We start from the raw sequence: 144,179 nt of genomic DNA, 5'->3' as shown, positions 1-144,179 counted from the left end.
AAAACAGTGGCAGTACTGCAAAACTATTTCTATTGGCCGAATCTTCGACAGGATGTTGGGAAGTACATCCGATCATGTACTGCCTGTGCCATTGCCAAACCGACCATTAAGAAGCAAGGCCTCTATACCCCGTTGCCTACCCCTAGTCGACCTTGGGAATCCATCTCCATGGATTACATGTCAGGCCTTCCTTCCACTAAGCATGGAAATGACTGTGTTTTTGTGGTCGTCGACAGGTTCTCAAAGATGGCCATTATGATGGCCTGCAAGAAGAATATCACAGCGGAAGCCACTGCTAAACTCTTCTTTGAACGAGTGTGGGTGCACTTTGGGATCCCACAGTCTATCATCTCAGATCGGGACAGTCGGTTTCTCAGCACATTTTGGTCCAGTCTCTGGTCAATGCTGGACACCAAACTCACGAAGTCCACAGCCTTCCATCCTCAAACTGATGGCCAGACAGAGGTTGTCAACAGGATGATTGTGCACATTCTGCGCATGTATAACTCAAAGCATCCACGCACATGGGACGAGAGCCTCCCCTATGTTCAGCACAGCTACAACCGAGCTCTTCACAGCTCCACTGGCCATAGCCCTTTTCAGGTGGGTTTAGGATTCCAGCCACTATGCCCCATTGATGTGGCCATGCCACTTGCAGCTACTCACATGAATTCAGCTCATGTCCAGTCCGAAACAGATAAGGCCACCAGCTTCATTGAGCGCATCCAACATATTCGCCAGCAGGTCCATGACATTCTTGAGAAATCAAATGCCAAGTACAAGCAGCGACATGATCAACACCGGGTGCCACACAAGTTTCAGGTGGGCGACAAAGTCTGGTTGCATTTGCAAAAGGAACGCCTTACTGGAGCCTATCGGAAATTGAGACCACTTCGATATGGTCCTTACACCATTACTAAGGCTATGGGAGACAATGCATTTGAGCTCAGCATTCCCCCATTCCTTGGCCTGCACCCAGTGTTCAATGTGGACCGCCTTCGGCCATACTTTCCACCATTGCTAGACACATCCGACATTGCAGAACAGCTCAAACCCACAGAATTAAATCCAGATTGCATGGAACAAGCTGCAACTGATCGGATCATGGACACACAGATCAAGAACACTCGCCAACAGCATATCCAACTGTATCGAGTTGTCAAAGCAGGCCAACTCCTTCAGCAGGGCAAGTGGCTCACCAGGGAACAAGTTCAGCAGAGGTTTCCTCATCTCATGGAGGAGCTCAACGCAATGGGGACCATTGCTTCCTAAGGGGGGAGGAATGATCCAGGTGGATATTGGTGGCCACCTGCCAGGTCCACCTGGACCCCCAACATTGTCTTTCTCAGCATTTTCAGTTTCCTTAATTGTAGCACAGTTTACTATTTTTAGCAGTTTTTCGGGTCCTGAACTTCCGGAGCCATTTTGAGGCCCTAAACGACGTTTTTTTTGGAATTCTGGGGCGACCGAGCCCTATGTTGCCTCCCAAAGTGGTAGTACTCGGATAGATCTTTCTAACGAGCTATCGTACGCGTCAAACGGAGATCGTATGCCAAAGTTACGACCCCGGGAAATTGATGTACCAATTTACCCAAACGGGGCCCACAATTTGGCGTTTCATCTTCTAGGGTTAGGTTTCGGTATGTGAAGGGTTTTCCATTGTTTCTCAACAATAAATAGGCCTTCGAGCCTCATTGTAATACAGTTCAGAGGCATGTAGCCATCACATCTCTTCTCAGAGATAAGCTACCATCGCCCTAGCTAGTTTATTGCCATTTCTGTTTGTAAGCATATGTCAGTATTTTCCATTAATGAAATGAAGTATTATTTCCGCTGCATCTTTGTGTATATGGTTATCTCTGTAATTTGTTGCGTTCCTGTTTAAATCTGGATCAGTGGTATCAGAGCGGTCTGCTTTTTCTCTGTTTTTCTTTGCATGTCCCCAACAAGGTCGGGATATAAGGAGTTAGGGCTTGAACTGGTTGAACCTTTGCAAGACCAGCCTCGCAAATCCCGACGGCCTCCCATGGCGGACGAGAAGAAAGACGAGGGGGCAGGAGATCCCATCAAAATCTTGCTCGAAGAAGCGCTCGAGCGACAACGGAACGCGATGATGGACAGCTTTGCGCAGATCCTTCAGCGGCTACCCAGAAGCGGCGCATCGGCTTCCAGCAGCTCCTCTGGAAACGCCACACCCTTTAAGGTACAAGTTAATTTTGAAATCCCCATATTCGAGGGTCAGATAGACGCCGATGCCGTAGATAAATGGTTAAATCTGCTAGAGGGTTATTTTTCTGTTCATGAATTTTCGAGTCGGGAAAAGATTGTTTTTGCTCTTCTCAAAGCAGCCCCCCACGTCAAGGACTGGTGGGAAACCTACTGCGAGCAGAAGGATGAAAGTACTGGCTCACTATTTTCAGCCGCACCCACCTGGGATTCGTTCCGGGATGCCATCAAGGAGCAGTACTACCCTGTCGGAAGCTATGAGGATGAATACATAAAGTGGACCACGCTGCGGCAGGGAAGGGACCAAGATGTGCCGGAGTTCACCAATCTTTTCCATACCCTTCGCACAAAGTTGGGTATCAAGGATTCGGAGCAACATTTGATACTCAAATACCGTGGCTGCCTGCACAAGTACATCCAGGAAGAAATACAGTTCCTAAACATCCCCTCGCTCGGCGCAGCATACCGGTATGCCGTCAAAGTCGAGCAGAAGTTTAAACAAAAGAAGCGAGACTTTGGATCTGCGAATCCAAAGCAGGGGAAAGGTGCCCCTAAACCACAGAACAAAGGACAAAGCCAAGGCGGGACAGCCCAAGACAACCAGCTGAAGCTGCAAGCAAAGAGCAACGCCGCGAAGCCGAGAAAGGACACTGGAAAATGGTGCGAGTTCCATAAGAGCTCCACTCACAACACAAGTGAGTGTCGGGCCAAACAGTCACTGGTGGCTGAGCTAAAGGTTTCAGAATCAGATGCATGTTCCGACTCTGAGTCAGAACCCGATAAGGGGTATGAAAAAGGGAAGCAGATCATTGATGCGGATCCCAGCGCCACTGTTGCTACCGCAAAGATCCAGAAAAATGAACCCGAAGATCCAGAGGAGGAGGAGCGTCTCTTCCACTCCCAGATGTGGGTCAAGGGCTCCCCGATACAGTTCATTGTTGATAGCGGGAGTCAAAAGAACCTCATTTCGGCAGAGGTCGTGAAGCGGTTGGGCTTACCGACCACAGCACATCCACAACCATACACCATTGGGTGGCTTTACCAAGGGCGAGATCTTCGCGTGAGCCAGCAGTGTCGCCTTCCATACAACATCAAGCCCTTCACGGATGAGGTATTGTGTGACATTGCTCCCCTTGAAGTTTGTGATGTATTACTAGGACAACCATACTTGTGGAAGCGACATGCTGTGTATGAATCAAGGCCCCGTGCTGTTATTATTACATTGGGAAATAAGTTGTTCAGGATACCAGAGGTACCACCACCTGCCGCCATCTCTTTGATTACTGCAAAACAATGCAGTAAGATCATTTCCAAAACCAGGAAATTTGTTTTCCTGATGATACGCCCTCAAGGGAAGAAGAAGACAGTGGCCGCGGCCTCCAAACGAGGTCCCTCTGCACGGCAGCTACAAATGGACAAGATTGTGGAGGAGTACAAAGACATCTTCACCTCCCCGGCAGGGGTTCCTCTGCACTGTCAAGTCAAGCACTCCATTGATCTGACCCCAGGTGCGCCGCTACCCAATGGACCAATTTATCGGCGCTCCGTTCTGGAGAACAATGAAATCAAGAGGCAGATTCAGGAGCTCCTACAGAAAGGTCACATCCGTCCGAGTTCTTCGCCCTGTGGGAGCCCGATAGTGTTGGTACAGAAGAAGGATGGGACGTGGAGACTCTGTATTGACTATCGGGCGCTGAACAAGATCACTGTCCGTAATAGGTACCCGATCCCGCGGATTGATGACCTCCTAGACCAACTAAAGGGGGCGAAATATTTCAGCAAGATCGATCTGAAGTCAGGATATCACCAGGTACCAATTGAACCCTCAGATGTGTGGAAGACTGCCTTCAAATCCAAGGAGGGCCTCTTCGAATGGTTGGTCATGCCTTTCGGATTGACGAATGCTCCTGCAACCTTTATGAGGCTAATGGATGACATCTTGCGGCCATTCACCAACTCCTTTGTAGTAGTATACTTGGATGACATTCTGATCTTCAGCCAGAGTTGGGAAGAGCACCTCCACCACATCCGACAGGTTCTCCAAACACTGCGGCAACACAAGCTATGTGCCAATTTGGAGAAATGCACTTTTGGCATGACCGAGGTCCAGTATCTGGGATACATCATTGATGAACAGGGGGTGCATGTCGATCCAGCCAAGGTCCAAGTCATTCGGGATTGGCCCTCTCCAACCACTCTAACAGAGCTCCGCAGCTTTCTAGGTCTTGCCAACTTCTACCGCAGGTTTGTGTTGGGATTTTCTCATATTTCTTGGCCCTTGAGTCAAGTCACCAAGGGCGGGGCGAAAGCAAAATTCTTTTGGTCTGAATCTCAACAGAAGGCATTCAGGGAGTTGAAGGATCGCCTCTGCACGGCACCAGTGCTCGCGTTACCAGATTTACAACAACCATTTGAGGTCGAGACAGATGCCTCTGACTATGCTATTGGGGCAGTCCTTACTCAACATGGACATCCAGTGGCATATCACAGTGAAACACTTTCAGACACAGTCCGGAAGTACCCCACTTATGATAAAGAGATGTATTCCATTGTACAGGCCTGCCGACAATGGAAGCATTACATTTTGGGGAAGGAAACGGTCATCCACACAGACCACCGACCTCTGCAATTCATACAGACCCAAGGGAAATTGCAGAATGATCGCCATCAGAAGTGGTCTACATACCTGCAACAGTTTCACTTGAATATCAAGTATAAAAAGGGCAGCACCAATAATGTTGCAGATTGCCTCAGTCGACCACCGATCATGGCGCTAACCACCGTGCTCAACTCTTGCGGGCACGAGACTTCTGATTGGCCACTTCTCTACAAAAGCGACCCAGAATTCGGCCACACATACCAGACACTCTTGGAGGGTCGGCAGGTTGCAGATTTTCACCTCCAGGATGCCCTATTATGCCACCTCGGTCACCTTTGTGTTCCTTCAAGCGAGCGTGCCAAGATGATTTGGGAAGCACACTACAGTCGGGCTGCTGGGCATTTCGGGGTCGAGAAAACAGTGGCAGTACTGCAAAACTATTTCTATTGGCCGAATCTTCGACAGGATGTTGGGAAGTACATCCGATCATGTACTGCCTGTGCCATTGCCAAACCGACCATTAAGAAGCAAGGCCTCTATACCCCGTTGCCTACCCCTAGTCGACCTTGGGAATCCATCTCCATGGATTACATGTCAGGCCTTCCTTCCACTAAGCATGGAAATGACTGTGTTTTTGTGGTCGTCGACAGGTTCTCAAAGATGGCCATTATGATGGCCTGCAAGAAGAATATCACAGCAGAAGCCACTGCTAAACTCTTCTTTGAACGAGTGTGGGTGCACTTTGGGATCCCACAGTCTATCATCTCAGATCGGGACAGTCGGTTTCTCAGCACATTTTGGTCCAGTCTCTGGTCAATGCTGGACACCAAACTCACGAAGTCCACAGCCTTCCATCCTCAAACTGATGGCCAGACAGAGGTTGTCAACAGGATGATTGTGCACATTCTGCGCATGTATAACTCAAAGCATCCACGCACATGGGACGAGAGCCTCCCCTATGTTCAGCACAGCTACAACCGAGCTCTTCACAGCTCCACTGGCCATAGCCCTTTTCAGGTGGGTTTAGGATTCCAGCCACTATGCCCCATTGATGTGGCCATGCCACTTGCAGCTACTCACATGAATTCAGCTCATGTCCAGTCCGAAACAGATAAGGCCACCAGCTTCATTGAGCGCATCCAACATATTCGCCAGCAGGTCCATGACATTCTTGAGAAATCAAATGCCAAGTACAAGCAGCGACATGATCAACACCGGGTGCCACACAAGTTTCAGGTGGGCGACAAAGTCTGGTTGCATTTGCAAAAGGAACGCCTTACTGGAGCCTATCGGAAATTGAGACCACTTCGATATGGTCCTTACACCATTACTAAGGCTATGGGAGACAATGCATTTGAGCTCAGCATTCCCCCATTCCTTGGCCTGCACCCAGTGTTCAATGTGGACCGCCTTCGGCCATACTTTCCACCATTGCTAGACACATCCGACATTGCAGAACAGCTCAAACCCACAGAATTAAATCCAGATTGCATGGAACAAGCTGCAACTGATCGGATCATGGACACACAGATCAAGAACACTCGCCAACAGCATATCCAACTGTATCGAGTTGTCAAAGCAGGCCAACTCCTTCAGCAGGGCAAGTGGCTCACCAGGGAACAAGTTCAGCAGAGGTTTCCTCATCTCATGGAGGAGCTCAACGCAATGGGGACCATTGCTTCCTAAGGGGGGAGGAATGATCCAGGTGGATATTGGTGGCCACCTGCCAGGTCCACCTGGACCCCCAACATTGTCTTTCTCAGCATTTTCAGTTTCCTTAATTGTAGCACAGTTTACTATTTTTAGCAGTTTTTCGGGTCCTGAACTTCCGGAGCCATTTTGAGGCCCTAAACGACGTTTTTTTGGAATTCTGGGGCGACCGAGCCCTATGTTGCCTCCCAAAGTGGTAGTACTCGGATAGATCTTTCTAACGAGCTATCGTACGCGTCAAACGGAGATCGTATGCCAAAGTTACGACCCCGGGAAATTGATGTACCAATTTACCCAAACGGGGCCCACAATTTGGCGTTTCATCTTCTAGGGTTAGGTTTCGGTATGTGAAGGGTTTTCCATTGTTTCTCAACAATAAATAGGCCTTCGAGCCTCATTGTAATACAGTTCAGAGGCATGTAGCCATCACATCTCTTCTCAGAGATAAGCTACCATCGCCCTAGCTAGTTTACTGCCATTTCTGTTTGTAAGCATATGTCAGTATTTTCCATTAATGAAATGAAGTATTATTTCCGCTGCATCTTTGTGTATATGGTTATCTCTGTAATTTGTTGCGTTCCTGTTTAAATCTGGATCAGTCATTATCCTCTACTCGTGCATGCGTGTGTGAACCATGACTTCCCCCAATACCTACAACGTGCCACATCTAAATTATCTACATTTGTACTTTGGATCACATCAAAGGAGATTCATATGGCTAGCATTCCATGGTGGTGTCAAGAGATAGCTAATATTGTTTGTATGTTTGAGAAGAAGTTGCTGACGAGTTTCATGGACTTGCAGGTTCATCTTCTAATTCACCTAGTATACAAGGTTGAATTAGTTGGGGTTGTTTCTTGTGCTTGGATGTTCTTCTTAAAGAGGTACATGAATAAACTGAAAGGTTTTGTTCGACAAAGGGAAAAACTTGAGGGGTCTATGGTAGAGGGGTATATATGGTATGAGTCCTTCTATTATGCTAGTGAGTACGTCAAGCAGATCGACAACACACCATGTGCGATGATTTGGGACGACAAAAGGGATGAAGACAAAAGAGAAGGGGAGCTTCTTGAAACAAATTGAAAGAGGTGCATGATAAAGAGTGAGTGGGTTTGATTTGATCATCATCGAATTTAGAAATTGAAGCCATCAACAAATTCATTCTTTATAATATGGCAACGACACAACCATGGGTCGCATTATACGAAGAGAAGAGGAGGAAATGGGATAGTGACATGAAATAATTCAAATGGTTGAGTGGTAGAAGCATGCCTTATCCTGGTCATCTAAAAGAAAATATGCCAATTACATGCCCTAACAATTGGGTTGTTGATAAAGTCAAAGAGAAATATAGTGCATCCGATCATTACCCATGTGCTGAAGAGGATGCGCTAAACATAGGGAATGAGTGTAACAACTCGGTAATTATATTTTCTTTCTGTAGAGTTTTAACTTCATACTGCACCTTTGAATTGTAACATCTAAATATATTTTTGTATTTTTAATTATGTTCGGGTTATTAGACACATGACATTGTGATTTTTCCACTTTTTTATAAGTTCATTTGTTCCCATCTATGTGGGCTTATATACATCATTTTCGCACAGAGGATGTCGATGATGGATGCATGACACAAGACTGTGGAGTGAAAGTCGAGTTTGACCAATCTAGTCGTGCTAGTCATCATGATCAAAACCTAATGCAGGGGACATTAGGTTACGTTGGAAAGATAGAAGAGATCATTCAAGTGGACTTCTCTTCGTTCCAATGTGTTATTTTTTTGTGAAAGAGGTGGGACACCTTTCATCAAAATAATGTAAAGGAAGATCGCAATAGTGGGCTGATATCTATCAAGTCTAGAAAGATGTGGCATGAAGTTAGGGAGCCTTATGTTTTCCCAAAACACTGTAACTGGGTGTTTTTTTACCCATATGTGTTGGATAGGGATTGGTGGTTCATCCAAATGAGGAAGATAATGAGGGTGATGATAATGGAGAGTGAAATGTACTTGTTATTTCACCATTTATACTATTGTTGTATGTTTTTGTTGTCATTATTTCGCTAATTATATTATTTTTTTATTCGTCTTGTTGACATTTTATAATATAATTGGTAAGATTCACAAACATTTTTACACATTTTTTTTGGCAGTGGAAACATTTTTACAGTACTTAAAACTAAGTATTTCCACTGTGTACATTATCTATGATAATAAGGATTCAAGGTCACAACCCTTCTCAAATATGAACATATCAAACACACCAAATTTGTGATGGTGATTAAGAGGCATTTGTTTGACTTTCAAATAGACTCAGTGATGCATTTTTGTCTCCTATTTAGATTATGTGAAATAAATATCTAATGTTATATATATATTTATAACTAAATTATTTAAAGTATACATGTCTTTATCATTGTGAACATGATGTAATAATAACTAGGAGAAATGTGAAAAAAAACATGAATTTTAGTGACTTTAGTATGGGGGAGATGTTACATTTAAAAATAATAAAATAATAATTTAAAGTAGCAAATTAAAAATAGTAATAACAAAGAAAATTAATGTCGTCCATAATTACAATACTTCAATTTACACCTTAATCTTAAAAATCTAAAGTAATCGAAAGCAAAATAAATAATTTAGCTTTTATTATGAGGAAGAAATGTAATGAATAAAAAAAAAAAAAAACTTTTTACTACAAAGAAGAAATGTAATTTTTTCACATGTCAAGAAATAGTATTATTGATATTACATTACGTGTAATTCATTCTATGTACCATTTACATATGATATATATATATTTAACAAAAATTATTTAAGTGACAACCATAAGTAAAATATTTCAATGTCCATATTAAATAACATGATTTTATAGATATTTTATATAGAGAAAAGTAAAGTAATTTTTATTTTATTTTTTGTAGAAAAAATAACATTTTTATGAGTTGTTCACTAAGAAATAATCAAATATATTATTTGTCAAAAGTTTAAATCTAATTTATTATCATTTTGTATTATTTAACTCATATTTATTATTATGCAGCAAATAAAGAACCAAAATAGCATCAAATTGTTATATCTTTATTACGAAAAAAATCCACTTGCCTCTTTAAGAGAGAACGTCCAATAGTGGAAATCTCCAACTACAAGTAACTTCACATGAAGACTTATCATGTTACATCTTTTTATCCTCATCTTTAGAGAGATAAACCAGAGAGAACCCAAAGGCCTACAATAATAACACCAACTAAATGGCCTAGAGCATATGAGAGAGAAAAGGAGAAGGAGTTTGCAGAAATGTTCGATTCAAATGGGGAGCCTATGTTTGATGATCCAGAATTATTCGACACCTATATTGAGAAATTGCCCAGTGGGTTGAAAAGAAAATCTATCTTTTATGAGCTCCCATATTGGGAGCATCTTAAGATTGCCCACTTACTAGATCCCATGCATATATTTAAATATGTTTCATCTCCTTTATGGAGAGACATATCATCGAAATAAAGTGACACATTAGTTGTTCGGAGAGATCTTATTTATTCAAAAACTAAAAAGAAACATTGGCCAAGACAAGAAACTAGAGGAGACGCTAGTCCCTCTTCGTCTTTCAAAGAAGGCGATGTCCCATGGTTTTTAAAGAAAGATGATTTTTATTTGGCAAAGGAAGTTATAATGAGTGTGAGGGTGCCTTCTTTATATGGGTATTCACTATGGCGCTGCTTCACTGTGGAAGATTGTTTGTCGGGGTTGAAATTGCATGACCATTTGAACCTTCTAAGAGTACGTATGTCAAAAACATGATTTTTTTATTTTTATTTTTATGTAATGAGATATTTTATAATTAATTATTGCATAATCTACTATTTACTGTGTAGTGTCATTATCCTCTACTCATGCATGGGTGTGTGAACCATGACTTCCCCCAATACCTGCAACATGCCATATCTAAATTATTTACATTTGTACGTTGGATCACATCAAAGGAGATTCATATGGCTAGCATTCCATGGTGGTGTCAAGAGATAGCTAATATTGTTTGCATGTTTGAGAAGAAGTTGTTGACGAGTTTCATGGACTTGCAGGTTCATCTTCTAATTCACCTAGTATACAAGGTTGAATTAGTTGGGGTTGTTTCTTGTGCTTGGATGTTCTTCTTAGAGAGGTACATGAATAAATTGAAAGGTTTTGTTCGACAAAGGGAAAAACTTGAGGGTCTATGGCAGAGGGGTTGTTACACTAAAATTTGTCACCATGACTATTTTCAGTCAGTATGGCTCCATCAATAACCATACTGTCCTCCTTGGCAAGTCTTATACCTCTGCTCCTCATGTCAAACTCCAAAAAAGAGAGAAAGCCTTTAAAAAATCAATATAACTCTGGTTCCGCACTTTCTCTTACTCTTACCTGCGGGCCCGCACCTTAAGTACATAATACCTGCGTACTTGTACGCTCTGTCTGTAAAGGGGTGGGTGCGTACCCTTGTAAAAGTCAAAAGGCGCAAGTTTTACTTCAAAAAACTTACTTGCGGTCGATTCTAGAGCATTCTAGAAGATGGTTTGACATGGATTGAGCGCCTCCAGATGGTTCATGCATCCCAATGAAAGAGGAACTTATCCCATGAAGAGGGGAGCTATCCCTTTGAAAGAGGGACTTATCCCATTGATGGTGGACCTGTTTAACTTCCTCCAAAGCATTATAAATACAGGCATTGGGCCAGAGGCAAGGGAGGTTGAAAGCTGAACATTCCTAAGGGTAGATGCTGCTGAAATTATGACTCCCTTATAGAGCTTGAGAGGAGAGATCACATTCCTTTCTTAGCTTCATTTGGAAGTGGGTGAGCTGATCAAAGTAGAGGAGAACTCTTGTTGGACCCTGGGAGGGACCTGCACAACACCAAGGCGTTGGTTGTAAGGTTTCTTTTGTTTCCAATTAATACAATTAAGTTCATTTTTCTCAACAAGTTGTTATATATAATTTGTTTCATAAACTCCTTGGTCTTTATGATGAATATGTTTTATTATATGAGTTATTCAGGTGCTATGTAATCGTTTGCTTGTTTGTGTACGCAGGCTTCAAGGAGAGGAGCTCATTTGGATCGAAGAGGTTCGGCTGCTACAAACAGCATTGGACTAAAGGTAAGCCTTAAACACCTGGTTGCTTTTTATTTAAATGCATATTTAGGGAAAGATAGTGCTTGATTGTTTTGTTTGTCACTAGAAAAGCCTTAGTTTCTAGGGAGGTCGGTTTTGTCCGCAAAATTGAATCTTTCCGCATGACAAAATGGCGACTTCGCTGGGGAATCCATGGATTTGATTGATTTCTCTTTTGATTGATACTTTGATTTGAGAAACGTTGATTTCTTGCTAGTTTTTCACTGATTGACTGTGAATTTGGGTAGAATAGCTTAAGATTGAGTTAGTTTTTTATTTTTCTTGTTTTTTAGAGAAGTACGCACCCTCTGAGTTAATTACAGTGCGTACCTGTACGCACTTCTGCTTTGCACACAGAGCGTGGCCGCACCTGTGCAAACGGGCTGCCTGCGTACCCTGTCAAAAGTTTAGAAAATTTCAATTTTTTTCCTTTTTTACCTATTAGATCTTGTTTATAGCTTATTTATTGCTACCCAGATCCACTGGTTACCTGTCAGAAGTTTTCATCTAGGCTTGTTTCATTAGCATCAAGGTTTTTAGTGAAGTTCATAGAAATTCTAGCCCTAGGTTTGATTTTTGTATTGGTCTTGTAGTGACTCTAGATTTAGAAGTTGTAGAAACCTTGGATATCCCTGGTCTTTTCAGTCTTCTTAGGAGTTAGACCATTCGTAAAATCCACCTTTGTTTGAGAAACCTACCGTTGTGTTGTCTCTCTGCGGAATTTCGAGAAGGCTTGTTTGTTAAGCTGTGAATTTCATTCTTAAGAAAAAGAATAAGAGCTTTTTATTTTTGTTTTTGACTGATTTATGATTCTGCATGAATTGGTCCTTGGTTGAATTGTAACTGAGTAAAACAACCTGGAATTATATTTTGTAGGCTTTTACCTCATTGGATTTGCTTTTAGGTAAATTTCTCTTAGATTTTCATAGATCTTAAAATTGATTTTTGTTAAGTAGTTTTACATGCTTTGTTAAAATAGGAAAAATACAAAATCTCTTTTGAAGAAAGTTTGTTTTAGTAGCGTTTGAAGTCTTTGAAAAGAGAAAGGAAGTTTTCGTGAAATAATTAGTGGTCTTGTGTTGTGTGCTTTGGAAAAGATAAAGAGATTTTTTCTTTGATTTTCATTGCTAAGAAAGTTGTCTTTATAAATTTTGCATTCTCCAACTCTCTTAGCTAGGGAATTCATTGAAAAGGAAAGATTGTTTTGTTTCATCCTAGGTGCATCTTTTTAGTGGATTTGAGTCGAGTCTACACATCATAAGTTTCATCTCCGCTACCTTTTGTCCTAAAGAAAAGCCATAAAAATTAACGCTTAAAGTAAAATTCACTTAGTAACGTTTTATTTCTAGGGCTCTGATACACCAACTTAGCTTAGGCTAGTGTCTTGGAGTAGGAGAGTAATTAACTCTCCAAGACAGTAAAAACAAACAAGTATCTTATCTTGCGGTAGGATAAATCCAATTGTTACATTTATGCTCTGGGAAAGCTCCTCTTAAAGGAGAAGCACGAGATCGTGTCCGAACCAGTGAGGGAATCAATCCTCCTTCATTGCGAACGACGCCAGATATGCACGTACTACAAACGGTAAACCTCGGATTAACCATTGTCGAGGAGCCTGGGGTCACTTGTCGGTAAACCTTGGATTATTGTCAAGGAGCCGACAAGGGGATTGAGCTTGTTACTCTGCCCTTGCGTGCATATCGGATCGTAGACTGTTCCCCCAGGTATATTTGTTGTTGTTGGTGACCTTAGTGACTATTATCTTTAGGATTCTTCCTAAGGTGACGGTGGAGGGAAGATCCCACTGTACCTGGAGCAGACGTCGGCTAGACTCACTTGGATTTTCTGGGGGGTTCACTTCACTCGAGACGGTTAAAGTGGAGGAACTTGGTCCAGTCTATTCATTAAGCAGGTTGTTGGGGTAACTGTTCCACCCGCCATTTCTGTACTGAATTCTGCAATGTTGGATTTCATCACCAACTAGTGTTTTCGGTCCAGAAAGTTACTGTTTGTGTGTGGTTTGACGCCCTAGATTCTTTAAGCGTGTGATTCAAATTTGTTTGGTTCTTTAGAGACTTTAGGCGGTTTGCTTTGAGATTTTATTGTGTTTGCGTGTGCAGTAGTTAAAAGTTTTTAGCTGTGGCTGAATTACCAAGACAGTCCCGTAGACTTCGGGGCCAGTCTCCTGAGGTTGTAACCATCGTTGATTTGTTGAGGAAGTCCCATAGACTTCAGGGCCAACCTCCTGAAGATGTCCCGAGCCATTACGAAGGTTTGAAGGTCCTCGTAACTCCTAGTGGCAGTAAAGTTGGGTCACCTGAAGAAGGAGAGTCTTCGTTGGTTGTTCATCCTGATTACCAAACTCTAGAAACAAGTTATAATCCTGAAGCTATTTCGGTTTCCGAACTTGCTGGTAGCTTTTCATCTACTAGTGATATAGGTGAAGAACCTGAGATATCTGAACCTGTTACTCCAACATCGGGGTTTGTCTCTCCAACTTCTAGTGCTCCTAATTCACCTAGGGTAGAAAGAGTAATCACCGAAAATCTTCCTTCTGGTTTGATAGCTATTGAAGAACTTGCTCCGGAAGAAGAAATAGGCATCCCTATCCCTGAAAATCAACCTGTTATTGATCTAAGGGAGCGTGAATCAATTTTTTACAGTCCACCTAGAAGTACTACTTGGTATCTTTATTTAACTAATTATTTGGAAAACCCAGTGTTAAGTTTTTCACCACCTCATGCTCCTTATCAACCTAGGGGTTTTTATACTCCCGTAAATATGTCAGGACAGTCGTCCATGTTTACTCAATCGCCTGAATCTTTTTTGTACGGCGGTCCTTCTGTTCCCTCTGGGTATCAGTCACTTTCTGGTACTTTTTCGGGAGCATCTCCTCAACCCATTGAACAAGGGTTATTCACTGGAAACAATGGTGCAAAGCTGTTGAGCGTAGAAGACATTCTTATGATGTCAGGTTCTATTCCCAATTCCCAACCTCAAGGTGGCCAGTTACCGCCTGGGGGGCAGCCTCAATTAACGCCTGGGAGTCAACCTCAAGGTACACAATTTGCATCTGGGGGGCAACCTCAAGGACAGTACGTGCCTACGGTGCATTACGTTCCTCAAGGTCAACCCCGGACTCAATATGTACCCCAAGGTCAACCCCAGTATCAATTTATACCTCAAGGTCAACCCCAGTATCAGTACATGCCTCAAGGGTATCTACCCCAAGGTCAATACTCGAACCAAGGTTTCCAACCACCCCAAGGTCAATCTTATGTTCAGGGAATAGGAAATGTACCTTTCAATTATCAATCCTACCCTCAACCCGGTTTTGGATCTCAATATTATCAACATGTTATGGGTCAGTACCCCGGAATGAACATAGTGTGGGATCCATCGCAAATTCAACAGGTGTTGCAGCCAAATGTACAGTTGTCATCTCAAACTGGACAACCCTTAGTTTCTGGTTCACCCCAGCAACCAGTCCAGTCTAATATTCAAACTTCTGTACCTTCGGTAGTTTCTCAGTCTGGGCCTATTGCGCCTAGTACTCCATCTCAAACGACTGCTGCAACTGCCGCAACATCTGTTCAATCTACCCCACCTACTTCTGGAGTATCGACAGCTCCGGTTTCTACTGTTCCTGTATCTACTCCTCAGACATCTTTACCACCGTCTGGATCCACGATTCAAACTACGGTTCAGATGCCTGTAGGACAACCTGGTTTAAGTACGGTTGTCACAAGTCAACCACAATTCACTTATCAACCGTACCAGGGACAGTACCAATTCGGTCCTGCTGTCCAGCAGCCAGTTTATCAGTATCAACCGTATCCTGGGTACACTTATCAACAACCACAACAACCCCAGTACGGTTCGGTTAATCCTGGTTTTCCAGGAGGATACAATATCCCGAATGCGATTCCTATTCCTAGTTATCCTGGATATCCTCCTCCTGGGGCTGGTCTCATGACCCAGAGTTTTAGGGATCCTAATCGGCAGCTACCGTTTATCGCAACTTTGGACTTACCAGACTTGTCACGCCTAACGAACGATCCAATTAATTATCTTCCGTTTTGGCCACCAATGCCGAATAAGTTGCCTAGTGACATTCCCAAGTTCGAAGATAAATCTGGAGAGGACCCGTTGAACCATGTGATGACTTACCACCTCTGGTGTGCGTCTAACTCCATCACAGATGATTCGATCTGCTTACGTCTTTTCCAGCGCACTCTCATTGGTCTTGCGGCCAAGTGGTATATTGAGTTACCACGGGCCTCTTTTTATAATTTAAGTCAGTTAGCTACCTCGTTTTTAACTCATTTCCAGTTGCCAGTCCGATATGACAATGGCACGGAATTATTAACTTCGCTAAAACAATCGACATCCACGTACATTTCAGATCATATTCATGAGTGGAGACATCGACGACGTTTAGTGAAGGTATTTATTCCGGATCAAATCTTGGCTGAATGGTTTGTTAAATCATTGTTACCGAAGATTACTGAAGACGTAGCTAAGGCCGGAGTAGTTACTGAGGAGCAAGTGATTACTCAAGCACAGTACCTTGACTTAGTTTATACTCAGTCAGGTACGTTACACGAAAATATCCCCGATCTTCCCAAGTCAAATCAAATCGCTGCAGCTCCTTCGGGATCTCATGCCGCTGATGGCATGATTGGTACGGTGAACACTAAAAGCAAGAAGAAATCCTCCAAGAATTCTTCTCCTATCATCACCTTGCCTGATTCCCCGACAGGAGATTCTTCTATAGAGGTTTCCACCGATGTTCACGTTGTAGAATCATCTACGACTAAATCAAAATCCGGTGGAAAGAAGAAAGGAAAGAAGAAGAATAAAACGGACAAAAGTTCAAAAGAGAAATCTGAAAAATCGGAAACCAATGACGAAAAACGCAAACCTCGATATCCTTGTCTTATTTGTGAAGAGGAACACTTTACAAGAGACTGCCCTCATCGAGCAGAGGTTGCGAAGATCGTCAAAGGTTCCCAAACTCCTGCTGTTTTGAAGGATCCATTTCCAAATCAAGATAGCAAGATGATAGGTTCTTCCTCAAGTGCCAATGAAGAACCCATATTGATGATGTCCCATGTAAGGATTGCGACTCGATCGCAAGATTATGGTAGTAAAAGTCCTGTTGATGGCAAAGAAGCAGAATCTTCTCATTCTAATCCATCAACCTCAGCTCCCGGTTCCGATCCACTACAGATCGAGAAGCCTAATCCAGACTTAGTAATCAAACCACCCGCCAAGGGTATACTTCGAAAGTCTGCTTTCAATCCACATGCGAGAGCGGCCCAGAATTATAACATTGTTGAGGACTTAGCTGTTTCACCCTCAGCAATGTCGGCTTTGGAAGTGCTGCAATCATGCCCAGCACAGCGTAAATTACTTTTGTCGGCTATAGGAGCTGTTGATGTTCAGGACCCGAACCTAATAATCTTTGATCTAGAAAATATTACACCGCGTTTGCCTCATCAAATGGCTTTCCAGATCCCAGTGATAGTAAAAAACAAGCCTATTCATCAGACTGTAATTGATGAGGGAGCTTCAACGTGTATTATGTCGATACAGTGTTGGAGATCGCTTGGTTCTCCTTCACTAAATCAATCCCTGACAATTCTTAAGGCCTTTGATGGCCGTGGGTTTCATCCTTTTGGCATTCTACAGGATTTGCCTATAGGGGTTGAAGAAAAAACCGTTAGTCTAGATGTGGAGGTGGTTGATGCCCCTCTAGATTACAACCTTCTCTTGGGTCGAAGTTGGTCTTACGCTATGACCGCGGTCGTTTCATCGGTCTTCCGAGTAATAAAGTTCCCACATAATGGAAAGATCGTAACAATAGACTAGCTGTCTTACTTTTCATCCGACCCAGCCTCTTCAGAGAGTATTCAGCATGTCGGTAAAACGACTATCCCATATAAGGATGTTGGAGTAGGATTAGTTAAAGATGTCGGTTTACTGGGAACTTTTCCTTTTCCTCCAATCAACGCATCATCTTCATTTGCAACCATTCATATGATTACATCAGACACTATTTTTTATGACGATCCTTGGATCGTTCCTTCTGAATCTGAAATAGACTCATTTGGTAATTTTATGCCTTTGAGTCCATATGAAATTGCCTATGAAACCGTGCAGTCTTTTACCGACCCGTGTTCAACCGAAAAAGACTTAATGAATGTGGTCTGTGAGGAATCACTTTTCACATCAACCTCGGATTTAACTACGTTTTCTGAACTTGTTCACTCTGATGAGCAAATTCGTGAAATCCTATGTGTAGATGATTTACCATGGGAAGATCTCCATCACAGATCTTCGTTTTTACCTGAGGATGATCGTTTTGAAAATGATTTCTCATCAATCTTTACGACTGAATATGTCAAGGAACCTCAGAATCCAATGAAACATCCCGATTCAGAGTTAAATTTGGGAAACATCTCTCGAACTATTCCCATTGACATTTCGGTTAAGCCTGGAATTGTTGAGAACATTCATATAGGTGCCTCGTGTACAGATGACGAAATTCAGACATACAAGGCCCTATTTCAAGAATTTCGCGACGTGTTTGCCTGGTCCTATGAGGAAATGCCAGGAATTGATCCCGCGATTGTTGTTCATGAGATCAAAACTTACCCGGATGCTAAACCTGTCCGGCAACGTTTGCGTCAGATTCACCCACGAAAAGCTGTTGCAATTAAAGCAAAAGTTGAGAAATTGTTGAAAGCAGGTTTCATTTATCCGATCCCGTTAACCGATTGGGTATCGAATATTGTTCCGGTTAACAAAAAACAGGGAACAATAAGAATATGCATCGACTATAGGGACATTAATCGAGCTTGTCCAAAGGACAATTATCCAACACCCTATATCGATCAAATCATTGATGATTGTGCCGACAACGAAATATTTTCCTTTATGGACGGTTTTTCCGGTTACAATCAAATCAATATTCTACCTGCCGATCAACAAAAAACGACTTTCATTTGTCCATGGGGGACATTTGCTTATTGCAAATTACCTTTTGGGCTCAAGAATGCCGGAGCAACTTTTCAAAGGGCGATGTCTTCTGCGTTTCATGACATCAAACACATTGTGCAACCGTATCTCGATGATTTTCCCGCTCCTTCAATACATCGAGCTGATCACCTCGTCCACTTATGTGCAATCTTCATGAGGTGTAGGCATTATCGTATTCGGTTGAACCCACACAAATGTGTCTTCTGTATAGAAACGGGTCGATTACTGGGATTTGTAGTTTCGAAAGCCGGCATTCGCGTTGATCCCTCGAAGGTCGAAGCTATTATCAATTTGCCTCCTCCTTCGAGTCTTCGCCAACTCCAAAGTTTGCAGGGGAAAGCAAACTTTTTACGACGATTCATTCCTAACTACGCCGAGGTTACAAAGGGTTTTACACGGTTGTTGAAATAGAACGCTCAATTCTCTTGGGATGAGATAGCTCAGAAATCTTTTGATGCACTCAAGCACGCGTTGACCCATGCACCATTGCAGCATCCTCCCAACTACAACCAGGATTACTTTTTGTATCTCGCCGCCTCCCATTCCACCATTGGAATGGTCTTAGTTCAGGAAGATGAACTTGGAACGAAACATGTGATATATTACTTTAGTCGAACGTTAAATCCAACTGAGCTAAAATACTCACATGTAGAGAAATTGGCATTGGCAGTCGTTCAAGCTGTCCAACGTTTTCGTCACTACATTTTACTACGTAAAACTACAGTCATTTCGGATTGCAACCCTATGATCTACATTTTGACCAAACAATTGCTAGGGGGCAAGTACTCTAAATGGATTGTTATCCTGCAGGAGTACGACTTGGAGTTTGAGAAATCTACGTCTAAGAAATCTTTAGTTTTTGCAGAGTTAATGTGTGACTTCCCGCGTGCTGACACGAAAACTGTGGCAGAGGAGCCCATTGCGGACGAATCTTTGTTTCTAATCAGCACTTTAGATCCGTGGTATGGGGGTATCATCGTCTATCTCCAGACCCAATCCTTTCGGCCCGAAGTTTCAAAGTCGGAACATCGGAAAATTCGATTTCACTCCCAACAATTCAAAATCATTGGAGATACTCTTTATCGCCGTGGGGCAGACTCTATTTTTCGACGTTGCTTAACTCACGAAGAGGCTGAAAGGGTTCTAAATGACTGTCACTCTGGAGCATGTGGCGGTCATATGTCTGGGTATGCCACAGCCCAAAAGATATTGCGCGCTGGCTACTTCTGGCCGTCCTTATTTAAAGATTGTATTACTGCGGTCCGAAAATGCCACAACTGTCAAGTGTTTGATCGAAAGATGCGCGCTCCACCTGCTCCTCTCCACCCTATAATTGCCGTTGGTCCTTTTGCCAAATGGGGCATCGATTTTGTTACATGTAACCCTCACTCGGCCGGGGGGCATGCATATATCATCCTTGCGGTAGATTATTTTACTAAGTGGGCCGAAGCGATGCCTACATTCGAGGCAGACGGCAAGACAGCTGCAATTTTCGTCTTCAATCATATAATTGCTAGGTTTGGTGTCCCACAAGCGATAATCACTAACCATGGGCGCCATTTTCGAAATGTTATGATGACAGAACTTACAGGCCAGCTTGGTTTGCGTCACGATAGCTCAACTCCTTATTATCCACAAGCGAATGGTCTGGTTGAGTCCATCAACAAAGTTTTAGTTATCATGATCCGACGAATCATTGGTATTCATCGATCGAATTGGCATAACATGTTATTTTCAGCGCTTTGGGCGTACCGAACCTCAGTGAAAACATCAACAGGGTTCACTCCTTTCCAACTAGTTTATGGTTTGGAAGCTGTGCTACCCATTGAATGCGAAATCCCATCACTGCAAATGGCCATCGAGTTACTTCCAGCTACTTCCGAAGAGGAAAAGCGTTTATTATACTTAGCTCAATTAGATGAGAATCGACGTGATGCTGCATTGGCGATCGAGACTCACGCAAAACGTATGAAAGCTCAGTATGATCGAAATGTGACCCCTCGAAATTTTTCGAAAGGAGACCTAGTGTTATTGTATGATCAAGCTAATGATAAATTAGGTGCTGGAAAATTCATTCCTATGTGGCATGGGCCCTATATTGTCAAGCGAAATCTAGCAAAAGGGGCCTATGAGTTGGTAGACTTTGACGGGGACTCTTTAGGTAAACCCAGAAATGGTCTTTACTTGAAGAGGTATTATGCTTAAAAGATGGGTATAGAGAATTTTTAGTTAGGATAGTTTTTCTTTCTAGCTGGTGTGTTTATTAGTTTAGACAGTGTGCTTAGCTTAGAGAGTGTGTTTTCGTCGTTATTTATGCTTATCTTGGTTTTACTCTTGATGTTTGCAGATGTCGATGCCTCTCCAAACATACATTGGTTTCGCTGATGGTGCTTGTCGTAGTACACGGAATATCTCTTCCGCAGCTTGGGTTATCTATTCGCCCTCTGACGAGTTAGTATCTATGCATGGGGTGAGCCTCGGTCAAACAACGAACAACATTGTCGAATACAGTGCAGTGATTGAGTTATTGTCTGAATCTATTTCATTTGGGATTCGGAGTTTGATAGTGAGGTTAGATTCTGAACTCGTTGTATTACAGCTTAATAGAGTGTATGCCATTAAAAATCCAGTGTTATTAAGATTATTTTTGAGAGTGCGTCTCTTGGAACGTGAGTTTGATTATATTGAATATCAGCGTATTCCAAGGTCTTTAAATACATTAGCAGATGCAATTGCTTCTTGAATGTTAAATAGACATTTGCAATAATCATACATGTAAATTTAAAACCATTCCATAACATGATTTACAAGATAAGCCGGTAATAATGATATATATATATAGGAGTGTGTCAAAAAAATACATCGTCTTCAATCATAGGTTGAAAAATACCTTATTATCGGCAAAAATGATAAGTACAAAAAACCAAAATGTCACATGTGTCTACAAAACGACCATCCAATCACTGGTGATGATCTCTATATGACACCACTGTACGGGCCACCCTACACAAGAACCTCCTAAAAGGTCCTGGGACCCCGACTACATAGCGCTGAAGCCTGATTGGAATATCATCTATGGTAGTCTCCGGTATATCTGTTGTAAGACGCTCCAGGTCACTTTCCAACTCAGCCAAAGTCTTTGTGGCCTCGTCCTGTGGGGCCGGTGCCGCTGCAGCTGGTAGTCTCCTCTCGTAAGGCCGGAGATTGGCTGGACGTCGTGGGCCTACATCTGCATTTTGAGAATTATTACTATCAGTTTTGAGACGATATAAAACAAACAAAAATAATGGATAGTTTAGAAAACTTGTGAAAAATGAAGTTACCTGTATCATCCCATTGTTCTCCCGGTGGAAGAACCATGTCCGGATCTCCACGAAAATCAACTTCGGCATAAGGAAAATCCTGTATAGAAAAGACCTGGTTTTCTAACCAGTGAAAGTACTCCGGAGTAAATCGGACGACCTCCGTCCCCTCATTAGGATGACGGGCCATAACCGCAACTCATCGCATCAATTTGGGCTCTCGAGGAAGCCCAACCTCAACAGTGAGCTGCTGTGGGATCAGCATCGGAACCCTCTCTAAGCCAAAACTCACAATTAAAGCCCCATAACCAAAGGTCTTTAGCTGTCCGTTTTTGGCTCTAGTCAGTTGGCCTTTTACATTGGCCAAAACAGCATCACACTAGTTGAAAATGATACCTCGATAGCAATCAATTGCCATCCGCATTTGGGATCCAGTAGCAATGTGTAAAGCGGCAGCCCCGCAAAGTCTGGTAACTGTAAAGGCAATCACCATAAGTTCAAGACGAGATATAGTTTTGATCTCTATCCCTTTCTCCTGAGACTGAGTGTTACACCACTCTAGCCGGAGACTAGTGACAGACTGGCCACCTGGCCTAGTCCCGAACAGAGTCAAGTGTTCGCCTCTCTTGGGCAAACCAGTGATAAAGTAGATATCTGTCGGCTCCATCTCAAGCTGGTGCCCTCCAATATAAAAACACTGGTCCTGAACGTTCCATCTTTCTACCAGCCACTCTAGAAAGCTCACTTGGGCCCTCATGCCAGGTATGGCCCAAAATTTATAAAGGTCGCATGCCTTCAAAGCATCAATTGATGGTTGATGATTAATGGCGGCCAAATCAACATCTTCGTGCTCTCTCTCGCGCCAATCGAGCATGGTGAACAATCTACATACCATAAAACATCCATTAGATTCCATAAAATCAAAAAAAATTGGTCCATTTTGGAGAATTTAGGTTTTAAAAACTCGTTGCGCGTGGTACGCACCCCGCCTTTAGGAACAGAGCGTGGGTACGCAGGGTCCCTGAAGGCAGGGTGCGTGCCCCTGACATTTTTCCAACTGAGAAAATGTCGGGGTACGCGGGTCCCTAGTGTGGCGCCCGCGTACCCCGAGAGGCGGTTTTTGAAACCATAAAACCTCCCAAAAATGAAATCTGGGGCCTAAAAAGGAATTCTAAACGGATGAAATTGAAGAAGAGGATGTTGTAGATTACCTGGAAGAGATGGCGTTCGATTTCGACGGTTGGATTCTCCGCAATGTCCACGGGAAGTTTCTTGCCAAAAGCCCTTTTTCTCTCCTCAAATAGTAAAATGGTAAAAATGAATTGGTAAAAGCCCTTTTTATAGGTTTTTTGGGTAAATAAATGGTAAATTTGTTTATTTTTCACCATGAAAAGGTATTTTTCAAAGTATTTTTATCTATCTTCAACAGGTATGAGTAATGTGTTGGTTTTTGTGCAGGATAAAGGATTTTTAGGGAAAATTGTCATTTTTTTACAAACAAAAACATCAGAGTCATCTTTAAGCTCTTTTCTGACTCCTAAAATGTGAAAAGATTGCCGAGTTTTCTTTTTAGCTCATTAAAACGGAATTAAAAAGACGGTCCTCTTACAGCCCTTTTCTGACCGTAAAAACATGAAAAGATTGCCAGATTTTTGTCGTTTCAAATTCGATATTGGAAATAAAACGACGTGCCCTTGATCGCTTTCTACTTTTCAGATCAGAGACACTAAACATGAAAGTACTCCTTGGTCGTAAAGATCAAGCGGTTCTCTCAAGTATTATTTTATACTTTTTCGGGCTTGGGAGACACAAATTTACGAAAAAGGTCAACCCTGGAGTCTTCTTAAGTTTTTCAGACTCTATAAAATTGAAAAACACCGAGTTTCTCCTATACTGGACTCGTTAAAATTTCACAGTAAAGGACCTGTTCGATTACAAACAGGAACGGACCACTCCTTCTTAGGGTTCGAATCTAAACTAAGTTGGACTCATCCGAAGGATGAGCTTATAATCAAGCAAATGTTATCCTCCTCAAGCTTGTAAAAAATAAAGAGGTACTTGCCAGAAATGGTGGGGGAAAAGAGAGGAAAATGAGCCTATTTGTTATACTTTGTCTCGGAAAAACCTTATCACCATTCTTGAACACGACACTTTTCATTCACTTGGGTTGGGAAATCCTTTGCCTAATAGTTGATCAAACCACATTGAAAGTCTTCAGCCGGTTTCCGGGTATTAACTTTGGGACAATTGTTACCAAACCATCTGTAGTGTCGTTATGTGTTCAAGAGGAGTCTTGCAAATAAACCATTCATCTGCAAAATATCTGTCATCCATCTTGACCATCCCTGAGTCAGTCCTTGCAACTAAATTTCTTCAACTTGATCTATGATTTCGTGTTGTGGGCTTGCCTACGACGGATCGCTTTCTATCGACATCAGCACGTTATCTAGAAAGATGATCTAGGAATCGTCAGTACCTTGAAATCTGCATGCCTCAATGGCAGGTTTCTCGCCTTTGATGACAAGTTACATCAATGACCTTCGATCAAGTGATTCTGTGACATGTTCGACATCAACACATTCATTCACATCTCATGGATTGTACTGGGTACTTTGAGAGCCATTGACATCACTGGTGGTCTCTCTCACACTTGTTAACAGTTTACATCATTGACTGGTAATCAAGTGGTTTCTACCATGTTCGACATCAACTCATTTATTCGCATGGATAGAATCGTACTATTTCGGGAAGCGGAAATGAAGACCCTGGATCTAGTTTCTGCCATCCAGGCTGCGAGGAGTTTTGTATTCATTATACAGTAGACTAATTATAAACAGATGGTTGCGTCCATATTGTGTCTACATGTGTCTATGATTATGATGTATTGCGAAATCATTCCTATATCAGAGCAGTAGTTAGTTTGTTCGTTAAGTTTTTGATCTGAGTATGGGAATGCCTACCTCAACGATGATATGATCTCATATATGTATTTTGTGTTGAATATTTGCAGGTTCCGACTGGGATCTCCACAAGATAATCCTCGAAATGATAAAGTGCTTCACCCTTCCTAGATGATATAAAACCCTGATCTACTACAGACCTTGCACTTTAGGGGGCAATCTGTTACACTAAAATTTGTCACCATGACTATTTGCAGTCAGTATGGCTCCATCAATAACCATACTGTCCTCCTTGGCAAGTCTTATACCTCTGCTCCTCATGTCAAACTCCAAAAAAGAGAGAAAGCCTTTAAAAAATCAATATAACTCTGGTTCCGCACTTTCTTTTACTCTTACCTGCGGGCCCGCACCTTAAGTACATAATACCTGCGTACTTGTACGCTCTGTCTGTAAAGGGGTGGGTGCGTACCCCTGTAAAAGTCAAAAGGCGCAAGTTTTACTTCAAAAAACTTACTTGCGGTCGATTCTAGAGCATTCTAGAAGATGGTTTGACATGGATTGAGCGCCTCCAGATGGTTCATGCATCCCAATGAAAAAGGAACTTATCCCATGAAGAGGGGAGCTATCCCTTTGAAAGAGGGACTTATCCCATTGATGGTGGACCTGTTTAACTTTCTCCAAAGCATTATAAAAACAGGCATTGGGTTAGAGGCAAGGGAGGTTGAAAGCTGAACATTCCTAAGGGTAGATGCTGCTGAAATTAGGACTCCATTATAGAGCTTGAGAGGAGAGATCACATTCCTTTCTTAGCTTCATTTGGAAGTGGGTGAGCTGATCAAAGTAGAGGAGAACTCTTGTTGGACCTTGGGAGGGACCTGCACAACACCAAGGCGTTGGTTGTAAGGTTTCTTTTGTTTCCAATTAATACAATTAAGTTCATTTTTCTCAACAAGTTGTTATATATAATTTGTTTCATAAACTCCTTGGTCTTTATGATGAATATGTTTTATTATATGAGTTATTCAGGTGCTATGTAATCGTTTGCTTGTTTGTGTATGCAGGCTTCAAGGAGAGGAGCTCATCTGGATCGAAGAGGTTCGGCTGCTACAAACAGCGTTGGACTAAAGGTAAGCCTTAAACACCTGGTTGCTTTTATTTTAAATGCATATTTAGGGAAAGATAGTGCTTGATTGTTTTGTTTGTCACTAGAAAAGCCTTAGTTTCTAGGGAGGTCGGTTTTGTCCGCAAAATTGACTCTTTTCGCATGACAGGGGTATATATGGTATGAGTCTTTCTATTATGTCATTGAGTACGTCAAGTAGATCGACAACACACCATGTGCGATGATTTGGGACGACGAAAGGGATGAAGACAAAAGAGAAGAGGAGCTTCTTGAAACAAATGGAAAGAGGTGCATGATAAAGAGTAAGTGCAAACTTATATATATATATATATATATATATATATATATATATATATATATATATGTTGGTTTTATTTGATCATCATCGAATTTAGAAATTGAAGCCATCAACAAATTCATTCTTTATAAGATGGCAACAACACAACCATGGGTCGCATTATACGAAGAGAAGAGGAGGAAATGGGATAGTGACATGAAATAATTCAAATGGTTGAGTGGTAGAAGCATGCCTTATCCTGGTCATCTAAAAGAAAATATGCCAATGACATGCCCTAACAATTGGGTTGTTGATAAAGTCATAGAGAAATATAGTGCATCTGATCATTACCCGCGTGTTGAAGATCATGCGCTAAACATAGGGAATGAGTGTAACAATTTGGTAATTATATTTTCTTTCTGTAGAGTTTTAACTTCATACTGCACCTTTGAATTGTAACATCTAAATATATTTTTGTATTTTTAATTATGTTCAGGTTATTAGACACATGTCATTGTGTTTTTTTCACTTTTTTATAAGTTCATTTGTTCCCATCTATGTGGGCTTATAGACATCATTTTCGCACAGAGGATGTCGATGATGGATGCATGACACAAGACTGTGGAGTGAAAGTCGAGTTCGACCAATCTAGTCGTGCTAGTCATCATGATCAAAACCTAATGCAGGGGACATTAGGTTATGTTGGAAAAATAGAAGGGATCATTTAAGTGGACTTCTCTTCGTTCCAATGAGTTATTTTTTTGTGCAAGAGGGTGGGGCACCTTTCATCAAAATAATGTAAAGGAAGATCACAATAGTGGGCTGATATCTATCAACTCTAGAAATATGTGGCATGAAGTTAGGGAGCCTTATGTTTTCCAAAACACTGTAACTGGGTGTTTTTTTACCCATATGTGTTGGATAGGGATTGGTGGTTCATCCAAACGAGGAAGATAATGAGGGTGATGATAATGGAGAGTGAAATGTACTTGTTATTTCACCATTTATACTAGTGTTGTATGTTTTTGTTGTCATTATTTCGCTAATTATATTATTTTTTTATTCGTCTTGTTGACATTTTATAATATAATTGGTAAGATTCACAAACATTTTTACACATTTTTTTTGCAGTGGAAACATTTTTACAGTACTTAAAACTAAGTATTTCCAATTGTGTACATTATCTATGATAATAAGGATTCAAGGTCACAACCCTTCTCAAATAGGAACATATCAAACACACCAAATTTGTGATGGTGATTAAGAGGCATTTGTTTGATTTTCAAATAGACTTAGTGATGCATTTTTGTCTCCTATTTAGATTATGTGAAATAAATATCCTTTTTTTTTTAACTAAATTATTTAAAGTATACATGTCTTTATCATTGTGAACATGATGTAATAATAGCTAGGAGAAATGTGAAAAAAAACATGAATTTTAGTGACTTTAGTATGGGAGAGATGTTACATTTAAAAATAGTAAAATAATAATTTAAATTAGCAAATTAAAAATAGTAATAACAAAGAAAATTAATGTCGTCCATAATTAGAATACTTCAATTTACACCTTAATCTTAGAGATATAAAGTAATCGAAAGTAAAAAAATAATAATTTAGCTTTTATTATGAGGAAGAAATGTAATTTTTTCACATGGCAAGAAATAGTATTACTGATATTACATTATGTGTAATTCATTCTATGTACCATTTACATATGATATTAAAATATATATATATATATATATATTTTTAACAAAAATTATTTCAGTAACAACCATAAGTAAAATATTTCAATGTCCATATTAAATAACATGATTTTATAGATATTTTATATAGAGAAAAGTAAAGTAAGTTTTATTTTTTTGTAGAAAAAAAGAACATTTTTATGAGTTGTTCATTAAGAAATAATCAAATATATTATTTGTCAAAAGTTTAAATCTAATTTCTTATCATTTTTGTATTATTTAACTGATATTTATTATTATGTAGCAAATAAAGAACCAAAATAGCATCAAATTGTTATATCTTTATTATGAAAAAAAATTCACTTGCCTCTTTAAGAGAGAACTTCCAATAGTGGAAATCTCCAACTACAAGTAACTTCACATGAAGACTTATCATGTTACATCTTTTTATCCTCATCTTTAGAGAGATAACTTTCTAATGTAAATTGGTAAGAGTTAGCATCAAATTGTTATATCTTTATTAGGAAAAAAAATCACTTGCCTCTTTAAGGGAGAATTTCCAATAGAGGAAGTCTCCAACTACAAGTAACTTCACATGAAGACTTATCATGTTACATCTCTTTATCGTCATCGTTAGGGAGATAAATTTCTAATTTAAATTGGTAAGAGTTGCAATAAATATTAAATTTAAATTTGTTGAAAATCTCATAACTTTAACAATAAATTAAATTTTATAAAAATATAATTTTTGAAGTTATATTAGATTTAAATTAATTGGGCGGAGAGCTGTTCTACAACTTAGCATGGGAGAGATGTTACATTTAAAAATATTAAAATAATAATTTAAATTAGCAATAACAAAGGAAATTAATGTCGGGCATAATTACAATACTTCAATTTACACTTTAATCTTAGAGAGTCAAAAGTAAAAAAAATAATTCAATGTCGACTACATATATATTATACTAGCCTAAATCAATATCAACCTATTATATCAGCCTAGTTTTACAATCATAGTTTCAACCATACTAAACTTTGTAATTTATAAAAATATCTTTGCATTTTTTAAAGTAAGTCGTGTTGCGTGCAATTTCATATATAAAAGTTTGATATAAGTTCATCATACATCATCTATAATAAATATGATTTCATGAAAATAAACATCATGGTGATAACCATCTAACAATCATAAACATCATCTAAGATACACATTTGAAATCACTACCATCATCTAATTATATACACCTCTAGCGCATATAAACGTCATTAGCTAGCACACAAGTATAATAATCTAATAGGGCATCATCATCATGATCACATCTAACAAAACACAGACATTCTAGTCTAATGTCATCACCACACAAATCCTCAAATTAATATAAATCTCATGTAAAAGAACTATTATATTCACATACAAATCTATCTACAAGCACATTAAATGAATATATCTAACATGACCTAACAATATACACATCAACACTAACATACAAATTAAGTACATAAACATGAATATAAAAAAATGCACTATATATATATATATATATATATATATATATATATATATATATATATATGCAAACAAGTCAAGTAAGGCAATCAAATATCTGATAAAAGAGACGTATTGGCAGGTTCATCTGTCGTAGAAGATGATGGATGGTCAACTATTGCATGATCAATGTCTGTCGAACTCAGTTGAGGTGGAGAAGAAGATGGTTGGTTTGCATGAATAGAAGGTGATGGATGGTCAACTATGTTTGCGCCTTAAATCCGACTTAGCAAACTTTGAGGTGGAGGAGGAGGTGGTTGGTCTACTCTGTCAAGAGAAACATGAGGTACATCCTCTAGCTATGACATCTCATCATCAGGTGACTAACGAGGAGGTGTACTAATAGAAGGATCACCAACACCCTGACGACCATGATTCGATGGGGTGGTACTACCAAAAGCATCATGATCACCACCCTCATGATCATGATCATGATCATCACCCTGATCATCATCATCAACACCCTCATTTGATGTATTTGCCGTTACATCATGCTGGCATACATCCCTCATCATTGTTAGTACCCTACTAGCTCTGATGATATGCCACATAAGAGATACCATCTTGCGCGGACAGTCCTTTACAGACCCACGAAACTAGGATCTGCGGTGATATCTTGAGGCCTCATAGGGAAGACTCCCGCATCAAACAAAACTCTTCCCAATCTGTCGCAGTAGTCCATCCGAACTCATAGACCAAGCCTACAACCCCAGACACCAATGCCCCCCTGACACAAGTTAAATAACGTGCTAGATAAATTTTATTCTAATTCATTAAAACAAGAAAATGAAACTAGCTGATTAATTTAAAGAAAACACTAATATTACCTCTATCATCTGGAGGCTCAACCATTGTGAAGAATATGTTGGGACACCCTCTCCAATCAATCCCTGTGTATAGAAATGCCAATATGACAAATACATGGTCATCCTCACTAGCCAGTAGCATCAGTGCCTCACGAGAAATCCTGGTGGGAAACTCTAGTAGGCCCCTCTTGGGCATCATCTGCCCCCACATGTATATCCGGACCTCAATGATTGTCCTAGGAGGGCAACGAAGAAATGTAGGCTTCGTCTCTAGAAACCTCTCAAAAAATAAACAAAAAAGCTCAGAAGCAAAAGTGAAGGTCTCGCTCACATGTCTCAATGCACGACATTATCTAAAGCCATGCAAAACTACCTGGAAAAAAATGGTAGACCATCTGATGCAACATGGAACCTGAATCAAAGAATCAACATAATACAAAAGAGGGCAACTAATGCATTGCCTGTCACTACTATAGTGTGCAATGGTGGTGACTAATAACGAGAGGCACCTAACCTGCTTTGCAACAAAAGAAGAAACTCATAGTTGTCCACCACAGACTCAAAAATCTAATGGATGGACTGCATGAGGCCTGACATATCTCAGAGTGTACGCAAGATGACTCTTAGCTGCAACCCCATGGGGACATTAGGGAACTGGGGAAAATGATGCCCTCTCCTGGATAGGCCAGTGATAAAGTACATGTCCTCCTAAGTGGGCCTATACCATGCTCTAGGACTGACACAAAAAGCCTGCTCCTCGACATTCCTCGACATTCCATCAACAAATCAGATGTGCCAAAAAGGCAGAGTGTGCCTTCAGGGATGTAGCCTCCTCATAATACTTGAGTAGACCTACATTCCTCAAGAGCACTCAAGTCGTTGCAGTAATAGGACAAGGGTATAAATACCTCTCTCTCTCTCTGGCCTGCCATGTTCAAATCATATTGTATGGGTCCTCCTACTACTACTGCTCCTAGTCCTGCTGCTACTCCCTCTACTGACATCTTTGCTACATGATTGACATATAAAATACATCAACCTCATACATAAAATACAATTTTATTATTATTAAATGAAACATATATATATATATATATATATATATATGGAAACATAATTTTTAATTAAAAAAAATTACCGGTGCGCACAAAACACAATCATGCACTAGTGCCGGTGCACGTTCAACTAAAACCAAACTACTATTGGTGCACACATAAGTATGATGCACCACTGTTGGTTCACAATTTTAACTTTCGATAGAGGTGCGGAAAACTTATTTACTAGTGCACACATATGACCTTTTCGTAGTGGTATGGAATGTTCAGGTTATCGAACACACCGAACTATGGCTATAATTTTAAATATTAAGTTTGTGGCGTGTTTGGTAAATATAAACGCATTGGGCGTGATGCACCGATGTACAATTTGTCGTATCAACCTCGATGCGTTTTAGTTTACAAAACGCACCACAACAACGATGGTGCGCTGTGTTCACGCATTGAAGAGCGATGCACCCAGTAAATTTACTAGACGTACTGCTATCGATGCGAGATGAACGTATAAAATACACTGCGCGATGAAAAAATAATTATTTGAAAAACAATGGAAAATTTAACCTAATTTACAATTTTAATTCGTAGTTTTTTTTTTACAAAGGAACATAGATATTACCCAAACATTTTGTCGTCAGGGAGGCATTGTGGACACGTAATGGAGAAAAACAATTTTTATGACAATTTCAAAAAAATGAAAACTCAAACAATGAGCAAGGTATGGAAGGATGGTGAGCAAGAGAAGCACAGACATCAGGGTGCTTGCATGTGGAAAGAGTAGCACCAGTGCCTCAGAGCTCTCCCACACTGTATATTGTAAAAATGGAAATTACGAGTGGGAGGGTTTTTTTTGTTTACCTCTCCTCTGGTGCGTTTGGAAAACGCACTGGTGTGGGATATATCTAAAAGCACTTCTTTGTTTTATATAAAAATATCGTGGTTATTTTCTTGAGACGCCCTGGGGCATTTCATTACAGGTATTGATCCGGTGTAGTTTTTTATTATAGCACCGCTATTTTTTTATAATTTAAAAACCGCTTAGCAATGCTCTTTAGAAGATGGCCCAGGGCATTTTATTAAGCGTATCACATTGGGGCTTCATTGGAAAATAGCGTCACATTTCTTTGAAATTTAAAATTATAGTAGTGCTCCTTACTAGTATGCACCGAGACATTTTACTATGTGAAGGGCACTAATGCTATCGACTATTCAATGACCGGTGCATTATGTTTTTTTCCAAGGAAAAAAACGGTAACCTTTTATTAAAGAATTAATGAAAAGTTACACTAGCAGATGCAATGAAGCATTCAGATAATTGCCACTTGGGCACGAGTGCTGACGCACCCCAAAGAAGAAAAGAAGAGAATAGAACAGAGACAAAAAAGGGGGAAAAAATGTCTCCAGCAATGAGCGAGGCTCATGCTTCATGTTTTTCGCCCCTTTTTCTTTTCGACCTTGCGCCACTCACCCAGAGTGGGCTCGATCGAAGCAATGACTATCTGAGTTGTTTCGTTCGGCTGCCCTGATTCTTTATCTGAATCTGAAGTGTCTGAGTGGTGGTGCCTTTTGTTGCCTCCCATGCTTTGATCCACGCTTATCAGCTCTGCATTGTTTTGCTGGGTCTCTGCCTGAATAATATGTGGCTGTGGTTCCTTGTTGACTACTCTGTTTTCCTTCTGATTCTCTATTTCAACTTCCTCTATGGTGGTATCATCCTCTTCTGCTTCTGTTTCTTCCTCTTCTGTTACCGGAGGGGTTTTCTTTCGTGCTGTTCTCCTCTTTAATACTTCATCTAGGTTCTGCCACCCTTTGTGCTTCCTTTGTTGTGGCTTGCTCTTGCTGGGACATGCATTGAGCAAATGACCTGTTTGTTGACATCCCCTGCACCTGAATGTTGTGTTTTCATAATCCAAAGGTTGTTTCCACTGAATATTGTTAAAATTCAGGATGATGTTTTCAGGTAATCCTTGGCTGAGATCTACCTCGACGCATATCCTAGCAAAAGTAAAAATTCCTTTTAAATGTCTATCTGTATCAATCTTTAACATTCTTCCAAGGGTATTCCCTATAGCTGATAAGGTCTTGAAATGCCAAAAGTGTATTGGGAGATTATGCAACCTTACCCATACTGGCATCCTTGATACCACCATAGTGTTTGCATCAAACTCTTGGAACCATGGGGTGACAAATAACCCCGCACTGCCCCAGAACCATGGTCCTTCACTGAGAATTTTTTCCTTTTCTTCTTCTACGAGGAATACTACTATGAAGAAACCCTTTGAGCATAGGTGGATCTGGCAGTTTTTTGTCCAGACCGTGTGAATCCATTGATACAAAGCCTCAGTTTTAGGCCAGAAACCGTTAAATCTACAGATAACAGCATTTTTTTTCAGATCTGAAAAAATGCACTTTACCTCTGGAATATCCAGCGAGATGGAGGGGCTCTCTGGCATTTGATCCACGATATACTGCCCCGGCAATATATTGGCTGCTGCCGGTTCTTTCCCCTTTAGAGGTTCTGTCCCTTTGGCTGCATCACGATAAGTGCCAGTAGGTTTTGATGTAGATCCCTTTGACCCACCTCGCAGACGGTGATTGAGGATAATTGTTGAGTCCTTTGCTACCCTGTAGTGCTGGAGGGTGTGATGTTCCTGCATGCATATCCCTGAAAAAATTAAGATTTGAAATGCAATCGGGATTCCCAGTTTGTCCTGGATTTTTTTTTTGAGCTCCAGAACCCTCATGCTTCCCCAGATCTGCAGACGACCGGTGCATCATGTTATGTAGCACACCATGTTTTTTTATTTTATAAAAATAGTTTTTCGACGGTGCACCATGTTATTTGCAGCATTGGTGCTTGAATATATATATATATATATATTTGGTTTTTGTTTTCCTTCTAGATAAGCAAATTAATAGGTTTATGTCCTATGAGTTGATTCTTTCTAGAAACTAATTTGCATAATAACTAATTAACTATTTATTTATATATTTAATGCGGTAAATCATTTAAGATTTTGATTTCATAATATACATTTATTTAGTATTCCATATTAATATATATAGATATATATATATTCATCCTTATTAGATCATTCATTTGTGTTTTTATTTTAGATAGCCGAGTTAATTCTTACATTTTATGTCTATGATATTAATAATAAATGAAACTATCTTGCATAATAACTTATTAACTATTTATTTATATATTTATATTAAATTAGGAAGGTATATTTTTACATATCTTTCCATACTATATTATTGATGTATTGTTTTTGTTTTATAATTATTTCACAATATACATAATCATTTAATTAGTATTCCTATTAGCAATTTTGAGGTAGCCAAAAAACTAACTTCCTTGATGATTTACTAACCATTTATATATTTTTAATTATAATTGGACAACTAATTTATTAATTTTCTAAAATTTTGAATACAAACTTTACTTTTATTCAAATGCTCGTAATAAATATAACAATAATTTTGGTAATAATCATAACATTAATAACTTTTCCTCTCCCTCGGTCCAGTCAAGTTGGCCAGTCAAATTTAATCGTTTCTCAGTCAAAATAACTGTTTCCTAGTCAAATATAGCTGTTGGAAGATCTGCTCTCCCTATTTAACCTGTAGCCATGATCTAGTTCTTCAACTTGTCCTGACAATGAACCACACTTGTTGGTTCAAAACGCGTCGACAAAAATACTATAATGTGATTTCCACCGAAAAATCTTCTCATTAAACTTATGGATCACAGAAGCTTAAATTCAACAATTGAATCCCTGCACGGAAGAGCCATCGCATCTAAGGTTCATAATTTTGAACGGGCACGCTTGCAGGTTTCGAAGTTGAAATCAGATCTGGCCTTTCTCAAGAGATGCAGAGATTCCTCCATCATCCCAGTTTTTGCCCATATTTATCATCGCCTCCACTCTCCTCAGAACCATCATGTCTTTCAGAAGGCCAGTTTAGCATTGTTGAGATCTGAAATTAACAGGGTTAGGAGAACCCTAGATCTGCTCTCTCGGAATCTTCTGGCTTTACATCTGGAACTTTCTAGCCTAATTTCCACCTCCCTTTGGGCAAGAATTGATGCCTGTTCAACTCTTAAATCCATACGGATGGAAGACCTCTGGAAGCAAAAACAGGCTTCAAAGTTCCAAAGGTTGGCCCATAGATCTTCTGCGCCCAATGACCACTTCGCTTCCTTGAAAAGAAATTCCCAGAGCCAGCTTTCCGCTAGCCAGCGATCTGCACTTCATTCTTGGGTTAACAGTATATCTGGGGGACCTGCGTACCATGCTTTATCTTCAGTCTCCCTTAATAATGCCAGCCCCCCGAAGGTTCTCCATCCGTACCCCATCCTTTCCATGTCCTTATGTCTGTCCAAAGATTTGGATCACCCTTCCACCTGCGGCTCCATCACCCAACCGCTGTCCAGCGCAGCTCAGACCTCGTTGCAACCCCATCTAACCCCTTTAGACCGACGATCTTCTTCCCCCTCAACAATTAACTGCTCTAGTTCCAACGCAGAGGTAAACTCGGCCTCAGATCTGCTTCATTCACTGCTCCCGGAACGCGTACCATCTGATCCTGTCACCCTCACATCGCGCACTAAATCAAGGAACCAGGTAGGCGACTCCACGGTCAGTCCTCCTCCCTCACCGAATCCTGGTCCAGGTTCTGAATTAATCATATATAACCAAGAGTCTAATTCAGGTATGGATTCGTTAATTCAAGACAACTTTCGCAATAACCATTTTAATTTTAGGCATAATGATATTTCAGATTCTAATATACATAATGTCAATGACAGTGCACATATTAACAATCATTGCAGTTTAAGGAATAAGAAATATATTTCATGTATTAATAATAGAGTTGATAATTATTACGCAGATTTTAATAATGCGAATAAACATAATAATGAAGTTAGTTTAGGTTATAATAATATTAATAACAATAATTATAATAATAATAATGGAATTAGCTATGACAATGATTTTTCTAATTCTAATAGTTTTATTAGTAAGAAATCTATTAATACTATTAATAATAATAAGAATAACAATATTGATATTAATAATAATTATGATAATAATAATAATATGAGTATTGAAAATAGTTATGATAGTTTTATTAATAAGATATATATTGTTTTGACTAATAATAACAAGAATAAAATTATTAATAACAACCTTTATTATGGTAGGACCATGAATTATAATTGTGAAAATAATAGTATTATTAATCACAATAAAAATAATAGTAATAATAATAATCTTCCTCCTTCTCTCATTCTAATAAAGTGGTCAATCTCTCTAATCTCTCCTTCCCCCCTTCTGTCTTTAATCTTTTGGGTAAGGGTTTAAATTTTTCCCTAGCCCCTAAAAAGATCCCAATAGAAGACATTATATGCGCCATAGAGTTTGGGATTAAGGGCTTACCCGATAATATTAAGGACACTATAAGGCAATATTGCACCGTTGTCTTTAGGAAGGCTAAGCCCCCTAGAAGCAACATCAACAGGGATGAATTTCAGGCCCTCAAATCCTTAAACCACAATAAAGATATAGTGGTTCTGAAAGCTGGTAAAGGAGGGGCTGCCGTCATCTTTAACAAAGAGGATTATCGACATAAGGTGTTGGATCATCTCTGTAATAGTGGAAGCTACAAGAAGCTCTCCAAGAATCCCCTAAAAAAGATATCAAGGGCAGTGGCTCTTGCCATCAAGTCTAGTAACTCTATGGCTTCCATTAGCCATAAGCTAATTGAGAGTAGCCCCATTACTCCAAGGATCTATGGGCTTCCAAAGATTCACAAAGAGGGGGCCCCCCTAAGGCCCATTGTCAATACCATTGGTGGTCCTACTTACCTTCTGGCAAAATTCCTTGCCTTAAAGCTTAAACCCCTGGTTGGCCTCATAGAGTCTTTTGTCAAAGACTCTTCGTCTTTCGTCGAAGAGCTTAAGGGCATAAAGCTTGACCCTGGGGACATGCTTGTTAGTTTTGATGTAGTATCCCTTTACACGTGCATTCCTATAAAAGAGGCCATCGATGTCATCAACCACCTCACGGACCCTGATATCACTCGTTTAGTAGAGATCTGTCTCACTTCAACTTTTTTCAGCTTTGAGGGTGAGTTCTTTGAGCAGACCTGTGGTGTTGCCATGGGCTCCCCCCTGTCCCTAGTTGTTGCTAATCTTTTTATGGAAGATTTTGAATCCAAGGCTTTGGCCTCTGCCCGACTCCTTCCCAAGCTTTGGAAGAGATTTGTGGATGACACGAATGTCATCTGGCCCCATGGCCAAGAAGAGTTGGATCTTTTCTTCAATCATCTCAACAATCAGTCCTCCTCCATAAAGTTCACTATGGAGCAGGAAGTTGATGGGCAACTGCCCTTCCTCGATGTTCTCATTTCAAGGAATGATGATGGTTCGGTCTCCCACCAAGTGTTTCGGAAAAAAACTCATACTGAGCAGTATCTTTATGCTAGTTCCCATCATTTCCCCGCTCAAAAGTTAGGTGTTATGAACACGCTAGCTACCTGGGCACTTAGGATCTTTGATGAAAAGAGCCTCGATAAAGAGAAGGCTCATTTCCTTAATGTTTTTGCCAAAATGGTTATAGTAGGCACCTCATTGAGAAGCTTTCCTCAAAGCCAACAAGAATTCATTGGTCAAGAAAGACCCTAAAGAGCAAGTCTCAGGGGTTCATCTCCCTTTCATCCAAGGGATGACTGATAATATTGTTAGAATTCTCAGGAAGCATAATGTTCCCTCTCCCTTTAGATCCCTTAACACCATACGTAACTCCCTTAGATCGGTAAAAGACTCGATTGACCCCAAGGACATGAAAAGTGTCTATGTTATTCCATGCTCCTGTGGGACCCCATATGTTGGTGAGACTGGTTGCTCTATTAACCAAAGGATTAATGAACACTTAGCTGACATAAAACATAGGAGAACCCGATCTTCCGCCCTAGCTGAACATGTGGAGAAGACGAAGCACCATGTATGCATTGAGGAAGCCCGAGTTATCGCCAAGGTGGCGCATTTCCATCATCGAAAATTTAGGGAAGCCATAGAAATCGAAAGAAGACCGAGAAACCTCAATAGAGATGATGGCTGGAAAATTAGTAGTTGCTGGATCCCTGCCCTGTCCTCCTAGCCGCCTCCCCGTTTTTTCCCTCCCTCGCCCCATCCCCGGCTTGGTTTCCCCCCTTCTTGCCTTGTTTGATCGTTGTCCTTTTTTCCCTTCTCGTCTCTCTATTCTCCTTCACTCCCTCCAAATATATATATATATATATATATATATATATATATATATATATATATATATATCATTGGTTTTTGTTTTCTTTTTACATAGACAAATTAATAGGTTTAGGTTCTATGAGTTGATTATTTCTAGAAACTAATTTGCATAATAAATAATTAACTATTTATTTTGGTAAATCATTTAAGGTTTTGATTTCATAATATACATTTATTTAGTACTATATATATATATATATATATATATAGATTCATCCTTATTAGATCATTCATTTGTGTTTTTATTTTAGATAAATGAGTTAATTCTTACATTTTATGTCTATGATATTAATAATAAATGAAACTATCTTGCACAATTAACTTATTAACTATTTATTTATATATTTATATTAAATTAGGAAGGTATATTTTTACGTATCTTTCCATACTATATTATTGATGAATTGTTTTTGTTTTATAATTATATCACAATATACATAATCATTTAATTAGTATTCTTATTAGCAATTTTGAGGTAGCAAAAAACTAACTTCCTTGATGATTTACTAACCATTTATATATTTTTAATTATAATTAGACAACTAATTTATTAATTTTTTAAAATTTTGAATACAAACTTTACTTTTATTCAAATGCTAGTAATAAATATAACAATAATTTTGGTAATACTCATAACGTTAATAACTTTTTCTCTCCCTGGGTCCAGTCAAGTTGGCTAGTCAAATTTAACCGTTTCTCAGTCAAAATAGCTGTTTCTTAGTCAAATATAGCCGTTGTCAAAATAACTGTTTCTTAGTCAAATATAGCCATTGGAAGATTTGCTCTTCCTATTTAACCTGTAGCCATGATGTGGTTTTTCAACTTGTCGTGACGATGAATCACACTTGGTTCGAAACACGTCAACAAAAATACTATAATGTGATTTCCGCAAAAAAATCTTCTCATTATATGAAAAACGGTAATATGAAATATCCACTATGATATTAAAATACTATATTATAATTTTACCTATTACCCAAAGGCAATATAGTATTTTATACAAACTATATTACGCAAAAAGATATTAATGTATTTTATTTAAATTGAAAAACGGTAATATGAAATATCCACTATGATATTAAAATACTATATTATAATTTTACCTAGTACGCAAAGGCAATATAGTATTTTATACAAACTATATTACGCAAAAAGATATTAATGTATTTTATTTAAATATGAATAGGATTATATATGAAAATGATGACTATATATACCCGTATCCATCCGCCAAGGGCCTGTATATATAGAGTATTTGGACTATAAAGTGTTCAAATGAACGGTCAGACCAACAAACTCTCTTGGCCGTGTCGCTTCCGTTTGCCTCCGCAGCAGCAGATCACTGCATAAATAACAGCAGTGCGGTAGGTACAGATGCGTCCTCGAGTACCGTCTATTTTTTTTTCCAAACTATTCTGGATTGAATCTGTTTGTGTTGCTTGAATTTAAAAATTAGTACTGGAGGGCTTTAGGGTTTTCATGTTTATGCAAACGGGGTGAATTTATCGGCTCGTTTGCTTGTTTATTTTTACTGAATAAAAGAAGCTCGGCATGAAAGACAGGCGGAAGTTATACAGATTCTTAGTAGCCCCAGTGCTATGCGCATTGCGGGAGGGAGATTTCGGTGCCAATTTGAACAGCGAACGCTCTAGGGCTTTTTATTTTCAACATTTAGTGAAGTGTGTTTAGCATTCTGCATTGATCTTAAGGGCTGCAAATACATTCTTAGTAGTCATCGGTTTTATTCTTTTGAGCTGTAATTTATCCTCTGCGTTGTCATGCATTCTCACATACTTGTGCCTGTCAATTGGGGATGCTGTTGTGATTGCCTAGTCTTGGTGTGGTGATAAGCCCTAGGAATTGATATTGGGTGACTGTTGGCTGCCCAGTGGCTTCTCTGAAGAAACATTCAAAATGTTGCTCGCACAGTTTTTTATTTTTCCTGATTCTACATCTCGTGGGTTCAAGTGATTATTAAGATAATGCTTTGTCTGTGTTGTGTATAATAAATGTCCCACTCCAGGGATCACTGCGTAAAGACTCAATTGTTAGTCTGTCTCTTGAGGCAGCAGTGGTTTATGATATTTTAAGAGGCAATGGCTACATTTGAACTATATCGCAAATCGACGATTGGCACGTGTCTGACAGAAACTTTGGATGAACTCGTGTCAAACGGCACCCTCAGTCCGGAACATGCCATTCAAGTTTTGGTGCAGTTTGACAAGGTGCTTGTCTCAAAGTTGTTGATCATATCCATTACATAACAAGTTCACTGTTTTACAAAGACGACTTTTAATAATTTGCCATCTTTTTAGGGACATTTACAACAACATTTATGCTTTCAAGTTTCAAGTTAAATTATTGAATCTATTGGTAATATTTCAGTGGCTGGTTAATTTGTATGGCATGGAGCAATTCTATCATCCATCTTAAATATTTACTACAATGAAAACTATCAACACTTTTTGTTTATTTCTGGTGCACAGTCTATGGCAGAAGCTCTGGAGACACAAGTAAAGAGTAAGGTTACCATCAAGGTTAGCATAAAAAGTTCACTCATTTTTGAACTTTATTTTCCTGAACTTTTTACACGGATACTGTTCTGCACTATTGAAATGACAACTTGGCTTTAACTGCTTGTATATAGCACAACTGTGACTGAGCTTTTCACCATTCAAAACCTTTCTGCATGTTGATTAATTGAGTTAACTTTTGACTGCACTGAAGCTGTTTTTAGATACGCCAATTGTAAGGACACTCTTTTTGCTATGAAATTGATACGTGTCAAATAATCCGTTTCTATAAAGGGCAAGCTTGCTCGGCTAGCCCAGGGATTCGTACCAAGTATGAGATGAACTGCATTTGAATACTTCAAATTTTTATTTGTGCAAATATTTTTTCCTGTCATACTTAATTTGGATTACTGACCATACATATTAAGCTTTTGAGGGCACTAATGCATTTGACAAAAAAATTGGCCTGGTAAGTGCAACTATCAGTTTTTATTGCATTTATCTATACATGTTTGAGAATAATTTACATGAGAACTCCTCTCAGATTGATTATCAACAAACGATTCTCCATTCTTTTTATATAGAGATAGAGATGATGGACCAATCGGGTTACAAACCGTGAATCAAGTGCCTTAATAATAGAGGGGATATTGTAACAGTCAGATTGCTTGGGCAGCGGACATGATTATGATTGTTTGACTAATAAAGTACAAAAGCACATGAAAGAAACACAATGAAACCACATTAAACAAACATTAGACTTGAAAACACAGTTGACTAAGTTAACAGTATTTTCAGAATTTTCAGGAAAAGGAAAAGCACAAGGAAAAATTTCTGAAAAATGTTCATACTTCAGATTGTATGCTTCAGTTGTTATAATAATTGTAGGTTTTCCAATCAGCATTGCAGATTTTTTATTTTTTATTTTTATTTTTGAATTAGAATGAGAATTTTGTATTTATATGCAAGTCTGCACCTGGATTGCAGCAAATACATGAGCTAGTACATAGTAGCTATATTTTCAAATTTTTTTCCTGAGACCTCTTATCTGGCAAAACTACAATTTTTTCTAGAGGGACTCCAAACTGGGCAACAAAAAATCCAATCCTTGATTTTTAAATCACCCTATCTTAACTTACACCCTTCATTGGCACATAAGTCTGCATATTTATTAAAGTCATGGAGAACATGGAAATATGCTATTGAAGAGAACCTTTTCGCTGCTTTCCTAATTCTTTTCATAATACTCTCTAATGTTTAATCCTTCACAGGGGAACCCTTCACCAAATGCTGAATAAGGAGGAGGGGCTTGCCCAAAACTGTGATAGAAGCCATCTTATATTCTTTGGCTAACTGAATCCCCTGGTAGATGGCATACTGGAGCTATAAAGCACCCCTTCCCCTCCTGCCACCCTTGGGATTGAATATTTTTTTCTTATAAGCATCTTTTTGATTAAATAATTGTTGAATCTAGCTGTAGACTCCATGAAACAAAAAACTTTGTAGCAGTTTTATATGCTGTCAATATATTTGGTTCATAACAGGGTTTTAGATTCCTGTCTGGATGCTCAAATCTGATGGTCAAAGCCAATTTTTATTATGAGGAAAAACCCAATAAAATAATTTAGTTTTCAGAATTCTGTTCAAAATTCTGTTTCAGAAAGATTGTTGGCTATGTTCACTTGGAAAAAGTCCACAAGAAGAGGCTTAAACTAATCTTTATAAATGTTAACAAAATTCTTAGAAGTGAGAACCCTACCCCTAGTAGGAAATTAGGGTTGAGTTGGACAAATTTGAGTTGCCTTGAATTGCACAAAATTTGTTAGAATCGTGGCAAGGTTGAATTCTATAGGGGCCAAGTGCTTTGTCACCTTCAAGATCTCCAACAGAATTGGAAAATGTGGTTGAAGTATCTTGACTTAAAAATTAGGCGTAAATCGAGGAAGGATAAGATCCAATAAAATAATTTTATTAATGTCCAACAAATGACCATGACTATCAATATATTGTTGGATCAGAAGGGCCACTCCTATAAACATCAAAAGTGGGTTTAATCTAAAGATCTAAACTCTATAAAGTTAGAATGCATAAGTTTTCCAAAACCCAGAAATCGTTTCTGGAAATTTCACCTAGAAGTGTGTCAATTAGATTATTAGCCGTTTTTTAAATATTTCCAAAGTCTAAACTTTTAGGGAATATGGTTAATTAATCAGTATTAATTGAGATAAGGTGAGAATCATATAGAAACTCACACGGATCAACTTCAAGATGATCCTAGTCATTGATTAAGATTTAATCTTGGCAGTTGGTGCTCTAACAGTTGATTATAAGAGAAAATCGATGGGCATTTGGAGAATACACTTGAGAAAAGGTGGCTGGATCGCTACGTGTATATAGAAATCCACGAGATCTTCTTCGCATCCTTTCCTTCTGAACTATATGAGTGGATCGCGGGGCTAGCTAACAGCCAGGGAAGGTGTAAACTTGACCAGTCGATAGTGTGGACTCCGGAATTAGTGTGCAGACTAAAGGCATCAGAAGGTAAGATCGCGAGCTGTGGACCATTGGCTTGACCGGATAATAGGGGGATTTATCACTGAGTTTGCGGTAGACACAACCGTAAGCTACAACGAAGCAAAACGACGTTTTCTCAAGGGACCGCGAGGTAAGTAAATTAAATATTTGAATACCTGGATTAAGATGTTGTTATGTGAAAAGCGGTTATGCGAATACATTAATGTTTGGAACAACACGAAGCGAACAGATCTACAAAAGTAGCGGAGAATTAGGAAACAGTCACTTAATTTCACCTTCGCGAGAGAGCAAGGAAGAGCTCGCTCGGGTCTCTCCGAGAAGTGCGGTCAGTTTGATAAGATCGCTAAGGAAGGTGTAAACTTGACCAATCGATAGTGTGGACTTCGGAATTAGTGCACAGACTAGAGGCATTAGAAGATAAGATCGCGAGCTGTGGACCATTGGCTTGACCGGATAATAGGGGGATTTATCACTGAGTTTGCGGTAGACACGATCGTAAGCTACAGCGAAGCAAAACGACGTTTTCTCAAGGGACCGTGAGGTAAGTACATTAAATCTCTTAATACCTGGATTAAGATGTTGTTATGTGAAAAGCGGGTTATGCGAATACATTAATGTTTGGAACAATGCGAAGTGGAAAGATCTACAAAAGTAGCGGGGAATTAGGAAACAGTCCCTTAATTTCACCTTTGTGAGAGTGAGGAAGAGCTCGTTCGGGTCTCTCCGAGAAGTGCGGTCAGTTTGATAAGACAGCACATTTTGCAGTTACCGCCACCACCCGCTTCACCTCTGTCTCCACCCACTCCACCTCCACCAGCCCCGCAGTTCAGCATGGCGAGTGCGATCAAGCTACCTGTATTCAGAGTAGGAAATGAGGATTCGGAGCAGTTCTGGTTCGTGGTAAGAGCAGTGTGGGAAGCGCAAGGGGTCATGAACGACAACATTAAGAAGGCTACATTGGTGAGCGCGCTATAGAATCGCGCGTTGACATGGTATATCAAGCACTCTAACGACCACCCAAATGCAGGGATAACAGAGATCCAAAATGCGTTGAACATAGAATTTAGCCGGTCGAAAATTCGAAATCAGAGACACAGTCAATCATCGGATTTAAAGAGATCGCGATGCTTCCAGGCGAGACCCCCTGGGATCTGGATCAACGACTAAAGAGTACAATCCGTGAGGCTAATATGACGCTCACTGATGCACATCATCGCGCATGGTTTGTGGCATCTCTAACACCGCACATAAGGACGACGCCAACAACAGAAACTTTTTACCTAGGCTGAAGCATTGGAAATGGCAATGAGGTTGCATGAGGCACCGATATAAGATCCGGGGCTGGGAGTTCAACAAATACACACGCAACTACAAAATCTTTGCCTGGAGATGTAGAGCTTGAAGTAGGATAGGGCACCGCGGCCAGAGGTGCGCGAGGAAGTATGGTGCGTAAAATGCAAAGGCCAGGGCCATGACAAAGACCACTGTCCAATATTTGCGAACTACTTGGCAGGAGGGGGGTCAATGCCATTGAGACCGGAGGCACAAACAGGGCCAAGTATGACACCCATGTTATGATGCGCGATGTGTTACATAGGAGGCAAACACACGACGGATAATCGTCATTTGTTGTAGAATTATACATAGACTCCCCAGCAATTGTTTTGTAATTTCTGCGGGTCAGTAGGCCATGATGAGCGTACTTGTCGTAGCTACGAGTTAATGATGGATCGGACCCCAGCCTATAGAGTGTAGACAAAAACGTGAGGCCTCGACCCAGCTGCGGGGATAGCGCGCACTGGATTTCATGGGCGAGGTCGAGGACGAGGAGGAATGGGATTAGGAAGGGGCCGTGGACAGTTAATTTGTTACAATTGTGGAGGACCAGGGCACTACGTCCGCGATTGTACCAACCCGACGAGAATATCCTGTTCACGCTGTGCTCAGTTTTACCATGAAGTAGTAGATGTCCTAAGTTGATCGCACAAATGCGCGAGAAAGGGGTACTCCAGCCTCCTCCGACTCAAAATATCGAAATGATGAGGTTTGAACCACGCGAAGAAAACCCAAATGTGAGCATGGTGCTCAGAAGTGGTGCGACCACAGGGGAGGATAAGGGGAAGCAGCTTGAGGAAGATACATGGGTTTCCAAGGCTTTTACAAAGGAACCTGAGTTTGACCTAGAACGCGCAAAGGAGACGTTCATGGAAGTGAAGAAGAGCTTCGCGGAGGCCTCTACTTCAGGTAGTAAGGATCAACTAGAGCCAGGGATGGGTCCTTCTATGCTTACTACCTTTTTGGAGACATGCATGAGTCCCCTTCCTCTTCGTCCTCGACCTCGCCCCTGAAATCCAGCACGCACTATCCCCGTAGTTGGGTCGAGGCCTTGCGTTTCTGTCTGCATTTTATAGGCTGGGGTCCGATCCATCATTAACTCGTAGCTGCGACAAGTACGCTCGTCATGGTCTACTGACTTGCAGAAATTACAAAACAACTGCGGGGGAGTCTGTGTATACTTCTGCAACAAATGACAATTATCCGTCGTGTGTTTTCCTCCTATCTGATAGATCGCGCACCATAACATGGGTGTCGCACTTGGCCCTGCCCGTGCCTCTAGTGTCAACAGCATTGGCCCCCCTCCTGCCAAGTAGTTTGTGAATACTGGACAATGGTCTTTTTCATGGCCCTGGCCTTTGCATTTTACGCACCATACTTCCTCGCGCGCCTCTGGCTGCGGTGCCCTATCTTGCTTCAAGCTCTGCATCTCCAGGCAGAGATTCTGTAGTTGCGCGTGTATAACTCCCAGCCCCGTATCTTGTATCGGTGTCTCATGCAACCTCATCGCCATTTCCAACGCTTCAGCCTGGGTAGAAAGTTTCTGTTGTGTCAGCGCCGTCCTTAGGTGTGGTGTTAGAGATGCCACAAACTATGCGCGATGTTGTGCATCCTTGAGCGTCATATTAGCCTTGCAGATCGTATTCTTTAGTCGTTGATTCAGATCCTAGGGGGTCTTCCCTGGAAGCATCGCGATCTCTTTAAATCCACTGATTAATTGTGTCTCTGATTTCGGCCGGCTAAATTCTCTGTTCAACGTATTTTGGATCTCTGTTATCCCTGCATTTGGGTGGTTGTTAGAGTGCTTGATATACCATGTCAACGCGCGATCCTGCAGTGCGCTCACCAATGTAGCCTTCTTAATGTTGTCGTCTGTGACCCCTTGCGCTTCCCACACTGCTCTTACCACGAACCAGAACTGGTCCGGATCCTCATTTCCTACTCCTGAATACGGGTAGCTTGATCGCGCTCGCCATGCTGAACTGCGGGGTTGGTGGAGGTGGAGTGGGTGGAGACGGAGGTGAAGGAGGTGGAGCGAGTGGTGGCGTGGGTGGGGGTGGTAACTGCGGAATCCGCTGTCTTATCTAACTGACCGCACTTCTTGGAGAGACACGAGCAAGCTCTTCCTCGCTCTCTTGCGAAGGTGAAATTAAGGAACTGTTTCCTAATTCCCTGCTACTTTTGTAAATCTTTCCGCTCTGCATTGTTCCAAACATTAATGTATTCACATCAATGTTGTGAAAATCATTATCGGGATTAAATTGGCGCGGGGAACAAATTAGAAAAAATCGGAATTATCGGGAAAAAATCGGAAAAAATCGGGAAAAAATCGTTTGGTACAAAAATATTCATTTTTTTTTCAATTTTTTTAATATCTAAACCATCTACAACATAAAATAAATACATTGACACATAAATATGATAAAAAAACTAATATATAAGATGTTTAATATCATTTCGAGCGCTAAAATCACACATAACATTGAATCATGTCCTGAATAGTAAGTCCCGACTCCTGAGTCCCAACTCAGCCTCAAAATATCAACAAAAAATATGATAATGTATCTCATCATATCATAATGTCATATACAATAAAATGAAAGTCTAATCCTATTGATTTCCTCTGCCCCTCTTGCGAGAAAATGCCACAGCTTTCCCTTTCCCTCTAGATGTAGATGCTGGTGCCTGTGCTGGTGGAGATGGCAGTGGAGTCTGATGTGCTCTAGAAGCTGAAGAACTAGAAGTAGGAGCTATAGGAGGTAGACCACGTCTTCTACTGGTGGCAGGGGTAGCCCGGGCAAGTGGTGTCACTTGGAAACATTACAATCTACCAATCCCGAAATCTTGAAAAACTGATAAGTCTGTTGGATTTTAAATGAAATCTAAAATTCTACTTTCTCCATATGAAATCCAATGAGGCTGGAACCACTCTCAAACATCCTGAGTCATTTCATGGTAATGTTAAAAATTTAAGTAAAAGGATGAAAATGAAGATTAAGGAGAATGTCACTTTTACTTTAAGAATTTAACATTACCATGAATAGCATATCCATACTAGGGCCTAGACTTGATCATTAAGCTGCCCCACTCAAAAATTATTTGTTTCTTTAAAAAAAAATTGCATGAAAAAACCCAAAAAAACGTTATAAAACTATGCTGTCGCGACCCCTGGAGATTTTTTAAGTTTTTTATTGTGATTTTTTCAATAAAAATCGGCAAAAAAAATCCGGCGATTTTTTCGTTTAATTATCGCGATTTTATCGGCAGAGGGAAAAAATCGCGATTTTTTCGTTTAATTATCGCGATTTTATTGGTAGAGGGAAAAAATCGCGATTTTTTCGTTTAATTATCGCGATTTTATCGGCAGAGGGAAAAAATCGCGGTTTTTTTTTCATTTTATTGCGATTTTCACAACACTGATTCGCATAACCTGCTTTTCACATAACATCTTAATCCAGTTATTCAGAGATTTAATGTACTTACCTCGTGGTCCCTTGAGAAAACGTCGTTTTGCTTCGCTGTAGCTTACGGTCGTGTCTACCGCAAACTTAGTGATAAATCCCCCTATTATTCGATCAAGCCAATGGTCGACAGCTCGCGCGATCATATCTTTTGATGCCTCTAGTCTGCGCACTAATGCCGGAGTCCACACTATCGGTTGGTCGAGTTTACACCTTCCCAGGCTGTCGGCTAGCCTTGCGATCCACTGATACAGTTCAGAAGGAAAGGATGCGAAGAAGATCTCGTGGATTTCTGTATAAATGTAGCGATCCAACCACCTTTTCTCGGATACCTGCGGAGTTCTGTTTTCCTGTGTCACGAACTAGTGAATCTTCTTGTCCAACCACTCTTCAATTTCCTTCTTTGTTGGGTTCCAGTGGCACGACATCAAACATCTCTTAGGTAGATCCCGGTCCCGGCAATAGGTCGAATTACTAGGCCAATAGTTCGATTTTCAGTTGCAGGACTGCAAAAAGTTCTATTTGCTTAGGAAGTGATTCCAACAATCAAAGGGAGTAACTGCAACTTAGATTTTCGTTGAGCAGATCTCTGGTTGGACGGAGAGGGTTTCTTTAGCAACAGAACCAACGTCAGGTGGAAGAGAAGAGCACACTATTGAGGGAAAATTTCCATCTCAGGGAACTTTGAGTCTTAGAAGTTCTATTTTTCCTTGCAGATTGCAGTGGTTGTGAGCAAATCTTCTCAGTCCAGAAGGGAGTGTGAATAACAAAGCAACAACCAAGCAGAAGGAAAGAGGGAGTTTTTGACAATTTTCGAGATGGCCACTGTAGGGCTTAGAGGTCGGGATAGGTTAGATGGATCATCCAATTATGTCATCTGGAAGGCTAGGATGTCCTTCCTTCTAGACGAATATGGCCTGAAAGCCTACATTGATAATGTAGTGGCAATTCCTCAAGGATGCAAACCAGCTCGAGATGGTGCAGGTGAAGTGTTTGATCCTAGATGGAGTTCAGGACCATATAGTCTCACATATAGCAACCAAGGGCATGGCCAAAGAAATGTGGGATGCTCTCTCCACTTTATACCAGGGTACTTCCGAGCAATGAAAGATGTTCCTAGAGGTGAAGTTGAGATGCATCAGGACGTAGAAGGGGGAAGACATAAATCCCTTCCTCACCAGGAGTCAGGAGGTTCGAGATCAGCTGTTAGTTGTTGGGGCAGTGCCTCAACCTTCAGAGTTAGTACGATTGGCACTCAGCAGTGCCTTAGAGGATTGGCAGGTCTTTGTCCAGAGCATATTGGGTAGAGACATGCTACCAGGATGGGGCAGAATGTGGGCCGATTTGCTGCAGGGAGAGTTGAGACGAGCTTTGTTGAAGAGCTCCATCAGTGGTAGCAGTAGCAGCAGATTGAAGGTGGTAAAGGAGGAGGAGAATGTGGCGCTAGCATCTAAGGGTCCCAATCAGGGTCAAGGGGAGCAGAGAAAGAAGGACCTGTCAAAGGTCAAGTGCTTTAGATATGGTGAGCTTGGTCACTACAACACACAATGTTCTCTTAGGAATAAGAACAAGTTAGAGAAGTAGGATCGACAATCAGCATCAGTGGAGATCGACAAATTGTCCTCCAGGTTGGAGGAAGACTTCGCGATGTTGGCAGCCATACTTCCAGGAGTGAGGTGGGGTGACTTGGAGTTGTAGCCTCAGAGAGCTACAAAGATTGGGCAAGTTCCTTAAGGAGTCTACCTCATGGATACCTTGCTAAGGGGCCCACAGTATTTAGTAACAGGATGGATCAGTAGCAGTTGATACAGTTAGAACCAGAGTGATAGTTGCGGACTAGTAGTAGTTAGACACCAAGGAGCGCGGTGTAGAGTGGCACAGTGCAAAGTCAGCAACAACACAAATACTTCAGTGACAGTGCAGAGGCTAGTAGCAGACAGAGACTTGGGAGATAGATGCATCATGCTGAACATAGTTGATTCAATATTTGGATGCTTCTCAGTTGCAGTTGCAACAACAACAGATGAGAGACAGTTGCAGTGTAGATGCAGAGTTGGTAGCAGTATGGCAGTGTTAGCAGCAATACAAATGCAACATCAGAGTTGTGCAGTGGTTGGTGGGCAACAACAACCAATCATCAACAACGTAATAGAGATGATATAGTGTTGTAGCAAGGTGTGCAACACTAGAACACATTCTTCGCTAAGAGAGAGTGTTAGTTTTTGTAGCATCAGATGTGTTCTAGCCACAAAATTTGGTGGAGAGGCTAGAAAGCACGAGTTATCCAAAACCCAGAAATTGTTTCTGGAAATTCCACCTAGAAGTGTCTCAATTAGATTATTTATCGTTTTTTAAATATTTCCTAAGTCTAAACTTAGGGAATATGGTTATTTAACAATATTAATTGAGATAAAGTGAGAATCATCTAGAAACTCAAACGAATCAACTTCAAGATGACCCTAGTCATTAATTAAGATTTAATCTTGGCCATTGGTGCTCCAACAGTGGATTATAAGAGGGAGCCGATGGGCACTTGGAGAATACACTTGAGAACACTAGAAGTTCGATTTCCTTTCTGGAGAGCCAGAGATCAAAGCAGTGAGTGAGTGGCGGGGACAATGAGTTCGGAGGAGATTTTTCAGATTCGGAGAGTCAACTATAGGAGGGTCAAGTTTCCTTAGCGAGGTTGCGCAGAGGCAACGTGAAAGCTTCAGAGGCAACAATTCGATTTGGCCAGATAGAGGGTCGTTTCAGTTGTTGGAGGTCGAGAAGATTTCCGGAAGGGACCAACGAGTCATTCTCAGAGGCTGGATTGGGCAGACGACTTGATCAGTTGTAGTTGCAGACAAAGCATATCAGTGGCTGTGTAGGCTTGACGTAGAGGCTAACGTAGGGGTTTCGTGGAGCCTACTTAGAGCCAGTTTCAAAGCTGGATTAGTGCCGGGTGAGATAAAATTTGTCTCACTAAATTTTGTGGCTAGTTTCTCCTATAGTGGATTGCTAGTTTTGTGCATCTAGATTGTACTTAGATTTTCATTGTTGCATAATAATCAAATCCTCATCTACTGCACCGGTTGTCTCGCATTGGGTTTTTTCGGGGACTTTTGTCCAAAAACAATGGTGTTAATTTTGTGTGTGTGCTAACACTTCTTATTTTCAACGCTATTTTATTTTCATAATTTTTATTTCTGAAGGTTGCAGTGTGTTTATTTTGATGTTGCCGTAGCAATAAACTGAATAATTAATTTATTAGGTAGAAGAAATAATATCGGTTGTCTTTTCGCATAATATTATGAACCAGTCGTTAGACATAATCATCTTATTTATAAGAAGGATGACAATGGCTTGTCCATTGGTTAAGGTAGTTGATTTAGTTAGTTTGATGTTTATCATTGACCACATGCTAGATTAGAAAGTATCAAGCATATCATTCCCATCTAATATAAAAATGAATCCAAAGTGCTAAAATTAGATTTGGGTAGTGGCCTTTTGGTGCAATACTCTTCTTGCAAGTTGTTAAAGTGGCCATCAGAGGGTGTCAAGTTTGATATAACTTCTTGTCAAAGCTTTGTTTAGCAAAATTACTTTTGTAGTATTGCCATTGTGTTTTCTCCACATCAAAGTTTCTTACCAACTCACTGTAATGCACCTCCCCAATTAGCTTTTCATGCTTGCTTGAAGGAACACAAAGGTGCCCTATATGGCGTAAATTTGTCATGGAGGTGAAGTTTAAAACTCATTTACCTGCACCCATTCTTTGATATGTAGCAATGAATCTAGGATTGTTGTAATGACAACTAGGTCACTTGGAAACCACAAAAGGAGATGTTTCAGTGGAATTGTTGAAGATGCGTGGACCACTCTTGATGGCTATTGTTTTGCAACATTCCTTGCATCTGCATGAATTTTGAGGGCTTCTGGTTGGTTTGGGTGATCATCTTCTTTCCTTGAATATAATCCTTCCACTATTGGCATGCATGGACATTGGAGTACATTTCCTTGTCATGAGTAGAGTACTTGCAATCCGCATTAGAGTGTCTTATTGGGATAGATCACTGAATGCCCATATTGAGTGAGGATTACATTGACAACATAATTTGAGACATTGGTCTCAATTTCAAGTGGATGTTGTGAATGAGGATTAGCATCGATTAGAAATGACATTTCAAATCCTCAAATGATTTTTGTTTTACTTCATACTAAACATGGCGATGGTGTTGGCTCCACACTTGGTCACTTGGTGTAGGAGCCATGTAATACAAGAGACTGTTAACATAAAGCGGTGATAGGAATTGGTGTGACTTAAGAAGCTATGGAGCTTTTCTAGTGTCCTCGTGTTAATTTCTCAATACCATTTTTGATTTAATATTGTCAACAATTTATTTTATACCAAAAATAAAGTACACCCCAATAACTTTTTGTGTTTTTTTTTGAAAATCGCTGAATAAAAAATACACTAGCATTTAATTTCAAATAATTATAGCAAAAATTCAATAAAAATCAATCATAAAACACAATAGAATTTTTCCCAACAAATTCTCCTTCACCTTCTATTACTCAAGAAAATTAGGGCTCCTTTAACAAAAAATAATCGTAAGAGAATACATAGAAAATATAATAATGGAACCTGGCAACTCAGTCCCCTCAAAAATTTGAGTTGCATTTGTTTGGTTGTTTTCCATAGTTTTGGTACCCTTTTAGCGACTCAACCTCTCCATAAGTCTGGTGTCAACCTTCGCGGGTTCCCCAAACTCTCTGCTTGCTTGCTGGAACTTGACCTCAATGGTTTCAGCCTCCTCCTCTGTGTGGCACACCTTTGGCTTGACAACAAATAACTCTCGCCTCTTCTCTTGTGCGCTCAACTTGCAAAACTTGTGCTCACTTGAACCTGTAGTTGCACACTTTTCACTTCAAAGTTCCCTTCAGTCTTGAGTCTCTCACTTCCTTGAGAAAATCACTGCCAATTATTAATGTATCTTCCTCCTCTCCTTAAGTGATGAGTGCTAGGATTAGATCCTAAGCCTCACTCGAGATCAATGGTAGAGATTATATCCAACTCTCTAAAATGAATTAAATTCATTTTTCATTAGAAACCTTAGCTTAATAGCCAACATTAATTGATTCATTTCCTAAGTTAAACTTAGAAAAGAAATTATAAAAGTCACTTGCTCAACATAAGCAAGTACGTAAAGAGGCTTTAGGACATCTTCTTCATGCTTACACTTACCCTATGCTGAAGCACTTGCCTTGGCTATCCACACCAACACTTTGAGATCAACCAATTATGATTGATTTGGATATTGGCTAGATCCACAAGCACACCATGCTCATGCATGACGTATTCTAGATATTGAATTCTTTGCACGTTGAATGAGCACTTCTCTAAATTAGCATATAACATGTGTTGTTGCAGGGTGCTAAGTAGTTGTTGAATGTGTTCTAGATGCTCCTTCCATGTTCTACCAAAGATGGGGATATTGTCTAGATATGCAATCATAAAGGAATAGCTGAATTGCTACAAAATATGGTCCATCATTCTCATGAATGTTGTTGGGCCATTAGTAAAGCTGAAAGGTATGATCAACCACTCAAAGAGACCTGTAGATTTGAAGGTTGTCTTCCACACATCAGTTTGCTTACTTAGCGGTAGCACTTGATGAAAGTTTGATTTCAGATCAATCTTATTATAAGTCTTGGCACCCTTGAGTTGATTGAGAAGATCATCAATTTGGGGATTGGGTTTTGGTTCTAGATTGTCGTTGCGTTTAGGGCATTTGTAATAAATATAAAGTTGCCATGTCTCATCCTTCTTTTGAACTTGCACAATAGAGCTTCTGCAGTCCGTGGACCTTTTTATATTAGCTCTCGAATTTGCCATTTCATGTCCTCATTCTCTAGAAGAGAGCATTTGTATATCGAGTCGTTACGTAGAATGCCTCTCGATTCCAAATCAATTGTATGCTTTGCTTGATATTGTAGAGGTACCCTTGTTGGGGTGAAAATATCTAGGTACTCTTCCACAATCTTGGCCACTTGCTTTTGTTGTGTAGAAGGACTCTCTATAGAGGCCTTGGGGGTTGTAGTAAACTCTCGTTTGTTGCCGAATTGAACCATGAAGAAGAAAGACAAATATCCCAGCTTGAGAGATTACTTTTCTATATTGCTTCAATGTGATTAGAGAGACTATGGTTGTCAGGGCCATGCCTGTAATCCTATAAATGTGACCTCCCAAAGTAACAATGGCACCAGGAGATCTAAATTCGTAAACATTATGATGCTTCCACATATATGGTTGTCCAAAATGAGTGTCGTAAACTTCAGACATTTTTTTGTGTGTGTTTTTAGTTTGGTGGGGCCACGAGTTTAAGCTAGAACAAAATTGATTACTTTAAACAAGAATCCGTCTCAATCTGACTGAATTTTTGTTGAAAATGTAGCGAGTGAAGGTATTTTGGATTGTGCCTTAGCCAGTGAAGACTTGGTGTTTGTTTTTCTCTCAACATAAGTGTGAGCTCATGAGTTAGACTTTAGTTAGGATGAGTTTATTTCCAGTTTATAGGAATGATTGTCAAGATTGCATGCGTAGAGTTGGAGCTTCAGTTATGTGGAGTCTTCTTCAGTTTGACTACAAAACAAGGTGGCAGTTACTAGTTCAGTTAGAATGAGTTAGCCTTCAGTGTTGATTGGAGAGAGAACGAGTTAAGATTCCAACTATTGATTGGAGAAAGGACGAGAAGAACTCTCAATTAACTCGCAATTAGAACTTGACGTCTAAAATTGAACTGGGCCTTCTTGCATGCTCGAATTGGGTCTTATAAAGAGAAGGGTGAAGTCACAAGACAATAACAAGTTTGTGAGATCATCTTTGATTATGGAGAGCGCAAAATTGAGCATCAATTGTGTGCAAAGATTTAGGAGGCTTTCGCACAAAAGAATAGGATTCAGGATTTGCACAAGGAAATAGGAGGATATGTGCTAGGAAATAGGGGCTGCTAGTGCATAAGGAAATAGGAGTTGGGATTAGGCAAGAGTCATGGAAAGTCAAGATTATCTTCAGCAGAGATCAAGAGTTGAGATTAGTGAGAAGAAATAGAACGATTTCTCAGTGACAGATTGCTTTGTAATAGATCCAATTGCTCAAGAACAATTAATAAAATACCACAACAAAGATAACAGGTTTTCCCAATTGGGTTTCCTGGGTAAACAAGCGTGTCAATTTGTGTGCATGTGTTTTTATCTCTCGATTATTTTTTGCTGAATATAAATTGTTAAGAAACTCTATATCTTGTTGAAAGTAAATTTGGTTTCAGTTTTTAGTTGCCTTGTTTTCAGTAATTCATCTAAGTAGTTGTAGAGTTTCAAGAGAAAATTAACATGGTATCATAGCAGAGATCAACATAAAGACCAACACCAAATTGTTCAGTAAATGAAGAGAGTAGTTTACGCAAGAGGCTTATGCTAGAGTTTTTTTGAAGATCAATTTTTGGATAACAGGATGGTGTTCCAAGGACTAAGGGTAGATAACTGTTTAGAGGGAGCCTCTAACTTCTACTCATGGAAGGAACAGATCTCAGTGTTGTTAGAGGATAATGGGGTGCTAAAATTTATGAAGAATCAAATGGTGCGACCTCAAGATGCCTAACAATTGATCCAGAATAACAAGAATGACACCAAGGCCAGGGGGATCATTCTTGAGTGGGTAAAAGACCATATTATCCCTCATATTGATGGGAAGAAGACAACATATGTGATGTGGAAAGCCATCTTAGATCTGTATCAGGGTTCCAGTGATGTTAGGAAGGTTGCCTTGAAGGAGAAGCTAAGAATTATCCGGATGAGCAAAAAAGAGACCATCATTAAATATCTTTCCAAGTTCACCTATGTTTGGGATAAGCTAGCTAGAGTGGGTACAAAACAAGGTGGCAGTTACTAGTTCAATTAGAATGAGTTAGCCTTCAGTGTTGATTGGAGAGAGAACGAGTTAAGATTCCAACTGTTGATTGGAGAAAGGATGAGAAGAAATCTCAATTAACTTGCAATTAGAACTCGACGTCTAAAATTGAACTAGGCCTTCTTGCATGCTCGAATTGGGTCTTATAAAGAGAAGGGTGAAGGCACAAGATAATCACAAGTTTGTGAGATCATCTTTGATTATGAAGAGCGCAAAATTGAGCATCAATTGTGCGCAAAGATTTAGGAGGCTTGCGCACAAAAGAATAGGATTCAGGATTTGCACAAGGAAATAGGAGGATATGCACTAGGAAATAGGCACTGCTAGTGCACAAGGAAATAGGAGCTGGGATTAGGCAACAGTCATGGCAAGTCAAGATTATCTTCAGTAGAGATCAAGAGTTGAGATTAGTGAGAAGAAATAGAACACTTTCTCAGAGACAAATTGCTTTGTAATAGATCCAATTGCTCAAGAACAATTAATAAAATACCACAACAAAGATAGTAGGTTTTCTCATTTGGGTTTCCTGGGTAAACAAGCGTGTCAATTTGTGTGCATGTGTTTTTATCTCTCGATTATTTTTTGCTGAATATAAATTGTTAAGAAACTTTATATCTTGTTGAAAGTAAATTTGGTTTCAGTTTTTAGTTGCCTAGTTTTCAGTGATTCATCTAAGTAGTTGTATAGTTTCAAGAGAAAATTAACATGGTATCAGAGCAGAGATCAACATAAAGACCAACACCAAATTGTTCAGTAAATGAAGAGAGCAGTGTACGCAGGAGGCTTATGCTAGAGTTTTTTTGAAGATCAATTTTTGGATAGCAGGATGGTGTTCCAAGGACTAAGGGTAGATCACTGTTTAGAGGGAGCCTCTAACTTCTGCTCATGGAAGGAACAGATCTTAGTGGTGTTAGAGGATAATGGGGTGCTAAAATTTATGAAGAATCAAATGGTGCGACCTCAAGATGCCTAACAATTGATTCAGAATAACAAGAATGACACCAAGGCCAGGGGGTTCATTCTTGAGTGGGTAAAAGACCATATTATCCCTCATATTGATGGGAAGAAGACAACATATGTGATGTGGAAAGCCATCTTAGATCTGTATCAGGGTTTCAGTGATGTTAAGAAGCTTGCCTTGAAGGAGAAGCTAAGAATTATCCGGATGAGCAAAAAAGAGACCATCATTACATATCTTTCCAAGTTCACCTATGTTCGGGATAAGCTAGCTAGAGTGGGTGATACTGTAGCAGATAATGACCTTGTGAGTCTTGCGCTTCTGAGACTTCTTAAGTCTTAGGAGAATTTCCAAGATGCTGTTAGTGGCAGAGGAAATATTACCAGTTGGGAAAGGCTGTGGTCAGACCGCGTCCAAGAAGAAATCTAGAGAGGGACAAGAGCTAGAAGATCAACGAAGACAAAGGATGAGGAGAACTTTGCCCTGACAAGCAAAGGCGGTAAAGCCAAGGGCAAGAAGGGCCAAGGAGATGCCGAGTTTAGTCAGAAGGGTGAGAAGAAGAAGCATCTCTACAAAGATCAAGTGCCTCCATTGTCTTGAGTTCAGGCATTGTGACACTAAGTGTCCTAATCGGAAGGAGGAGTCCAGCTAGGATCATATGGTTACATCAGCTGAGGTAGATGCGCTTTCTTCTCAGTTCGAGAAAGATTTCTCATTGATAGCTTGCATGACAAGCTTAGTAAGCAACAACGTATGGTATATTGATTCAGGAGCATCCTTCCATATGACCGGGAACAAGGAATACTTTAGCCACTTGAAGGAGAAGGACATGCAGTTTCATATTGTGCTAGGAGATGATGGCAAGTACGCGATTAGGGGAGTTGGTACTATCATTTTTTAGAGGGATTCAGGTAGCTCTCTCCATCTCAGAGATGTTCATGATGTTCTAGGCTTAAAGAAGAATCTTGTTTCTGTTGCTACGCTAAAGGATAAGGGTTATGATGTCATATTTAGCAAAGGTAAGGCTTACCTCAAGCACTTAGTTTCTGGATGTATGAAGCAGATAGGTGTGAGGATGAACAATCAGTACCTGCTGCAGGTTGAGATAGGGGCAACATTGAGCAGCAAGGTAGGAATTGCGTAGAGTAGAGACGTGAGGTTTGAGGAGAGTAGAGCTCTGAGGGAGTCCTTAGAGTGAGAGCACGTTAGATTACCCGAGCAGGAGCTACTCGCTCGCAAGCAAGAACCTCAACCAGTATCGTAGATTAAATCTCAGCTAGGTGGCAAGAGGGATGCACAACAGGATGACCAAGAGTCAACACAGGATCATAAGAAGAGACTAGGACGAGTGGAGTCAGCCACTCAGTGACTCCCAACATAGGGAGGAGGAGAGTCAAGTGGGTTGATCAGGAGGGCTAGGAGCGAGTTGAGACTCCTAGCTCTATGTTCAGGCAGAGTAAGCAACCACAGAGGTACATCGGGTGTATGGCACTCATGACTGAGTTGATAGACCTAGAGCCTTGTTGTTTTGAGGAGGCAACCTCTTAGCAGGTTTGGCGGGATGCCATGGTAGAGGAATATTCCTCCATCATGAAGAACGATGTCTAGGAGATTGTGCCACGACCAAAGGGAAAATTAGTAGTAGGCTTACGCTAGGTGTACAAGGTGAAGCATGGAGCAGATGGGAGTGTGGAGAAGTACAAGGCCAGGTTTTGTGGCTAAGGGGCTTCTCGCAAGTTGAGGGCATCGACTATGATTAGATGTTTGCCCCAGTAGCATGTTATTCATCCATCAGGACGATTTTGGTGCTTGCAGCACAGATGGGTTGGAAGATCCACCATATGGACGTGAAGACGAGGAGATTTATATGGAACAACCAGAGGGGTTTGAGACTTTCAGCAGGGAAACTCATGTTTGTTTGCTAAAGAGAGCTCTTTATGGGCTCAAACAGGTTCTAGAAGCGTGGTACACTTGCATTGATAGTTACCTTCAGGGATTGGGCTTCACTAAGAGTGAGGCAAATGCCAACTTGTACTATGTCATGGTTGGAGGGCTTTCACTCATGAAAGGATTACATGTATGATGGTTGAACAAGTCAAAGAGTGTAGTCATATGAGTTCTTTAAAATATTTACGAACTACACTATTTAGGGAATGATGATTCACAAGTCTATCAACGACATAGAAACAAACTTAAATTGTCTATAGATATCAAGAGCAATTGTGATGGATCAAAGGCTCTTATCAACCCATCCTGATAAATCCTCAGTAGGATAGAGTCAAAATATGTATGATATGCCAATTTTAATATTATCTCCATGTCCTAATTTTGTTCATGATAGATGCAATGGAAGTGGATTTAGGTGAAGCTTGGTTTTGTGTCCCCTCAATATTTGGAAAATTGCCATGCAAATTCTAACTTCTTCGGCTTATATCTCCTATCATCCACTCCACTAGGAACTTTGAGTCACCATAGTTATTTATGTGGTTGATGCTCTCTTGATGTACATAAGGATGTTTGCATCTTTTACTTTCATATAATTATTTGTGCCTTGCCTCATTCCACATTCAAATTGGATCTTGTGATGTTTGGAGATAATTATGATTTTGTCTGCCTTGCATGCGGAAGTTTTGTTTGTTGCTCCATTAAAAATCTCAAATGGGTTGGTGGTGATGGTCTTAAGGTTGCCAACCACTCTTTGCTTTTTCTTTTTAATGTACTTTCCTTGGTTTTGGTAAGTTTGTTTTATCATGATTTAGGTATGAAGCGATGATATATCTTGAAACAATATTGCATTCCTAATTAGCCATATAATCCATATTACAAAATGGGAAGGGTGTGATGCTCCTTTTGTACAACCTAATCCTCCATCCAGGAATCCAAAGCATTCTTAATGTTGCGACCTTCCCAAGATCCTTTCCTTCTTATTAGTCCCTTACCAACATTCCATAATTTGAGATCAACCAATCACGAATGGCTTGGGTCTTGGCTAGAGCCACATGCACACCATGCTCGTTCATAATGCTTCCTAGATATTGAATTCTTTGCATGCTCCAAATTGGTATATAACTTGTGTTGCCGTAGGGTGCTAAGCAGTTGTTGAATGTGCTCTAGATGCTATGTCCATGTTCTACTAAAGATGAGGACATTGTTTAGACATACAACCACAAAGGAATTGCTGAATGACCATGAGATATCATCCATGATTCTCATGAATGTTGTTGGGCCATTGGTCAAGCCATCGAAAGGTATGATCAACCACTTAAAGAGACCTTCTGTAAATTTGAAGGTTGTCTTCTATGTAACAAAAGCACTCATGATTTTAAGACTTTAGTTGGATATAACCAAATATGTGTGTGTGTGTGTGTAAAATGTAGATAAGAGTAAAAATGAATTGATGATGATACAATGAGTGTCGTGATGGTCTACTTATAGCATTGAATGGTCACAAGTCAAAAACGTATATGCCTTTTGCCTTTTTATTAACTAATTAACTTATCATTATTTATTATTATTATATTCATAACAAATTGCTTTGTCCTCAAAGCAAGGGTAATGAGGATATTGTTGGCATTTTTTTATTATTAAATTATGTTTTTGTTTCCTTTAATGAGTATTCTTATAAGAATTTGATGTATGAATTTGGTCTTAATCTCTTTTCTTTGAAAACGAAATTAACTGGACCATTCTCCCTATACTGGTCATGGTACAAGACACAGGGATAACATCCCTAGACAGGTCATAGTACAAGACACAGGGAGAATGTCTGTCCAAGATGCTGTCTAATCCATCAAACCATTCTTCCTATACAGGTCACATTGACACAGGGACTACAACCCTATACAAGTCAGTGTGGCACAGGAAGAATAACATGATCTAGAAAGATCACTGCTCCCTCTCAGCCTGAGAGGCATGCTCCACAAGTCCTAGCTTATCTCTGAAATACACAAACTTTCCTTTAGGGAGAGGCTTTGTCAGAATATTAGCTGCTTGCTCATTAGTGGAGATGTACTGGAGCTTCACTGCTCTCTTCTGCACCATGTCACGAATATAGTGATACCTGATGCTAATATGTTTTGTCTTGCCATGGCAAACTGGATTCTCATAGAATATCACTGTGGCTTCCAATATCTGATCAAACAAACTGACAAGAAGCCAAATTGCTTCTTGAGTCACTGCACATGCTGCCATGTATTCTGCCTCAGTAGAACTTAGTGTTACAAAAAACTGTTTTCTGCTCATCCAAGAAACCATGGCAGAGCCATACCAAAAACATCCACTGGTTGTACTCTTTTTGTATTCAATACTTTCGGCCCAATCAATGTTGGAGAATCCCTGCAATCTGTTACCTGCAACATACTTTAGACCATAATTAACAAACTGCTCATCAACAGACATTTATAATAGATAATACAAGCCAAAAAATAGCTTCTGAAGCACAATTGCTTCATAATTTAGCTATGCAATAAAACAACCATGTCATTCATGCTCATATAGCACACAAAAGTGCAATTTCATGCATTTAAATAATTCAACGAGCCAATCAGTAAGCTTCAACAACAGAGCTTCTTCAAATTATACATCATGTAGATGTCCATGGACTCACAGTCCATAATGCTAGATCTCAACAAGAAGTTCATCAAGCTTCATACATAATCTTGGATAGGATCAAGATTCTTCAATCAACTCCCTCTTACACTAGGTATAGATGTTTCTGGCTTTAGTCAGAAATATACAGAGCAGGTTCATCTTCAGCAGATTCGGATCAGTATCGTTCTACAAGACTTCTACCTGTATTGGAAGTCACAACAGACTTTTATAGATTAAAACAATATTTCAAGCAGGCTGATCATGTCTGCTCCCCCTGAGTTCAATGCTCATCAGTCGCAAAATCCCTGCAATCTGTTACCTGCAACATACTTTAGACAATAATTAACAAACTGCTCATCAACAGGCATTTATAATAGATAATACAAGCCAAAAAATAGCTTCTGAAGCACAATTGCTTCATAATTTAGCTATGCAATAAAACAACCATGTCATTCATGCTCATATAGCACACAAAAGTGCAATTTCATGCATTTAAATAATTCAATGAGCCAATCAGTAAGCTTCAACAACAGAGCTTCTTCAAATTATACATCATGTAGATGTCCATGGACTCACAGTCCATAATGCCAGATCTCAACAAGAAGTTCATCAAGCTTCATACATAATCTTGGATAGGATCAAGATTCTTCAATCAACTCCCTCTTACACTAGGTATAGATGTTTCTGGCTTTAGTCAGAAATATACAGAGCAGGTTCATCTTCAGCAGATTCGGATCAGTATCGTTCTACAAGACTTCTACCTGTATTGGAAGTCACAACAGACTTTTATAGATTAAAACAATATTTCAAGCAGGCTGATCATGTCTGCTCCCCCTGAGTTCAATGCTCATCAGTCGCAAAATCCCTGCAATCTGTTACCTGCAACATACTTTAGACAATAATTAACAAACTGCTCATCAACAGACATTTATAATAGATAATACAAGCCAAAAAATAGCTTCTGAAGCACAATTGCTTCATAATTTAGCTATGCAATAAAACAACCATGTCATTCATGCTCATATAGCACACAAAAGTGCAATTTCATGCATTTAAATAATTCAACGAGCCAATCAGTAAGCTTCAACAACAGAGCTTCTTAAAATTATACATCATGTAGATGTCCATGGACTCACAGTCCATAATGCCAGATCTCAACAAGAAGTTCATCAAGCTTCATACATAACCTTGGATAGGATCAAGATTCTTCAATCAACTCCCTCTTACACTAGGTATAGATGTTTCTGGCTTTAGTCAGAAATATACAGAGCAGGTTCATCTTCAGCAGATTCGGATCAGTATCGTTCTACAAGACTTCTACCTGTATTGGAAGTCACAACAGACTTTTATAGATTAAAACAATATTTCAAGCAGGCTGATCATGTCTGCTCCCCCTGAGTTCAATGCTCATCAGTCGCAAAATCCCTGCAATCTGTTACCTGCAACATACTTTAGACAATAATTAACAAACTGCTCATCAACAGACATTTATAATAGATAATACAAACCAAAAAATAGCTTCTGAAGCACAATTGCTTCATAATTTAGCTATGCAATAAAACAACCATGTCATTCATGCTCATATAGCACACAAATGTGCAATTTCATGCATTTAAATAATTCAACGAGCCAATCAGTAAGCTTCAACAACAGAGCTTCTTCAAATTATACATCATGTAGATGTCCATGGACTCACAGTCCATAATGCCAGATCTCAACAAGAAGTTCATCAAGCTTCATACATAATCTTGGATAGGATCAAGATTCTTCAATCAACTCCCTCTTACACTAGGTATAGATGTTTCTGGCTTTAGTCAGAAATATACAGAGCAGGTTCATCTTCAGCAGATTCGGATCAGTATCGTTCTACAAGACTTCTACCTGTATTGGAAGTCACAACAGACTTTTATAGATTAAAACAATATTTCAAGCAGGCTGATCATGTCTGCTCCCCCTGAGTTCAATGCTCATCAGTCGCAAAATCCCTGCAATCTGTTACCTGCAACATACTTTAGACAATAATTAACAAACTGCTCATCAACAGACATTTATAATAGATAATACAAGCCAAAAAATAGCTTCTGAAGCACAATTGCTTCATAATTTAGCTATGCAATAAAACAACCATGTCATTCATGCTCATATAGCACACAAAAGTGCAATTTCATGCATTTAAATAATTCAATGAGCCAATCAGTAAGCTTCAACAACAGAGCTTCTTCAAATTATACATCATGTAGATGTCCATGGACTCACAGTCCATAATGCCAGATCTCAACAAGAAGTTCATCAAGCTTCATACATAATCTTGGATAGGATCAAGATTCTTCAATCAACTCCCTCTTACACTAGGTATAGATGTTTCTGGCTTTAGTCAGAAATAAACAGAGCAGGTTCATCTTCAGCAGATTCGGATCAGTATCGTTCTACAAGACTTCTACCTGTATTGGAAGTCACAACAGACTTTTATAGATTAAAACAATATTTCAAGCAGGCTGATCATGTCTGCTCCCCCTGAGTTCAATGCTCATCAGTCGCAAATCTTCTTGTCACCTTGTTCTTCCACCAATTGCCACATCCTTGGCAGTCTTCATTATGTACCCACAATCCTCACTAGGAGGCCAAGGAAGAACAAATACAACTAAGCAAGATAAACCAAGATAAGAGACTAAAAAATAAAACAATAGAAATAATCAAGAAAATACTGATCTCTTGGTCTGCTTGCATCCTCATCACCATCATCAGGGAGCTAGAGTTTCTTCTTTCAGTGGGAGCAATCCATCCTAGGGCTTAGTCCACAAGCCGTAGAAGTTCTGTCAACAAATGATCAGCGAGGGTTTTAAGTCCAACCCTAGAATTTGATAATTCTTCAAAATTTTGCACCTTTGCATACTCTTCTAACTTCATCATATTCAAACTCAGAATCAGTATCAGTTCTAGGGTTTTGTTCGCAACCCCTAGGGTTTTCTTGCTCAGACTCTTCTAGGGTTCATAAACCCAAATAACCTTCTAGGGTTTTCTAATACTCAATCTTGTATTTTATAACTTTTTCAGTCGTAGGGTTTTGACCACAAACCCTAGGGCTTTCTTGATTCAACTTTAGAATATGGCCAAGACTTCCAAACCCTAGATTCAGATGCTAAAGGAGTTCAAACAGATTTAGTATATTATCAATCAAAGATTCTTGCTAGATCTGTCAAACTTGCTAATGTTAGAATCCTTTTATGTCCAAAAATTTCTATTTATAAAAATGTTCTTATCTAATGAATGACTTCATCATTCCCAACAATATATCAAAAAGTTTGCAGGAAGGCTCTTTAAACTTTTAGAGGGATTAGGTCATCCCCTTTTGAAAATAATCTAGTGATGAGCATCTTCAGGTTTGGGCTTTAGTAAATTGACATATTAGGAGGATAATTGGGCATTTCTACCATTGACAGAGATGCCTTTCGCATCCGAGCATTTATGAGTTGTATACAACGCAATCATAAAGAGAGTCATATACTGAAACCTTATATCTCAAACACTTGTGCAAGCCTTCAGTCACATCCACAATTGCTTGTTAGTTAACATTCTTTCAATCATATGATCTTTTATTCAATTATGTGCTTCTCCAAATCTTTGACAAGGTAATGCAGCATTATTGGAGGAACTATAGTGATTATGGAGGTATGTCATAGATACCATACAGAGAACTCTCTCCTTGGAACATCAGAGATCCGGATGATATCATAGACTTACACGAAGTTTGAACTATTGGACATTTGAGACATACCTTGTATGGAGTGACAACCTGAAGTAGGCCTTCCAAGAATAACAAGTTACAATTCAAGTTCTGCCTTGCGTACTAAATCTGTTTAACCAGTCAAAGTTAATTCCTGAATATAATGATAAACCTCAGCCCAAGTCCTAATCTCTGTGTATCAAAACTTCTGTCATATACACCAAGGACTGATCTCTGCAATGTATTCTATATTATCTCAGTTAATCCAACTAAAAACCACACAGTGAACATGCTATTGTGCATATATCCCTGTCATAGACTCTTCAACAAATACAAGTTGATGATCTGGGCATATAATCCTGCAAGAAACCTCCAATCGACAACAAACTACCAAATACACCCATCTATTCTCAAAATATATTCAATACACAGAACTAAATCTAAGTGCTATCCCTTATAGTGCATGTAAAATGAACCTTCATCAATTGAAGTGCTCATAAACGGAACCTTTGGCAAATTAATGAAAACATATATACAAAGATAACTGATCCCAATTCTTCCTACAACGAAACACATAGATCACATAATATTTTCTTATCCAGATGGATTCATAAAGCAGTCTTCAGATGCATATATCCCTGCAAATAAACTTTGAATGACCACTTTGCGTATCACAGTGAGGAACCTACAGGTGTGTTGCAAAACACAAGAAGGAATTTCACACTGAATAGAACAGAATATTGTATGGTGCGCGTAAAGTTAAAGTGATCTCCAACATAATGTATATAAACATGAACCTTCAATGATTAAGATATGGTGCGAATGATATAAATTAACCGGTGACTGACAATATGATGCGTATGATCACAATTAAACTTCAGGACCGTTCAAAAACTATGTGTACTTGTCTGCAATTCAAAAAGGGACATCAAACTAGGCTTTGATACAGATTCATTCGGACTTGATATTGCTTCAGAGAGTCTTGAACCTAGGTCCTATACTATTCCAATTTCCATCACAGATTATTTGAAGGTAATGAAATTGATTTTGATGATAGCAGGTTCGGTCTCGACTCTCATAACAGAGATGGAAATATGGATTAGAAAGATACTAAGATCCATTCATGATGAAGACACAGACCTTTGCAAGAGAGAGTCAAGCTAGGATACATACAGACTTTTGTTATATCAAGACATCCTATATCTGTCAGATCTTACAGGCTTACAGAGATAAACTCAAGTTTGTAGAGACATACATTTTTCTTTGATATAGGGACAGATTAGATTCTAACAAAGGTAATAGAGTCATTTTGAACCTACCACCTCAGATACGAGACATAGAAAATCATACCTTGACCTTATTTCTTATTTGTCCTTCCGGGTCTCTTTGAGTGAGATCTGATTCAAATGATGAACATAACTTGGACTGCCTTCCGGAGATGCTTGAGTCTTACAGGGTCAATCTTTAGTTCTTTCAAGAGGATCTCTTCTACAAACTTCTTTCAAGATGATGAGGGCTTCTTGTGATATGCAACTTTCTTGTTTTCCCTGCTCTGATATTATGTTTTTAAACCAAGTAAAATGTGTACAAGAACAATTCTGAACTACTGATAGTTATTTGTGAATTTAGAGCTTCTTTAATTATTTTTCTTCATCAAATAATTATACTTCAGAAATCCAACAGATAACAATGACAAAAAAGTAGAGATCACAGAGCACAAAGCACAATAACAAAAGACATTGGGATTTAGGTCAGAGACCAGGGCAAAACCCCACAAGGGGGAAAACCTGATCAAACCTTTCCTTAGAGAGATCCTTCAACAGTACAAGACATGGATAAATCTGACCACAAGTTGGCAACTCCAAGTGCTAAGTCTCCAATGTAAATGTCTGCAACACAATGTCAACAAGCTGTCCAATAGAGTGTCAAACGGAGCTCAACACTGAGAGGTTGATCCTCTCAACATGCTACAGATAATGAGCAGATCTTGATTATGGGACTTCAGTTCACAAGTATAATAATTAGATCTCAGTCACCAGACTTTAGATCACATGTATAATACAGATCTCAGTCATCAGACTTCAGATCATAGGTGTAATAGGAAGGTCTCAGTCATTGACTTCAGGTCATATGTGTAATGAGCAGATCTTGAACATTTGACTTCAGATTATAAGTATAATGAGCAGATCTGGAATCTGTGACTTCAGATCATAAGTATAATGAACATATCTTAAACCTCTGACTTCAGATCGTAAGTATAATGAGCGGATCTCTAATCACTGATTTCAGATCATAAATGTACTGAGCAGATCTACGGATCTCGGACCACTTCACATAGGAGAGCACATGAGTAAGGTATGTGTGTTCAAATTGCATCCCAAGGAGAGAATTAACGTCTCTATATAGCCATCATGTGATCCAAATGAGTGAGTTTCTAGGCAAGCCAACTAGGCATAATGTGATCTAAATGAGAGAGTTTCAATGTAAGCCAACTAGCCATCATGTGATCCGAATGAGAGAGTTTCAAGGTAAGCCAACTAGCCATCATGTGATTCGAATGAGAGAGTTTCAAGGTAAGCCAACTATTCATCATGTGATCCGAATGGGAGAGTTTCAAGGCAAAGACTTGATCATCTAGAAGAGCCAGACTAGCACTCGTGTAGCCAGTTGAAATTATAAATAAAATTAATAATTTTGTTTTTGTCAAATACAATGAAAATAAATAATTTTATGAAGACCAGCCATAACTACAATTTCAACACGTTTCTCCAGATTGACATATAGCTTGTGTTGTTGTAGGGTGCTAAGTAGTTGTTGAATGTGCTCTAGATGCTCCTTCCATGTTCTACCAAATATGAGGATATTGTCTAGATATACAACCACAAGGGAATTGCTAAATGGCCACAAGATATTATCCATGATTCTCATGAATGTTGTTGGTGCATTTGTCAAGCCATTGAAAGGTATGGTCAACCACTCAGACACCTTCTGTGGATTTGAATGTTGACTTCTACACATCAATTTGCTTAGTTAGCACCTTGTGATAACTTGATTTCAGATCAATCTTATTGAAAAACTTGGCTCCCTTGAGTTGATTAGGAAGATCATCAATCTAGGTATTGGATATTGGTTATAGACTATGATTATGTTTAGGGTTTTTGTAATAGATATAAAGTTGCCATGTCTCATTTGTGGAGTTTGGTTGAGTGTGGCATTTTTATATTAGCTCTTGAATTTGGCATTTGATATCCTCATTCCACAAGTGATAATGGGACTTTGTGGAATTGATGTGCCCACTGAAGACCCTTGCCTTGATGATAGCCCTTATAGATAAAAGGATGATGATAAGAGTGCCTATGCTTAGTGTGTTGTTTTGGAAAATCACTGTGTAGAATGTACTTCAAATGATGTTTTCATAGGGAATAGGTTGAATATTTTATGAATTTGATTTCTTCCATAAAGTGTGGTTCTCACAACCAAACGTTAAAGAGCAACAAGTTATTCATGACATGTGCCACACATGCTTTGGTGATCAAATTTCAAGTTTTTTGATGTGTCTTAGTTTAATAGAGGTGATGCATGGAGCGGATCAAGGATTACTGTGAATGCAACACAACTTTGTCATTGAAATGTGTGATTTAAATGACATTGGCTAGGTCGCAATAGTATCGTAGAGTGAACTAGCTTCGCATTTGTACTATGACACTTATGTGGGATCATTGCTGATTGGTTTGTGTGGCCATTGCAATCATGATATTTGCTTGCAACTCTATGAAAATTAACTTTAACATAAACTTTTTATTTATGTATGTGTGGAGTATGTGGTTGTGAAGATATGATAAGATGGTTTTATTAATGTTGAACAATTGACCACAAAAGTAGGTCAATAAGACGAGGGTCCCTAGTTTAGGGCCATTTGGAGTTGTCTACTAGACTATTTGCTAATTTGGTGTGTTGCGACAACTTATACTTCGAAACAATAGCTTCATTAGGGTCTCATGGGATTGATCTGAGGGTCATGGTGTTAGATTTCCTTGAAACCAAGTAAATTGATTTGCAATATTCTAAGTGTAAAAACTAGAAATACAAATAAATGCATTCTGGAAACTTAAATCACAAATGCACCAAGTTTTCTAACTTAACATGCACAATGGAAAATAAATTAGAAGACAAACACATTAACACATAGAACACAAGATATACCTAGGAAAGCCCAACTCCGATGAAAACATGCAATGCTGTGTGTCTTTTATTTTCTTCTTCAGCAAAGGGATTTTCTTCAAGAATTACAACAAGGTAGAAACTTCCCATCTACCAAAAAAAAACACTTGTTCACCCACCAAATAGATCGACCCCCTTCCATGCGCATTGGATCTACAAAACCTTTGAGTAAATCAACTAATCTGCCCACACGTGCGAGCGCAAGTCTCCTCTTTTGTGCGAATGTGCGAATAGAAAGATTAGGCTGGGGTTGTAAGAGCTTGGCCGTCACTTGATTTCTTTTGCTTGGGTGCCGAGCCACTGTGATTTGTTGAAAACCTCGGCTCTTCCTTCGCTGATTTGACACATGCTCCTTTTGCTCCATTGACTTGCTGCCAACTTGCTCTATCTCTTATAATTTCGATCTCAACCCTAATCTCCTTCTCAGTGGCTGAGGTTAAATCATGATCAAGGGCTAAGATTATATCATAAGTTAACTTAGTGCTATATGGAAAATTCACTTTTGCAGACGAAAATGAACTCCCTAGATCTAGTGGTTTGATCTAGAACAACAGAGGGCAAAAAAGATTTGTGTTTTCTTTAGAGAGATTAGAATACAAAAAAGAGACCTGCCTGGAATTTGTAGTAAGTCCTCCTCTTCTCCTTGCTTGTAAGATCCAACTCTAGCCCCGCACGTTATAAATGTAACTTGCAACAATGAGTAAAACAAGCAAAGGAACTACAATATCCACATAGCATAATCCAATATCTCTAATCAACGAGTTAGAATGGCATTGAAATACATAAGCATCAACATGACACAAGTATAGGAAAACAAAGTGCTTTTTGTATTAATAATTAAAGGAGAAAGTTACAACCATATACAAAAGCCGACTTTCTAGATGTCTCCTCAATTGTCTTGTCCTTCCTTGCCATAAAGCAAATCTTCACACTCAACCCTAATGCATAAATGGATGATGACTCCTTAAGCTCAAAGTAGGAGCATGAGGGCATTAGTAATCTCCAAAAGCCAACCCAAACTCCATGGGAGGTAGTAAATTTATAGGGTAAACATGGTAGTTTAGGGTTTACCAATCTATTCTTGAGATCCACATATGAAGGAGGGTAAGCTCAAAGGATAAGAGATAATGCCTCTAGAGAAGGAATTCGAGATCTCTATCCATGGTAAATGGTTGACACCACCTTAGAAGCTTTTGGAAGGAGAAGATTCGAAAATAATTTTTAATTTTCTCGAAATTCTAGAACCATCGCACCTGCAAAGTAGAGAAACCTGCGCTAATTAGTGCAGGGGCTCAGTTATGCAACTTGCAACCATTGTAGGTGAACAATTATGTAGGGTGCGCTGGGACTAAAAACAATGTTTTTGAGTTGATTGACCCAGAAACTCAAACTTTTTGGAGAGATGTTGCTTAGGGCTTTGCAAATGGATTAATGCAAAGTGTTCGAGGATGTTGATTGATCTAGTTTTCAGGCCTATTGAGTAGATGTGACAAAATGACCTGTAATAGATTGCCCCCTAAAATACAAAGTCAGAAGCAGTGGGAGAGGACTGAAGTGCTTTACCTTGTGACAAGTCCGGATCAAGAACAAATCAGTTGAGATCATCATCTGTTACAATACATATGATCATCATGATATTATTCCTGAGGGAGGCATACCCATACTCAGCATATAAGACAATATTTTAGGTACAATGATTACGAAGTCTCGTCCATCAATGTCAGAGTGTGGGCCCATGTTTGGATGACTGTCTGAATGATCATAGCCATCATACTTTTTAATCTTGTACGAATCTTGAAATCACAGCCCGGATGGATGGAACTAGATCTGAGGTTTTCTACCTCATCACTCGATAGTACGAGTCTAACCATTCGAATAAATGAGCTGGAGTCGAACATGGTAGACATCATCTGATTATCGGCCAATGATGTAAGCCGTTAATAGATCGAGAGAAACCACCGATGATGTTAATGGCTCTTAAAGTACTATAGTACAATCTATGTGGTGTGAATAAATGAGTTGAAGTTGAACACTACACAAAATCTTCCGGTCGAAGGCCGATGATGAGTAATTGTCGCCAAGAGCGAGGAAACTTGCCATTGATGTATGCAAGCTCCAAGGTAACAAAGGGAGTTTCTAAGTCAACTTCCTGGATAATGAGTTGATGTCGACAGGAAGCGACCTGTCGCAGGAGGGCCTTGATGTACACCCCATCAACGACACAAAACGAGTATCTAGATTTGAGATAGAATGATGTTGATGCAGAGCTGTTTCATGAGCGACATACATGAATGAAAGCTTAGAAGTATCGTAGCAAATGTCAACTGAAGGACTTTTCTTGAACATATCGACGACACTTTATGGAGTTGGTAGCATCGACTCAAAATCGATTATGAAGGCTTTTGATATGGTGTGATTAACCAAAGAGGCAAGTAGATTTACCAATCCAACAGTCACGAAGATCAAGTGAAAGAGTGCCATGTTCAAGAGCGACTCACTGCCATTAATAGGTTAAGTACCCCGTTTTCCCAATTTCCCCAACCATTTTTGGTCAACACCTTAATATTTTTGACAAGCTTGAGGAGGATAACATATGCTTGATTTATAAGTTCCATCCTTCAGATGAATCCTTCTCAGTATTTTTGATGAACCGTGAGGAGTGGTTCGGTCCCGTCATGTTTGACGAGTCCAACGCTGTTTGATGATTTTACGAGTCCAACGAAGGTGTAACTCAACTTCTTTTTCATGTTTAGAGAGTTTGAAAAAGAGACCAAAAATAAAACTCCAAAGGTTCTTTTTCGTAATTTTAGTCTTGAATCTGAAAAGGCATAAATCGATACTTAGGAGAACCTTTTAGTCATGTTCAACTAAAGTATTACTATTCCTTTTCATAAATAGTCCATCCCAGTTTGGAAAATGGTTAAACTTATACTGGGTAGACGTCTTTTCATTTACTTTATCGAGTTCAAAAGGACAAGTTCTCGACAATTTTTCCATGTTTTGGGAGTTTGAAAAGAGCTGAAAGTGAATTCCTCCTGGAGGAACAAGTGGTATAAAGGGTAGCAACTGGTTTTGATCATAATGGAATTGCTCAAAACACGCAAAGGTGAAGAGGCTGGCTAAGAATACTATTCATTGTAACGGTTCCTCAAGAAAGAGTAAAACAACCAAGTGAAAGTGTATGATTGTCCAAGCAGATGGTGACAAGGGAATGAGAATACCAAGGCTCATTTGGTAGAAATAGGTTGATAAAAATGACAAGCACAAGGGATAGGATGAGAATGGTTTAATTTTTACACAAGCTTGAAACATGAGAAACTATGCTTGAAATTGGTTTCGTTTTTACACAAGCTTGAAACAGAGAAAAACTATGCTCGAGAGTAAGAGTCGTTTCAGTTTTACACAAGCTTTAAACAAAGAAAACTATGCTTGAGATAAGTTTTCATGCCCCCAACATAATAACACTAGTCTAGGCACATGCCCCCCCAAGCTTCATTTCATTCCCCTAAGTAGATTATTGGTTAATAGTAGGTGGATGGAATGAAGGTTCATTTACGAGATCAAATGAAAGACTTGACTCGGCATTCACGAGAACTAATCAAAGACTCAAATTGAAGGTGATCTGTTTCATTTTTTAATGAGCTTGACATACGAAAAGAACTATGCTCATGACACCTTGTTTCATTTTTTAGCGAGCTTGACACAAGAAAAGGAACTCTGCTCATGGAAGCTTGTTTCATTTTTGAACGAGCTTGACACAAGACAAGGAACTTTGCTCCAACGCCTGGGTAGCTCAGTAACCTAGTGGGGGAAGGTTAAGCGCTGGTACGGGATATCCAAGATGGGACGGGATGGGTTGGGGCACTGACTTTTGCATCCCACTTGATACAGATTGTTTTGATAATTAGAATAACCCATTTTGGGTTGTCCAGTCCTAGGAAAGCCCTGATATTGTTGAAAAGGTTGGCATTGGAAATATTGGCCCGAATAACGCTGTTGCATGGTTGTTGTTTGACCAACAGGAGCTTGGGGCATTCTTTGTAATTGTTGCCTTGATGGAATTTGCGTCATTCTTGGAATAGGCTGACTAATTGGCACCTATGGCATGCTATAAATAGGTTGACTAATTGGCACCTATGGCATGCTATAAATAGGTTGACTTACTTGCACCTAGTGAATAGTATGATCAAGTGAGTCATTACTTGGAGGGGGTTCCGTCACAACAGGAGAAATGTCCCCTTGTTCGACAGGATCTAAAGAAACAAGAATAACCTGAGCGACATGGACTTCACTCTCAACGAGAAAAGTGCGATCACCCGAAGGTGGAATCAAGTCAATCATTTTCTCAATCGATGTTTGGTGGGGAATGGACTCATGGGATTCACGTTCAGAGAGAGTGGGATTGACTAGATTCAGATCAATCACATCATCAGTTAGTGGAGGATTGGGAGAAAGCTTTTGGTAACCAGTTGGAAGTCGTGGCTGAAAAGATTTGAGATTTTCCAACACTTTTGAGGCTTCATCCATATAAGGACAAAGGTGAATAGGATGATTCCTTTCACATAACCAACTATTCAGAGGGTTTTATTATTATGCATTTTTCAGAATACAACTATGGTGCCAGAAATGGCTCACCCAATAGAGAATGCCCTCAGCAGTGGTACCTCTCCTCAGATACAAATATTCCAATTGATTAATAACTGGATGAGCAATCCCACAACAACAATTGCAGCTTCCACTGCTCTCCGCGATAGGGACTGCGTCACCCGATCCAGCTCACCATCACCCAGTTTGGCCCATGAAAATCCCAGCGCTACCTCTTGGCCTTGCATCAACTCTGCTAGCCTCAACACAACTGCTGAAGCTTCTGCGTTAGCCCTCAGATCCTCTGCGTCACCCACACTGACTTCTTCTGGCTCTGCGCAGCTCCCAGCTGCCTGTGCGTAGCACCCAGCTGCCTCTGCGTCAACCTCTCCAGGCTCTGCGCTGTCTCTCTGGTACTAACTCTACCTCTCTGCTATGTATCCATTGCCCTTCGCTGCAACTCAAATCACTTGTTCGATTTCTCTCAGCAAACCTCGCTCTAGAAAGTCAAATTGACTGATCAATCTCGGTGTGTTCTCCAACTGACCCTCTAGCCTTCTCTTATACTTTTCTTGTTGGTCCATCAATGGCCGAGATTAAATCTTTAATCAACGACTAAGATTAGATTTGGCTTGATCCATGACTTTTGGAACATTCTAACCCAGTTTTATATTAATACCCATTAATATTTTATTTATCCTAAGTTTAAACCTAGAAACTCCATTAAAAATATTAATTATTTTAATATCTCCAAAACCGGTTGGAATTTGCCCAAACCATTTTTGGGTCTTGGAGATCTCATGTGTTTTAGCCTCTACACCAATTTTCATGGCTAGGGCACATCCGATGCTACCCCAAATCGACACTCCCTCTTACTGAGGACTGTGCTCTAGTAATACTCCACACTGAGCATCACTGTGATTATTTGGCATAGTCCATGTGCTGATGCTAGGCCTCCCTGCCCAACATCCTCTGCACTGCTGCCCATAGCCTTGCCACTGCCACCGCTGCCCATGGCCCTGCCACTGCCACTGCTGCTACGATAGCTCCCTCTGCATCCGTGCTGCTGCTGGTCTATCCTCCCAGCACTGCATCCCCTCTCATCATGCTGCGTTGTGCTACTGCATACTTCTACTGCACTGCAACTCAGTTACTGAGAATTAAGTAACTGATCCACCCAACTTCTAACATCCCTGTCAGGCTGGAAACACTCTTGATGTTGAAGCTCTCTCTGCCGCTAACAAGTTCTCCCTCTACTGACCTCTGTGCTACTGTGACAACTCCTTGCATCTCGCATTGTTGTACACCTCTCTGTGCCATCTTGCACTGGTGCAACACTCCCGTGCCTCTCGCACTGTTGCAACCTACTAGCCTCGCGCTGTTTGGGGACTCCTGCACTGTAGCACTCTCTGCCGCTTCATTCGCATCCGTCTCTACCTGCATCTGCCAATCCTGCTACTCCTCTTCAGGGCTTGCATAGCAAGGTATAATCCAAGGTGTTGGGTACCTCAAGGATCCTGACCTTCATCGCCTGTAGTCCGTTTGACTACAATTCGATGTCTCCCCACTTCTTCTCAAGTGGCACAATCGTCATCCTCCTCGACTTCTTTCTCCGCCCTCGCTAGTGCTGCCTTGGTCTTAGAAGCCTCTCCCTTACTCTTCTTTCCTAGGACACTGATTCGCAAAATGACCCAGTTCTCCACAATGGAAGCACTTGACCTTGGAGAGGTCCTTCTTCTTTCTCTTCTCCTGCTTTCTAGCAGATGCTAGAGCTGCATCTTCTTCGTCCTCGATTCTGACCCCTTTGCCGCTATTCCCCGCCTTGGTCTCTTGTATGATCTCTTCTTGACGAAGAGCCGCCCACAGTTCCTCCCAATCCAAAAGGCTCCTCTTGCCTAGTATGCTATGGACAAATACCTCCCAATCCTCTGAGACTGTGTTCAATGCGGTCCTCACCATCAATTCGTCATCCGGCGTGGCCCCTATGGAAGTTAGCTGGTCACAGATCTCCTTCAATCGATCGAGGAAGACATCTATCTGCTCTCCCTTATGCATCTGGTATGAGTCATGACCGCAGCTAATTTTCAAGTAACATCTTCCTCTGCACGAAAGTATGCTGGTACAATTTCTTCAGGGCCTCCCACATCTCATTTGCCATGTCCTTCTTGGAAATATGCGACACCACATGATCCTTGACCCCATCAAAGATGATGCACTTTGCCCTGGCCATTGCTGCCTCGTACTTCTCATTTTCAACTGGGTCAATTGGGATCGCCATCACTTTCAAGGCGAAGTCTTTGATGTGATATTTGTCTAGAATGGACAAGATCCTGGCCTTCCAGACCACAGAGTTGGATGCTCTGTCCAACCTATCCTGATCTCTCAGCCTATTCACGACCATCTCGCTGCTCTTCTTTCTACTCCTTCGAGTCTCTCTACTTCCCTCCTGGAAGTCCTATGTTCGACTCCTGCTGAGTCTCTCAACTTCCCGTTTGGAAGTTCTCGGTTCGACTCCCTTTGAGTCTTGATTTCCCTTCTGGAAATCCCTCTCCCAACGTCAAGTTGCCCCACTTCGATCGTCTGTGCAACTGCACCATTGATTCGGATTCCTTGGCTAGAAATCCACCTCGGCAGCAACTCCCTCTACCTTGGTCTTGCCCTGTTAGGAACTGTTCTGACCACAGTTCCCCACCAGCGTCACTCCGCAAATTACCCATAGCCTCCTATACCCCAGCAACTTAAGGATTGAGCCACTTGGCTGTGCGCAATCCCGACACCGGCAAATTAGCTCCCACAGCCAACTGCGTTAGCCCTTCTGGGCTCTGCGTCGCTTTGTGTGAGCTTGATTCTGCCTCCCACAGCCTCTACGTTGGCCTCTCTCTGGCCCAAATTGATGACACAGTTCCTCTGCATCACTCCTTCCTCTATCGCCTTCTGCACGGATCAACTCTGTCACTCGGGGCAACTGAATCTGCTTCTATTGCTTTGCTAGCTGATGCCTTTAGTTATCCCGTGATCTGCAACCTCGCTCTGATACCATGTTCGAATTTCTAAGTCTATCCCGTTAGAAATTCTTCTTGTACAATCTAGTTTATTTCTTCCTACTTGTTTAATTACTTAACAAGTTATTTACCATGTAAATACCGAAAATAAACACAAGTACAATATCAACATCTACAGATCATCAATTGAAAGAAAACAAGCACACAAGTGACACCATTATTTTTGGACCAATGTCCTCAGAAAAACCCAATGCGGGAAAACTGATGCAGCTATTCAGAGGGTTTTATTATTATGCAGTTTTCAGAATACAACTAGGGTGCCAGAAATGGCTCACCCAACAGAGAATGCCCTCGACAGTAGTACCTCTTCTCGGAGACAGATATTCAGGTTGATTAATCCAGGATGAATGATCCCACAACAATTGCAGCTTCCACTGCTCTGCGTCACTCTGATAGGGATTGCATCACCCTATTCGGCTCACCAGCACCCAGTCTGGCCCACACAAATCCTCCCAGCGCTACCTCTTGGCCGTGCGTTAACTCTGCTAGCCTCTGCACAACTACTGAAGCTTTTGCGTCAGCCCTCAGACCCTTTGCGTCACCCATGCTGGCCTCTTCTGGCTCTGCGCAACTCCCAGCTGCCTCTGTGTAGCACCCAGCTGCCTTTGCTTAACCTCTCTAGGCTCTGCGCTCTCATTGGTACTAACTCTGCCTCTCTGCTATGTATTCACAGCCTCTCGCTACAACTTAGAACACTTGTTTGATTTCTCTCAGCAAACCCCACTCCAGAAAATCGAACTAACCATACTGTTGATTTGGGGTAGCATCGAATATGCTCTAGCCATGAAAATTGGTGGAGAGGCTAAAGCACATGAGATCTCCAAGATCCGGAAATGGTTTGGGCAGATTCTAACCATTTTAGAAGGTTCCAAAAGTCATGGATCAAGCCAAATCTAATCTTAGTCGTTGATTAGAGATTTAATCTCGGCCGTTGAAGGACCAACAAGAAAAGTATAAGAAGATACTTGAGGGTCAGCTGGAGAACATATTGAGGGAGACCAGTTAGTTCGATTTTTGGAGTGGGGTTAGCTGAGAAATTCGAACTAGTGGTCTGGAGAGCAGTAGGAGGCAGCAAGTACGGAACAGAGATATCGAGAACAGCATCAGGGGAAGAACACAGAGGTTGGAGAGGCAAACACAGAGCCTCTCAGGTAGACGCAGAGGCTTCAGACTGCGCAGTCATTGGAGGGCCTGTGTGGGTGACGCAGAGAGGCTCAGTGCTGACACAGAGAGGCAGGGGCTGACGCAGAGGGTCTGGGAGCTACGTAGAGGGTTTGGGAGCTACGCAGAGGTCAGCCAGGTTGACGCTGAGACTGGGGGAAGTGCTGAAGAATTTTCTCTCTGTTGGGTAAGCCAGTTTGGCACCCAGTTGTACTGAAGAATTGCTGAATAATAAAATCCTCCCTTGCTGCACCGGTTTTCCCACATTGGATTTTTCCGAGGACTGATTGTCCAAAATAATTGTGTTGATGTGTTAATTCTTGTGCATGTGTTTGTTTTTGTATCATGATGCGATATCTGCAGAAGAATTAATTTTAATGTTTACTGAAGGATTTTCTTTAATAACTTATCTGGAAATAAGTAGGTAAAATAAATTAGTTGTTGCGTGATAGAATTTTCACATGGTATCAGAGCAAGTAATCAGAGACAGGAAGGGAAAATCAATTATGGTTCGAGACCATGATGTAGAGGCATCTACATTGGGAGACTCACACAGTTTTTCAGAAAATTGCACAAGAGAAAGTGATTTCGATTTCTCTATGTTGGCTTCTAGGCTGGAAGAAGAAGTGGCGAGTGTGACTAGCTCTACATCATCAGAAGAATGGTATATAGACAGTGGGGCCTCTTGGCATATGATGGGAATCCGGGAATGTTTCTCAGATTAGCGGGAGGAGAAGATGAACTTTCAAATCACCATGGGGAACAAGGCAAAATGAACTCCAGTAGGGAGGGGTACCATAGTTTTTCAAACATAAACGGGAGAGCGGTTTCGTGCTACCAATGTGATGCATGTACTGGGATTGGGGATGAACTTACTTTTCGTGTCGCAACTTCAAGGCAAAGGCTATGACGTTTTCTTCGTCAAGGAGGAAGTATACGTCAAACACTCGAGCTGGAAAAAAAAGTGCAGATCGGGATCAAAAGTAACAGGTTGTACACACTACTCACTAATGGCACTAATAGGTAGTCATGGAGACAAGGATTTGAACAAACTATGGCACAAAAGAATGGGGCATTTGCACCGTGGGGCTCTGAGAATTCTCAGGAGCACTGTAACAGGGGTTCCAGATCTTAGTATGGAACGAGATGATGTATGCAGAGGATGTGCTCTAGGAAAGTATGCCAAGGCAGCGTTTTTTAGAAGTAAAAACAGGGCCAAGAGTGTACTAGGATTGATACACTCAGATATTTGCGGACCCATGTCCACTAAAGCTCTTAGTGGTGCCGAGTACTTCCTTACCTTCATTGATGACCACACAAGGAGAACTTGGATTTATTTTCTGAAAACCAAGGACGAGGTTTTTTGTCGATTCAAAGAGTTCAAGGATCTCGTGGTGAATCTGATTGGGAAGAAAATAAAAGTTTTGTGCTCAGATAATGGTGGAGAGTATGTCGATAAGGACTTCACTAATTTTTGCGCTAAGGAGGGCATCAGAAGAGAGTGGACAACTCCGTACAATCCAGAGCAGAATGGAGTAGCAGAAGCTGGATCAAACTGCAGAGGAAAAGAGGAAGAAGCTGGATCAAACTGCAGAGAAAGGATATCTAGTGGGATATAGCGAGAACGCTAAGGCATACAAAATCTATCTTCCAGGGAGTAGGAAGGTAGTAGTTCGACGAGATGTGAAGTTCATGGAAGACAGAGCTTTCAGAAATCTTGAGAAATGCCTTCCGAGTAGCAGTCAAAAGAGGAATTGTTGGTCAAACCTCTTCAACCAACGAAAGAAAAGAATTCTTCCTTAGATCAGGAACAATCACAGGATGAGGAGGAGCTTACAGAAGCACCTACTGGCAGAGGAAGAACGAGCAGGGAACTTCATTAGATTCTGCGAGATGCAGAGGACTTCATCGGTGTGCCAAGGAACAATAAGAGGGAGCGAAAACAACTAGATAGATATCAGGCATTAGTAGCTTAGGATGGGGAGCCTGCCAGTTTTCAGGAGGCAACTCAACATCAGGTTTGGTTGGATGCGATGGTAGAGGAATACAACTCCATAATGGTGAATGATGTCTGGGAGGTAGTGCCAAGGCCTCAAGACAGATCAGTGGTAGGTTCGAGATGGATCTACAAGATTAAATACGCTGCAGACGACAGTGTTGAGAAATACAAAGCCAGGTTTGTGGCTAAAGGGTATGCTCAGAAGGAAGGAATTGACTACGAAGAAACCTTCGTCCCGGTAGCTAGGTATACATCTATTAGAACCGTGATATCTCTTGCAGCGCAGATGGGGTGGGAGATTCATTAGATGGATGTCAAAACGACATTTCTGAACGATGTGATAGAAGAAGAGGTATACGTTGAACAACGAGAGGGCTTTGAAACACATGAGAAGAAGTCTCATGTATGAAGATTGAAAAAAGCCCTGTATGCGCTGAAACAGGCACCTAGAGCGTGGTATGGGCGAATCGATGGCTACTTGCAGAAAATGGGATTTGTCAAGAGTGGCGCAGATCCAAATCTCTACTATCTGGTTGTAGAGAATGAGCCTCTAATCTTAGCATTGTATGTGGATGATCTCTTCCTAATAGGATCATCCAGGCTCGTAGGGGACTGCAAGAAGAATCTAGCCATAGAGTTCGACATGAAGGATTTGGGACGAATGCATTATTTTCTGGGGTTGGAAGTTTGGCAGCGAAAGGGGGAGATCTTCCTTGAGCAAGGGAGATATGCTATAGAAATCCTGAAGAGATTCAGGATGGAGGACTGTAGACCCATGACTACTCCAATCCTAGTCATCGGGTTCAACGATTTTGAACAAATAAATTCGAAATTCGCGAACTTCAAATGAATTCGAATTTATGCATTCAAGTTTGCCGAACAAAATGGCGAACATGAACTATATCTTGAACAAAATCGCGAACTTAAAAAAATTCCATTAAATTCGTTGGAATTTGTTTGGGTTCGATTTTTTCTTCGTTTAAAAAAAAAATTAAAAATGAATCATTTGTATTCGCTGTTTGCGGGCCCAGTGGTTTTGGTTTTAGTTTCATTGTTTGCGGTGGTTTAGGTTTCATTGTTTGCAGCTCGTGGGTTATAAACTTCTGTGTTTAGTTTTATAAACACCATCAAACTGACCGGTGACCAGTTCACATCGTGAGTGATAGCATACAATGACAACTCCTTCCGCAGGTTTTCAATAAGGTTTTCGACAGACTTTTGGAGTTTTCGATGGGTTGTAGGCCGTGGCAGCGGCAACGACGACGTGTTGTGGCAACGACTCACCACTGACCACTGCAGCACGCCGACATACACAGCTTGGCCAACCGCCAATCCTGCACAGTGGCACATCACAATTTACAGTCTACGCTACACGCATACATTACACAGTTTTGTTGAACTTGAGGCCTGAGGGTTGCAGACTTGCAGTTCTAACTTCTAACTTAGAACTGCTAACTTCTGACAGAGAAGTGAGCCGCCTTCAAGCAGACTCAGCAAGCCTTCAAGCAGCCTCTAGCAAGCCGCACTGTCCAGACTCCAACTTCCAAGTTCCAGGTAAATCAAAATTCAAAATACACATTTTTTTTTATCAATTCAATAAAATTTACTAGTTTTTATCAGTTAAATACATTATACAATTTATCAATATTTAAAGAGGCTCAGGCTGATTTTGAATTGATAATTTTTTTTTTTTTTTTTATAAATTATAGTTTCTAACTTTCATAATTTCAGTCTGCAAAAAAAATATAAAACTAATTAAAATGTAAATTAAAAAAAAATTGCAGACATTTCAGGCTTCAAGCCTTCACCTAAGTCTTCAACAATCAGAGGTTCAGAACTTTCAAATTTCAATGGCACCCCCAAAATCAACTGCTGTAGCATGGAATTTTGTCAAAAAAGATGGGAATAATCTTTTGTGTCAGCTATGTGGACATGATTTCATTGGCTCTTTGACTGGAGCAGTGGATCACCTTCTCAATATTAGGAATGGAAGTGGAGGTGGTGTTGACGGTTGCACTAAGATCTCTAATGAACAAAAAGCCACAGTGGAGAAAGACTATTTCACTTCAAAGATGGAAAAGGAGAAAAGGGTAAATAAGAGGCAGCGAATTGAGAGGGAGATTGCCATGTCTTCCTCCAACACCATTAATTCAATCTCAACCATTGGTGGATCAAGTTCTACTCAAGTGAAAACAGGTGGAACCAAAACATTAAATCAATTCTGGAAACCTCTTGAGAAATAAGAAGTTGATGATGCTGTTGCAGAATTCTTTTTTGCATGTGCAATTCCCTTTAATGTGGCGAGGAGTCCATATTTTAAAAATGTAATTAAAAAGGCCATTGATTTTGGGAAAGGCTATGTTCCTCCTAGATCTTAAACTTTAAGGACAATTTTGCTAAAGAAAACAAAAGATAGAGTGACAGGAAAGTTGGTTGAGATTAAAGAGTCTTGGAAGCTTACAGGATGCACAATTTTGAGTGATGGTTGGTCATATTTGTGTCATCGCCCATTGATCAATGTGCTTGTTTATAGTCCTCAAGGGGTACTTTTCTTGGAGGCAGTGAATGCAATGGATCGAGTGAAGACATCAGAATTTATTTTTGGAATTTTGGATGAAGCAATTCAAGAAGTTGGGGAGAAAAATGTTGTCCATGTTATTACAAATAATGCATCAAATTGTATTGGTGCAGGGAAGCTGATTATGGAAAAGTATAATCACATTTATTGGACCCCTTGTGCAGCTCACTGTTTGGATTTAATGTTGCATGACTTAGCCAAATTTCCTTGCGTCAATGAGACAATCCGAAGAGTCAAAACAATTGCAAACTTCATCATCAACCATCGTCTCACTTTGAGCATATATAGGAAAAATGCATCAAAAGAGATGTTGAGGCCTTGTGATACAAGGTTTGCCACTTTTTATATTACTCTGAAAAGAGTTGTTGAGGAAAAAGCGAGCCTAAGAGTTATTTTTTGCAACAATGAGTGGGAGAGATCTACCATTTCAAAAGAAACTAAGGGGAAAAATGTGGAACAAATAGTTCTCAATAATGGCTTTTGGGAAAACGCAAACAATGTTTTAAAAATATGTGGCCCAATTGTTAATGTGCTCTGCATGGTTGATGGTGATAAACCTTGTATGGGTTTTGTTTATGAAAGCATTGATAGTTGCAAAGGGACCATTGCAACTGGTTTTAATAATGTGGAAGATGATTACTAGGAGATATGGGATTTAATTGATCAAAGATGGAAGATGATGCATAGTCCATTACATGCAACCACATGCTATTTGGATACTAGATTGTTTGGGTTACCAAGACATAGGGATGAAGAAGTCATGAATGGACTTATCCAGGGTATTGAGAAGCTAAATCCAGATCCAGAAATTGCAGGTTTGGTCATAAGTCAGTTGAGGGCATACAAGTTAGAAGAAGGGTTATTTGGAACACAATCAACAAAGTATGATAGGAGCAAAAGTGATCCAGTGGTATGGTGAGAATTTTATGGTTCAGGGGCACTAGAATTGCAAAATTTTGCAATTCGTTTCTTAAGCCAGGGATCAAGTGCATCATCGTGTGAAAGGAGTTGGAGTTCCTTTGACCACATTCATTCCAAGAAAAGAAATAGATTGCTATCTGGAAGATTATAAGATCTTGTTTATGTTCATAGTAACTTGCAGTTGGCTTGGAAAAATGTGGCTAAAGAGTCATCCAATATCTCTACTTCGTGGATTGATCTTGTTCCAAATGCATCAATGGATGAAGCTGATTTGTACATTGATAGTGACATTGACAGGGAATTGACTGATGAATCTGATGCTGAAGCATCTAGCAGATTCACAGCTCCTACTGCTCTTAATGATATAGAACTTTTTGATATAACAAGTGGGCCACAAGAACGTCAAGAATAAAACTTGTGTTCCTGCTTTAGATTTCTAGTTTACTTTTTGCATGAACAATTTTCTAAAACTGCCAAGCCACTTTAAACTTTCGAGTTTATATATTTTGAATACTTTTTTATCAGATTGTTTTTCAATATATGAAATCTGATATGGCCCATGGTTTTGATGAATTTGATATGGGTGCGAATGTCTGATGAATTTATCACCTTGAATGGGTGAGGATGTTGTTTCGCTGTCAATCAATTGATTTTAGAAATTAAAGACAAACTTAAAAAACAAAGGGGGTAAACTGCAATATACCATTGCCGGTACGTGCAGACAATCTCCCCGAATGCTGTGTTTAGTGTATAACAGTGGACAAGGCGGCCGACTTAGTTATCTCTGGCGGGATAGCAACCTATAGGGGACTTCCAAAATATACCCGGAGGTACGTGGGAGGGAAAACCATGGTGGTGTCGTCTAATATGTCCTGTACGATAAGAAGTATTCCGTTACTTTTCATACGTGGAGCGTCATCCGATATACCCAAGGGTACGTGGAGATTGATCTGATATACTTACGTACGTGGAATACCGACTACCGCCAAAATGTAACGTAGGCAAGTAATGACAACTCCTGTGTTTAAAGACGTCAGAACACATCTTTAGCCTAGACCTCTATGCATGTTTTCAATCCAAATGCCCCTTAGATTGATTGAGTAAATTTTAGAAGTTGATCTTCAATTATGTTTTAGTTTCAAGGCTCAAGGTATGAATTCATCTAGTCTTCCTATGATGCAACTAACATGATGAAAATAAATATTTTTCTTTGAATTAAGATCTATCTATAGGAAGGAAGAAACAAACAATGATGCAACAAACAATGATGCAACAAACAAAGCACTTCCTAACTAGATCTTTCAATTTCACTATTCCAATTCAATTCAAAGCCCTAAATGATGCCAAACAATGCAATGTAATCTATACACATTTCCTTTGAAAATTATGTAAATGTAATCTATGCACAATTTCCTTTCCTATTGTGAAAATGAGAATTCTAACTATGCAAATGTAATCTATGCAAGAGAATTCTTCAAAACAAACACAAGATGATTCCAAATCAGCGAAAGAACAATATAACAAGACTACTTATGAAAGCAATACCTTCCTTCACTAATGCAATGAAAGAACCAATCAAGTGTAAGTAAAGGAAATTCCAAATGAAATCAAATGTAATCTGAGATTTCATTAATAGAGGACTCAAACTGAAATTGGGTGAAAATTCCAAAGATCAAAAGAGATGACACTCAAAGGCGATTAACACTCATACACAATTCTTCAGAAACTAAAATTGGTAAGAAACACTAAAATTGTTAAGAAAATGATTTTTTTTCTTTTCTTTTCCTTTCAATTTTAAATGCAATGAAAATGAAAATGAATCTAGATTATTGACCAAAAGAACTCACACATATTGCAACTGTAATATGAAAATTCTTTAATCAAATCAACAATCAAGCTCAACTGTTTACAACTCTAATGACAAGAAGAAAGAAAAAAATAAACAATCTCTCATCAAAAGTAATCAAACTAAAATGTAAACACTATGATGGCTTTACAAAGACAGACAAATTCAGACTCAAGAAAACCTTCTAGATCAAAGCATAATGGAGAGCAAGGGAAGTAAATGCAAATTTTTGCATACTACAGGACCATCACATGTGTAGAGTGGGCACCAATGTGCATCATCGCACTTCCAGAGAGGAGAGATTGCGCTGGGGCGCCCTGTCTTAGAATAGAGGGTGTGCTGGGGCTAATTTGGTCAAAACATGACATAAGAAACCCTACCAAGCTAAAAAATGTGTTTTCTTAAGGTCAATTACTGAAGTGCCTAAAGAGAGTGAGAGAGAATACATATGAAGACTTAAGAGAGAGAGAGAAAGAGAGATAGAGAGGAAGTGAACAGTGTTCTCTCCGTCACATTTGATCACAAGATTGAATACAAGTGAGTGAATGAATATGTTTTGATAATCATCTCCAAGGTTTCCTACACAAGAGAAAACCCTAGTCACAACAAACCAAGACATCTTCTTTCCCTTCGATAACTGCTCCTAGGGTTTCCTCGTGAACCCTAGCGAATCTCTCCAAGAAGATAAATACCAAAATAAATATAGATGATGATCAATGTAAATACTAAAGACTCTCTCCTTCTCTATTTTATATGAGAGGTAAGGGAGGTTAACAATACTACGTGGGTCCAAGGCCTTACAAGCAACTTACATGAGCCTTTGTAGGTTACAAGTGAGACATCCACTGTGGAGTATAGTTGTCATGCTCTAATGGTGATGTCATGCACAATAACGACTCTAAGGTGATATAGCTACACAAGGCAACCCACATGACTCCATGAGCCTCCACATAGTCCATCTATTCTTCGAAGTAGTGTACCCCATGTGGTCGGTTACCCCCTCGCAAGAACATCGTTGAAGCCCCAAGCATCCTTGAGCCATCTCCATTCTTTCAATAGGAAACCAAGTAGCTACTTGTCAACTAGGGCTTGAAGCCCTTCACCATGATGCGTAATGCTCTACTTCCATTGTAGGACACTCTCCAAATAGGTGGCTTCTCCATGAAGCCTCAGTGAAGGGTGTCCACCAAAATTTTAAGAGATCTCCAATTCCTAAGTGAAGAACACTGAGCTTCCAATCAGTTGAGGTCAAGTATCAATTGAGCAAGCTATTTCAATTGTGCATATCTATCATAGACCATTTCTCGTGTTACAATCCATCTCGGACTATCAAGGGGTTGAACATACACCATGTACCCCAAATCTCATGGAGCACTACAAAACATGGTGGAAATAATTTTGGAGTAACTTGAAAATTCAACACTCCCTCTTTACGAGGAAAATGTTTACATCTACATTTGTTGAATTTCTTTGCAACTCCACTAAACTTACTATTTGTGAATCATTACTTGTGGCAATTGCCAAATCAACTGTTGTCATATGCAACAAGGTTGTCAACCATGCCATCATAACATCTCAATCATCCAATGGATGATGACCATTTGTGAATATGAAAGAATATTTATTTGGAGCATAACCAACTTGCCAAACGCCATCATCCTCCAAGTAAGCATCATGGGCCAACATCAACAAACACGACATTTCAAACTCTCCACGATATCTTGGAAAGACAATCATATATCCATAGAAGATCAAGTCTATCTTGGAATACAAAGGTTGTGGTATAGTCATCAAGCTATCCAAGGCGATCTCACCAATGTGTCAACATGAGAACCCCTCTCATGTACCTCAAATACCCTAGCAATTGAACCAACTCATAGTAGGTTAATTCCTTCTCTTGATGGAATCTAGAAGTAGGAGTATCAATAAGGGAAATTTCCTGTGTTTTGATAATTTTCTGTTGAACGTAGCACTCTACCAGTTTATTAATCGAGTAGATTACAGATCTACTGAATAAATGCACAACTAGGTTCTTAACACAATTAGTGGAAGCAAAAATTACATCAATCTCAATCACAAGTGACACAAACAAATTTTGCCCAATCAACAATTCTTCACTAATAATACAAAACCTAGTTGGTCTCCCATCTTGGGATAATGGTAAAGTCGAAGAAAATACAATTATAACATACCCTAGATCTTATCCAACAAATTAAGCCTTAGATTTGTACTCAATCTCTTTGGCTGATTTGAATCTCTAATGTTGCACACTTGTACACACTTTCTTGGTAACTTCTCATCATAAGAGTGGATATAAGTGAGTGAATGAATATGTTTGATCATCATTTGTAACATCCCCTCCACAAGAGAAAACCCTAGTTAGAAGAGACTCCAAAGCAAGATGTCTTCTTTCCTTTCCATAGCTTTTGCTAGAGTTTTCTCATGAACCCTAGTGAATCTATCTAAGACAACAAATACAAAGAGAAAGATAGAAGTGATGATTGATGGAAAGACTCCCAACAATACTATGTGGGATGGAGCCCTTATGAGCAACATAAATGAGCCCTTGTATGGCACACAATTGAGATGTCAATTCTAGAGTAGAAGTGTCATGCTCCAATACCAAACAATAATGACTCCCACGAGATGTAGCTACATGAGACAAGTCCACACCACTCCATAATGAGCCTCCATGGATTTCGTGTATCCTCCAAAGCAATGTACTCCATTGGGTAAGCTAACCCCTTACAAGAAACTAAGCTGCCACATGCCAACTAGGGCTTGAAGCCCTCCTCCATGATACACAATGCTCCACTTCCCCTTGTGGATGCTCTCCAAACAAGCGGTTGCTCCATTAGGCTTGACTGAAGGGAATCCACCAAAATGCGAAGGGATCTCCAATGCCCAAGGGAAGAACATTGAGCTTGCAATCAATTGAGGTCAAGCATCCATTGAACAAACTATCTCCATTGTGCATATCTGTAATAGACCATCTCCTATGTTACAATCCATCTCTAACTATTGAGGGGTTGAATGTACATCATGTACCCCAAATCTCATGAATCATTCCCAAATATGGTTCAATGTGTTTAACAAACACCCAAGCCAAAAGAGTTGAGGATGCCCTTGCTCAATAATTTATCCTACTCCCTTTAGTTTCATTATTAGTAATTACTTGAATCACATTTGGTAGGTCAATGCCATTAATGGTTTTCAATATTTGGTTCAAAATGCTTTGAGCATGTGGTAATTGATGAGGAGTCATGCATTACAAGAGACATTGCACTATCAGTAGACACGCCAATAACATTGATCAAATGCTAGTTTTTGACATTTGTCCAATGCTAGTGGTTACCCCACTATTTGCCCATTCATTTTTAAATTGTACCAAAGCTTCTTTGTATTTTGGCTCTTTCCATGTGTAGCCATCTCATCCCTAGAGCTTTTGTATCGAGGGGCCTTCATGTTTGCCACAACCATTTTATGTTAATGGGGGAGCAAAGGACATTGAATGGTATGCCACATGCAAAGAGAAATTGTGTTACTCTTCCATCCATCTTGGAGCTAGAGAAGCTACTATGGATTTGGTTGAGCTAACCAGATTGTCTAACCGCTGATTGGAGTGGATCCATATGTGGGGTTGCCAAATCTGGATGTGTGTCAAATGCAACCATGCACTCTTTGTTTCTTACCTCTTTTACCTATTATATCTTACTGAAATTTTGATTCCAATGGGCCTTTTATTATCATCTCCCTAGTGTCCCACAGAGATGCCTCTTTAGAAAAGCACATGAACTAGAGTAAGGTCTTCTCTCTTAACAACCATGGCTACATATAAACCTAGTGGTTCTACCATTCTTCACCATTGAAAGATTTACACATACTTCCACAAAGGCGTTGAGCAAGTTTTACTTCTACCTTCCTTGTCACCTCGTCTTCTACCCCTTCATCTCCTTCTAAACCTTCTTGATGTTCATTAAACTGGTCACCATGACCACTGCACTATTCTCCCCCTTTGTGCCTATTCCCTACCAACGACATGAGAATGAAACTTGGCGGCATACACCACGTGGAGAACACCATTTTCTTCACATCTTCAATAAAAAAACTTGTAGAATGAGGGAGAACATGGAACAAGGAAGAGTAGAAGAAGAGAACAAATCTACAAACTAACAACACAAGGAATTACAAAAATCTATGAAGAATGGAATTTGGGATTTAGCTGTTAGTATGAGTGGAATGTGATTACGGTGGCCTTCCTCCTAGCCCTCACAAAATTTCCTTCCTCAAAAACCAACAAGAAGAGCACTCTGCCCACTCCAGAGTGTAAACAGAGAAAACCCTACTCAAAGACGAATGAAATGATGGAAGAGAGTGATGGAGAATGGCTTATATGCATCAAATGTGTTTACCCTAATTTGTGGGGCCTATGTGTAGACCCTACATTATAAAAAAAATAGGGCCAAAATTGCTGTCCCTTTTGCTATCTGTAGGAGTATTCTTGCCTTCTTTTGGGAGCAGATTGCTCCCCCATAGGATAGAGAGTGAGGTTTAAAGCTCAAGAGTGCACTCTTGGGGTGCTCCGTGAGTAAATTGCTTGTGAGCCAGTTTCAAAGTGGGAGTGCCTTCAAAACCCCACACTCTTGGTATCCATGGATATATTCTGAACTAAGATATATTCCTCATACTCCCCATTAATGAATATTGTGATTTCAATAAAACTTGAAGGAGAAAGGAGAAATATACATTTTTGATAAACAAGAGGGTTATTTAATTGACTGAGTAATCAGTTACCAAGTTGAAGATATCCAAAGTGTATTAAATGAGAGTCCTATATGTCCAAGAAAGGTCGTGCAACAATATTGATTGCGAGTATGTACAAGTATCAAGTCAAGTTGAACAATAGTTGTTGAGTCAAGGTTATTAATGTCAGAGTGAAGTTGAGTGGTGCCATGAAAATAGTGTCATAGTTTGCCTTGTTGGACATTGCACACTCAACAGGAAAACAATTTATGCAGGTAATTTAATTGAAAAAATCAAATGAAGAATTACGCAGTACACAAAAGGATGACAGAAGAAAGTTAAAGATGGAAGATGACACGGAGGAAGAAGAAAGAAGATATTGACATAAACAAAACAATAGTGAAGAAATAGAATGGGGCAACAAAATCAAGCAAAGCCATAAAGAAAAAAGCGAAAGAAGAATAAGTGTAATGAAAGTGAAGGCAGGAAGAAATGAAGCAACAAAAGGAAGGTAAGAACAAGATATAAAATAAAGGATATTGTGTGTTGTAAATGAGATGCAGAAGAAAATGAGGTGAGGATCAATCCAATGAAGATGAAATTCCCTAAATAATTTGATGACATATCTTGATATTTGTTGATGGAATTTATGATGGTAAGATGGTCCTTCTATGTTGACATGAGTGAAGAAAGCAGGGAGAATTAGCTCCGTAGAAATGCATTTGAGATGTATGAAACCTTTATTATTCCCATGTTCAATGTTAATAGAAATGGTGGACTGGACCAGAACTGGCCATTTTGAACTGGTTTAGTATCCTTTCAGTTTGAATTGATAATTCAAACCAATTGGATCAGTTTTGACTTAAACAGGTCCTGAATTGGTTAGAAATGTTTAATTTGACCAGTTTTATATCGGTTCTCTCCCCCCCGCCTCTGCCCCGCCCAAAAAAAGTAAAAGAACACAAAACCCGAAGGTTTGCATCTACCCTAATACCTAATTTTTATCTATTTAAAGTTGCCCTCTCTATTGTGGATGGACTTATCCTCATTACTTGTAGCTGCTTCCATCATGACAGGATACAAAAATTGGTGTTGGACCTTGGGAATATACCATGCAGAGAGTGTAGAAGATCAGATTTGGATGATTATGTAGTTTGATTTGATTGTAGTCTATAATGTGATTGTAGTCTATAATGTGATTATTGTAGTCTATAATGTGATTCAGATATGTTTTGTTCTTGGTGTAATTTTGTTGTATTCACCCTTGCAATGCTACAAACATGATAAAGCTTTGTATATTTGGTGTCTAATGGTTATATATATATATATAAAATCAAAATTTGAATATCTTATATATATATATATTTTTAAGGGTGGTTCATGGACATTGGGTGGCCACTACATCCACTGGAAAATCCAGGCAGATCAATCCGAAGGGATCTACCCGTCAGCCAAACAAGCAGGGCCTAACCCCAAGGGTGTCGAGGAGATTTGATCTCATGACCTCCCAACGGCAAGATACTTAGCAACGGGAACTCAACCAACTGAGCTAACCCTTGGGACTAAATATCTTATATATATATTTTTGGTCTGGTTCAGTTTCCATTTTTGGGGTCGATTTATATATATATATATATATATATATATATATATATATCATCAAAATTTGAATATTTTATATATTTTTTGCTCTGGTTCAGATTTTGTTTTTGGGGTTGATTGGTTGGGTTTCTGTTTTGAGAACATTGCGTGACTCAATTAATAATGACAAATGTAACTGGGCATATGGCTATAAGCAATGTTACAGCATGTGACCCTATTTGGTCATGTTAATGTAAGACATTTGATGGTCCATTTCGCGGGATGCATGTTCGATGGCACCCAAGTGATCATGATGACGGAAGTTGTTATCCTAAAGAGGATTGATATGCCATCAAGTTATGGAATAAACTACTTGGGTGGGTATGGGGATGATTATGTGAACGTGTGTTCTAACTTGATGATGAATTAAAGTCTTTGACAAGACATTTAGGAAAGATTGAGATGACTTAGGAACCAATATATGATTAAGGGGAAGTAAAAGGTTTGTGATTCGAGAATTCTTGACAAACCTTGTATGTGAAATCCTAGAGAACTGGTGGGTTGGGTGGTGACTATTTTTTAAGGATATTGACAACAACGATGGTTATATTCAGCAGGGACAAGATCCAGTAAGAAAAAGCCAAAAGATAAATATCAAGGAAAACCCAAAGACTAAGATATCAGATGAAGATTGGACATTGGAGAAGACTGCAGAGGAAGATTGAATATTGAATTCACAACGTATTCAATATTGATTATTGATGTGTTGGTTGCATAAATATGCTTTTAATATGTAAAATAATAGACCAAGCATAAACAACAATGTACAGAACTAATAATGAGCCCATGTGGATAGTGAGATGTTTAGGGATGAGGATTTGATGGAAGATGTTGAGATAGTCAGGGATTTAAAAAAAACACGGTTAGAGGATTTCTATTAAAAAACAAAATCTGGTTTACGGGCCAGAACCCTTCCATAGTTCATCTAGTTCCATCATAGTCAGGGATATTGTTAACAATATCCGTTGAGATATCCAGAGATATTGTTAACACGGTTAGAGGATTTCTATTAAAAAAACAAAATCTGGTTTACGGGCCAGAAGTTAGAACCCTTCCAATCCACATGCATATTGTAACTTGATTTTTCCATCGGGGCCAATAATCGCCCCTCCTGCTCCTGCCACCCCTGAGATAGTCAGGGATATTGTTAACAATATCCGTTCAGATATTCAGGGATATTGTTAACACGGTTAGAGGATTTCTATTAAAAAACAAAATCTGGTTTACGGGCCAGAACCCTTCCATAGTTCATCTAGTTCCATCATAATCCAACACTCTGGAGTCCAGTACGTATGCAACCTTATGCTTATGGCATTGTTTTCCAATAATTCTAAATAAATGCCTACTGTATATGCTGAAATAGATGCCTAAGAACATACAAAATTTGCACAACATCAGAAACTAGAATTTAAGTGAGAACTGTCCAAAAACTTGCTGCCAAGACTCATCTTCAGAATTATTTTGGCTGGTTTGGAGCTTGGACCAGCTTTCCTCATTTTCTTGCTGCAGTTTCACCAGATTTGGCATCCATTGGAGCTAGCTGTAGCCCGTCAACAAATAGATCCTCCATCTCCATTTTGCAGTGAAGTGCTGCCACCTTGGTCCTCATTTCATTCTGAAGGGGATCAATTTTTATCTGCATAAGTTCAAGTTTGGGATTGATTAACAACTGAAGAGAATTGCGAGCCTTTTCCTCAGCTTCTTGTCTCTGCATGAGGAAGAGCTGCAGTCCTTCCATAGCCTCGAGGACCCTTTCCGGAATTGCATTGATGTCAACAGATGCAGAGTTATGGGAAGAGGAGCCCACATTTGCCATGATGGAATTACCCAGTGTCAACACCGATTTGCAGGGACGAGCTTTGTTAAGCACAGTGATATTGTAACTCAATTTTTCCATCGGGGCCAATAATCGCCCCTCCTGCTCCTGCCACCCCCGAGATAGTCAGGGATATTGTTAACAATATCTGTTGAGATATTCAGGGATATTGTTAACAATATCTGTTGAGATATTCAGGGATATTGCTTGGAATTTATATCGCGGTTTTGCCACTGCAAACCATGTGGTATCCTTTCCTTTTGTGTGACTGATTTTCTAGTTTGTGCATATTTAATCCCAATATCCATTGTATGTCAAAGTGGCATAAGCTATGGGAATACAAAGACCATGACTGTGTGTTGCAATTTGCCTCTTTAAGGATGTTCAGATGTACAGTGTCTTTTAATGCCCCAAACACTTGTAAGTGATCTTCAATGGGAAAACGAAATTGCTTTTAATCATTTTGTAGTTAGCGGTCATGAAAATGTCTCCTGGAAGGAGAAGTTTTTACCTTTCTGTAAGTGGTAATTTTACTGCTGTTAGTTAATAGTATATCTATAGGTGTAGCACTGCTTGGTAAACCTTTAAAAGTTTTGCTCTCTGTTTAACCTAATTTCTGTTTACGGCATATTTTCATTTATTCATGAAGTTTATGTGGACTTGTTATAGTAGCAATTTAATATGATTTCCATCCTTTATCTTGCGGCTCAAAAATGTTGACTGTCAGTAATTTTGATAGTAGTCTGCGTTTCCTTTTTTTTTTTTTCTTTTTTTATGAACTGCACCTCTGTACAAACTCTTAACTGGGATTTTTACTGTTACAGGGGCATTTGCACACTTACAGATTCTGTGACAACGTATGGACCTTCCTTCTGCAGGATGCACTCTTTAAAGGTGAGGATATAAACGAACAGGCTGGCAGGGTGAAAATTGTTGCTTGTGATTCAAAAATTCTCACCCAGTGACCCAAGAACTCACTAGAATGGAGAAAAGGTGAACTTCAGAATAGTTGGAATCATGTTATTCGTAGGCAGGAGCTGCAGGTTCTTGAACATACGTTATTGGTACATTGGATAAAAGGTTTGTCTGATGATAGAATGCAATTCCTGTTTGCTTGTCCGTAGAGAAGATTTTTGGGGCCCTTGAAAGGCAGATTATGGGATTGCAATGTAACTATTTATGTAACTGGTTTTCCGTTTTCTTCGACATATGAATCCAGAATTGAAAACGTGGTTGCCCATTTTTTTAAATTCGGTGTTAAGAAATTTTAAATTTCATCTCAAAAGGGTTATTTTATCTTTGTTTCAAGCAACGTTTATTTTAATGGAGGATTACAGTGAAAATCACAAAAAAGGATAGGGAATTGAAGGGAATTTATTTTTCTGTTTTCGTTGACATATAAAAATCAAGCTTTTTAGCTAATAATTTGTTTCTGTGGAAAGTTTGCTCATCGAAAAAATTCCTTGTTACAAAAGTACTATTTTAGATCGTGCAGTTCAATTCAGCGTTGGCTGAAATTCCATTTGGGGTTCATGGTCATATCATGGCTATATTGCACTTTCATTATTATTGCGCTCTTCCAATTTTTTAGTCTAAAACGGTTTTCAGTTTCTTTAATTGAACATGTTTTTTTGTTCCTTATCACCATATCATAATCTCAGAAGCTTTCTATATTGTCATCTCAAGGATATGTTGCGTTATATGTATCGTCTATTACTACTAATTTCGGGAGTTTGTCAAAATTCATGCTTAAGAATCATATACATTCATACAGTAGAAATGGGGCTGATATGTGACAATACTTGATGTTGTCCACACATTAAGGAAATAGAGCATAACCACCCAAAGAGAAGCTTGTTTTTATCATTTTATATAAATAGAGGTAGATGTTCTTATGGTCTTTAACTCTTTCAACTTGGAACTATTGAGATGAAGTCAACCACCCCTTGTGTCCTAACTGTTTGATCAAACGTCAGCATATCTTAAATGGCGACCACTCTTTTTACTATCCCTTATTATAGGCCATGATTGCAGCCTGAGTGCCTTATTTAATACAATGGTTGGTAGAACCTTGCAACGATAAAAGTGATTTTTGTTCGTTTGATTAATTTAAGTCACCATAAATTCAAATTGCTGGCAGCATCACCTGGACATTAGGGCCCATTGAGAATGATATTGTTGTGGGTTCTTGTTTCAATAGTTAATCTGCCAGAGTTTTTGTGTGTTGCATATAATCATTGTCATCGGATTTACCAATTTTTATTGAAGAAGTTTGAATTTCGGTAATACCATAATGAATGATTGGCAATTTCATCGGAATCAGGACCGGACGCAAGGAATTTAATTTGGACCTTGCAACGATAAAAGTGACTTTTGTTCATTTGATTAATTTAAGTCACCGTAAATTCAAATCCCATGGCAGCATCACCTGGACATTAGGGCCCATTGACAATGATATTGTTGTGGGTTCTGGTTTCAATAGTTATCTGCCAGAGTTTTTATGTGTTGCATATAATCATTGTCATCGGATTTACCAATTTTTATTGAAGAAGTTTGAATTTCGGTAATACCATAATGAATGATTGGCAATTTCATCGGAATCAGGACCGGACGCAAGGAATTTAATTTGGACCTTGGTGTATGCTACATTTGACCATAAAATGCTATATGCCAGTGTCGAAATTACGTTACTCTGATAAAATGTGACAGTCAGGGTGGCATTTTTTTGGTTTAAATTAACATAAATGAGTAAAGTTTCTATTAAAATCTGCACCTGGACGCAGCCAACACATGGGAAATCTGGTATAATGTTTCTTCTTAGAGAGGATCCTACCAGGAGGGACTAACAAGAGCATAAAAAAGGCTCAACTGAAAACCGATTGCTACAAGAGGCCAACATACATAGACATTACAAATTTGGCCAAGTAAAAAAACACATTTACCATAAGAGATTATCATAGTTAAGGAGAGAGAACTTCTGCCAGAGGCCTCCTGTTATTGAACAGCAATTTTCCAATGGGGTGGCTAGATGCTGTACTTGTGAAATTCTGGTTTTTGCTTTTTGTAATCAGCAACTTCAATGCTTCCAGCTGTCTGAGTTCGAAAGGGCCCGAAAGAGGAAACTGGGCCAGCATAGAAGAGCATCCCCGAGTATGAGCAGAGCAGCAAATTACGCTGGCATGAACCGGACAAGAATAAACAGAGACTTCGTGAACAAATAATAAGACATAAGACGTGATTAGCTCCTGAAGTTGCTGTGCTGCTCAATTCCCAGCAATCGGACACATATTAAACTCTCTGCTATGCAAATTAAGTATGTAATAAAACTGATTTGCATGTACATCCACTCCCAAGCCTAAGCAGAGCTGCCAGTTAGACTTCCTCGAACCGAGACTTCTTGCACAGAGAATGAGACCTTACAGCCCAAGAAATTAATGCGCTGCCCGAGATAACTATTCACAAGGTATAAATTCTCCCTCTGCCAATTAAGTAAGACACAGCAATTGTCTTCCAAGAAGTGCAGAGTATTGTCAATAGCTTATGCAGAGTATTGTCAATAGCTTATGGGAAGCCAGCCCAGCTCAGATGAACAGTCTCTGGGCACCTTTGCAAGAGAATTAATCCCAGCTCCAATGACACAAGCGATCTATAGCGAAGAAGGACAACGTAAGTCATGAATTTAAATCCAAAACTGGAAATCCAACACACTGCAAATCTTATCACCATTAAACTTCATAGTAGCCCACAACAATGAATTCATCAATGCTTCAAGTGCGAGGTCAGATCGAGTTTGGCTGTGCCGTCCAGACTAATCTTGCCACCTTTTTTGAACTTGTATCTTGATGTTATGATCAAGACTTGGTGAGGGGGTGTAACATAGCCCTTACTACCCCCAGCCCTAACTAAGGGAAGAAAGAGGCAATTACTATCCTCATACTATGCTGACCCAGTCTCCATGGTCCAATTATGGAAATGTGGTCCGAATTTGTTTGCTTTCTTTTACTCTCCAGAAACTCAAAACGAATAATATCATTCAAAACGAATAATATCATTACGTTCGTCTCATTGAGACGATTCCAACAATATGAAATTTGTTTCAATCCAACTGTCCAATTGAAAGATATGGCTGATTAGAGTGTTGGCCAACTATTTTGAGCCACATTAGCTTAACTTGCGACGTGACGCTCGCATGGTTGTCAAATCACATGCCTTGTCATGCCAAGTGGCCGTTGTGGACTTCTCATACGAGGTCACATATAACCCCATTCATGTAGTCCTCACAACCAACTATAACATAATGTATGTTATATACGATGAATATATGCGGGTGCAGGCCCTCTATGGTCACATCACCCCATGAAATAAATAATGGCGGGTCTCGACATTGTATGTCGCTAAAACTTTCGGGGACAATCCTCCGGGCTACGTGGAAACACACACTCAACATTTAGGCGTAGCCTCTGCCTTGACCGATAATGAATATGTTCGCACCACACAACACTTGTCCCCCCAGAATGGGCCCCACATGCTAAGTTAGCCTGAAACTTAAATCCCAAGTGTTTTACTTGCCTTGCACCCAAAATCACCAGGGTCCGAGGTGACATCACTGGTCCTAAACACTAGGGTGATGTAGTCCCTTGTCACATCCTCCACACCATGCACCACGTAACTGTGGGTTCCACCACAGAGCTTTTCGTTAATATTTAACTAGGGGTCGTTCTTTTGTCGTTTTGCGCTGGGCAACATACCCCATTGCCGCATCTTCATGAGGATAATACCCTCACAAATTTCTGCCATGCTTCATTCGAAACCCTCGGGGAGGAACCTCCGAGCTCATCCAATGATTGTGGACGCACTTCATTGATGACCCAAATTTCTCCTACCCAAGTGTTTGGTTGATGCGCTTGGTCACATGGATTACTCCTCTTGCTCCTGAGCTTTAGCTTGCAATGGTTATAGTAGGAATGGTTTGAGAACAAATCCCAGCCTACGAGCTCAGTGATAGTTGGTTCTAAGCAAATATGTCTACTGAGACTTGGTGTTTGGCGAGTAGGGCATCAAGGTTAAGCCCTGCTTGATTGGTGTGTACGATAGCTTGAAATTGGTGGTTTTACCTTAGCGCGCGCGCACATACACTATCCATTCTGAGCTTGTAAGAACTCGGCCTAAACCTGCATGTAAAATGTAGGAATATCTCTCTCTCTCTCTCTATATATATATGTGTGTGTGAATGCTATTGTCTTGACACTGCAATTTATTAGCCAGGACCCATTGGTCTATTCATTTCATCTAGGTAGCCAATTAATTAGTAGAGGTGATCCACCTCTTCACACACATATCATATAGGCCAATCCACAAATTGAGGATAATTATAGGAATAAACCATATATGAAGGAAGACATTTGAGAACATTTTAGCACAAGAATTCCACATTCCTCGTTTATGCATAAGACAACACTCCTCAACAATTAACATAACAGTTATTTAACACAACAATCATAGATCCAATATTAACAAGCACAAAGCATAAGAGCATATTTATCTTATAAGAGATTTGGCAACTGAGAGTGGGGCTCTAACTCTCCACCTAAACATAGACTAGTTACAACCATAGTTTTAAAACTCCGACTCCGACTCCGACTCCGACTCCGACTCTGTCGAGGATCGATTCCGACTCCGACTCCGAAACGGTAATGACTCGGCCGACTCGATTTCAATGACTCGGTCGTTGTAAAAAATACATTAAATATTTTTTTTTTTTTATAAAAAAACATAATTTTAAAGATTTTCATTCATGTTTCCAAACACACAACATTATAATATAGATGGAAGACAACATATGATCAAAGTAGGCTCATGAACCAATCCATTATATCAAAATGGTACCCAATGGCAATACATAGTCAACTGTCATACATGATCAAAGACTCAAAACAAAAAACACATAACCAAGGAGACTAGAAATGGCCTCTACAACAAAAGTAAACTGTGACCAGACTCCAGTACTAGTACTACAGCGACTGGCTAGTAGCTACTACCAGAGGAGCCAAGACCATGTCGATCAATCTCTGGGTCATCATCAGAGTCGGACAGGGGGCCCCATGGCTCCTCATCATCATCATTTCCAACGGCAGCTGTAGAAGTGGTACCACTAGCAGGCTGTGCAACTGCAGCAGATGCAAGTTGAGATAGAGTAGATATGCGGCTGCGCTTCTGTCGTGGCTGAGCAGAGGAAGCACCTACAACTAGAGTCCTTGCTGGCTGTGAGACTGAGGCTGGTGGATTGGGATCTGCATTCAACTGAACAGCGTGTTCAAGTTCCACTGATGTCTTGATATCTAAATTTAAATCAAGATCCTCATCAGGATCAAACTCCGCTGGATGACTCTCCACTACCCAATTTGATGTTGGATCAATGTCTTCCAACACAATGGGATCTGAATTAGGTCTTTTGTTCAGCAAATGGTTTCGTCTGAGCCGGAGGTTGTATTGGACATAAACTAGATCATTTAACTGTTTTTTATCCAAACGGTTTCTCTTCTGTGTTACTTGGGAGCAGGAGCGAAAACGGGAGCGTGAGCGACATTTTCAGAAGCACACCTAGTTTGTGAGCGAATCCCAGAGGAGTTCAACAACCAATGTCACTAACATCAAGGTACATAGAGGGATTGGTGCTCTTGATTAAATACGAGTTCCATACCCTAATACATGACAAAATTCAATGGAAACATTGCAATCCTCCAATCCTGAAAAACTGATAAGTCTGCTGGATTTTGAATGAAATCTAAAATTCTACTTTCTCTATATGAAATCCAATGAGGCCAAAACCACTCTCAAACATCTTGAGTCATTTCATGGTAATGTTAAAAATTTAAGTAAAAGGATGAAAATGAAGATTAAGGAGAATGTCACTTTTACTTTAAGAATTTAACATTACCATGAAATTTGAATAGCATATCAATAGTAGAGAGCATTTGAGTGTGTTAAATGGGGTTTGGGAGGGGGAAATGGACCCCAAATAACATTTAGCTAATTCATAAAACACCTTGAAGTCCAAACCAATCAGCAAGCCCCTTAAAATTTCATTAAAATAATGTTAAATCACTGTTTTAGTGGGTTACAGGCTGCTGTTTGTGACTCGGCCGAGTCAGTACAGGAAACGGCCGAGTTGGCCGAGTCAGCGATGACTCGGCCAACCGAGCCGTTTTTTGTACCGAGTCACTCCGGAGGGCAATGGAATGGACCAACTCGGCCGTTTCCGTTTCGAAACGGCCGTTTTTTAAAACTATGGTTACAACCATTGTTACTTGTAGCTGTCACCCCTGGACCAGATTCCAGTGCTTGAGATTAAGTGCTTATGAGGAATTTCAACCAACAAAACAACTGAAACAAGATGCCACAAGGCCAGACTACTTTCATCCACCTGCTACACATTTTTTCATTGTCTTTTCAGGAATAATCTCATCAATGCCAATATACCATAGTACAGAGAATTTTCAGTTGCATTTGGGCGAAGAGAGTCCACATCAAGGAAGCTTCATCGGTGGATAATCTATTGTTGGGTAAAGAGATCCACCTCTCTAGCTGGTTCATCTGTGAGTTAAGCACCAGAGCTTCAACCCCAAGGCAACTACTGGTGGTTCATCAACCCTCACAAGCACTTGAGTGTCTCTTCCCATTCACATAGGTTCATCAAACCACAAGATTTTTGTGGGTTCTTCAACCTTACAGGAAAGCCACTGTCTCTATATATATTTTTTCGCCCAACAAGCCTCTATGAGGGTTCTCTAGCTGGTTTATTCTTTCTAGAGCTGGGCTGTTGCAAACTCTGATCTTTGCCTTCTTTGTGCTCTCATCTCTCCCCCTTGGAGGAATTTTTTGCATTGCTATTCTCTAATGGCCAATGCGTTCTCTTCTCTCGCATGGGAGAGTGAGTCTATACTTCTCTTGCCGTGTATGTGTATCCTCTGCCCCCAAACAAACTAATCATTTGCCTTCATACCATCTCCACGCCAATCAACCATTCATGACAATGCAACCCATGCTGCCATTATGTTTTGTCATTTTCCTTGTTTATGGTTGGAGCTAAAGGAAACTTGGGTCTTGTTGAATTTCCACGAGCTTGGGTCTAGGTTAGAATCGTAGAATCTTTGACGCTACCAAACCAAGAATCTCAAAGAACTACTTTGCACATCGGAAAATATAAAGTAGTAAATCATATATGCACAAGTATAAACAATTTTTAATAAAATATTGTACAATAATGTACAACCCAATCTTCGTTATATTAAACCAACCTGAATAATATAACAACCTTTGGAATACAAGATATAATGACAATCATGTCGCAGACTCTATGTTGTATCTTGTCTTATTTGCTCCCGTTCTGCTTTCTAGCTTCCCTTTAGTCCATCAAAGGACAACACAGTCTCCAAGAGGGATGCCACCTATCATTATTGCAAGTAGCTTCTGCTGCAATGAACGGGGGCTTATCCAATCTGCTTTCTAAGTTGGCCAATACTTGAGCTCCAATATGCCAATCTGGCAGTCACTTTTGTCCATCAAAGTGCTGCCCATTAGGCTCCAAACTTCACCTAATCACACAACAACCAATGTCCTTCTTGTATGCTGCTCTAGGGCTACTTTGGGCTATCAACGTATTTCTCTCCAACAAACCAATGATGCCCAATACATCCACTGCAAGATTTGCTCCTAGGATAGACTTGAGCATCACAAAAAGTCCTCCAAATGGCTCCCACAGGGTTCTAAATAAACTGATCCAAAACTGATCCAAAACACGGATCCAACACCTACAAAAAGGCAGCAAAGTACATACCTTCAGCTCATTGTTTGAGGTTTGCTCCTCTGCTGCAACCTTGGCCTGGTTGGGGCAAAACCATAGTCCCTTTCTAGCCCTTAATTTCTGCCCAAAATTGCTCCTCTTGATTGCGGCTGTCCTTCCTTGAGGGGCCGAGGAGTTTTGCTACAAATATGGGCTATTCTAGCCCTCAAACAAGCCTCGACCCTCCTTCAATTCTATGCGACTATTGCAGATTTGCCCTCATAGGCCTGTGACAACCTAGCTTAGGGGACAATCACCCTCAAACAACTCTCAAACACTCCCATCCTTTACCCCTACACCTCAGCCCTCTCTTGTTGCAATTTGGTCACCAAAAGAGGCTTGAAACAACCTTCTTCCCACGCTGGTTTCTTCTTTTTGTTGTGGCCTAAACAAAGGTCTATTTTTCTCCTTCAACGAGCTTCCTTTTGTGATGTGTTGCACACTTGGATGAGTGAAATGACACTCTCCTCACCTTCTATTTATACACCGATAGGAGGGCTTCTAAAAACGCCCAATTAGGGCTTGTACAACTGTCACATGGCTTATTAACATCAAGCCGACCTAGACTCCTCATGTGCAAACCCAACCATACACTTCAAAAAATCATATCTCCATCTCTACAACTCGGAATCAGATGATTTTTGTTGCGTCGGATTCGTCTCGACGAGAGCTATCATCCTCATCCATCACATGTCGAAACATGTTCATGGTTTTGGCCCAAATCACGATGGGTGCAAAACCCCATCCTTGGGTTTCAAGCCCACAAGTGCCTCTTGTGGCGATTTTCCCTCTAAACCCCGAACCCTAGGGCTTGGAGTACCTCCCAAGCTACTAAAAAATCAACAGGTTTGTTCTCATCTATTTAGTTAAATTTATTGCTCAGTTAGCCCATTTAAAGACACTCTGCCAACCAGCATTGATATTTAAAACAACAATTCCCTCAAGCAATATGGAATCTGTGTCCCTTTGTCTTAGCCTTTAATTAATTATAATTTTATTTACGATGGGAAATATTAACCAGGGATATCACATTGGGGTTTAAGCATAGGGGGTATTTCTATATTCATTAAGACAAAAGGGGGAGGACTTATGAGATGTTTCTCCATCCTGTAGAACCGTTTATTTCAGTTTGCCCCACTTTTAGGAGCAAGCTAGGTTAACTTGTCTGTCAACTTCCACATTTTGCGATTTGAGGATGTGAAAAAATGACTTAAAGTGAAAGTGATCCAAAGCACCAAGTTCTTTAAAGGAGAAGTTTGTGGTGATTTTCATCCAGAAAAGAGCCTTTGTATAAGTGTTGGATAGTGAGGAGAGAGTCCCCTGGAATTGCAATCTTAGAGATTTCCATATCTTTGGCTAAGTTTAGTCCAAAAATTCACATAGTATAAATTCTCCACTTTGCCAATTAAGTAAGAGGCAGAGTAATTCTCTTCCAACAAGTGTTGATTATCATCAATAGCTTTTGGGAAGCCAATGCAACTTGGATGATTAGTGTTCGGGTACCTTTGCAAGAGAATTAATTCCAACTCCCATGACACAAGCAATCTATAGTGGAGAGGGCCAACATAATCCATGAATTTAAATCCAAAACATGAGATCCCACGCACTAAAATATTATCACCATTAAACTTCACAATAACCCACAATAATGAATCCATCAATGCTCCGAGTGCGAGGTGAGATCGAGTTTGGCTATGCTGTTCGAACTCTGGGCTCAGAGCATGTAAGAGCATTGTGAGCGATTCCCATGCATGATCCTCTCTCTCTGGAAACCACGACATCATGTTTGATTTGCCACCTTTTTTGAACATGTATTGTGATGTTACGATGAAGACTTGATGGGGACGGGAGGAGGCGGGTGGCGGGTTCGGTGAGTGTAATATACCCCCTACTATCCCTAACGCTAAAGATAGAAAGAGGCAGTTACTATGCTGACCCAATCTCCATGGTTTAGTTATGGAAATGTGGTCCGAATTTGTTCGCTTTATTTTACTCTCAAGAAACTTAAAACAAATGATACCATTGTGTTTGTTTCATTGAGATGATTGCGATATAAAATTCGTCTCAATCCGATTCTCAGATTGAAAAATATGGCCAATTAGAGTTTTGGCCAAGCATTTTAAGCCACGTCAGTGTAACCTGCCATGTGGCCCTTGTGTCACTGCTAAATCACATGCGATGTCATGCCAAGTGGCAACTGCAGACTCCTCATACTAGGTCACGCATAACCCCATTCATGTAGTCCTCACAACCAACTATAACATAATGTATGTTATATACAATGGATATATTTTGGTGTGGGCACTCTATGGCCACATCAACCCCGAAAATTAATCCCGATAGGTTTTGATATTGCTTCTCCCTAAAAAATCTGTGACAATCTTCCGGGCTATGTGGCAACACGCTCTCTGCATTTAGGTTTAGCCTCCCTCTTGATAAGTAAATGAATACGTTTGTGCCACATAGTACTTGTTCCCACACTCTAAGTCACCCAAAAACTTAAATCCTGGGTGTTATACCATGCCTTGCACCTAAAATATCCAAGGTCCGGGGTTTGGGGCGACGTCATCCCTTGTCACATCCTCCACACCATGCACCATGTAACTATGGGTTCCCCCTCTGAGCTTTCCTGTAATTTTCAACTAGGGGTCTTCCTTTCGTCGTTTCGCGCTAAGTAGTAGGCCCTTTTGACCACTATGTGTCAATGACCCATATCAGTACACCCTTTTTTTTTCCGCAAAATGGATAACCTCTGATCAATGTGTTCGTGCTGTACAACTATCATCATCAGCTTCACTTCCAAGATGTTATGTAAATCCTTTCTGCATGTGTATAATGTAAATAATCTCAGCAGATCTGTGTCATGTATGTAATTGCTTAGGTAAACCTATTTTTCTAGTGACGATCTACATTCTAGGAGGTTTTTTGTCTCATCGATCCATTCTCAGATGGTCAGCAGAGTTTTCATTCAGTCTTACCCCAAAGCCGGAATGGATTTTGTCACTGGGATCTTAGGCGAGTCCTAGTGTTATAGATTGAGTCTATGTAAAAGTGATTTGTGAATAATCCTAACTATTTGGTTATGTTATTTTATTACAAATAGCTTGGTCCGCTGGATTATATTTGTATTGCAGAAATTGGTAGTTTGTGAGGGTTTTTTACAAAGGGGTTTCCTCCTTGAGATATAAAAAATATGAAAATCATGATGTAAAGTGTTTTGAGGTTTGGAAAAATAATTTATCCCTTCATAGGTTAATTAATTAAATTTTCTGGCCAAAAATTAATTAAAATCCTAAGCCAGAAATTTAATTAATTTTAGGTCCTAGGTAAATTTAAATTCTCCAAAAGCAAAATTTGTCGGTCCTTAAAAATTAAATTTGAAGAGGTCTAGGGACTAAGGTAAATTAATTATTTTGATAAATTTCAAGCCTGTGATTCCTGGAGTTAAGTCAAAGTCAAAATTTTGAGGAAATTAATTCAAAAATTTAATTTTTGAATTAATTAAAATGCATCTAATTGAAAAATTTGAATTTTCTCAAATATTTAAAATTTCGACGGATGAGATTAAAAGAAATTTTAATCCTTATCAACGGTCGAGATTGCTTTGACGAGGATCACTCGAGCTAGCCGTTGGAGGATTTATCTTTAAATAGGAAGTCATTCGTTAGTCAATTCATCCGACCTTTGAGTCGTGTGCTAAGCGAAAAGCTCTTGTATAATTTTTTCGAATAATAAAGAAAGACTTTAGGGTTAGTTTTTCGCCGGTGTTACTCTTCATGGAAATACTGCAAGATGTATTGTTTTAATGCGTAAATTTTTTTAGCCATTAATAATAGCTTTTGAAGAGTAATTTGAGTACATGTATCTTGCTCAGTCGCTGGGGTTTAATTGATAATTTAAATTTTGAATGTAATAGCAGATATCTCTATTTATCTGAATTTTATTATCATTTTTTTGCTCTATTTTAATGGCTGAATTGAATTTTGTAAGAAAATCTTGATTTTTAGATCATCAAACGTTCGGGGAAGTTTTCAGTTGCACTGGCGAATTCTCGATCCGTGTTTTCTGAAGTGCCCAACTTAATTTGATCCTGAGCTTATCATAAGATTTTCACTGATGACGCATGAAGGGTTTTGATCCTCTACCACAGCCCTCGAGACCCTCTTCTTCATCACCCATCAACCTGTGTTTCCTCCACTGCTGTCTTCCCATCGACCTGCAAGCTATCTCTTGTTAAATCTCCATTCGCTCCCTCTCGCTGCCTTTCTCTAACAGTGCAACTCTCACTACCTTCCTCCCGCGCACTCTCTCATACTGTCTGTCCTCATCATCGACACACTGTTTTTTCCCATATGCCATTGCCGCATCACCTGCAAAAAAAACCTCGTTGCTCTCTCCTACAACCATACCCGCATTCTTTGTCAGCGCACTGCCATCGAACCTCGCTTCTTCATCCTTCCACCGTCACGCAGACATCCTCATCGATCTTCCAATTTCAAACCTACACAACACAAAACAATAAACACTTCGTTTTTTTTCTATGAATGCGATTAAGTTGGTTTAGTTAGTTCTTGTTTTTGTTTAATTTCATTTGTAGTTTAGTTAAAACTTAGGGTTAGTGTAGTTTTTTCTTAGTTTCATTAGAATTTTGGATTTGATTTTTTATTTTGTTGGGTTTACTAAATTCCTTTTAGTTCAATTTCGATTTTTTTTGGTTATAGTATTTTTTTTTTTTTTTGCTTTTGACTTGACTTACTTTTGTTTTATATTTGTCATAATTAGTGATTTGATTTGATTTTGTTTTACCTCTTTTCCTTTTTTTTTTTTTTTTAACTTTTGGTTTTTTATTTTGATTTTATTTATTTTCATTAAAAATTATAACTTTTTTTAAAAAGTTTAAAAAATCTAATTTTTTTTGTTGTTGTTGTTGTTGTTGTTTGTTTGTTTGTTTGTTTTTTTTTAATTCTTGGTATTATGAGAATTAAGAATGAAATAAATTAACGGATTTGTGCTTAAACATTACTATTATTTTTTTAATGTGGCATGTGGCCCATTAAAAATTCGATTTATTAATCCGTTGATTTGTTTTACTTTTTTATTTTTCACGTTAAAACAATTGTCTAAGGAATAATTGAAATGCTAATTTAAAGCTCCTTGGTGTCTTTGGTGATTGAGTGTAAAATTTTAAATTTTCATGAATTGTCTATGGTGAAGGTGCGATAAATGTTTTAAATCATATTGGCTATAGGAGAAAGTTAATTAATTCTAGTCCTGGGGCATTAATTGAAAATGATTTTAAATCTAGAATCTCTTGCATATTGTAGTTTTGGGCATTTAAATTGATCATTCATGATTGTTACTATTCGTTACATATTAGAAAATTGTTCTGGATAACTTGTCATTTATTTAGTCTTTGGTTAAATCAAATTAAAGGCATTGGTTTGTAGTCATTTTTATCTTGTTATTATGTCTGCCTATCTCAATTGACCGAGACTTATTCTAAGTTCATCAAGTTGTTCATCCTTAAAATCTCCTAGAGCCCGTGTTCTACAAGCTACCCTCATCTGTTCACCTTAGGGACTACCCTCTTTGGCTTATCTAGGAGAGAGTTTAAATGGAGTGAGTAAGGATTAGAGTGATAATGCTTACTCTGAGCATTGTTGTGGTGCCTAGACACTTTGTGCGACAACATTTTTTGGTGCCGTTTCTGTTGATATTTTATTCTCGGCATTTCAATGACGTTTCCTCATCATTCTTATCATTTCTCATCTTTTTATTTGAGCTAGAAACGACAATATTTTTTGGCGCCATTGCCGGGGACCCATTTATTGGGCTTTGGATCTACGACATTCATATTTCATCTTTTTATCATTCATTTTAGCCGGTAACGCCAACATTTTTTGGCACCGTCGCCAGGGACATAGTTTCTTTTGTCCTTGGTTCTCACGACATTTTTTTTAATCATTTAATCTTTCCATCATTTCTTATCCCATCAGCACAATATTTCTTGGCGTCATTTGAAGTTTTCATCACTTTATCTTTCATCATCTCATTAATTGTTTCATCTGCACTTTTAGCACTTGGACATTTCGGTTCATTTCTTGTTTGGGTGGCGACTCCACTTATTCATCCATTATTTCTCAGACAAGAAGCCCTCCCTTATATCTAGTTGTTTTTACCTTTTAACCCCCTAGAGCTAGATTCATGTTCAAGTGACGACTCCACTTCTTCCATTTTTTACAAGAATTTCTACTAGAATCTCGTTTCTTGTGGATCTCTTGATTTTCTTGAGCAGGGGTCTCTCTCTAGCATCCATTTGGTCCAAGTCATCATAGATGACTTGTTTACCCCATGTCATTTTACTAGCTTTCTCCATGATATGCTGGAAGAGGCCATTCATAAATTTCCTTTGTTCTCAAGTGGTGATTCAGCTGCTGCTAGAAAGCATCTATCCAGGGTTACTCATACAATAATAAAATATTGTAGTTCTTCCCAATATAAACATCAAAATTTCAAGATGCATCTATTTGCCTTTTCTTTGAAGGGTGATGCTTTGAATTGGTTTCATAGTTGTCTTGAAGATTCTTTCGCTTCTTTACAGGACATCATCAATGCTTTTAAAGATAGATATGGAGATCAAGGTGGATCGCCTTGTGCCTCTAGTACTATGCAACATGATGAAAATAATCTTGTAAATAATCCAACTGTCAATAAAATATTTCAAGACAATTCTCCATATCAGAATGTGCCATCCACTTGTACCGTTGCAAAATGAATCCATGATAGTAGAAAAGCAGGAACAAGTTGTCAAATCAGTGTCGACAATGAAAGAGAAAATGATAAGCATCTTATAGAAGAACTAAAGCAGTGGGTTAAAGACACGCAATTCAGTCAAACGCAGTTCGTAAAAAATGTGGAGCTTAATTAAGAAAAAAATATAATTGATTACACCAAGGATATGAGAACTTTGTCCACCCACCTGGAAAAACATGATAAGGAGATGGAAATCATGAAAATTAAACACTTTGATCACGTAGCCACCGTAGTAGAAAAGTGTGCTAAAAATATGGAGGCTATGAGGACCGACATGCAGAGTCAGCATGTTAAGGAAATTGAAACCATGAAAGCTAATCATAACAGAGAAATGAGCTCTATGCAAAATTGCTTGATGACCATAAAAGCAGATAATGATAAAGTAATAAAAGATATGGAAGTTAGTCATATATGTTTTTAGAATAAGTTATTGACCATGGAGGAAAACCATGCCAAGGAAGTCAGTGCTATGAAGGTTGAACAGTCTAATCAGATGGATGCCATAACAATACAGGTACAGAAATTTCAGCATCGGTCAGAGAATAAAAGAAACAAGGAAACATCAACGGATCATAAGCCTCCTTGTCTGCTGCAGCAAGCTCCATCTTATTATGAGGAGGTCATTTGTTCCATTGAAAAGTGGCTAATTGAAGGTGACCTAGATAAAACGAAAATTAATAAGAATCAGGGTGATGCTCACATGGTTAATCCATCAGTCATAAAATATCAAGTTATAACTCATGACACCTGTGAGACTGATCCATCATTCTTGATAGAGCAGATGCAGAATGAAGAAAGACATGCTATGCATATCTTACATACTTCATCTGAGAGTTTTGAAGCAGAATGTTCCACATTATCAGTAATACAACCTGCCACAAAGAAAAGACACAAGAGAAAGAGAATGAGAAAATGGTTTGATGCATCTGACTGCCACAAGCAACTTGATTTTCGGATAGGAAAAGGTCCTACATGTGCAGGATTGGACATGGCACATTTTAGAAACAACCGACAAATTTTCCTGAAAGCAGGCAAATGCTCAATATGCACTATACTGAACGCATCTGATGCCATGGGGCATCTTTGTATTGTATTTCTAACCTTATACCTCGTTATTTCAGTATTTCATTTTGTCGTTAGATTTGTGTTTTTCATGTTATTAGGATAGTTAATAAATGAAGAGCTTATATCTTTCCTGCGCTTAATGTTATATAATGATTTTTGGATGGACGCTATTTATGTTATGTTGTGTGTTTCTTGGATGCAGATTTTGGATTTTCACATTCCTCCGGTGCAACAATGTGTCCTCAAGTAGAGCCAGATGTTGACCACTATGTGTCAACGACCGATAGCAGTATGCCTCCCTTTTTTGCAAAAGGGATAACACTTAATCGATGTGTTCGTGCCGTACAACTATCATCATCAAATTCACTTCCAAGATGTTATGTAAATTCTTTATGCATGTGTATAATATAAATAATATCTCCAGATCCGTGTCATGTATGTAATTGCCTAGGTAAACTTATTTTTCTGGCGATGATCTACATTCCGGGATGTTTTTTGTCTTACCGATCCATTCTCGAATGACCGACAGAGTTTTCCTTTAGCCTTAACCCAAAGCTAGAATGGATTTTGTTACTGGGATCATAGACGAGTCTTAGTGTTATAGATCGAGTTTATGTAAAAGTGATTTGGGAATAATCTTAATTATTTGGTTAGGTTATTTTATTACAAATTGCTTGGTCTGCTAGATTATATTTGTGTCGCAGAAATGGGTAGCTTGTGAGGGTCTTTTATAAAGGGGTTTTCTCCATTGAGATGTAAAAAATATGAAAATCATGATGTAAAGTGTCTTGAGGGTTGGAAAAATAATTTATCCCCTCATAGGCTAATTAATTAAATTTTCTGGCTAAAAATTAATTAGAATCCTAATCCAAAAATTTAATTAATTCTAGGTCCTAGGTAAATTTAAATTTTGCAAAGGCAAAATTTGTTGGTCCTTAAAAATTAAATTTGAAGAGGTCCAGGGACTAAGGTAAATTAATTATTTTGATAAATTTCAAGCCTTTGATCCCTGGGGTTAAGTCAAAGTCAAAATTTCGAGGAAATTAATTCAAAAATTTAATTTTTGAATTAATTAAAACACATTTAATTGAAAAATTCGAATTTCATCAAATATTTAAAATTTCGATGGATGAGATTAAAAGAAATGTTAATCTTCATTGACGGTCGAGATTGTTTTGATGATAATCACTCGAATTAGTGGTTGGAGGATTTATTTTTAAATAGGAAGTCATTCGTTAGTCAATTCATCCGACCTTTGAGTTGTGTGCTAAGCGAAAAACTCTTGTATAATTTTTTTGGATAATAAAGAAAGACTTTGGGGTTAATTTTTCGCCGTTGTTACTCTTCATGGAAATACTGTAAGATGTATCGTTTTCAAGCATAAATTTTTTTAACTATTAATAATAGCTTCTGAAGAGTGATCTGAGTACATGTATCTTGCTAAGTTGCTGGGGTTTAAGTGATAATTTAAATTTTGAATGTAATAGCGCGTATATTTATTTATCTAAATTTTATTGTCATTTTCTCGCTCTATTTGAATGCTGAATTGAGTTTTGTAGGAAAGTCTTTATTTTTAGATCATCAGACGTTTGGAGAAGTTTTCAATGGGACTAGCCAACTCCCGATCCGTGTTTTCTGAAGAGCCCAACTTAATTTGATCTCGGGCTTATCATAAGATTTTCACTGGTGATGCATGAAGGGTTTTGAGCTCAACACCTCATTTAAACTTTTATTATTGTTATTATGCGAAATTGATAAATCTGGTTGTTGAAAGCCTTAGATTATCAGAATTGGGAGCGGAGTTGGACTCACACTCCCTAGATCTGATAGATCTGTCTTTCCCGTGCATAGATATGTAATTATTATTTTTGGTTTTCTGACTTCGGCTTTTCTGGGTTTTAGTTTTATCATTGTATATATTGTTTGCATGTTTCTTGTTGTCATGCAGCTACAGATCTGGAAAAGAAAACTGTGTAGAGTTCAAATCTCGGTCGTGGAGGGTAAGATTTGGATCTTTGGGGTTCATCAACATCATTTTTGCAGGGATTCTATCCAGTTTTCTACAGTCCAAGGGTTTAAAGAATTTTTAATCTGGAAACTTTCATGGGGTTTTAGGAATAAATCTGAAGTTGAAAGATTTAACATTTTTAACAAAATTTCTGGGGTTTTCTAGAGACCATTTGTCTGATTTTTTTCGATCCGCTTACTGGGTTTTCGATTTTCCGCTGCATTATTCTCCTCCAGAAAATTTCAAAGTCTTTTTGTTATCTGCATTTTTTGGGGTTTCCGGAAAATTCAATTTTCTTTTGTGGCCTTAAATTCTCTTTTATGTTGTCCACAATTTGCTGGCCGCAGTTTCTCCACCTTCGAAAATCCTCTTGCGACCTTTTTTCTCCATCGATCAGTAGATTTCTCTCCACTTCCTGCAAAGCGCTGTTCCATCCCCTCGATTTTGGCCTTTTTCTGCTGCGCCCTCCTCTTCCACAACCCTCAAGACCCTCTTCTTCATCACCCATTAACCTGCATTCCCTCCGTTTTTGTCTTCCCATCGATCTGCGAGCTATCTGTTGTTAAATCTCCATTCGCCCCCTCTCGTTTCCTTTCTATAACAGTGCACAGCTCTCACTACCCTTCCTCCCACATGCTCTCTCCCGTTGTTCGTCCTCATCATCAGTACACTATTTTTTTCCCATACGCCATCGCCGCATCACCTACAAAAAAACCTCGTTGCTCTCTCCCGCAATCATACCTGCATTCTTTGTCAGCTCACTGCCATCGAACCTCGTTTCTTCATCCTTTCGCCATCGAGCATACATTCTCATCCGCCGTCTAGTTTCAAACCTGCACAACACAAAACAATAAACACTTAGATTTTTTTTTTTCTATGAATGCGATTATGTTAGTTTAGTTAGTTCTTTTTTTTATTATTTTAATTTCATTTGTAGTTTAGTTAAGGCTTAGGGCTAGCATGGTTTTTTCTTATTTTCATTTGAATTTCGGGTTTGATTTTTTATTTTGTTGGGTTTAGTAAATTCCTTTTAGTGCAAATTTTGATTTTTTTTGGTTATAGTTTTTTTTTAGGTTTTTTATTTTATTTTATTTACTTTTGTTTTTATATTTTTCATAATTAGTGATTTTATTTTTATTGTTTTACCTTTTTGCCTTTTTTTTTTACTTTTGATTTTATTTATTTTCGTTAAAAAATCTAAAAAAATTCTAAAAATTAAAAAAATCTAAAAGTTTTTGTTTTTGTTTGTTTTTTTAAATTCTTGGTGTCGTGAGAATTAAGAATGAAATAAATTAAGGGATTTGTGCTTAAACATTAAATTTTTTAATGTGGCTTGTGGCCCATTAAAAATTCGATCTATTAACTCGTTGATTTGTTTTACTTCTTTATTTTTCACATTAAAGCAATTGTTTAAGGAATAATTGAAATGATAATTTAAAGTTCCTTGGTGTCTTTGTTGATTGAGTGTAAAATCTTAAATTTTCATGAATTTTCTATGGTCAAGATGCGATAAATGTTTTAAATCATATTGGCTATAGGAGAAAGTTAATTAATTCTAGATTTGGGCCATTAATTGAAAATTATTTTAAATCTAGAATCTCTTTCATATTGCAGTTTTGGGCATTTACATTGATCATTCATGATTGTCACTATTCGTCACATATTGGAAAATTGTTCTGGATAACTTGTGATTTATTTAGTCTTTGGTTAAATCAAATTAAAGGCACTAGTATGTAGGCATTTTTATCTTGTGATTGTGTCTGTCTATCTCAATTGACCAAGACTTATTCTAAATTCATCAAGTTGTTCATCCTTAAAATATCTTAGAGCTCGCGTTCCATAGGCTACCCTCATCCGTTCACCTTAGGGACAACCCCCCTTGACTTATCTAGGAGAGAGTCTTAACGGAGTGAGTAAGGATTAGAGTGACAACCCTTACTCTGAGCGTTGTCGCGTGCCTATACACTTTGTGCGACAACATGTTCCACTACCACATCATCCTGAGGATAATGCATTGCAAATTTCTACCATGCTCCATTTGAAACCCCCAAAGAGGAACATCTGGGGACATCCAACGACCGTGGAAGCACTTAATCAACGACTTGAATTTATCCTACCTCCTGATCACATGGATTATGGGAGCTTTTGCCTTCTAACTCCACCGGGTCCCAAACTTCAGCGCGCGATGCTTATACTAGGAAGGGTTTGAGAACCAATCCTGGCCTGCGTGCTTAAACGGTGTTGAAAATGTAACTAGTTTCGGTCTTCATAATTTTTATACTCATTTCAATATGTATCCTATGCAATTTTTATACTCATTATTGATGGTCTTCTAGGTAAAAGCATGTTCTTCTTGCTTCTAAGGTTTGTTGGGTCTTAAGATCTTTTGTCATGAGTCAAAAGAGTCAACATCATGTTTATAAGACCCTTAAAAAGAATTATCTTTGAGTCTACAAACTCTTGGAAACCCCAAAAGTACAAGTCAACCCTAACAATTACAAGTCGGCCTAAAGAAGGGAATTTGACCCCTTGAGAAGGCTATATAAAGAAGCAGTTTGACCTCATTTAGTACTCACTCACTCAAGAAGTTTGATCTATCAAGAAAGAGTTCGATTTGTAGCTGGGAAGCAGGAAGAAGAAGAGTGAAGGTCTAGAAGAGGAAAGAAGGACAAAATATTTTGTTTTTGGGCTTTATCTCTCTCACACGTGCGAAGTTCTAGGGTTTCTGGTTCGAGTTGCAGGTGGAAAAAATTGTAGGTCTGAGTTGCAGGAGAACGAAGTGCATAATCTTATAGCTCAAAGGAAGAAAGTCCTACCTTGACTTCATTGTCCTTGGATAGCTGTCTTGCTCTAGGTAGGTCTTAAGAGGACGTTAGATTGGGGTTTTTAGAGAAGCTGCAAGATCGAAATTGTAGGGTCGAAATTGCAGGACGAGTTGCAATATTGAAGCTGACAGGTCAAAGTTGGAGTTTGAAGCTAGTTGGTGCAGAATCAGGGAAGGAATTGTTGGAGGCCCAACTTGGTACTTGGAGAAGGACTTGATCTAGGGTTTGGGTCTTTATGTCTCAATTGAAGCAGTTTCTAAGAAGAGGAGTTTCTGGGTTTTCTCCTTGGAGAGGTTTTAACTTGGATTGGAGTCTAATTTCCATGTCCTCTATTGTTGTTTCGTTCTTAATATTTGTTTGATGAAAATATCTAACTAAAGAAAACAAAAAGAATAACTAACTTCACAAGCAAATATTAAGGTTAAGGAAAATAAGATTTAATAAGTTGCCACTTTGCATATTCTAACATAGTATCTAAGATAAGGTGAACAAGGAAGGCTAGTGGAAGAACACTAGAAGGAATTACTCTTCAAGGGGAAGGAAACAAGAAACTCATTGGTAGAAGACCTACTATATAGAAAGAGGGTTTCTACGCTAAAGAAGATCAAGATTACATCAAAGGAAAGTTACAAGAAGGTTGTTGATCTCCCTTGAAAGGTCTATTTGGAAGGCATCTTTTTAGAAAGCATCAAAGGATCTTGTTATCACTCATCACTCTCAAAAGTTGTTCCAAAGACATTATTGAAGTCTCTTCAAATATCTTGAAGGCATCATCAAGGAGAATCTTGGTCATCAAGTAAGTATCATATTATTACATCATGCTTGAATCTACAAGTCATATGAGTTCTTTATGCAAGGAGACCAATATGCTCATTGGAGCATCAAATTATCTAGCAAGGAAGAAAAGGGTTGACCTGGTACTCGTCATAGAACAAGAAGTTATAGAGTATGTTACTGGGGAAATTTCTGAACCTAGCAAAGACAAGACACAATAACTAGAAAAGTACAAGAAAGGGGAAGTAAGGGCTCAAAGGATCATAGTTGAATCCATTAAAGATTTTCTTATTCCATTTCTTGCAAACTTGAAAACTTCCAAGGCTATGTATGACAAGCTAGTGAACTTGTACTTTGTAAGTACATCAGGGCAAAGGATTCCTTTGTAGAGTAAGTTATATAGAATGAAGAAATCAAAGGATGAGGATATGACATCCTTTCTCATGAAAGTCTCTCAACTAAGAGACCATCTGCAAGGGCTTAGGGAAACAATCTCTGATTCAGAAGTGACCATCTGTGTGCTAAATGCATTGCCATTAGAATGGAGTAGCTTTGCAACAAGCATCTACTCCAAGAAAGATTCAAATCCCTTTGATGAGTTGTGGGCTCAATGCATATTGGAAGAATCAAGGATCAAGGTAAAAGATGACATCAGATCAAATGAGTAGTCTCAAGCCTTTTAGCCCAAGTCAAGGAGTCGAAGAAAGAAAAGTTTGGAAAGTCCAAGAAGAAAGACATGTCCAAGGTTCAATGCTTTAAGTGCAATGAGTTTGGACACTTTAAGAGGGACTGTCCAAGCCAACAAAATAACAAGAGAAAGGAAAGAAGTGAAGCTCATGTAGCTAAGGTAGTGGGAGAACATGAGAAGAAGCTAAAGAAGGAAGAGGTGAAGGATCTTTACTATTAAAGAAGGCACTCTGTTTGGCATATAATTTACTATTAAAGAAGGCACTCTGTTTGGCATGTTCTTTATATAAAATGTTCTTTCCTTTAGATAGTATGATTATGTATAACATCATAGAGAGAAGCATATGATAGTAGCATGTTTAGAATTTACATGATTAAGTTGCTTTGTAGAGATCATCTAGATAGATGGATAGATAGACCATTTTTGCATAATGTTCATCCAAGTATTATCTAACATTATGTTATAAGTTTTCATCCTACTTAATTGAATCATCATGATTCAGGAAGGACCATAATTTTGGAAGGTCCTTGGGAAAATCATCATGACAAGGTTAGTAGACATTCCATGTAATGTGGAATCAATACTGTTAAAGGGATGAAAGAATGCAATGGGTCAAGTTGCAGGCTCACTTTAGGACATATAGCTAGATGATTGGGTGAAAGCATAGGAATGCATGCTGAAAGTAAAACTTTGGATAAGATTCGTATGCATAGAATTCTGTGAAAAGAAAGTTGGTCATAATATATGCTTAATATATGGATATATGATGCTTGAATGAAAAAAATGACTTACTCAAAGATGAATAAAGAGTTATGACTTTCTCGAGATAGAATAATGATTAACATCACGCATAATCTCCAGAAGATAAGTTCTAACTTGGTAATCAAGTTTGATCCTTGGGCACTCTGATGCATGAAGGAAGAGTCATATGGAGATGGACCATGAGAATGTTGATGAAATGAGAAGGTCATCATAATGAGGTAAGTCTAACTTTAATTATTGTTGGTTATTCAGTTAACGTATTATTTTTCTACCTGGAAGTATGTTGCAGGAATACATGATGACAATTTAGGCAAGTTCAACTGTGTGAATGGAAATATATGAAGAATGTTGAGGAGAGCTCAATATATGATACCTGGCAACCGTAAAGTCAAGATGTTTCCATCCTAGGATTGAAAGGTAGTAGTGTGAGAAGATAAACTGAAGGTCAAAGGAGATCACTTTCATGAGGAATCTGTTATCAACTTGAAGTTTTAAAAGGCTCAATACAAAAGCCTTCATATTTTATGTCGAAGATGAAAGTGATGAGCGAGAAAGATGATCTAGATCTTATCATAAGACTGAAGAGATAAGGTGGCTCCATGATACCTTGAAAGAAAGCAAGCTCAATGCAAGAGATGCAGAAGAAAGAGGAAGCCATGTATCTATGAAGATCAAGTAGTTGATACTCTCATGAAGACAAGCTACAAGGTTTGTGGTGTTGACTTCCCAAATAAAAAGGAAGTTGGGACCTCTTGATTTGAGAGGGAGTAAGGAAGTCTCCTTGAATAAGAGTAAAGATCTATTCTCTGATTATAAAGAGAATATGGATATCCTCTCTGGTTGAGAGGCAGTGAGTTGAACATCACATGTGCATTCTCTGCTTCATGTGTCAAGCACTTGACCAGGACTAACAAGCGTAAGTCTAAGTGAAGGCCTTGGAGAGAATGGTAGAGGATTGGATAAACATCTGTGGTTTCCTTGAGGATAAAGTATACAAGAAAGGAAAGATACCGACACTCTTTGAGGATGGGACAAGAATTCAAGAGAAGACTGGTCGAAGAGGAACAATATTCATTGAGGACTCAAGTATGGAAATCCAAGATAAGAATATTCTTAAAAGGACATACCTCGTGAACATCCAGATGGGGTATGTACCTTGTAGAGGTTGTGCCGTATCACACGTAAAGCCTTCCAACATAATTATCTTGAATGAATAAGAGCTTGTCTAGTTAGGCCTCAGAGAAAGTGTTGGTCATAATGATGATGCTTACAGTATGACTTATCAATCCGACTCTTCTTATGAGAACTCTTCAAATTGAGAATGATGTTGTACTGGTTGTACAAGTATGAATACCTCCCTAGTTAAGAGGGAGTGTTGAAAATGTAACTAGTTTCGGTCTTCATAATTGTTGTACTCATTTCAGTATGTATCCTATGTAACAAACAAAAGAAGAAAAAAAAGTTATTATTATAAAGCATAGGTTTCATGCTCATTATTGATGGTATTCTAGGTAAAAGCATGTTCTTCATGCTTCTATGGTTTGTTAGGTCTTATGATTTATTGTCACGAGTCAAAGGAGTCAACATCATGTTTATAAGACCCTTCTAGGCAAACTGTACTTGTAAAAATAATTATTTTTGAGTCTAGAAAGTCCTGGAAACTCCAAAAGTACAATTTGGTTCTAACAGTTACAAGCCAACCTAAAGAAGGGAATTCGACCCCTTGAGAAGGCTATATAAAGAAGTATCTCTACCTCATTTAGCAAACACTCACTCAAGAAGTTTGATCTATCAAGAAAGAATTCGATCTGTAGCTGGGAAGCAGGAAGAAGAAGAGCGAAGGTCTAGGAGAAGAAAGAAAGACAAAATCTTGTTTTTGGGCTCTATCTCTCTCAGATGTGTGAAGTTATAGGGTTTCTGGTGTTACAGAAGGAGGCAGAAATTGCAGGTCTGAGTTTTAGGAGGACAAAGTGCATAATATTGTAGTTGGAAGGAAGAAAGCCCTACCTTGTATGGTTATGTTGGCATCAAAATGTCGATGGAAGAGAGGTTAGCTGGTACATGTATAAAATGAATCATAAATTCTCGAATAACATTGATTCCACCACCATGAGAAATCATGAAAATCTTGAACATCCTTTAATTTGAGCTATCTACTTATATTTGGTAGCTTGAGCATATTTATGAAATCTTTCTGATTCAACGAGACCGAGTTCTTCCCTTCCAAAGAGACCTTGAGAGTTTTGTTCTTGGGGTCAAACTAGTGGGTGCACAAACGAACAAGTTCTATGAAATTAAATACATATAGAACACTTCCAACATTAGCAAGGCCATTAATCTAAATTCTATTATTTAAATTCTCATTAGGTGTTAGATTCAAATACCATTGATAGGATTTAGACCAATGGAAGTTCTTGTTTTTCTATCAAATGAATTAATTGTATCTCTACAAAAAGACTCCTTCCTTTTAATCTCCATGTTGCTTTATTGTTTCAATGCACTATGATATACATGATAGCTTAGGTGTGATTTTACAGACCTATTAGCTATTTAGAGGTTCGTCTTATGGGTAACAATCAGTAACCATCCCTTCATCATGTATTGTCTTCATTGAGACATGCGAGCACCATAGCGGGAAGTTAATACCCAATGGTACATCTTAAATCAAGTAATCAAAGATTTGATTCACATAATACCATATTTCCACGTTTCCACCTTGAAGATCAAACTTTCTCAAATGAACTTTCAATCACCCCTGAAAGGATAATTCCTATCGAGAAATTTACTTTGTTTAAAATGTTGATGCTCATGAGCTTATGAAGTGTTAGCAAAGCATACATAGAACTAGGCCAAAGAATATCAACTATTCTAATTGCAAGAAACACTGTTTGATAAGACATTTCTAGGAATTGAGGTGAAGTAAGGGGGTGTAATCTAATTTTAATGATTAGATTAAAAATCCCTTGTTGCTCAGCTAAAAAATTAATAAATGTTCCTTAGTATGGGTTTACTCCAAAACTTAACCAATTCCTATAACATTACCAAACTACAAATCAAATCAAAAATGAAATTAGCAACCACACTCAGAGGATCTTAAGGTTGTAGATTCGGGTCTTGGAACCTTACGGTTTTCTCAAGATTCCTTGGGTTAACAATGTTTAGACCTCTATTAATAAATAAAGTGCACACACTATCAGAATTTTGTTAACACATTGTTTCACATATGGACAATAAGAAACATCAATAAATGAATGTTAATGTAAATTAAATGATAGCTTCAAAAAAAGAAAATAATAGTCTAAATGAAAAATAAAGAGTGTGCATCATTGGGATTTTTCTTAGAAAAAGGGTCGACCTCGACCTTATGTCATCTTGACACGTGGTTAGGCAATGGTGGTGTGGTGGTAGCAGGTTTTGCTGAGGTGGACCCCTAGCGTGGCAGGGTTTCCACGTGGGAGTCACGTGGATTCCATGCAGCATATCTTTGTTGCTATGGCAAAAAAATAAATGACGAAACTTTGAAGGGCCATAACTTTTGATATGTAATTTGAATTGAGGAAAATTGTATATCTCCAGAAAGATGTCAACAAGACAAACACAATGGCACTATTGGTTTTATGTTTTGAAAAGGTTGAAAAAAGTGAAATTTTTAGACCCATTTTCCATAATTGGACTTTGGAAGTTGGGTCAACATAGTAACTCCCTTCTTCTACCCTTAGTAGGGGCTAGAGATAGTAGTGGGTGTGTCACAAAAAAATCACCCAATTTTGTTTATTTATTTATGGGGTGTTTCCCCAAACCTCGTGTAGGGCGGTTACCACCCCCCTGTGACCCCCTCACTAGGACTGGTGCAATGTATCGAGTGTGGGGATGGTTAGCAAAGAATATAACACATCCACAATAATAAAGCCAACAAACACAAGCAAGGTAGTAGCAAAGGCCATGAGAACCTTGAATAATGTGTGCATACTCAAGGAAGAAAATGAAAAGTGTTATTTGAGGAAGGTTGATGAGATCTATTTGTGGCACAAATGATTGGGACACTTGAATTTTTACCATATTTTTATGGTAAGGGACTTGCCAAGAATTACTAAGCTAAGCAATACAATTTACAAATCATGCCAAATTGGAAAGTCGGTTCCAATGCCCTTCAAAACCAAAGGAAACTCATCCAACAACCTTCTACAACTATTTCATACAGATTTATGTGGAATATCAAGAATCGATACTCTAGGTGGTGAGAGATACTTCATGTTGATTGTTGATGACTACACCAGGATTTCGTGGGTGGAATTTCGAGGGAGAAGTCAAAAGCATTTGAAAAGTTGAAAATTTTCAAAGCAATGGTTGAGTATTAAACTAGTTGCAAATTAAAGTTTCTAAGGTTAGAAATGTGTGGGGAATTTACTTCAAATGAGTTTGATAATCTCTATGAATAAAATGGCTAAAAAGAAAAGATGGTGTGGCTAAAAGGAAAGATATATCAATGCAACAAATGGAAAGAGCAATGATGGATGAAATAAATCTACCAAATACTTTTTGGGATGAAGTTGTTCATACATCAATATATATTTTAAATAAATCACATCTCAGGCCAAGCATTGACAAGACCCCCTACAAATTGTGGTATGGAAAATCAGCCACAATAAATCACTTAAAAATATTTGGTAGCAAATGTTATATAAAGAATAATGATGAAAAGTTGGTCAAGTTCGATGCTAGATCTGATGAAGGGATATTTTTATGATATTCAACTAATATAAAAGGATATATATGGTAAAATAAAAGTTTATGCAAAATAGTTGAAAACACTGATGTAAAATTTGACGAGTTACCTCTCAAAATAAATCAACCAAGATTTATTAGTCCATCTGATCAAATCAAAGTAAAGAGGAAAAAAAATAACTTGAAGAATCAAGAGAAGAAGAAGAAGAAGAAGAAGAGGAAGAGTGCTCTCTTCCAAAATCTCCCTTAAGGTATGTGCAAAAGAATCACCCTGAAAATCAAATACTTGGTAATAAGGAAGTAGGAGTTCAAACTAGAAGAAAACTAGTAGGCACTCCTAGTCAAGCATATATTTCCATGTTGTCCATGATTGAACCTAAATACTTTTCTCAGGCAAGTCAAGCTAAGCATTGGATAAGTGCCATGAATTAGGAACTAGATGGAATAGAAAAGAATCATATTTGGGAAAATAAAACCATAATTATTTATTGGTTCGAAGACCAATAAATAAAAATGTCATAGGTACAAAATGGGTCTTCAAGAACAAGTTAATGAGGATGGACAAGTCATAAGTAACAAGGTTAGATTAGTGTGTAAAGGTTATGCTCAGGTTGGAGTAGATTTTGAAGAAACATTTTCTTCTGTAGCAAGATTAGATGCAATTAGAATGTTTCTAACATTTTTCTATCACAGAAATTTCAAAGTATATTAGATGTATGTGAAATCAACATTATTGAATGGAGAACTTGAAGAAGAGGTTTATATAGAACAACTTGAAGGTTTTCAGATATCAGACAATCCCAAGAATGTATACAGGCTGAAAAAAGCATTATATGGACTAAAGCAAGCACCAAGGGCATGGTATTCTTGATTAGACAAATATCTACAACAAGAAGGCTTCAAAAGAGGGGAAAATGGTAGTAAATTGAAGATAAAAAGATTTTATTCATCATTGTTTATGTTGATGACATCATCTTTGGTTGTAATGCAGATTCCTTAAGCCAAAATTTTGTAGCTAAAATGAAAGATGAATTTGATATGTATATTCTTGGGGAACTCTCATTTTTCCTTGGTTTACAAATTACATAATCAATAGAAGAAATGCTTATTTCCCAAGGCAAGTACCTCAAAAAAATGTTGAAGAAATTTGAAATGGAAGAGTGTTCGCTTATTAGTACTCCTATGGTCACTGGATGAAAGCTTAGTGAAGATGACGAGTCACGAAAGGTAAATAAAAATTCGTTTAGATCATTGTTTGGTAGCTTGTTGGTTTAGTAGCAAGATACCAATAATCTCCCAAGCAAAGCCATTTGTTAGCTGCAAAGAGAATTTTAAGTATCTATAAGGCACAATGAATTATGGATTGTGGTATCCAAAGGGTAAGAACTTCTTATCGATTTCATACATAGATGTTGACTGGGATAGCAATGAAGATGATAGAAAGAGCACAAGTTGCGTGCTTTCATTTTAGGAAATTCCCTGGTGGCATGGTTGAACGAAAAACTACTTCTATCTCACTTTCCACTACTGAAGCTGAGTGAGTAGTAGATGTAGCTTTTTGAACTTAGATTTTGTGGATGAAGTAGAGATTGCAAGACACGAAGATAACTTATGATGAATCCATTCCCATAATGTGCGATAATACAAGTGCTATAAGTAATAATATCCAAGAGTCATGTTCTTCACTTAAAAACAAAACACATGCCCATAAAGTATCACTTTCTTAGAGAACATGTGGCTGATCAGATTGTAAAGTTGTAATATATATATATATCAATAAAGGAACAAATAGCAAATATATTCACCAAACCCTTTGCCAAAGAACCCTTTGAGTACTTGAGGCAAAAGGTGGGAATGGCGTCTCCCTCATCTCTTCACTAGTTTCTTGGTATCAGGAAAGAGGGAAACTGTCCAAATATGTCAAGGATACCTATATTAGGATGTCAAAGAAAATAAAAGAGAGTGAACTCAGGAGGAGCTTCAATATCAACAGGAGTAGTACAAGCTTAGGGGGGACAATGTTCAAATCGAAGGATAATGTAATGACTATTTAGCATTAATATCAATTGACTTAAGTTGATGGCCCATGCAAGTCTAAGTAGATATTAGAATCAACAATATATTGTATCCTTTTAGGGGGAGGATGATCATATAGGGAGTACCTAAGCCCTTTGTGATTGATTTCAAATGGGGAGAGTAAGCTTACAATAAGAAAACTTTGAATATGGAGAGTGAGCACAGGGGAAGTGATAAACTGTTTGGTCAATTTAGTGTGTCCTAAATTTCTATTTAAAATGTCAATCCGGGATTCGTAAACTGATGAAGTGAAGTGTACTGTATGTACAAGATAACCGTTTTCTTAGTCTTTTGTCGTTTTTGAGTTTTTTAGTTGGTTTTTTTGGGTTTATCTTCTATGGATTCCCTAGTGTGTGATGGCGAAATTGAAAGTTAAGTATGGATGGCAATGGTGATTTCTACAGTGATCTTCAAAAAGTCTTCAAAAAGAAAGTTTCAAACTGACCAAACTGACTGTAATGAAATCAATTCTTAAAAGGAAGTAAATGTATCAAACAGTGAACTAATGACAATGGCCCAGTATCCTTACTGCTGTATGAAAAAGAAAGTAAAAACTAAACTTAAAGCAACTCAAAGACTGAAAGCAAATCAACTAATTCACACTACTTCAACCTTTCTGATCCTTTACCCTTCAACTCAATCTGCCTTATGGGAAGCAATCATGAACAAGTTAAGCAATATGATATCTAAATTGCAGGAAATTAAATTGCATAAAGGAAACTAATCACACTACTTCAACCCTTCTGATCCTTTACCCTTCAACTCAATCTGCCTTATGGGAAGCAATCATGAACAAGTTAAGCAATATGATATCTAAATTGCAAGAAAGCAAACTAAATCATACTACAATAAGTAATATTCTGATTCCTTACTAATAGAGTCACTTGACTATAGAAAGGAAATCATAAACAGATGAGTAATATGATGTCTAAGTAACAGAAAAGTAAATGAGAAAAAACAAAACTTGAAAGAAATGACAATGCTGGAATTAAACTTAGGAAATGAAAATCAGCAGAAAGGACAAGATGATCTCATGTCAGTAGTTATCAAAAAGATGAGAACTTGCCCAGGCTGCCTAAGAAAACCTGTAGAAAAGCACTGATCAGCTGACAGCTATAAGAAAACATAAATGAAAATGTAAACAACAGTGAATTAAAAACATCAAAACAGCATGTTATATACAAGCTAATAATTATGAAAGCAGAAACATAATAAAATCAAATGAGAACTATACAGAGCTTTGGTGCGCAGGGGCCCTCTGCCACCTCAGCCAGTCAACGAACAATCACAAAAACGAGCTCAGGAAAGTAGTCTTCTCATGTATTAAAGCAACAGCAAAACACGTAAAACAGAGTACAGTGGGGTGATAACAACAGTCAAAATTACATCTCCAAAGCTTTCACACAACGTTTATCAACGCGTTATTTATAATGAAAAGTGCTGTAACTAACTCCTAAATCCTATGCTGTTAGCTGCGTTGCCAGAGACACGTAGATCTCCTCAGCCCGAGATCTAGCGTAATGGTCATCATGTCCATTAAATCCTCGGAGTGGTAGCTGCTGGATTCAGGTTACGGGGTTGATCTCCAGGTGTGCCGATATCTCCGTGAGCTGAGGACTGTGCCACGTAAACCTTCACGTGCTCAAAACAGAGATGTGCCACCGCTAAATTCCTTGGTTGGCTTTGCCTTTGACCCTTGTTGACCGTGACCGTTTATGGATGATTTGGCTGATCTAAAGGGACACGTTCCATGTACACGTCACCTGTAGCTTGCCCATGTGGCTCGTTTCTTCATATGACACCTGTAGCATAGCCTTTAACAAAATGGCTGCGGAAACCTGTGCTGGCTGCGGAAACTGACAAGTTTCCGTAGCTGCCTGAACAAAAATCTTAAACCAAACAACAGTCATAAGCATAGTTAGAAAACCATGTCAGAAGCTCTTTTTAGACTATAATGCGATGATTTAACAGCTTGGTGGATGAAGTAAGTGGAAAAAGAAGGCTGAGAGGGTGTATAGGAAGGTGCAGGTTTGAGGCTCAACATACCCCTACTGTGAAGGTGTTGCATGTCCTCATGCAACCAAAATTTAGTCATTTCCCTCTAATCCATATGTTCTGAGGCTTCTGCTAGGACATCTAGCCCTCTTTTCTTCTTCTTTGGTGCTAACATCATCCTGGGTTTCTTGACTAGACATTTGAACTTGAGATTAATCAATGCTCTGCTTAACTTTTTGCACTTTTTCTTCAGTTTCTTGTTTTTCTTTTGCCACAGTCCTAAATGAAGCATAGTGTTATCATGGATAATTTTATCTACTTTACTCTGCTCTTTGAGTGCTTCATTTTATTGCTTGATATGCCTATTGGGGACCTCTATTTCAAATACCTCCTGCTTTAAGGACTGAACTTGTGCATCTAGTGGCAGAGTGGTACTCGGACCTGCAGCTGATTGTTCTAAGGATTCCAGGTAGTTATATACCTCTTGTTGATTGGGATCTACCTCAGGTGTCTTTCTCGGACTAAGCTCAAAATCTGGTGGAGGAGGAGGACTGCTCTCTATTTCTGGACGAAAAGGGCTTTCATCATGTGGAGGACTTGATTCAATGCTTGGCTGAGCTGGAGATTTCTAAAGTGTCTCTTCACCTAAATCGATAAATTGACGCTGTTTTTCTTGGGTTTTACTCCCCTTTCCTCTTAGCCTAGTGCTCCTCCTTAAGTATGGACTAGTACTCTTTTCTTGTGTACTCTGTTTTCCTTTTGGCTTTTTCTTTGCTATAACAACTTGTTCTTGAAGATGTACTAATCTCTCTGACAGTGTTTGATGATCCTCCTCTATGGATTGCTCAGGAGAGGGGTAAACTTCTTGAATGGTCCTTTTTCCTTTCCCTTTTTTCTGTTTCTTGTCTTTAATTCTGTTCTCTTTTCCTTCTTGAGTTTCTGTAGTAGGGGAGTCTTGGATTGTAGTATCTTTTTCTTTCCTTCTATTTTTTCTTGGAATCTTTGGTGGACTACTTCCAGAGGCCTCAGATGGCTCTTGGAAGTAGTTTCTTATCAAGAATTGCTCCCAAGTATCTTTAGTTTTCTTCAGCTGGTCCTCAATAAGAATTTTTATAAGTCCATGATGATATAGATGAGGTTCAATGTTGCCTATGTGTTTTTGAACTGTAATACTCATCTTTTTCAAACTCAACAGCAGAAAATGAGGCAAGTTAAGAGTGTGACCCTCTAAGAAATTCATCATCAGTCTAGCATGATACATATACATAGAACCAAAACGTCCTTCACACGTGATAAATTTTTGGATAACTAACAACAGACTAGACCATTCCTCTTTTAGTGCATGAACAGGGATGCCTCTTGTAAACACGGTGGTATCCATACCTTGGTTTTGTAGCATAATTCTCCATATCTGATCGTCCACACTTTTATTTTTGAACCACCTCTCACCTTCCTGAGGTAGGCCTGTGGTAGCTGCTACTGTGGTTTCAGTCACTGTGAGCTTCAAGTCTCCAATCTCCACTGTTTGACCATCAAAAGACCGTGCAAAAGCTTTGGTCACCTCCTTGTTATGGCCTTTAAACTTTTGGATAAATCGTAACCATCTGGCTTTCTTCAGCAATTCTTTAGTTTGAGGATAACCTTCCAAGTATTTCGGTCCTTCTGGCTCTGCTCTCAGTAATTTTCCCATCCTCTGTTTTGAATTTCAACTGAGAGCTCTTCTGCATGTGAGGGTTCAGAGAAAAAAATGGCTCGGTTACAGGGTTTATGATCGACTGTAGTGGCTGCAATCGGGGTTTAGGATAACTGTAGTGGCTGCAATCGAAAATGGAGAACAGGGAATGGAAATACCTGAATTACAGGAGGAACAGAGGGTGAGCAGCAGTAAACAAGTTCATAAAATAAAATGCGGATGCATGTGAGGAGTATGGTATTAATGGAGTGGTAAACGAATGGAGTAACATCGGGATTCTTTTGAATCGGATGACTGTGTATGAAATGTTACACGTCTCAATGGACGGCTGCGGAAAATGCGGCTAAGAAGAACCGTAACGAAATAGGTCATGTCTCATGAGTACGGGTAATAAATGAAAGTGCAGTCAATCTTGAGTTTAAACTTGAAATAATCATGAGACCGTTGGAGAAATGAATGCAAGGTGTGTGGAGTGATATCGTGGAATAGGAGTGGTTTAATGGAGCCATCGTATCAAATCATTGCACGTAGTAGAACTTTTTATGGTTTGATAACTATGCGTAATTATGACTTGAATTGTTATTTGATAAAAATTTTTGCTCATACCTTTGGAAAATTTGTCATTTCTTGCTCAAGGCTTCTAACCAATTGCTCTTCCTTGATGTCTTGGAGATGCCCCATGTCTTCAGCTCAATTACACCTGCATTTCATGATTATTGCACTAACAGTTGACTGTAAATTTGAAAAACAGAGTGATGGTGGCTGCGGAAATCGTTTCTGGCTGTGGAAATGCTTCTGGCTACGGAAACGAATTCCAGCTGCGGAAACTGAGACAACACCCACTTAGCTGAACAAAGATAGTTAGAGAAGAACTGACTGAATGAAAATAGTCCTGAAAGAGACTTTTATTGATGAAATGAAATGGAATGAGTGGAATGGAGTGAAAATGAAGTGGAGTGAAGTGAAATGGAAATGAGAATGAGATGAGGATGGAGTAAAAATGGTAAATGAAGTGGAGTGAAGATGGAAAAAGAAAGAGAGAAGATTTTTTTTTTGGAAAATATAGAGTGTCAGGTGTCCCTGATTTTCACTCTACATTTTCTGTATAAGACCGCCAATCTATGATTGGTTTTCAGGCTTATACGATTTTTTATTTTTTTTTATTTATTTTTTTATTTTTTTTTTCACTGAAAGAAACAAAGGCTAGGCTGATGGGGGAGAACAATTCTTCTCCATCAGCCTTATTGCAGAATTCTCCTGAAACATATTATCAAATTCCTCTTTTGAGAGTGGCTTATGATAAATTTTCAATCGGTGGCCATTCACAATGAGAGGAGTTTGAAATTCATCAATGGTCTTGATTCTTACCGCTCCATTGCTAAAGACTTTGTCAATTTAAAATGGCCCAAGCCAATGAGTCTGAAATTTACCTTTGAAGTCTTTAAACTTGGAATCAAACAGTAGCGCCCAATCTCCCTCTTGAAACTTTCTCTCTTTGATGTATCTGTCATGCCACTTTGCTCTTTGATGTTGAATTAGATCAGTTCTTAAAATTGCTTATTGTCTGATCTCATCTAGCTCATTCAGCTGCTCCATTCTGTGTTTTTGGGCTTCTGATAGATTCATCCCCAACTGGACTGCCATCTTGAAAGTCTTGACTTGAAACTCAATGGGGAGCAGGACCTCTTTCCCATAAACAAGTTCATAGGGAGAATGTCCTGTTGTGTTCCTCCATGTAGTTCTGTAGGCCCATAAGGCTTCAGGAAGCCTTTCTGCCCAATCTCTTCTGTGTAGATGAACAATTTTGGTGATGATGTTCTCAAGAACTTTGTTTGTAGACTCCACTTGGCCATTTGCTTGCGGATGGTAAGGAGTAGATTTTCTGTGCTTGATTTTGTATTCTTCCATCAGCTTCTCCATCAAGTTAGATGTAAATTGACTTCCCTGATCTGTCACAATTTCTCTTGGGACACCAAAACGAGTAAAAATATCCTCAAAAAGAAATTGAACAACTGAATTTTCAGTGGCAGAAGGCAATGCTTTGGCTTCTATCCATTTAGTGACATAATCATTGCATACCAATATATACTTATTTTGTCTAGATGGTGGATTAATGGGTCCAATGAAATCTAAAGCCCATTTTTCAAAGGGTTCGATGAGTACCTGTGGCTGTAATGGCATTTCATTTGAAAGAGTCGGTCTCCCAATTCTCTGGCAACTGTCACACCTTTTGACATATTGTTTTGCATCTTTGAAGAGGGAAGGCCAATAATATCCTAAAGAAAGGATTTTATAGGCCGTCCTTTTGTCAGCAAAGTGCCCACTGCATGGTTCATCATGACATGCCTTAAGGATGTCAGGCATTTTATCTTCCCGAACACATCTTCTGATCACACAATCTAGCCCTGTTTTAAACAATTAATTAGAAATCCATGAATAATTCGAATTCTCCTGAATAATTCTTCTCTTTTCATTAGGAAATAAATGTGGAGGTAGCTTCCCTGTAACCAAATAGTTAGCAATATCTGCATACCAAGGAGTCTTAGTAGTTACTGCAAACAAATATTCATCTGGAAACTTATCCTCTACAGGAGAATCTTCATTAGTATTTTGGATTCTAGACAAGAAATCAACTACTGTATTTTGTTTTCCTGGTCTATCAAACACAGTAATATTGAATTCTTGTAAAAGTAAAAGCCATCTTGTAACTCTGCCATTAGTAACAGGTTTGTTCATTAGATATCTAATTGCAGAATGATCAGTATGGACAAAAGTTTCATAGCCTGTTATATAATGTCTAAACTTATTGATTGCATGAACAACAGCTAAGAACTCTTTTTCAGTCACAGTATAGTTTAACTCGGTGGGAGTCAAATTTTTACTGGTGTAGTAAATGGCAGAAGGAACTAAATCCTTTTGACCCAACACAGCTCCTAGAGCTGTATCTGAAGCATTTGTAGAAATATGGAAAGGAAGTTTCCAATTTGGCCCTCTCAAAATGGGTGCTTCAGATATTCTTGTTTTCAAAGTTTCAAATGCAGATTGACAATCAGGATCCCATTTAAATTCACAGTCTTTTGTGAATAATTTGAAGAGTGGAGATGCTATCTTGGTAAAGTTTTCGATAAATCTTCTATAATATCCAGTAAATCCAAGAAAACTTCTAACATCTTTTTGACAATTTGGAATAGGCAATTTGGAGATGACTTCAACTTTTGATCTATCTACTTTAATTCCATCCCCTGAAATATGATGTCCTAAAACAATCCCTTCAGTAAACATCATAAAACATTTTTCATGACTTAATGAAATGTTTGTTTCTTTACATCTTGTAAGGATTTTTTCCAAATTCTCTAATGTCTCTTCAAATGAATCACCATAAACTGTAAAGTCATCCATATAAACCTCTACACAATCATGGATTAGATCAGAAAATATTTCTAGTACCGCCCTTTGAAATGTTGCAGGTGCATTACATAATCCAAAAGGAAGTACTCGGTAAGCAAAAGTTCCCCATGGACAGGTAAATGTGGTCTTGTCCTGATCTTCAGGTGCTACCTGAATCTGATTATAGCCACTAAAACCATCCAAAAATGAAAAATACTTTTTGCCTGCTAAAGTATCTAATACCTGATCGATAAAGGATAAAGGAAAGTGATCCTTCAAAGTTGCTTTGTTCAATTCCCTGTAATCAATGCAAACCCTCCATTTACCATTCTTTTTAGGTACTATAACCAAAGGAGAAACCCATCGGCTATCTGAAATTGGATAAATGAAGTTTACATTGAGTAGTTTTTGGAGCTCTTCTTTCACTATCTCCCTAAGGTTTGGATTCATCCTTCTCTGAGGTTGTCTGATTGGTCTACTGTTTTCCTCAATGTAGATGTGATGAATGCAAGTCTTAGGGTCAATACCTTTCATATCAGTATATTCCCATGCAAATGCAGTAGAATGTTTTTGCAAAATTTTGGTTAGTTCTTCCTGTTGTGATCTTTCCAAATTTTTGGTGATATTCAATGTTTTTCCTGGAAAGATCTCAATGGCGGAACTACCAAACTCTTCCATAGAGAAAAGAGACATTTGTCTAGATGATAAATACTCAATGTCGGAATCTAACTGAAATTGTGTGTGGTCATATTCTGAAGATGTTTCAAAGTTTTCTAATGTGTTCAGAATTTGACTATCTTCACTAACTTCAGAAATGATAAAGACAGGTTGTATAGTATCTTCATCACCAATCCACTCATTATCTCCTATTTCTGAAATTGCTTTTGCTGGAGGATACAGATTGAATTTCTTTGTCGAATTACCATCAGAAATATACATATCCCCAGACCTACCACTGATAAAAGCATCAGCTATGGCTAGCCAAGGTCTTCCTAAGATGAGAGGATGTCCTCCTAAATTACTCTTGGGAGTTAAAATCATGAAATCCACTGGATATTCCCAAGAGTCTAAGGAGACTGAAATGTCTTCTAATACACCATCTGGTTTAATAATTGATCGATCTACAAGTTGCAGTAAAGTAGGTGTAAAAAGAAGATTAGGAAGTTTCAGCTGTTCTATAGTCTGTCTACTCATAATGTTGATAGCAACCCCTAACTCAATCAAAGTATTTGGAATTTCTACCCCATTGATATGTGTTTTGACAATTGGACTACCGGGATCTACATACTTCTGCATAGTAATTTTTCCCATCATGATATCTGCAATTTTTCCTACCAGGTGGATTCTTCTTGTATCTCTTGGTTTCCTTCCTGGTCTTTTAAGACTCAACTCCTTTATTGTTTTTGCTAGAATAGGAATCTCTTTAATGGCTTGTAACAAGGGGATCTTGATACAGACATTCTTCAATTCATCTAGAAAATCATAGTCAGGCAACAAGATTTCTTTTTCCACTCCTTTGTCAATTTGTAATCTTTCAGGAAAAGGAAGTGTGGATGAAGATGCAGGTTGCTCAACTGTGGGGGTTGACTCTTTTTATTTTTCTTTTTGAGTGCTTGGGTTTTGAAGAGATGCTTCAAAACCCTTATTGGCTTCAAGAGAATCTTCCTCAGAAATGCTTTGCTTTTGAGCATCTATAGAAGGCTTATCTAAAACTCTACCAGATCTGAGTTGTACATCATTGAGAGGAACAATCATATAGGTAGGAAATTGTTGACCTTCTACCATGTAAGCATTTTGAGGGTTTTTATTATTGGGGTTTGGCAATGGCTGACAAGGAAGTTGATTTGACTTCTGTTGGAACGGAAGCAAGAGTTGAGAATTCGGATTCTGTTGAGAAGGTTGTTGTTGTTGTGGAAATGGCAATGATAATTGTGGATTTTGATTTGGAAGTTGTGGAGCTTGTTGATTTTGAAAAGATGGAGGATATTGATAAAATTGAGCAAATCTCCCATAAGGATTTTGCATACCTTGTACCCATGATTGAAAAGGATTTTGAGGTTGGGACCAAGGTTGTTGCCAAGGATTCCAATTTGGTGGGAGTTGAAAGTTCATAGAGTTGTTAAACCCTTGTTTTTGTTGCCCCTGCCAAGGTCTCCTTGCAACAAAACAGAGAGACTCAATTGTATTTGGATTTTCTTGAAAGACAGCTTTGAGCCCAGGAATTGAAGGAAAATCCTTGGTCTCATGATTCTCTGAACAAATCACACATGTTTCTACAACTTTTGCATCCAAGGGACATTCCCTTAGAGCATGTTTCTTTCTGCATTTTGGGCAAAAGATGGCCAAAGCCTCAGCTTCTGCTTTCTGCTTGTTGTGTATCTTAAGGGTGTTTAGTTGCTCACTAAGACTCCCTAAGATATCAGTTTTGAATTCATCAAGCATGTTGCCAATCTCAGCCCTACTTACTGATCCAGTTGCAGATTTGTTTCCTCTAATGAGAGAAGGATCTCTAGGCCCTTTTTCAGTTTTAGATTTTCCCCTTGAGAGATGGACACACAGCTCTGCTATATCATGAAGTGGAAGTTGAGATATGTCTCCTTTTCCCATCATGTTCAAAATATCTATCCATTCATCTCTAATGGCTTTTAATAGAAGGGATTTCAAGGTTTCCTCATCTAAGTTACTCATTTTTGCTCTTTTTAGATTGTATTGGAATCTTTCAAGTAAATCCTCCAAGTTTTCATCTTCTCTTTGTACCATTTTAAATACTTCATCCTTGTGGTTGGTAGGCATACAATAATCCATGTATCTATCCAGAAATGTTTGTTTCATATCATTCCAAGTCCTAATGGATTGAGTGAGTAATCCCATGAACCATTTCAAAGCAGCTCCATTCAATGTTGAAGGAAACAGTTTGAGTTTTTGAGAGTCTTCTAGATAATCATAGGTTCGACACACGACCTCAAACTCAAATAGAAATGTTTCAGGATCTTCATTTCTTAACCCATGAAAGTTTGGGAGGACAGATGGTGAAATATTTTTCATTGTTGCTCGAGAATCCTCATTGACTATAGGAAATCCAAGTTATCTCCATCCCTATTTCCCCCATTGTTACCTCTACCTCCTCCATTATTTCCTCCTCTACCTCTACCTCTACCAAATCCGTTTACTCCCTCTTCTGTCATGGTAGTTTTCTCAGAGATTTCAGAGTCCTCTGGTTCCTCTACTAATGGCGAACGAGGAGGAATTTCTCCCTCTTCTTCCTCAGATGATTCTACTTCTTCAATTACAATGTGTCTTCTTGTAGAAGAAAAGAAAGGATCTTTTCCTAATTTAGATTCGATGGATGGTGAGGAAGAGTCTCCTAACTCAACGACTGCCTCTTGAATTCTAGGAATCCTAGGGCTAGGAGTGTAGGTTGGAGATGATAGAGGTGTCTCTTGTCTATTCCTTGAGGTAGATGGAGTTGTGAAAATCGAACTCTTGGCCCTAGCTAAAAACCTTCCCCTAGAATCTCTTGCTATATGCATGTCATTTTTTTTATTTTTCTTCAAGTTGGGCTAATAATTCTCTTTCTGATCTTCCAGGTCACTCTAGGTGCAAGAAGAGAGCATACTCAAGAAACTATTAAAACAATAACTTTATCTTTTCTGATCCTCCAGATCACACTAGGTGCAAGAGGAGAGCATACTTTGAGAAATTATCAATTTTTACCTTCCTTGAAATTTTCTTGTTTTTTTTTTTTAAAGAAATTGGCTACCTAATTTCACTTCCCCGGCAACGACGCCAAAATGTTTGGTCAATTTAGTGTGTCCTAAATTGCTATTTAAAATGTCAATCCGTGATTCGTAAACTGATGAAGTGAAGTGTACTGTATGTACAAGATAACAGTTCTCTTAGTCTTTTGTCGTTTTTGAGTTTTTTAGTTGGTTTTTTTTGGTTTATCTTCTATGGATTCCCTAGTGTGTGATGGCGAAATTGAAAGTTAAGTATGGATGACAATGGTGATTTCTACAGTGATCTTCAAAAAGTCTTCAAAAAGAAAGTTTCAAACTGACCAAACTGACTTTAATGAAATCAATTCTTAAAAGGAAATAAATGTATCAAATAGTGAATTAATGACAATGGCCCAGTATCCTTACTGCTGTATGAAAAAGAAAGTAAAAACTGAACTTAAAGCAACTCAAAGACTGAAAGCAAAGCAACTAATTCACACTACTTCAACCTTTCTGATCCTTTACCCTTCAACTCAATCTGCCTTATGGGAAGCAATCATGAACAAGTTAAGCAATATGATATCTAAATTGCAGGAAATTAAATTGCATAAAGGAAACTAATCACACTACTTCAACCCTTCTGATCCTTTACCCTTCAACTCAATCTGCCTTATGGGAAGCAATCATGAACAAGTTAAGCAATATGATATCTAAATTGCAAGAAAGCAAACTAAATCATACTACAATAAGTAATATTCTGATTCCTTACTAATAGAGTCACTTGACTATAGAAAGGAAATCATAAACAGATGAGTAATATGATGTCTAAGTAACAGAAAAGTAAATGAGCAAAAACAAAACTTGAAAGAAATGACAGTGCTGGAATTAAACTTAGGAAATGAAAATCAGCAGAAAGGACAAGATGATCTCATGTCAGTAGTTATCAAAAAGATGAAAACTTGCCCGGGCTGCCTAAGAAAACCTGTAGAAAAGCACTGATCAGCTGACAACTATAAGAAAACATAAATGAAAATGTAAACAGCAGTGAATTAAAAACATCAAAACAACATGTTATATACAAGCTAATAATTATGAAAGCAGAAACATAATAAAATCAAATGAGAACTATACAGAGCTTTGGTGCGCAGGGGCCCTCTGCCACTTCAGTCAGTCAACGAACAGTCACAAAAACGAACTCAGGAAAGTAGTCTTCTCATGTATTAAAGCAACAACAAAACACGTAAAACAGAGTACAGTGGGGTGATAACAACAGTCAAAATTACATCTCCAAAGCTTTCACACAACGTTTATCAACGCGTTATTTATAATGAAAAGTGCTGTAACTAACTCCTAAATCCTATGTTGTTAACTGCGTTGCCAGAGACACGTAGATCTCCTCAGCCCGAGATCTAGCGTAATGGTCATCATGTCCATTAAATCCTCAGAGTGGTAGCTGCTGGATTCAGGTTACGGGGTTGATCTCCAGGTGTGCCGATATCTCCGTGAGCTGAGGACTGTGCCACGTAAACCTTCACGTGCTCAAAACAGAGACGTGCCACCGCTAAATTCCTTGGTTGGCTTTGCCTTTGACCCTTGTTGACCGTGACCGTTTATGGATGATTTGGCTGATCTGAAGGGACACGTTCCATGTACACGTCACCTGTAGCTTGCCCATGTGGCTCGTTTCTTCATAGGACACCTGTAGCATAGCCTTTAACAAAATGGCTGCGGAAACCTGTGCTGGCTGCGGAAACTGATAAGTTTCCGCAGCTGCCTGAAAAAAAATCTAAACCAAACAACAGTCATAAACATAGTTAGAAAACCATGTCAGAAGCTCTTTTTAGACTATAATGCAATGATTTAACAGCTTGGTGGATGAAGTAAGTGGAAAAAGAAGGCTGAGAGGGTGTATAGGAAGGTGCAGGTTTGAGGCTCAACATAAACCATTGGCTCTCAAAAGCAAAGGGAGAGATTGAGCAAATAATAGCAGTTTCTTCAACCTGACAGAGGGAGTGTTGCCAAGTGGTGGTGTTTCCATCAATGACCAACAATGTTTGGTGGTGTTGCCATTAATGCCAAAGGGGGAGATTGTTGAGCATGTTAGCATTTGTTGTAATTTATGTCAAGTTCAAGGGGGATCTTATTGAGGTTTTCATCCATGAGTCTTATGCTATTATTGATGTCTTGCTTGTTTCTATTAATAATGTGTTAAGCCTTGGTTATTGTTGAGTAGCCTATATTTCAAGGAATTTTGTCTGTAGGTGACTTTCTCAAAAGTACATGGAAGGTACTTGGTTGGATGGTCCTCTCCAAGAGCTTTCCAAGGGTAAATGCCACTTAGATTAAATCCCAAGGAATGATGAAAAAGAAGGGTTTGAAGTGTGTCAGTTCAAGTAGGGTTCCAAAGGCTTATGGCTCTAGTGCAGCTCCCCCCCATCAAATCGACACCAAAGTTGAAAATATCTCAAGAGAAAGTGTGAAGGCTAGTGAGAAGTGGAGTGCTAAGACGTTGGTCCTAGCCATATCTGTTAGGTCCCTATAATACTAGTGATGCCCCCATTACTATTGTAGTTGTATCCCTTATTAATATTTTTGTGCCCCTATTGTCCCCATATTGTTATTACCACGCCCCATAGAATCCCTCTATTGTTATTTTTGTGCCTTTATATTATTATTGTTAGGTCGACTTGGTTATATTGTGACCCCTTAGACTTCTATATATAGAAAGGAGGTTTTGTCATTTGTATCATCCAAGAATTGTTCATTTGTGTAATATAAAGGAGGTTGCCCCCTCGAAGACGCTAAATTCTAAGGTGTTCAAATATCTTTTCTATCTTTTTGTGAGCTGGTTTCGTAACATTTGGTATCAGAGCTTTGGATTCTAGGGTTTCACTGTTCCAAATAGATCATCATGGAATTTTCGCTATAACTTCTTCTTCTTCTTTTTCGCGACGTTTCAGAAGCAAAACAAAAAACCCATTTGAGAAGAAATCACGCTGAACCTCCGGTCCGAATTTCAAAACTTTTTGCACTATATTTGCGGAGATATTATCTGAGGAAGTTGGCCTTTTTGCAGACTCATGAATTACATTCCAAACAAGTGACCTTCGGAAAATCGTCATAACTTTTGTTCCGAGCATCAGATTGAAATTTCATAAGAAGTTACAAAAATAGGACGGACTGTAGATTCTTGTGTATATTTTTCAGATACTAGGGTCAAAACAGTGACATGTGGCACTTCATACAAGTTCGCTCTTCTGGAAAGGTCTACAATCAGGTCATTTTGGGAGATTGTGCATAACTTTGCCTTGGAGAATCTAAATTCGATTAGACTGGTGGCATTGGAAAGAGGAAATAGAGGGCTACTACAGGTCGCAATTTCAGAACTGGATGCTCCGAAATTACAGATATACATCAGCTTCAATATCGAGCTCCTACAAAGTGAAAAAAGGTGTGTAGTTTTTTTTTTTAATTTTTGTATAAGCTTGGATTGAAAAATTAGTTTGAAGGAATTCAAAGGGCATAGTAAAGCATTATTATCGATAATTGATGCCCCAAGGAAAGAAAATGCAAACACCTAGTAAGCAACTTGGAAGTTCTAGCATGACTCATGAAGAAGAGGAAGAAATGCAACATGATATATCAAAATTACGAGACCAAGTGCAACAAATGTCACTTGCACAAAAAGTAACAGAATCTAAGATGGATGGTTTAAAGAAAGATGTAGAAGCTAAGATGGATGGTTTAAAGAAAGACGTAGAAGCTAAGATGGATTGTTTAAAGAAAGATGTAGAAGCTAAGATGGATGGCATGGAAGCTAAGATGAATGGCATGGATGCTAAAATGGATGGCATGGATGATAAGATGGAAGAATTGAAGATAAATTTGAATAAGTTGCTACAAGAAATGGTCACTAATGGTGAAAGGGTAGTAAAAGAAACTCATGATGAGAACAAAAGAAATGTTAATCATGATTTCATAGACTCTAATGTTGGATCGAAGACCCACCATATTCCAAAAATCGATATGAGGAAGTTTGATGGCAAGGATCCCGCAACATGGATATTACAGATGGAGCAATTTTTCGATCTCAATAATGTGCAAAACACACAAAAGGTACGTATTGCAACTTTATATTTGGAACCAAATCAATTTGTATGGTATCAATGGCTTTGCTCTCGTAAACAAATTATCACTTGGGCAATTTTTACGGAAGAAATGACAGCACATTATGAGGATACAAAAAGCAACACTTTTTTAAGCCAATTGATAAGTCTCAAACAAAAGGGTTCAATGATGGAGCACATTGAGAAGTTCCAAAAATTGAACATAAGGGTAAAAAATATTCCAGAGGAGCATAGGATTGATGTGTTCATAGGGACTTTAAAGGATAATATCCAACATGATGTTCGCCTTTGGGAACCTGATTCATTAGAGAAGGCATTCAGGTTAGCAAGAAAAATGGAAAGCAAAATTATGGCAACCAGGAAGCCTACCACTCACAACTATAAAGATGGAAGTGTTGTTGCACCTAGCCTTCCACAACCTATAAGGTTTACACCACAACAATTGGAAGAAAAAAGAGCAAAGGGGCTTTGTTACAGTTGTGATAGCAAATAAACTAAAGGTCATAAGTGTGCTGAGAAGAAATTATTCTACATAGATTGTGAAGAGGAAGACGAAAAGGAACAAGAAAGGTCAAAAGAAGAAGATATACTCCAGGAACAAAGCCTAGATAAAGAAGAGATGACGTGGTGTAGGAGTAGCTCATTACATTCTAGGTGGAATCGTCACAACATGGGCGTTCTTCCTGGCAAGAATTATTGCAGTACCATATCTTGTAATGCATTGGTTGGTATTACCACTCCTCAAACCATCAAGATAGAAGGACATATCAAGAAGAAAAAGGTAATAGTGTTGATTGATTCAGGAAGTACCCACAATTTTATTCATTGTAAGATAGCAAAACAATTGAATTGCTTCCTATATCCAACACCAGAGTGTCAAGTGATTGTTGCAAATGGAAGAACGATAAATTGCTCTGGAAAGTGCCATAATATCAAGCTATCCATGAGAGAATATGTATTGAATAGCCCAATGCTTTCCATTCCAATGGGAGGTGCTGATGTTGTACTAGGAGTCCAATGGCTACAATCCTTGGGTACAATAGCTTTTAACTTTCAAGAACTTTCATGAAATTTTATGCCGAAGGAAAGGAAGTTGAATTAAGGGGTATTGCAGGGAAACCGAGAAAGATAATAAGCTCTAACGGTATGACAAAGCTTCTAAAAAAGGAACAACGAGGTGTAATTGCACAATTATGTTCGCTAGATGTTTCCACATCGAAATCATCTATTTCTACAAATCTCCAAAAAGTCTTGGACAATCATTCCAAGGTATGTGAGACTCCCAAAGGTCTCCCACCTATTCGTGATCATGATCATGCTATTCATTTGATTCCAGGAAGTGTTTCTCCAAACATCAGGCCGTACAGATATCCCTATGCCCAAAAGAGTGAAATTGAACGTATGGTTGCAGAAATGCTTGAGGCTAGTATAATTCAACATAGCCAAAGTTCTTTCTCTGCTCCAGTAGTATTGGTGCACAAGAAGGATGGATCATGGCGCATGTGTCCGGGTTATAGGGAGTTCAACAAGCTCACTATTAAAGATAAGTTTCCCATTCCTGTCATTGATGAATGATTGGATGAATTGCATGGATCAATTTACTTCACCAAGTTAGATCTTCGTTCAGGATATCATCAAATTAGAATGAAGACTCAAGACATTCTGAAAACAACATTTAGAACTCACGAGGGTCACTATGAGTTTTTGGTCATGCCTTTTGGCCTTACCAATGTACCTTCTACATTTCAAGGTTTGATGAAGTCCATTTTCAAACCCTTCCTTAGAAAATTTGTGTTAGTATTTTTTAATGATATATTAATCTACAACAAGTCTTGGAAGGATCATGTTGAACAAGTTGACAGGGTGTTACAACTATTGGAGGAGAAACAATTATATGCAAAAAGATCCAAATGTTTCTTTGGAGTACAAGAGGTGGAATATCTGGGTCATATTGTATCTCATGAAGGAGTTAAGGTAGACCCTAGCAAAATTAAAGCCATTAAGGAATGGGAAATCCCCACATCCATAAAGCATTTGCAAGGATTTCTTGGGTTGACAGGGTATTATCGCAAGTTTGTTAAGAATTATGGGAAAATAGCAGCACCTCTAACAACATTGTTGAAGAAAGATGCATTTTCATGGACTCCAGAAGTAACAAAGGCCTTCGAACATCTTAAAGAGGCAATGTGCCAAGCACTGGTCTTAGCTACACCAGACTTCACAAAAACCTTTATTGTGGAATGTGATGCTTCCGGAAATGGAATTGGTGCTGTTTTAATGCAAGATGAAAGACCCATTGCTTTCAAAAGTCGTCCAATCAAGGGAAAGTATTTACAAAAAGCTATTTATGAGAAGGAAATGTTGGCAATACTACATGCACTTAAGAAATGGTGACCCTACCTAATGGGAAGACACTTCAAGGTAAAAACGGATCATGATAGCCTTAAATACTTTTTAGAACAAAGATTATCCTCTGACGAACAACAAAAATGGGTCACAAAAAAGGGAAGCAAAATGTGGTGGCAGATGCACTCTCAAGAAAGGATGAGGATGTGGAAGCATTGTTGTGTGCCATTTCTATTATCCAACCAGATTGGATAAACGAAGCAAGGGAGGAATGGAAGAATGACGAAGAAGTGTGGGAACTTATTCGAAAGTTATAACAAGATTCCAATACATTTGATACATTTAGCTGGAAAAATGATTCATTATGGTACAAAGATTGCTTATACCTCTATAAGAATTCCCAACTCAAACAAAAGATTCTTTTGGAATTGCACGCTTCTCCCTTAGGAGGGCACTCAGGATTTTTAAAAACACACCATAGGGTTAAGAAGGAATTTTTTTGGGATGGCCTTAAATCAGATATTCAAAAGTGTGTGGTGGAATGTTTGGTATGCCAACAAAATAAAGCTGAAACAATTAAGACACCAGGTCTATTACAACCTTTATCCATTCCAAGCCAACATTGGGAGGAGGTTTCAATGGATTTTATCACAGGTTTACCCAAGTATGAGGGAAAGAGTGTCATCATGGTGGTAGTTGACAGACTTACCAAGTATGCACACTTTTGTGCATTATCACATCCATTTAAAGCCCGTACAATTTCTACGGCATTTATAGAAACAATTCAAAAGCTACATGGAAACCAAAAGATTATTGTAAGTGATAGAGATCCCATTTTTACTGGAAATTTTTGGACATAATTATTTTCTTGTCTTGGTACTCAGTTAGCTCATATCTCATCTTATAATCCTCAATCTGATGGGAAAACCGAGATAGTTAACAAATGTTTGGAAGGATATCTTCGTTGCTTTGTATATGATAAACAGACACAATGGGTCAAATGGTTGCCTTTGGCTGAATGGTGGTATAACACTTCCTTCCATACTGCAACAAAAATGAGCCCATTTATGGCACTTTATGGATATCAGCCACCATCCATCACATCATATTTAAGATAAAATTCTAAGGTTCAAGCAGTGGAACATCACATTGAGCATCAACAACAAGTTCTCCAACTCTTAAAGGATAACCTCTTGTTGGTGCAGAATAGAATGAAACAACAGGCAGATCAACATCGCAGCGAAATAAGTTTTGATGTAGGTGACTGGGTATTCCTACGGCTACAACCATATAAACAAATGTCCCTCAAGCAAGCTAAGAAGGATAATAAATTGTCACCAAAGTATTATGTTCCGTACAAGGTGTTGCAAAAGATTGGTACTATGGCATACAAATTGGAGCTTCCTGCAGCTTCTCGAGTGCACCCAGTTTTCCATGTTTCATGTTTAAAGAAGGTTATAGGCGACAAGCTCCCAGTTCAAACAATATTGGCAGAACTTGACGAGGAAGGAAAAATTATATTGGAACCGGAAGCAGTCATAGAAACAAGAACTCGACAGCGATGAAATCGATACATTTCAGAGTATCTCATCAAGTGAAAGAGCTTATCCGCTGAAGATTCCACATGGGAAGATGAGAATTTTATACAGAAGCATCCATAACTACTCAAGCATTGAGGACAACACTTTTTTGAAGGAGATGGGCATGTTAGGTCCCTATAATACTAGTGATGCCCCCATTACTATTGTAGTTGTATCCCTTATTAATATTGTTGTGCCCCTATTGTCCCCATATTGTTATTACCGTGCCCCATAGAATCCCTCTATTGTTATTTTTGTGCCTTTATATTATTATTGTTAGGTCGGCTTGGTTATATTGTGACCCCTTAGACTCCTATATATAGAAAGGAGGTTTTTTCATTTGTATCATCCAAGAATTGTTCATTTGTGTAATATAAAGGAG

The 144,179-nt window shown here is 39.0% G+C and overlaps 1 protein-coding gene across 2 annotated transcripts; it reads left to right on the top strand.

Moving 5' to 3' along the window:
* Positions 1-39,963: 39,963 nt before the first annotated feature.
* Positions 39,964-95,671, top strand: LOC149249883 (transcription initiation factor IIA subunit 2-like). 2 transcript variants are annotated; one of them, XM_089458819.1, is made up of 4 exons: positions 39,964-40,100; positions 40,760-40,961; positions 41,223-41,273; positions 95,200-95,671. In XM_089458819.1, the coding sequence occupies exons 2-4, from the start codon at positions 40,833-40,835 to the stop codon at positions 95,338-95,340; spliced, it is 321 nt and encodes a 106-aa protein (XP_089314945.1). In that variant the 5' UTR covers positions 39,964-40,100; positions 40,760-40,832; the 3' UTR covers positions 95,341-95,671. The 2 variants fall into 2 exon arrangements, with proteins under 2 accessions (XP_089314945.1, XP_089314946.1); XM_089458820.1 differs by having other exon boundaries at positions 39,970-40,104.
* Positions 95,672-144,179: the final 48,508 nt, after the last annotated feature.

Source organism: Pinus tabuliformis, chromosome 7 (genome assembly GCF_031772625.1).
Source record: "Pinus tabuliformis cultivar Carrire ecotype Pingquan chromosome 7, CPIR1, whole genome shotgun sequence".
Classification (NCBI taxonomy): Eukaryota; Viridiplantae; Streptophyta; class Pinopsida; order Pinales; family Pinaceae; genus Pinus; species Pinus tabuliformis.
The sequence above is the reverse complement of the archived record's forward strand: the minus strand, read 5'-3'. Positions and strand labels throughout refer to the sequence as shown.

Bases quoted from the DNA above. Each gene is read 5' to 3' on its own strand.
- LOC149249883 (XM_089458819.1), top strand. From the start codon at position 40,833: ATGGCTACATTTGAACTATATCGCAAATCGACGATTGGCACGTGTCTG. The intron at 40,962-41,222 runs GTGCTTGTCTCA...TCTGGTGCACAG, and splicing joins TTTTGGTGCAGTTTGACAAG to TCTATGGCAGAAGCTCTGGA. The intron at 41,274-95,199 runs GTTAGCATAAAA...TTACTGTTACAG, and splicing joins AGAGTAAGGTTACCATCAAG to GGGCATTTGCACACTTACAG.